The 144179-nt window shown below is 34.1% G+C and overlaps 1 protein-coding gene across 2 annotated transcripts; it reads right to left on the bottom strand.

The window, feature by feature from the left end:
• Positions 1–81634: 81634 nt before the first annotated feature.
• SYT10 (synaptotagmin 10) lies at positions 81635–137060 on the bottom strand. 2 transcript variants are annotated; one of them, XM_016121526.2, is made up of 7 exons: positions 135680–137060; positions 119155–119512; positions 104741–105308; positions 91452–91572; positions 88412–88583; positions 85841–85970; positions 81635–83129 (listed from the first exon to the last, which is right to left on the bottom strand). In XM_016121526.2, exons 1-7 carry the CDS (start codon positions 135828–135830, stop codon positions 83058–83060), a joined length of 1572 nt encoding a protein of 523 aa, XP_015977012.2. In that variant the 5' UTR covers positions 135831–137060; the 3' UTR covers positions 81635–83057. The 2 variants fall into 2 exon arrangements, with proteins under 2 accessions (XP_015977012.2, XP_015977013.2); XM_016121527.2 differs by lacking the exon at positions 81635–83129 and adding an exon at positions 83725–83746.
• Between the last annotated feature and the right edge of the window lie 7119 nt (positions 137061–144179).

Below are 144179 nucleotides of genomic sequence, written 5' to 3'. Positions count from 1 at the left end.
ATCGGCTAGTTTTTGTATTTCTCTTTCATTATTTTTCATTCTTTGGTTTCTCTCTTCTTTTTTCTAGTTTATTTCTAGATTTCTGTCTTCAATATCACTGATCTTTTTCTCCATTTGGTCAACTCTATTTCCCAAGCTTGCTATTTCATTTTTCAACTCTTGCAGTGTCTTCTTTATCTCCAGGAGGCCTATTCAGTTCTTTTTGAGGGTGTCAATCTCCTTGTTAAAGAATTCATTCTGCTCATCTAGTTGTTTTTCAATTCCTGAAATTGTTGATATAATTCGTTTTGGATCTCACTGAGTTTTTTTTAGAAGTACCACCTTGAATTCTCTGTCATTTAAGTCACATATTTTTATGTCTGTAAGCTTATTGGTTGTTCAGGGTGTTTAATGGACTATTTCTCTGCCTGGACATTAATGGAAGTATTCTATAATGGTCCCTAACTGTTGTGAAGAAGGTGTTTTTCTTTTGGTTTCCAGTAGGTGGTGTCTAGGCCTCTTGGATCTCTGCTTTATATAAAGCCTTAATAATGTTTTTTCAATTTTTTTGTAGATATTTAATCACACTCCCTACCCTGTCAATTCCTGTCCATATTAGCAATAGTTTTGGTAACATTTGCTCAGATTCCCTTGAGGCTCCATGGTAATCGGTCCGGGAGGGTGTGGGGAGAGGTGCCCTCTGGATTGAGAGTTGAGGGCTGGAGTTTAGGGGCTGTTGTTTTTCTGCTGTCCCACTTCTCTGCTTTCTGCCATGATGACCTGGCCTTGCTGTGTGGAGCTCACAGCTTTCCCAGGCAGGGCTGTTCAGGGAAGTCACCAACCTTCTCCCCTCCCCCTACAGCTGTGAGAGACAGCTTCTTTGTTTCTCCCAGTCCACCACCCACACCCACGCTCAGATGCTCAGACGTGATGGTGTGCAGTTTGGGTGTTTTTGTTGAGTTTTAGATGTTCAGCTTATTATTTTTTCAAGGGGAGAGATCTGGAGACATCTCTCACTTCGCCATGTTTAATACAATTCCATTTTTAATAGATTTTATTTTCAAATAGTTTTAGATTTACAGATGAGTTGGATAAGTAGTACAGTTTCTGTATATACTTGAACCAGTTTCCCCTATCTTATATCACCATGGTAATTTTGTCACAACTAAGAAACAGATATTGGTACATAATTAGTAGCTACAAACCAAAGTTTATTCAGATTTCACTAATTTTTCTTATAATGCACTTTTATTGTTCCAGGATCAAAGTAGTCATAAATTAATCTAGAACAGTTTCTCAGACATTCTTCGTTTTATAAGACCTTGGTAGGTTTGAGATGGTAAAGCATTTTGTAGAATGATCAATTTTGAGTATGTCTTATGAGCCTCTCACACTTAGACAGGGATTGTGGGTTTGAGTTAGAATACAACAGAGGTGAAGTGCTACCCTCATCACATCATATAAAGTGCATGCTATCAACATGACATCACTGATGACGTACACCTGGATCACCTGGCCAAGGTCGTGTTTTCCAGATTTTGCCACTGTAAAGTTACTCTTTCTACCCCCTTTTTCCATATTGTAATTGGAAGCAAGTCACTAATCATAGTTCACACTCAAGGGGGAAAAGTACTTAAATATTTTGGTCTAACTTGTAATTAGTTTATATCAGGCAGAACAGAAATTTGATATTTATCAGACCCCGACATAGTAAATATCTACCTGCAAGATTAATTAGGAGAACAGATTCATTAAGTGTATAGAAGAGGCGTTGTGGTGAGATGAAAGATGACTTCATGGCTGGGGGGCTTCTTTGAGGTGGGAAACTGGCCAGAGAATGGCAAGTGTTGCAAAACGGGGTCTGGAGGCCAGAACCCAAGGGACAAGCAGGATGTTCCCAGGGGATGATTTTAGTGCATTGCGCATCAGCTAAGACATACATTTGCCCAACCTACATCAGGCAATCAGTTCATCAGTGAGTTCCACAATAGAAAAAAAAATCAATTTTGCTGTGTTGATTTATATGAAAACTCAATGTTCTTTTGCTTGTTTCCCCACACGCATGTGTGATTGATGGCCAGGAAAAACCAAATGAATGAACTTTTAAAGGCAACCTCAGCCCCCGGGTCATCTTTGTTAAAGAAAGACAAGTGGGTGGGTGAAAAGACAAATTAAAAAGCTTCCTGCTGTCAACAAAGTTATCTCAGTTTACATCAAATACCAAGGAAACGAATTTAATTTTGTGCTGTTTCCATCCTAAAGCTTTTTCGCTCAGTAGGTTATTGCTGCTATAAAATTGACGTTATTAATAGCTTCTTCAATCAATAAAAAATGGAGGCTTAAAGGTTGTAACATTCTTATTTTCGATTTAGTCTTTTCCAACTAAAATGACCTTCAGTTTTAGACTTTTTCTTCAACCATCATTAAATATCTTTTAAAATTTACATTTGTCAAAATGTGTCTTAAAAGGACAGTTTCATAGATGGGTAGGAAAAATCGCTCATATATCTCAAGATAAATTAGTGGTTTGACCTTGAAACATTAAATTATCTGAACCTGCCATTATTTTTCTAGATTTTTCTACTTTATTTCTAAAGTCTTTTCAAAATATAATTAAATGTACATATATAGCTTTTCTTATGCTCAATTTAACATTTTTGATTATATAAGCAATTCCTGACCATTGTGCAAAATTGAGAAACAAAATTTTAGAATGAAGACTATATTAAAACTCTTAATTTCAGTAAATATTTATAAAGCATCTTTTATTGGTATTCCTCTCTCTGCTAGAGATACATGAACACACAGAAAAAAATTCATGCCTTCATGAAGCTTTTATTCTAGTGGAAAGAGACAGACAAAAAATAAATATGTGTGTTTTTTAAAAAAGGACAAATGCTATGGAAAGAAAAAAAAAAGCCAGAAGGGAGCAATGGGACTGCATGAGGGAAGCGTAGCATTTTAAAATAACACTGTAGGGGAAACTTTATTTAAAAACTTACATGTCTGAAAAGAATTAAAAAGAGAGAGAAAGAGAGAGAGAGAGAACCAGCCGTAAGTCTGGAGCAAGAGCATTATAGGCAGAGCAAACAGCGTGTACAAAGGTCTTGAGGTGAGGCTTTTACTGAGGTGAGAATCATTAGAGAGTTTTACGCAGAGATTTAATGAGTTAACTTTTTAAAGGATCATTTTGTCTGCTCTATGAGAAGGGACTTAATAGGGTAAGAATGAAGGGAGGGAGACCAATTTTATGGTTCTTGGGTTGTAGGTTGAAGGTAGAATTGCTTAGATATTCAGTAATGTTTATGGTGAAACCAACAAGGTATCCAGATAATTGGTGGACTCAGGGTCAATGACAACTCTCTTGACTCTTAGGTTTTTTGCTTTTATACTAAATGATACTGTCTTGTACCATTATGCTTTATGGTCTTTAATAATGCTCAAAAAAACATTTCTAGCTTATGTTTAGATGATGACTTTTAATTTTAGAGCATTTGTGCCTGATTCATTTTTTAGTCACTGAAATAACTATGTTTTGAAGGTTATATGGTATATTTTCTGAGTTCTTGCATTATTGAGAATGTTTTTAAGTATAAAGACAATACAAAGCAAATTTGGTTGAACATAAAATTTTTAATCACTATCTTACTACTTCTACAAATGTTTTATTAACTTCCTGGCAAAGGATAAATTTAATACATTTGATTCATTCATGTGTGTATGCTCACGTGCGCTGTTTTTGGTTTGAATGTACATAGAATTTTCTTCACTTAGAGATATAAAACAAATTGCCACCATCTATACTTCTAAATTTAGTCTTTTAAAATTTGAATGGAATTAAAGTTAAATTTGAGTGGAAATCAGTGATTTCTTTCAGTCTGCATTTATTTACATATAGGAATTTCATCACAGGAAGGTTTCTTCTATTTCTTTTTTGATTATCTCTACATAATCTGATGTGTTACTTGAATTTACAGTCTTAAATTGTCATGATTAAGCCCATTGTGTTTTTTTCTCAGTTAGTTTTACTATTAATGGGCAAATTCACAAACTTTGCTTTCTATGGAACAATTAGATGTTTGTAATAACAGCTTTATTCTTTTTTTTCACTGTAGTAGTTTTTAATTCCACTATTGCATTTATAGTTTCTTTGCAACATGTACTGAGCAGACTTTAATGAACCCATGAGTTACTAGTATGGACCTAGAAGATCTTGCACAAAGACTTTTATAGACACTGCTTAAATAGGTAAATATTTACCCACCCTCACTCTATCCACCCCCACCACACAAAACTTTCAAGTCTCTAAGGCAAAAGAAAATAGAAAAAAAAAAATTCAACTGTTATGTGATCGGTAGTAGTGAAAGCCCATATCTACCAACAAAGTCCAATAATCTTGCTAAGATTTATACCTCCTGCCGATAGCATCAGAGGAACAAATGCAGGCTTGCATGGAAAGGCATATGACTGGTGAGTCTTTTCAAGCCATGCTCACTATCATTTCTCTAAGAGCTGCAGAGTGATTTTATACAACTTTACAAAATTGGCAGAATAAGAACCTTAAAAAGGATCTCATTCTTTCTCAGTTTTCTCTGCCCAACATCTTTTATTAAAGAAAAATCTGTTAACATATATTTCCCCCAAACAATTCCAGATCAATAAAAAAGTTTGCACAGAAAATGTGGAGAAAAATCTCCACGTTTAAGCTGACTCAAATATTTGATGAGCTGACTTCAGAAGTAGTGTTTTATTTATTTATATTTCTTATAGATTTCACACATCTTGAAAGTAGTTAATGACTAGCAATACAATTCCATCAAGAAAAGTGTTTCTACCACACTATGACCCTGCACCTTACATATCTCCTATTGATCTAATGCTCATTTTTTTTATCTTTTCTTATGCATTTTTAGTTCTGTTTTAAATAGGCCATATATTTGTTAACCCAAATGAAGATGAAAAATATTTTTCTAAATTTTTTAACCTCTTTTGGTTCTCTTCTCCCTGTCTGTATCATTTGGTATGTTTTTGCTTTACTCATCCTCAAATAATAACACATCTATTAAGCCTGAGAATTTGCCAGTGAAGAGAGTTTTTGCAGAGTGCCAGTGAATTGCCTTGGGTGTCCTTCTGCCTACTTGGCTGAATCAATTCCCTATTCATTCCACAGCTGGAAGGCAGATAAATGGGCTAACTCTAGCTCAGTATCCAGTAGTCTTTCATTTGTTTTAGCTTTTCTGGCCTAAAATACGAAGATCTCCTCATCCACGATCTGAACAGATAGAATGCACAAAATGACACAATTTCCCATACTTACTGCTACCAGATGGCTCCCATCTTGTTCCTATGTACCACTCTTTATCAATGGGGACTATGTATTCCAGTCTGTAATGTGTCACTACATGTCTCATACACAATCTTACATACTACCATTTTTCCAATTATCACTATCACCGAATGCATATGGAAGGAGGTACATATGAGAGGAGCCACATATGAAACCTTGACTTGCTCAGAATCAATCTCCATGAACTAAAAGATCATATGCTTTCCCCCCCTAGACATTTGGGGGCCTTTTAGAGCTATATGGCTCTCTTTTGCTACTGCTGCTGACACTACCACACACTGGGGCACCTTTTTGCACAGGCTTTTGACATAGCCACCACTTGGATATATTCCCAGAAGTGGAATTACTGGATCATATGGCAGTTTTATTTTTAATTTTTTGAGGAAACTCCATACTATTTTCCATAGTGGCTGTACCTATTTACATTCCCAGCAATAGTGCTCAATGGTTCTCTTTTCTCCACATCCTTGCCAACACTTGTTAGTTCTTGTCTTTTTGATGATAATCATTCTAACAGGTGTGAGATGATATCTCATTGTGGTTTTGATTTGAATTTCCCCAATAATTAGTTATGTTGAGCACATTTTCATGCACCTGTTGGCCATTTGAATATCTTCTTTGGTAAAATATCTATTCAGGTTCTTTGCTGTTTTTTAAATTGTAGTCTTCCTATCTCTCCCACCCTCATCTCTTTCCTTTCTTTTCTGCCAACTTTGCAATTACTGCATCCTAATCAGTTATCTGGGTTTGGGTGGTGCTATGAGATTTCTTTTTTTCTTTTTCTTTTTTTTTTTTTTTTTTTTTTTTTTTTGGTGTCTTCTTAGTTCTGCAAAGAATCAGCTCCCTAGTGGTGACTTTCATCATTTAATAGAAGAATTACCATACAAACGATCAAGTTTTTACTATACATTTTCAGGTTCATTCCAAGATATGTTGACTAAGCTTCATTTCTCCCCAAGGGAATATTGCTCTTTATTTCTAGATGTCTTCTCAGAATTACTTTGCTTAGAAACAGCTGAATCCTAGATCTTATAATTTCATTTGCCTCTGGCAGAAATGAAGTACCTTTTTACTAAGTTTTCTTTCCAGAAACATTTCTGTTTTGTGTGGAAAGATGCCCCACAGTGACTCCTCTCTTCCCAGATTTTTCCACTGGACTTACCTCACATCAGTTAATGTACTCTTCCCTGCCATATATTGAGGCTCTCTAACTTGAACGAAATCACTACTCTTTTGTATTCCTAGTTTCTTTGAGGTAATGGTTATCACAGTGTGGTCCCTGAACCAGTAGAATTAATATCACCTGTGAATTCATAAGACATGTGAATTCTCGAGCTACAACATACTAAATAAGAAACTCTTGGGTGGGGTCAGGCAATCTGTTTTAACAAGTCCTTCAGATGATTTTGATGCATGCTAAAGTTTGCAAGTGCCCACCCTCTCGGACATAACAGTTTTGTTGGAGGTAGGAAAAGGAAGAAATCTCACATTAAAAGAATGGTCTCGAGGATTTTGATATGCTAGTCTTGTTTAAGAACCATGATTCTAAACTGCTTCCCTTTTTTCAGTTTTAAGACTCTTCCATATTACCAGCTGGCCTTGTTCTTAGTAACCATCTGTCGATTTGTTGTGTCATTAGCATTTCCAAAGTGTATTTTATGTTAGGTAGGTTTTCATCTACCAGGGAAATAGATATTATAGTATACTATTATTATGAAATTTAATCTGAGAAAGTATTTTTGCACATAGTTTTCTCACTGTAAAATCTGGAGACATCGGCCATTAGAGGTATCATAATCTAATTTTTATGGTTGACATCTTTTGATCATTACATAATCTAATGTTATAGAATTAGTGAGAACTAGTTTTACCTGCTGATTAGTCATTCTTGGTTCTTACAACGTTTATATTTGCTTTTAGCAATGAAGAAAAGTTAAATTGTCGTAAATCTCTTAATCTTTAATGACCTTTAATTGCCAAGGTAAGTCTTTCAAATAAAAAGTCTAATAAGTATTCTTAACTAGAAATTTCAATTCTAATAGCATAGACTTTTTTTTAAGGTTGGTGGAGAACAATCTGTTCAGGCAGTTAATTTTATGTTGATTACACAAAATACATAACCCAGCAACACACACTCAAAGCCAGAAAACCTGGACCAGTAGATAAAAAAAATGACAGGCATTAGCCCAAGCTGAATGCTCTGTATACAAGCCTCATATGTCTTTTTCACCTTCCCTGTTTTCTTTTTCTTACTGATTTTATACCACCTGCAACATAATGCCTTGGAACATTAAAATAAAAACACTTGCTCACAAATTTTTTTTTTTTTAATGCAACAAAAAAAAAGTGTGAAAAAATTTAAAATTGACAGTGCTTAACCACAATTCCACAAATTGATGGAAATGCTTACAGGAACTTTCTGTTAAGGCACCTCTATCTGGTGCTTACTGGGTGATTGATGGGTAACTGAGGCCAATTTCATACAAAACATTTATTCTATGAAGGTTATATTTTAGCTTTTAAGTAATTCGGGGTTGAAAAAAATTACATTTCCTAAAGGATGTCCTTCAAGTTAAAGGGAAATAATAAAAGATTGAAATTCAAACCTAAATGAAGGAATAAAGTGAACCAGAAATGTTAAATACATGGGTAAATATTTTTAAAAAGTGTTCCTTTTCATAATAAACTTAAAAATATTGTCTGTTTAAAGCAAAAATAATAGCATTGTAAAATAATGTCTACACCACTGTAAAATAATATTTATAACAAATAGAAGTAAAGGTAATGTCAATTACAAAAAAAATTGAGTAGGCGAGTAAATGGAGTATACTCTTGTAATATGCGAGGTTATTAAATTTGTGAGGTGAGAGGTATACAGTACGCAATAGGCTGAATAATGGCTTCCAAATCACATTCACATCCTACCCCACAGAAACTGTGACTATATTACCCTATTCAGTAAAGGGGACTTTGTAAATGTGACTTAGTTAAGGATCTTGAGATAGGGAAATTATTTTAGATTATTTGAGTGAGCCCAATGTAAACACAAAGGTCCTCATAAAAGAGAGACAGGAGAAGCAGAGAGAGAAGATATAAGGATGGAAGGAGAAATCAGAGAGGAGAGAAGATGCTACGTGGAGGAAGTGGCCACAACACTGTAAAATGGAGCAGGAAAGGCAAGGAAATAGAGCTTTCCCTAGAACCCCCTAAGGGAAGACAGGGCAACCAATACTTTGACTTTAGCCCAATAAAACTGACTTAATGTTTCTGATTTGCAGAACTGTAAGATAAGCAATTCGTGCTTTTTAAACCTTAAAGACTGTGGTACTTTTTTAGAGCAGCAATCAGAAACTAACATAAATGTGAGGTGGGAAGCATCAATATTCCCAAACTCCTCTAATTTTGTGAACCTCAACCTCTAAACCCTATTTCTTGAACTGACATGACAAGGAAGTGTGGAAAAGTAAATTAGGAACTCTGAAATATCAGATGTGAAGTGTGACATGTGAAGAGAGAAAGTATTGATTCTAGACTCTGACAAAATAAAGGTGTAAAATGTTAGCCCTAGAGCAAATATTAAGATGATAATAAAATGAGATACGCCTAAGAATCTGGTACATAAAATAAAATGGAAAGCTAAAACATATTTGATTAGTTAAAAATAAGGTGAGAAAGATGAAAAAGAGAATACTAACAAAAAAGGAAGAATCAAAAAGTAAGGTAGTAAATTTAAACCTAATAATATTAATAATGTCACTGAATGTAAATAAACCAAATATCAACATCAAAATTCATGAAGCAAAATTAATTCAATTAATTAAATAAATTTACAATTACAATAAGATATTTTAACAATCTTCTCATAGTAATTGATAGACCATGTAGACAAAAATTTAGTAAGTACATAGAAGATTTGGAAAATACAATATCTTTGGTCTAATAGATATTTATAGAGCATCACACATAACTTCAAAATACATGTTATTTTAAAGTACATATGGAATGATTGACTATATAATGGTTCCTAAAAGTCTTAAAAAATAGTAAAATATTGAAATCAGACAAAGCATATTCTCTGACCAGAACATAATTAAATTAGAAATCAATGACAATGAGATATCTGGACAATTCTGTAACATGAAATTTAAGCATCATGCTTCTAAACAACTTGCAAGGTAAAAAAAAATGAGGCAGATTAGAAAATATTTAAAACTTAATGATAATTAAAATAAAATATATCAAAATTTATAAAGTTATAGCAGTACTTAAAGAAAAATGTGCATCTCAAAATGCTTGTTAGAAAAAATATGAAAATAAATGATCCATAGTTCCACTTTAAGAATCTAGGATAAGAAAATAATTAAATCTAAATAAATAGAAGAAAATCACTAATCAAAATACAAGTGGAAGACGTTGAAATAGCAAATAGACAATTGAGAATAAATATATAACATATATAAATTTGTATTTATTAATATATATTTCATGCCAAGTTTTGCATATTTACATAGAGCACATATCATAGAATTCATCACAATTTTAATGGTTTTCCTATTTCACCTATTAATTTTCCATAAAAATCTTTTACACAATTTATGTCACCAAACCAACAAGAATGAACCTAGTAGCACTGAAATATAATTCAAGATGTGTTCAGATTTAAAATGTTTAAAATTTTGTTCATTCAACAATGACACTTTCTTTTTTCCATTTTTAAGTTATTCCTCTGGATGTGTTTTTGAGTTCTGGTTCTCAAGCTATGGAATTGAGTATCATCTGCAGAGCTAATTCAAAATATATTTTTGAGCCAAAGCAATCTCGTGAAAAAAAAAACAAAACTAGAGGGATTATACTTCTTGATTTCAAAAGGTACTTCAAAGCTATAGGAATCAAAACAGTATGGTACTGGCACAAAAATAGACACAAAGATCAATGGAACAGAATAGACAGACTAGAAATAAATCCACACTTCTATGATCAATTAATCTATGACGAAGGAGGTAAGAATATACAATAGAGAAAAGACAATCTCTTCAATGAATGATATTGTAAAAATAGTATAGCTACATGCAAAAGAATGAAGTGGAATCATTTTCTTATGTTATATATGAAAGTCAACTCAAAAATGGATTAAACACTTGAATGTAAGACCTGAAACCATAAAACTCTTGGAAGAAAACATGGGCAGTAAACTCTTTTACAACACTGTTAGTAATATTTTTCTTTGGATATATCTCCTTGGGCAGGGGCAACAAAAACAACAAAAAATAAACGAATAGGACTACAGACTAAAAAGCTTTGTACAGCAAAGGAAACAATGAAACGAAAAGGTAGTTTACTAAATGGACAATATAGCTGATAAGGGGTTGCTATTTAAGATATATAAAGAACTTATACCATTCGATATAAAAAAAAAGCAAATAATTAGATTAAAAAATGGACAGAGACTTGAATAGACATTTTCCCAAAGAAGACATACAGATTGCCAACAGGCACACAAAAAGATGTTCAGCATCACTAATCATCAGGGAAATGCAAATAAAAGCCATAATGAGATACCATCCAACAACTGTCAAAATGACTATAATCAAAAAGACAATGTGATAACAAATGTTGGCAAGAATGTGGAGGAAAAAAAACCTCTTGCACTGTTGATGGGAATGTAAATTGGTGTGGCCACTGTGGAAAACAGCATGGAGTTTCTACAAAAAATTAAAAATAGAACTACCATACAAAAGCGGCAATTCCACTTGTGGTTATTTATCTAAAGAAAATTAAAACATGAATTTGAAAACATAAATGCACCCTTATGTTCATTGCAGCATTATTTAAAATAGCCTAGATATGGAAACAACCTAAGTGTCCATTAATAGAATGGATAAAGAAGATGGTATATATATATATATATATATATAATGGAACATTACTCAGTGATTAAAAAAAAAAATGAAATCTTGCCACTTGGAACGACATGAGTGGACCTAGAAGGTATTATGTTAAGTGAAAAAAGTCAGACAGAAAAAGACAGATACCACATGATTTCACTTATATGTGGAATCTAAAAACAAATGAAAAAACAAGCAGAAACAGACTCATAGATACAGAGAACAAACTAGTGGCTGCCAGAGGGGAAGGGGGTGGGGAGATGGGCGAAATAGGTGAAGGGGATCAGGAGGTACAAACTTCCAGTTATAAAATAAATAAGTTACGGGGATGTAATTTCCAGCCTAGGGAATCTAGTCAACAACGTTTTAATAACTTTGGTAACAGACATTGACTAGACTTATCATGGTGATCACTTTGTAATGTATAAAAATATTGAATCACTATGTTATAAATCTAATACTAATATAAAATGGTGTGTCAACCATAATTTAAAAAAAAATTTTTAATGTTTATACTAGATCCTAACCCAGATCTACCTAAAAAGATTCTTTGGGTGTTTTTCCAAATAATCACATTGTTTAAAAAATAAGCTCTTTTTTGGTAATTTTAATTTGCAATAAGGTATAAAAATCTCCTTTCTAGAATGGAAATTCTTGGTCTTCATTGCACATTAGAATCATTTGGGGGGCTTGAAAATATACTGACTGCTGCCAACACCAGTTATCAACTGTCTTGCATTGAGTCAGGGCTGGCCTATAACGGAGGCGATGATCCATTTCATATAATTTCATGGCTACTGAGAATTTTATGTCTGTCCGTAATAATTCACTATTTTTTCCCGGTGATAATTGAATTTTTCCCCCTCGAAACAATGACATCCATACTCCTCTATTAAAGATAAAGCTTAAAATGCAAATATTCCCATAAAAAAATAATTTTGTTTTTACAAGTGGTACCGTTAAGTTCTTACGGGAATGATGGAAGAATTACCCAAGTGGACCAGGATGTGGTGGGGGATGGGAAGGTCACTGGGGTGTCAACACAGAATTTTTCCTTTCATTGTTTGCTGCCGTAAACTAGTCTGTTCCACAAGGCAGAAAACATTTCTCAACTCAGACTACTGATACAGAAAAGAGAGACTACACAGTGTCTGCTTTCCAAGAGTTTATGATCTAATAGCTATGAGGGGCAACTAGGAGTTATGGGATTTACAGCAAGAATGTGGACTCTCATTGGTCATTAATTTTTCCTGAAGATCTGCAAAATGTGTCCCTATAGTCCAAGAGCTTCGTCTAGAAAGAGTGACTCTGCCTACATAACTTGTATATTAGGAGTCATCTCAACTCTAAGAAAGTAAAGGAGGATTAAAATACGACAAAATTTACTAGGTAACATAAAATTAATTGGAGAAGTTAGGAAGCCTTGCTCTGCATTCAGCGTCTGATCAAACGAAAATCTTTCTCTCCTAACTATCAAACTAATCTCTCTTTGTTTCTAATTTGAGCAAGCCTCAAAACCATATAGGAGATAAAATAACGCCCAAGTTTAGTTTGAGATTTAAAAGTTGAATTATAGATCAATCTGATATTTATTGATGAAAAACCACTACAGCTCACTACTGTGGTCTCGAAAATGAGAGATGTGGTAAAAGTGTTAGAACTTTTACTTAAGATTATGTTTATCTCAAAAAGGAAGTCTGCATTAGTAAGTAATATCAGTTTACAATATGGATAATGTGTAAATCATATTTATACATTCAAGGTGCCTGTTTAAAGAGTTGTTACTGATGAAGTGCATGAACAAAAAGTAGTGACAAATAATTTTTAGAAATCGTGAGTTTTATTTTAGGAGGACTAGTTTATATATTGCTGCCTTTGATGTAATGATGATTCTGACCTAGAGTGAATGGCAGCAGTCTGAATAATTTTTGATGTGCTTTTTTTTTCCTATCTGGAGGATAAATGAGTTTTTTCCAGTGCTTTACAGGCATAGCCATTTGTGGTGGCCTCTGTGTCTCATCTGTTGTCTGAAACTTCTATTCATTGGCAATTAATCTCTACTCATTAGGAAGAGTCTCAGAATGTCATGGGTGAAGGTTAGCTCACAGATTTCTTATCCTTCCTTATTTTAAAGATGAAAAGCTAGGACCAAAGGCAAAGGCAGTGGAAATGTATAAAGTCATTCAGTCAACAAGAAGGCTCCTTGGTACCACAAACAGTGTTACCAGGGGATAATATCTATTAGCACTAAAGAGGCTGATGCTTTCCACGTAACCTGACAGAATGAAATATTGGGTATCATAGCTGCTTAGTATTTCTGACAATGGTAATTGCCATCTGGCTGGCAGGACTGAAAGCAATCTATAAATATTTAGCTACTTATTAAGAGGAAAAAGAAAGTAAGTTTATTCTTTGTCTCTAGTGGAAAATAGAAACATTTTACATTGAGATATTTCAATTTCAGTCTAAATTTTCTGTATTATATTTGTTTATGGATATAATGAGAACTGTATCTGTAGGCTGCTTCTTCAATAAAGACCTATTTGCTATTTTCCCAGTATTTTTCTAGCATCTACATGCACATACGAATAAGTATAAGACATCTTTGGGGAATTGAGACAGACTTGCATCAGTTATTTGAGAACAATATGCCCAATTACATTTTAATTTAGAAGGTACAAATAATATGTAGTATAGATGTTCTTAGAAATCGATTTGCCTTTCAAATTCAAGTTTCCCCAAATAAATTAGAGAAAATGCTGTAATATTTCATTTCTCTGGCCACTGATTCTCATCGCTATTCGGCCAGGCCTTTACTTAGAGTAGCTATTTAAGCAGCCTTAGATGTTTCAGTTGCTTTCCCCTTGGGGCTAAGGAAAATGTCATACAGTTCAGAGCTCTAAATTTCCTTCCGTGCTATGGTTCACTTTATCCCACCCTATCAGATATTCTACGCAGTATGTCAGTTTTTGAAACAATGAAAGGCTGAAGTAGTAAAGGGAAGCACAGCCTGCCTTCAACAATCATTCTCCTAGGACCTGAAGTGAGAGAACAGTTTTTGCTATTGAAGGGTAGGGAATAGGAGATCTAGGCAGTGGACAACAGCTAATAAGTGATGATGTGGAAGAAATGGGAGCGTTGTAGAGAAATGCAGGATGAAAGTTTTGGTTTCATAATATGTGACAGAGAAAGTTGAAACCAAAGGGTGTGCTAGTCAAGCCTAAAGGAGACACTTGGCTTGTGTAATATATTTAATGAATTCCCTATTAATGCACAGTTAATTGTTGTTTTTGTACAGTGTTGTAAAGAAATATTTATACATATTGTGTTATTTTCTTAAGAAAATTTTCTGGGAAAAATATTTGGATCAGAGGGTATACATTCCTTACAGCTGTTGCACATTGTCTTCAGAAAAGAAATATCAATTACACCAAAAGTGTATAAGAATATCCAATTTATGTATGTTGACTGCACCTTAATTAGAAAAAAAGATTATTCAATTTATTTTTACTTTATTCTGATCAGCCCTAGGCATAACCTAATGCAGTTTTTAGAGACATTGAAGAGTTATACCTATTTCTGCACATCAAGATAAGAATAAATAAAATAAGGGACTACTACTTGTGAGTAGATATATTTCTCTCCTTGAATAACATTTTCAGTAATATCAATAGAAATTCATTTAAAATCCCCATTTTTAAGACATTTCCCTAGAGACCAACATATAATGTTTGTATACTTTTAGAGCTTTAATATAGATAGGCATGGGTTTTCACACTGTGATAACCATTTGTTTGGCATGTCATTTTTGAAGATTTTTTTTTGTGGAAATATAAATGTAAAACAAAGATCCTTAATACTAACCAATTTCAGCTCTTCTGCTATGTTTTCATTACTCACTTCATCAGATAGTCATTACGGTAGCCTTGGAGGTGTGTGGCTCAGATACCCTCTTAAGAGAGAACCTATCACCAGGAGTGCACTTACCTGACAGTATCCTGCTGCAGGTCCTTTCTTGATTTGTCTTAGCTTTAGATCCAAGGCAATGTTCTTCCTGGCAACCTCTGGGTGATGACTGAGCACAGTGGTAGGAAAAGGACCTTCCCAGAGTCCTCTAATAGTCTTTATGCTGAACACTATCCTGGGCCGAAGTTTTTCCTCTTCCTCATCATCTGTCTGTTTGTCTGTCTATCTGTCTACCTACCTACTTACCCACCTACTTACCTGTCATCATCTATCATCTAATCTATCTAGACTTGTAATTTTAACTCTGCTTTGTGTCTGACAGACCCTATTGACGTGTTTGTTATGCATTTTCTATAACAAGGAGCTGTGCTAGGTTTAGTAGAATACAGCTCCTAATACCATCTAATTTATAATTTCTCAGAGAGAATTAGACAAATTTAAAAATAAGCACATATAAGTTAAACAAAGGGGAGAACTATAAGGTATAAATATATAGCACTTAATAATATATTAATATATAACATGTAATGGTATTAAAAATTTTGGTATTTTGTTTATCATAAACTTTGATTTTAAAAAATATTATTTATCTTGATTACTGAGTTTTTTGGTATCCTCTTAAATTTTGTACCCAAGGCACTGATCACTCTCCTAATACCCCTCACCCCAGTCTCAGCTCTGGGAAGTACTAAAAAAATGTTACACTTATTTGAAGAAGAGTAAGACAAAAACATAGCTTCTGAAATCTGACATTAATCTGATCTACTTTGCCTCATATGAACATTTAGACTGTATTTTCTCAGAACGATGTTCAGACTCCCCACTGTCCCTATGAGGTCCTACAGGGTCTAACCCAGTCCACCTCACTACCTCATCTCATCTCGCTCTCCTTTGGCTTATGATGCTCAAATATCTGTTTTTTTCAGTTGCCTATAGGCACAAGCTTTTTTTTTTCCCCCCTCATTCAAAACATTTGCATGTACTTTCCACTCTCCCTTTTTCTCTTTCTCATCTTTCAGGTCTTAGTTTAAATGTTACCTCCTGTTATTGCATTTTGTTGATACAAAAATGGAACTCAACAAATAGTAAAGTAAAAAAATCTGCTAGATAATTCAACATGTGTTTGCTCTGTATTATGTGTTTCAGAGCAAGCATATATGTATCTGTTATGTGAATACTCAAGAAGTGAATTAAAGTTCAAAATGAAAAGAGGCAGCAAGAATGGTATCGCAGAGAAGAAAAGGCATCAAGAGACCACAGCTTTGTTTCTGGCTTTAACGTTATTTATTTGTGGGGTTTACCTAAAACTTTATGTGAGGATTTTGACCTTTTGGGTCCCATCTAGACCTAATACTCTAGGATTCATTTATTTTTTCATTCATTCATTCATTCATTCATTCACTCATTCACTCTTTTCTTAGAGTTCAGACCATGCCCAGGTACTGAGGCCAATAGGTTGTATCCTTTGTGGAATTTATATCCTAGCGTCCATCTTGTCATTACGAAAAATAAGAATAAGTGAACAGATTTCAAAATGATTTCTGTTGGTTTTTATGAGATTAAATCAACTGGATGTGAAAGACAAGTACATTATTAAAGTTAAGAAGCATCTTACTTTGTGGTTGTTTATTTTCTATGAGAGTTAGATGAGGACCACAGCCCGGGGCAGAAGGACTCCTATAATCTTGACAATCTTATAATATTCTACTGCCTCTGCATTCTTAGGCTGTCATCTTAGACATTGAAGAGAAAGTTAAACTGTGTTTCAGATATTCATTTCCCTTCCTGTTATGAATTCTTAATAAATGCATTATTGGTGGACACATTTCTATTCAAAAGGTATAAATTCTACAGCATCTACATCTTCCAATATAATGCTTTATACATTTGTCCCAGTGACTAATTTCTCATAAATTTGTCAAAAAATGAACAAGATAAAAGCATATGACTCTAAAACTTGTCACACATCACAATTTTAAGGTAGCTGTTTTTGTAAAGAAATGGAAGAAATATTGAACTGCAATATTTTAGAGTGAAAGGCAAGTTAATATAATTTTGTACCACTAAACATAATGTTATTAAGTATCAGACAGTTTTACTGGCTATTAACACATTTTAAAAGTTGAACAAACTCAATTTTAGTAGAGTTTGGGCAAAGTTTATAAAAAAGTTGAAGCAAGGACAGGCCAGCAAGTAGAAATATTCAAATACATGCAAAGCCTTAGATGAAATTAGTAACTAAGATTGAAAACAGAAATAAACCACTATCTCCTGTCTCCTGGATCAATGTGTGGGGTGTGGGGCTGAGGGCCTGGGTTTGCTAGGTCTTTTCCCTTTGGGGGATTGGAGAGGGATGAAAGTACCTGCCCTCTACCTGTATGAACATGGGGAGTATTGGAGGGCTCTGGGGAAAGGAAAGGGGTTCTCACCCTCTAGAAAGGGACTTAGATTTTAACTTTGCTCTTTTGTAGAAGGATTCTGAAAGAAAACCAATAAAATGAACCTAAGCCATCAAAAAAAAATTTAGAATTTTACTGCCAGAAGGGGTCTTAGAGATTATTTGATTCAATTCTTGGTGAAGTAGGCAGAAAATAACAAACAAACAAACAAACAAACAAACAAACTTTACAGCTAAGAAGTGATTCTATCCTACTTCCCCACCATTATCACGATCTGCACTAAGAAAAAAAATACATATATATATAAATATAAAATTTTATATATATATATAATTTTTGCTGTATACTTTTATGTTTCAGAAGTAACAAAGATGATTATGGTTAAATGAAAAACAGAAAATAGAAAATTTAGCTGTTTGCTCTAAATGCTCTATTTTACTCTATCTTTGTTAGAAAAGGATGAAATGCTTGAATGGGCAGAAAGAAAAACATATTTTCTATATTCAGAGAAAGTCTTACAAATAGTTTTCTGCTCATAGAGGAAACAAAATGCATATTCATATAATAATACGTGGCAAAAAAGAAACATAGTATCTTTGAAAAGCGACTGGTTTTTAACATTTAGTATGTATCCTCTCAAGGTTTGTATTCTACATGTGTAGACCACGTAGTTGAACTCATACTGTTTTAAATGTGCTTAGTATCAAGTTGGAATAGTGCAGGGTTTGTGGGCATGGGTAGCATAACAATTTATGAGAACGGACGGTGGGCCACATAGCATGTCTCACAAGACAGACTATTTTGGCTGGACACAGACCAGGGAGATCCTTGAAAACTACACTGTTAGAATAAACGTTATGAAATATCCCTTAAATTCACAATATTGTAGGCTCTGTTCTGTTCTGCCCCTACTCTCTACATACTAATTTGGGAGCCAGCTCCTTGACCACTTGTGAAATGTTTATTTACTAAGCCATGAAGAAAGTGGGCTTGTGATATTCCTTGACTGCAGAGCCTATTGTGCGATAGCTTATTTATTTACCCTGGCACAGAGTCTTGCACACTGGGCCTGAAGATAACCCAAATGACATTCCAGTGCAGAACTTTTCTTCCTTACCCTCCAAATTACATCAACTTTGCACTGTTATTCTTTCCTTACTGCAAACACACTCAACAGCCCAACAAAACCTGACCAAATTTATAGCTAATTTTGTTGCCATAGCAAACTTTTTACAAATGAGTCATTTTAAGTCACTCTTCCTCCCAATCTGGCCACTTAATAAATAACCTACTTACCTAATAAATAGGTTTATGTAAAGCAGAAAGAATAAACCACTAAAGAGATTAGAATTTGAAAAGGTCATTGCTATAGTTCTGTTTTCATTTCGAAAAAATCAAATAGAAAATTCTGATATCATAATTACAAAGCAATATAATATAAAATACATCTTTAGCAATTTTCACTTCTTATCTTAAAGTTGTATTTATAAGATGCATTTTTAATACAGATCTATGGTTTTATTTGAGATATGTTATGCCTTAAGCATTTCCTATGCTTCCAAACATATTCAAGTCAACAGACAAACAAATCTTATATTGCTTTCTATTACATTTGTACTGTTATTTTTTTTTCAGGAAAACTCTCCAAGCTCTATCCTGGCAGCTTCACCAATCTGCAAGAAGAAATGATGGTGTCCATAAAAGCACGTGAATGAGCAGTACAAAGAAGCTATACACTGATGTCAGTAAAGCAGAACGAGTTTAATTCACCCACAGAAGTTAATGCTACTTACAGAATTTTTTTCCATGGTCTGTGTATACATGGTATGTAATTATTACTGACATTTTAAGAATTCGAGACTTTAAACATCTATCCACTTTTCTTTATAATAAAGTGTTAAAGTGTCAGTTTCATTTTTAAACTACAGCCTAGTATATTATATATGGCATGTACATGCAGCACACTGATTTTCTCTGGTACAGATATGTTCCTTCAGTTTTTGTTTTCATATGGTCAAATTGGCAACCAACAGATCAATGTAAGAAACCCATTCCTTGCACTGTGTTTGCTTCAGGGGTTTGAATTGTTCTAAAACTTCACTCTTGGATTTCTTTGAAATTATTTTGCTATAAAATATCTTTGGTTTGATTCGAGGAATGATTTTAATGCCAGAAAGTATTAATTGCAGAGTGCTTGCCTGTGAGTCTCACAGGTGTTGGAACCACAGGATAAGAGCAAGAATGACATTTAATAGTAATTTTCATGAATATTAATTTCATCCGGTGGTCCTTGTGGGGAACCATTTTTCATTTTATTTTTAAATCCTGGTAAATGGAGGCAAGTTATGCTCAAGAGATAGATAAAAAAAAAACACCAGGAAGCATAAATCTAATTGAGAAACTGCTTCAAGCCCATATTTTACATTAAACTTAATTGCCAGCACTTATCAATGGGAAGAATTATGTTGCACAGTTAGTTTTAATCGTTACAAGTTGCATCTATAAGACCTGAGAAATTCTTTTTTGCTTTCCTTTGATGCTCCACATATTTTGGTTTAATTAAAAGAACTGGTTATCTTTTTTTTTTCTTTTTTTTTAAGGTACTTCAAGTAATGACGAGATGGGGGTGCTAGTCTGTTAAATGGGCCACAACTTAGAGTCCAGGGGTGATTTAGTGGTTTGAAGCCTGTGGTAAATAAAGCAGGAGAGGAGAGAAAGACTTGTTAGCACTAAGAGGATGCAAAAGAGTAAATAGGTCAAAATTATTCTCTTGTGAAAGAAAATGTTTCCCAAAGGAAGGGAAGTGGCAATGTTTTTTTAAAATTGCATACCATTCCCAGATTATTTCATGATGTTTTCACCTTTTTACCACTAATTTTTAAATTTTTTTATAGAATGTTTATAAAATATTTGAAAGGTGTTAAGGAAATAATGAATCAAACACCATTTTATGTCATTGTATCCTTCATCCAACTTAAATGAGATAAAATTGCTATTCTTTTGTGGCAGTTAGGACTTCTCTGGCTGAAGTGATAGAAATCTGTTAGATTCAGAAGGTAGACATGGCAGATTATTGAGCAGGAGAAATTTAGAGACTTTTTGGTTGTGTACACAAAATAATCACTTCTGCATTTTATGCTTATCTTTTCTACCTTTCTTTATAGTTTGTCACTTATGTTTTACCCCTAAACAACAGGTTGTTCAGTTTTGTATATTTTAGAATCTTACATAAATGGTATCATACTGTGTTAATCTTCTACAATTTCATGTTATTTTTCTAAAATTTATCCATGTTGTTATGTGTAACCATAATGTATTCCATTAATTGAAATGGTGTGTCATTGTATGAATATACCACATCTTGTAATTATGAGCCTGCATTTTCTTCCTTACTAAACTGACACCTACTTAAGGATGGAGAAAAAATTTTATTATTTTTGTAGACTTGGCATTGGTGTGGCCATAATAGTTGGTGTGAAGAGAGTATTAAGTAAATCTTTGTTTAATGGTAACTTTATAAAAGGACAGTAGAACATGTTTTAAAAAAAAATCTTTTTTTGAGACCCCACAAATGTAATTTAGACATTTGTATCTTTAGTCCAATTAAAGAGTAATCCTCAAAGCAAAAAATTCTGGAGACATATCATCTCCATATAAAATGTATTTGTATTTTCTGTGCTAATATCTTAATTATGGGCCTATGATGGATTTAAATTTTTTTTTTTCATTTGAATGGAGATGTTCTTAAACAGTAAGCTTGAAAAAGACGATTGAGGGTAGTCTTAAACTTTTTTTGCTCTGTTTACCCAAGGAGATTAGCTAACATGATGTTGCATAATCTAAGCAATTAAATGCCTTAGCAACATGACAGAAAATTAGCTTCTCTACAGAGCAAGTAATTTTTCAGGTTTATTCTTTGAATAAAGAAGAAAAACACCTTGGGGTATATTTTTTGTTGTTGTTTCTGAGCTACTCTCTCTTATTCTTGGAAGTGGGATGGGAAAAGATTGGATTGGTTTTAGGGCTCTATGTTTTTCATGCACAAACACTCTGAAAATCATCACCTTTTTATTTAACCATAGATTTTGTTATATTACCCTCTCCCCGGGAAATATTATTTTTATATTTCATCAATTGTGAAAAAATAAGAAACTGTTTTATAACCTATTTTCCTGTGAGCAATCACAGTAGCTCCTTTTTAGTTAGACCCTACTGAGTTAAAATTTACGATTTAGAATAATATTTCCAAACTTGCAAGGTATGGATTCCTGGGAAGCTGAAGCAAGAATTGTAGAAATCCATTATGTACATACCTCATTTTTATGTAGACTGAAGATAATTTATGTATATAAATTAAACACAAATATTCAAATGTAGGTAGGTACAATCATGTTTAATAAAATAAAAATGAATTCTAAAGTTCTACAAATGTATTAAAGCCATTTCTCATTTATTCTTTTTGTTTAACTTTATTTTGTGTTAAATATGTAAGTGCATAATGAAATAGTTTTGAAAACTCAATGGGTTTACACTGGAAACAAGAAGACCTCTGTTTCAGCCTTGTAAACTCTAGTTCTGTCTCTATAAGCAATTACATTATCGTTTTTAATTATTTCTTCTGGTACTCCTCTTTTAATTTGTAAATAATATGCATATGCTACTATTCCTTGATTTTTCAGTTTTTGACATTATTCACTGATTTCTAAGTACAGAAGATAAAGATTTAGCTCCTTTCTGATTTGCGCAATTTAAAAAAATCAGATTTTATATCATTAGGATTAAATAAATATTAACTTTAGCTGAGTCATATAATAATTCATCTTACCACTACCTGATACTCAAAATATCAGATAACCTGTAGTGTCAAATATCTATCATCTGTTAATCTGTCATCATCTCCAATCTGAACTGGTTGTTCTTAAAATTGCTGTACTCCTGATATCTTCATAAGCCTGTCTTCTCCATCATTCTTGAAATCTTATACATTAAATTTTGTTTCCTGGTGCCCAGGAGGTGAAATTTTTGAAATTTTGCATGTCTAAAGATGTCCTCTCCCTATGCTCAGATGTGATTGATAGTTGCATTAGGTATAGAAGTTTAGTTTAGATCTCATTTCACTAAGTGTTTTTAAAGGTATTGCTACATTTTCTTCAATTTCCATTTTATCACGTCTGATACCACTCTGATCCCCACTCTTACATATTTTGTTTGTTTTCTGTTATTTCTTTTCTGGAAGGTTGAAGATCCTGTATTCGTTCCCAGCGTTCTTTTCACATCGAAGGAACTTTATATGAGTCTTTTAAATTTATTGTTCAGGGTATTCTGTGGGGCCTTTCAATACATGTCTTTTTCTAGTTTCACCCAAATTTTGGCTTTCTGAGATATTCGATGCCTACAATTTCTTGTTTTTGAATGGACTCATTTTGCATATCTCTTGATTTACTATCTTTACCTGCCCACAGGCAATTAATTTTCAAATTTTTCCACTGCATTAGGTTAGTTTTCATGCCTTCATCCATTCTTCTAGACTTTATTGACATTTTTTTCATATATTTTTTATATACTTCTATTCTCTTTTTCTTGTAGATGTACATCTTTCTTGTCCATTTACCAACATTATCTGAGGGTATTGAAACCGAAGATAGATAAATAGTTCTTTAAATTTTTTTTATTTGCTTCACTATATTTTCTTCATCTATTGATATTAAAACTATTGTGGCTATTAATAGTTAAGAGTAGTTTGTTGATGTCATAAAATGATGCCTGGTCAGCAGTGACAAGAAAGAAGTGAAGACTTCAGGTGAGACCTTTGTTTTTGTGCTTTACAAGCAAGTAACTGTAATTGTATTCTTATAGTCATGAGAGAAAAAAACACATTGATCAATTTAGCATCACGAGATGCAGAATCAGTTTTCAAAACTTGTAAAGCAAAAAGTTTTCCTAAAATCTGTGCTGTTCCTTTGTATCCTTACTGAAGCTATTGATTACTTTTTATATTTCCTGAATCCCAAAGGCCCCTGAAAATGAGATTAAAAGGCACAAATAGCTCTTTATTGTCAAAACATTATACTTTTTAAAAAATATAGGCAAAAGAAAGAAGAAAGATGAAACTACATATTTTTAAGTCGCTGCTTAATTTTCTCAAGAATATATTTCCCTTTGTTCTCTTTTATGTGGGTATATATATTTCGTGCACCCCATTCTCCCTCTAGTCTTTCAGTCAAGCCTCACTTGAATTACTTTAGGCATTTAATTTAAAAGACCCTATTATAATCTTATTCAACTATTTTTTTTTACAAATGAGAAAATAGATACACGTAAATTGAAACTTCACAGCCTCCTTAGGTGATGCCTTAGGAATAGAATTTGAATTTCATTATGTATATTTAATTAGTTTAACATTAATCCGGATTAGACTGCATTTTACTGATAAACATTCAAATACCTCACATGAACATAGTTGTACTTATATTTTCTATTTATAGAGTAAATACACATAGGTGGGAAAATACCTTTTAATAACTAGCTAAATAGCATCCCCCCAAGCACCATTGCTCCCACGTAGTTCTGTTCCATTGGTTGAATTATTTACTATAATAAGGAAGACCAGAGAGTTTCCAAATCAAGACACTTTGATTTTAAGTTAAATTCTTAGTCTCAGGCTGACTTTAATAGCATGGTGGTCACATCAAAATGCTATATTCTGAAACCATTAGTAAAGAAGAAAAAAGGAAGCTCTTAAAAAACGTTTAATTTAAAAAAAAATCCTAACGTTATTGAAAAAGTGTGGTAATGACAGCACAAAGAACAGCCACATACCATTTACTCAGATTTATCTATTATTTACGTTTTATCCCATTTGCTTTATCACTTGCTTTCTCTTTCTATATCAATATACATAATACTTTTGAATCATTTGGTATTAAGGTGCATACATTGTGGCTCTTTGATCTTAAATTCTTCAATGAGTATTTCCTAAGAATAAGGCCTTTTATATCCCCGGTGTAGTTTTCACAGTGATATTAAAGCAGACTCTTACACAGCCACAAGACAGTTCTCAAGTGTACAGTGCATTTACAACCTTCAGTAAGTTTAACGTTGATATGTTACTTTTACCATATTTTTCACATATATTCCAATATTGTCAACCTAATAGTGACCTCTATAGCACTTTTTTTTCTCTCCCAACCTAGGATCCAATATAGGAATAGGAAATATATTTAGTTATATTTCTTTCCTCATCTTTAAAGAAATCTGTAAATTAGTTCAGTTTTCCCTGGTTTTCATGACTTTGGCATTTTAAAAATACAGTCTTCAAAAAAATTAATAGAATGTTTCTTAGTTTGGACTTATGTGTTGTTTGTTTTCGAATTTATTTAGCTTATGCATTCCAGACCAGAATGTTACATAAACAATGCTATATCCTTCTCCGAGTATCTCACTTGGAGGTGCACGTTGTCCATCTGGTCCCCATTGGTAATGTTGGTTTTGATCATCCAGTCAGGGTGTTATCCAGTTTATTGTACAGTTGCTTTTTTTCCCCTTGTATCTTAAAAGCCATCTGTGGGATGCACTAAGGCCATGTATATATCTTGCTCTTCATCAAACATTTCCCTTAGATTTATTATATATACACTTACATATGTATCCTTTATATAATTCCCCATTCTATGTGGTTATAGTATTAACCTGAAATGCAATTGGTATAAGAAATTCTATATTCACTTTAAGTTGTAAACAGAGTATTAATTCAATAGCTGTAATAATTCGGACTTCCAATCTTATCTAATGGTAAAACTTTTTATTCTTGTTCTAATCTGGAATCTCTTGTAGGTTGGCAGCCTCTCTTAGGAGAGGAGGGTACAGAAATCTTTATTTTTCACTTAGCACCATTCTTGCTTACTAGCTGCAATTATGGACTCTTCAGGAGGTAAAGAGGGGGTTGGAAAAATAGAGGCAAGAAGAGAAATAAATATCATAGCTGACCAGTACTATTGTAATATGGATTTGCCCTCTTTGGGTCTGTTTGTGCTTAAAACACTCTCTCTGAGTTATTAGTATGTGTATATTGCAGAGTCCCTCCACCAATGGTGGTCTTTTTTTCCAATTACTTTTATAAAGTCAAACATGCCCTTCTAACCAGTCATTTCCTCAGCCTTCAGAGGACTTTTTCTAAGGTGAGGACAGATTTTACCTCTCTGCTCCTGATCACATCTTTTGAAGGGTCCAGTGGAATCAATCTCTCTCTCTCTCTCTCTCTCTCTCTCTCTCTCTCTCTCTCTCTCTCTCTCTTTCTCTCATATCTATCTATCTATCTATCTATCTATCTATCTATCTATCTATCTATCATCTATCATCTATCTAATCTATCTACCACCTGTATATTACAAGAAACTGGATTCCACTATTGTGGGGACTGGCAAGGCAAGTTTGAAATCCATAGGGCAGGCCATTAGGAAGGGCAAGCTAGAAACTCTTGCTGCAATCTATAGGGGGAATTTATTCTTTCTTAGAGAACTGATTAGATGAAGCCTACTCAATTTATCAAGGATAATATCCTTTATTTAAAAGTCAATTGTTGGCTGTTGTTAATCACACATTTAGAATGCTTTCACAACAACACCAAGATTAATGTCGAGTCTGCTTCTAGACAGGTAGAGTTTTCAGTGTCCTTGAGTCACTGGCATATTTTCTTTGTGCTTTTGTACAAAAGGCTTGTTCTATATGATTTTTGAGGCTTCTGTCAGTTATGAAAGGATTTATATTATTATCATGTGCAAAGGCAAGAGAGGTGATTATCAAAAAGGTAATTGTCATTGCAAAGAGAATGATCTTGCAGAATTGACAGTTTCTCCTATCTACCACTACTCTCAAAAAAAAAAAAATAGTGAAATGAGTTAAGTATGGCTGAGAAATAAAGTATGCATTTGGCCACTTCCTCAACACACTATAGGCCATACCCTAGGTTAGACGCTATAGTCACAGAGTGGAATGTGATCCAGATCTGGACATGGAGAAACGTGACTATAATCTAATGATTATAAGAAAATCAATTATTTTAATGCAATAGGATAATACTGTGATAGGAATGTTAGAGCACTAAGAAGTGGCATCTGAATCAGTCAAGGGATTCAGGAAAGTCTTCCTAAGAGACTTACATTTGGAACTAAAATGAAAATTCGGGATTTAGATAGAATGAGAAGGTGGCCACAGGAGGGGTGGCTGCTGGGAAGTGGCAGCAAGAGGGTTAAAGGAATCCTGACAAAGCTTCTGCCGTAAACTGGTAAGGCAAACAGGAAAATTGCCATACAATCTGATGGGCTATTTAATTTTTTGAAAAATGCTTTAGGTTTTCAGGGAAAGGAGTTAATGCATTCGGGGGTAGTGAAGGAAGTCATGTGTCTTGATCGAAGCCTTGAGAGAAGAGAAGGAATTTCTAGGTGTGTGTTGGTGAGGATGGTGGTTGGGGATAGGCACACAGTTTGGGTGCATTCCAGGCAGAAAGAGGAACACAACAGCTTTGGGATGACAAAGAGGGTGGAAAATTAATTTGCTTTTGAGTATGTTGTGTTTGTTGTGTCTCTCTGATCATTCACATGGTAGAGAGAAATAGTCCGATTAGATACACACTTGATCAAAATTCAAAGCTCAATGTATCACATGGCTACCAGTTTAAGGTAATCATCTTATACAGAAAAGTTATTAAGAGATGGATAATTTTACCCTAGATTTATTCCTTTAGTGCCAACAAAAACATTATCCCTTTATCAACATTGACAAAATTCTTTTGTTTCTTCTACATTATTTTGTATCCTTCATCTTTAAGAGTTTTCTTAACATTAACACTCCTTTTGGTAACAGTCATGTTCAATTCCTTCAGCATACATAGCTTTTCAGATTGTTATTTGACCCCAAGAGTTTCAATAATTCTCATTACTTTTGCCATCTTAAACACTAATTGGAAGCAGAGATTTTATATGCTGCTACACTCATGCATTGTGAAATCTGTCTTTGAGAATGACATTTATTTGTTTTATATAAACCTAAAATTGTCCAACGGCCTTTTAAATAAAAATTTTATCTGTTCAGTCCACAATACTATGTTGTTTTCATTTGCAGATCTGTGAACCATCATAGACTAGCACAACCCCAGTGTATCACAGTGAAGGAGGCAGTGGATTTTCTGGAGTTAGAGAGCTAGATTGTGTCTGTGATTCTTTGTTCTCTCTCTCTCTCTCTCTCTCTTTCTCTCTCTCTCTCTCTCTCTCTCTCTCTCTCTCTCTCTCTCTCTCTCTCTCTCTCTCTCTCTCCAGTGGACTTTCCCAGTGATGTAATGAAGAACCCTGGAGAAATGCCAGTACATGGCTTTCTCCTTAGTCTGTGCTTAGTGCTTTCTGTCTTATGTGTGCAATAATGTATGTGAACACCCTTAGTGTAAATAATACATAATATTAAGGTGAAATACTACTGCATTTTATTGAAAAAATACTGCAGGACTTGAACACAATGAAGTTGGCATTTGTCCAAATTTAGTATTAATAATACTTTTAACTTTTTTTCACTTAAAATTTTTTCTCACTCTTTTTTAGGTTGTTGGACCAAAACGAAGCTACTTGGTGACACGGGACCAACTTTTGTTCGTTTTATTGATTTCTTTCTTCTTTCTTTCTTATTGTTCTTTTTGCTTTCTTTTTGTCTTTTTTTACTTTTTCCTTTCCTTTCCTTCACTTCCTCCTTCTTCTCTTCCTTCCCATTTTATTAGTTCAGTGACCCCATCTCTCCCCTTCCTTCTACGATATCTATTTAACATTTGCTACATACAAAGCTATACTCTTGGTGTTGTAAGAGTTGTAAAGATAAAGAAGTACGAATACTAATCACTTTCGTGTGCCTATCAGCACTCTTCCATGTCTTTTATATGTACTAATTTATTTAATCTTCACAATAATTGTGTGATTGTATAATCATTTCTATTTTATAGATGAGGGAACTGAGTCTTAAGTCCAATAATTTTCCCAAAGCCATGTAAGGATTAAGGAACAGAAGATTTAAACCTATGTTCTTAATCATATTCTCACTGTTTCACTTAATAACACCTAGCAGAAAAAGTGACAGGCACAAAAATAAATTAAAAATAAGATAGAATGGGGCAAGTGTCATGAGAGATATTCATACAAAGTGCTACTGGAGCTCAGAGGAGAAAAATAGGTGCGAGGATGTTGTCAGTCTTCATGGCCTTGACCAATGGAAGGATTTCGCAAGAGCAGGGTGGAGGAAACATTTCAGCAACAGAAAATAGTTTAGATTATTTTATTTGGATTAGTCATTGAGCAGTCAGGATAAAACCAGGATGGGTTGTATAAAGCTTTAAATACAAGCAGAGAAGTCGGCGTTTAACAGGTCACACAGAAGGAAAATAGCTAAAGATTTTGGACAGGAGAGTGACGTGATCAATGCAGTAATTTGTGAAAAATCATATATTAACATTCTCTAGAATGGACTAACTTGGAAGACTTCAGAGTCCAGGAGATTGGTTAAAAGTTTGATAAGAAAGACTAAAGCCTGGACTTCAAGTATTGGCTTTGGAAATGGAAAGCGGAGAAATATCGAAAAGAATAAGAGGCCCTGTAGATCCATACAGGGACTTTGTAATCGTCCGAAGGAATCGTTAGTAAGGTCTCCATGGTTTCCATATGGGCACTGTAACTGGAAGAATGGTGATTGCATTTCTTTGCATAGGGAGCAGCAGAGGGGGCAGGTCTGGAGGAAATAGAGAGAAGTGTTTGTGTTTCCACTTAGAAGTGTCCAAGGAGATGTCCCACTATTAATAGGAAATTTTAAACATGTAAAGTCAAGGGCAAAGACTTTTAGGAGGCCCATAGTGCTTAACCCAGGTTGTTTCCATTTCTACTCTTTTCCTCTCTTTCCCTTTTCACCCATGTCTTCTCTGCCATTTGGAAACTTTCCCAATGCCAGAAATGACTGCTTATCAATTATCTCTTCCAATTTCTCTCTATTGTTATAAACAACTTCATGAAATTACACATCGCAGTTGTTTATGCCTTTATGGTGCTAAACCTTTGCTAACACAAACCCGCATTTCTGCTGACTTTTAACAAAAAACAAAAGCAAAACCAAAAGCAAAGCCAGAGCAAACCAGGGAGTATAAACATACAGCCTTTAAGCAAGAGGAACAGAGAAGCCATGCAGAAACAAACAAAGCAAGCAAGCAAAAAGTGTCTGAGAACCAATACTGTCTACATTTGTCTCCATGGATTTTATCTCAGGCTATGCCAATAAATCCCTGAGAGCAGGTCTTTTATAAGTACTTACAAGGCCTGTGGTCAACAGATTAGTTTGGATAAAATAAAACTCTTGAGTAAGAAAGAGCAGAAAAGTTTGTTTTACTGGCCTGGAGAAACAAAAATTTCTTAACTGTGTGAAGAGAAGCCACAGTGCGTTAGTAAACCATTGTTTTGAAAGTTCTATTACAGAATGAAAGTTCAGGATGCTTATGAATAGCCTTATTATATTATATCCTCTAATCTTATTAGCTCTCAGCTAATGGCATTAATAGAAGGAAAAGAATTTTTTTAATTCTTTCAGTCGATCTTTACTTAGTTCTGTAAGATTTTTAGTGAAATTACTTCCAGGCAAATATTTTGTCAAAAATCATAATTAGCAAGAAGATTTAAGATCAAGTTATTTTCTCAATTAATGAGATCCATTTCGATACCCATTTTGAGACGCTAGTCATTTTGCCTTTGTTTTTTTTCCCAGATGTACTGTACTTGAGAACTAAGTCTGTGCACTCCGCATCTCTATCTGGTGCTTTGCCAATTGCCTGTTTACGATCTGCTTCTGTCTTCTGTAACCATCTCAATTCATCACTCTTCTCCTCTTATTTGTGCGCTCTCATAACAAGTGTCTCTACCAGTCACAACAACAATATGTCCAAACTTCTGGATTCACTCCTTGCACCCTCTGTAGATTATGAATTTCTCAGGGATAAGGATTCTGCCTTTAATCATATCTCCCTTCTTACCGTAATAATTCCTCTGCTTTCCAAATTTAGGGCAGACCTTTATGGCCTCTTTTTACCTCTGGTTGGGTGAAGCATGAGTTCTCTTAGCTCCCTGGGCTTAGGAATCTTCGCACTTATTATAATCTTTCTCCTTGAGTGCAGAGCCTGTGTCATTCATTTTTCATTCTTAGGGCTTTGCATTGTTTTCAGCTATCAGTAAAGATCTATGGAAAAAAAAAAAGGAACCACAAGGAGCCATTTATTTGTGTCTGTTAAAAAAATGTATGTTTTGGAAAATTGAGTCAGATATTGCTATTGATATAATTACAAGTTAAATTCATTTTCAACTATTTCCTAACTCCCTTTTCTTACATGTCTTCCTTCATATCAGTCTACTTCCTAGAGCACTCAATGGTTTCCTGTCATTTTTGGGCATTGTTTTAGACTTAAAAGTGTCTACTTATTCCTGGTCTGAATACTGCTGAAGTTTACACTGGGACAGGGATAATTATTTGGGGGTGGTATGTATTAGCTTGGATCTCTAGCTTAGAGCTTGGCATATGTTAATATGCCAAAAAGGGAGTTTAGGTTCATTTCCAGGCTCATTACTTGCCATTTTCCTGTGCACTCTGTAGGCCCCAGACTCACTGGGTTTCACTTACCTTTGTATGTACAGTCAGGCCTTTTCTGGCCTCAGAATACACTACGTCCTTCAGAATATGCCATCTTCCTCCTCTTCACCTAGATAATGTCTACTCAACCTGAAAGACTTCTTTGAAGTCCCTTGATTCAATTAGTTTTTTTTCCCCCATGTGCTGCCATAGCATCTTACTCGTCATGTCCTGGTGCTGGCGAGCAGAGGCATAGTCTGTGCAACGTTTTAGAGACATTAACTTGAGCCAGATTACCTAGGTACAAATCCCAGTTTTACTAATTACTGGCTGTGTGAACTTGGGCAAATTTTATTCAACTTCTCTATGTTTCAGTTTCCTCATCTGTAAATGGAAATTATAATAGTGCTTATCACATATGGGTTTTATGAAGATTAAATTAGTTAAAACATTTAAAGGATTTAGAATAGCGCTTTTAATTTAGATTAATAAAATATGCATTATTTTAAATATATGCACTATAGATAAAACTATTTTAATATATAGATATATATAGTATGTGATATATGTACACATATGTCTATTTACATTTATTATTTTTATAATTATTTTTTTCCCATAGGGAATAAGTTTTTTGTGTGTGATAAAACTTTAAGGACTGTGCCTATTATGTATCTAAAAACTTATGCAGTATGAATAGATAAATGACCTCTACTGTTGCTAGAGCCCAAGTTCTATTGTTAAGAGGGCTTAGGCATAGGTTCTAAAAACAGGCAGCATCCTGTCTGAGACTGGGAGGTGAAAAGGAGTTAGAACTTCTTTGCATTTCTGCAACTGTGAGGCAGCTGACCTGGGAATCCTCTTTTGTTATATTTCCCTATAGCAGAAGATAAAAACGGACTTCTGCATAGCTGGATGTCAGTGGTGGCTACATAAATTCAGTTTCCTGTGATGGTTATAGTAGCTTCCTACAATTTCTGGATTCTGTAGAACATGCCTGTTCTCTTTGTGGTCCCCACTAAACTCTGTTTTTGTTTCTATGGTTCTCAAAAATTTTGTAACACAATAGCTCATAGGAAGCCTACTACCTTGCACTGAAATACCTAGAATGGCATCTGTTTTTCTGGCGGAAACTTGACTACTACAGTATTACAGGAACTTATTTATAGGTTACTTAGAATTTTAAAAAGCAGCCAGATGAATGTGGTGCATTAATTTCCAATGAAGGAACTGTATGTTCTTTTCCTATATATTCATGGTTGAATAAAAACCTTATTTATTCAACAATATTTATTTAAAAGGCATCTCATACCAGACACTATTCTACTCTATGATGTAATCATGTATGATTTTTTTTTTTTGTATATGAACACTTGATATCTGGGTGTTCTGGATAATATCATAAACATAACACCCAACATAGCTTTCCCCATTATCCTATACAATTGTAAGATTGCTGTGAAGTTTACGTATGTGGAGGCATTCTGTATTTCTATGTAACAGATGATATTTCTCTCCCCTTTTCTTGAGTACAGCTACACTGTTATACCTGATTTATGTTCTCATTCCTTCTGGATGGTTGTAATACTCTGATATATTTTCACATGCAACGTTAAATTGCCTAAGCTGATGGGCGTATTACAAACTTTTTTTCCAGAAAAAAAATCACCATTTCTCATATGACGAAACAGCAATATTTTTAGTTTTCTAGCATTGATACCGAATTATTGGAATAGTGTTATGTTCTTGGAAACTGCTTGTAGTTTTAAGCAGTTCGTTTCAATTTATAAATACATTAGAAAATTTTTTTTTCTTATAAAACTAACACAAATAAATATTGCTACTCCTTTCCTTCGAAAGAAAAATTTCCATTAAATCAAACCTACATATATTCTCTGACTTCTGAAAAAAAGTCTGCCTCTTTATAGGATATGATAATTTTCACTATTGTTTCTACTTCTTTCCATCTTATTAAGTGAACCTCTTTCTCTATGTCTTGCTCCTTTTAATGACAAGATGGCTCTCTCTTATATGTCACTTCCCTGGAAAATGCTATATAGAAATTCCAATACTTCTATATGAGAGAAAACAACAACGATGATTCTCAGAGAAGTTATAACTCTGAAAGTGAGGAAACTGAATTATAATCCTGCGTTTACTCCTTATTGTCTATAAGATCTTTATGAAGTAACCTCTCTGGACCTCACTTTTCTCATTTATAAAAGATAGGTTCTGAATGGATTGTTTCTAATGTCCCCTTGGGCTCTATACTCAATCTGTGAGACTTAACCTTAGTTTTTCTGTGATGTATACATGGCATGGTAACTCCACAATATCATCAAAAACTAAGGCTTCTTCTAATTTTATCTACAAATGTCCTCCTAAATGCAATATCCTAAGCAAAATAAAAAGGAAAGAGAAAAGAAAAAGACAAAGACAAAGAAATATGGATTTTTACCATACTGATGACCGAAATACAACTGGGATTCCATTTGCGAGGAAGAATACAGAATATATATTGGGTATATTGGATACGCCTACCACCACATGGAGCTCATAATAGTACCATCTCATTCTTCATATATTTATTCATTCAGCAAGAAAATCTTTATTAAGGGCCTTCTTTGTGCCTGGCCTTTTATTTAGGCACAGAACATTTGGTCACAAACAAGAATAGGTATTGCTTTTTCTTTCCTAGAGTTTAGTAGAAGCTATTAGAATTAGTAGGAGAGCTGCACATTAAATATAAACCCAAATACACACACACATACATATGTACTAATGCGTGTGTGTATATATGTATATATATATACACACACACACACAATTATATACACACACACAATTATATCTGGGGATATATGATCTGATAGAAAAAATTGATCATTATAAGAAGGCAACACAGCTATCAAATTTAGATTAGAGGGTTAGACACCTTCTGAGAAAATGAGACTTAAATAGGGACTGAATCCTTAGATTAAAAGATCGGGTGGGTGAGAAGAGTGTTAAAAAAGAGGAAAGAGTGTGACTAAAGGCCTTGCAGCCTAGAGACTCCACAAAGGCCAATGTAGCTGGAATGTATTGAATTTCTTGTGAGTATGCCACTTTTTTTGGCCACTCTGATTAATCCAACCAACAGATGGTGGGACCAAATCCATTCACTATTTCTCATAAAACACATAATTAATGTTACTATTAAAAGTACCTCAATTATTAAGAACAGGCCATGAGGCCAATGTGCTATACTGACCTCTTCCATACCCTCAATGTTCTAGACATAATTAGCCGAACAAGTAACATAAACCAGAAGGTTGCCCTAGAAAACCAGGTGGCTTTTTCTTTAAGTTTATGTATTAACTCTTTCTATTGGCACAAGTTATTAATCCAAGTACAGTAAGATGTATTCGTGAATATACTGATTCTGCCTTGGTCTTCAAAGAATAAGTCTAGGATGATTCTATCATCCATAACAACCCTGGCAACTAAGGCTGATCTAAATGTCTTCTGGGGCTGATGTGGTATTCTTGATCACTTTAGGTAAAGTGTAGCATAAATTTCATATATGGTGAATTTATAAGGGAGCCAAAAACACTCAAAGGAGAAAAGACAGTTTCTTCAATAAGTGGTGCTGGGCAGACTAGATATTCAAATGTAAGAAAAAGAATTTAGACCCCTATCTGACACCACTCAAAAAAATTAACTTGAAATGGATTAAAGATTTAAACAAAAGACTAGAAATCATAAAATTCCTGAAAGAAAACAAAGAGAAAACTCCTTGACATGGGTCTTGGCAATGATTTTTGGATATGACACCTAAAGTACTAGCAACAAAATAAAAAATAAGTGGCACTACATCAAATTCAAAAGTTTCCACACAGTGAAAGAAATAATCAATAAAATGAAAAGATAACTTACAGAATGGAAGAAAATATTTTCAGACTATATATTTGATAAGAAGTAATATCTAATATATAAGAACTCATACAACTCAATAATAAAAAAATAAACTATTTTATTAAAAAATGGCAAAGGATCTAAAATGACATTTTCCAAAAAAGACATACAGATAACCAACAGGTACATGAAAGGAACTCAACATTACTAATCATCAGGGAAGTACAAATCAAAACAACATTAAGATGTCACCTTATGCTTGTTAGAATGATTATCATCAAAAAGGCAAGAGATAACAAATGCTGGCAAGGATATGGAGAAATGAAAACCCTTGAGCACCTTTGCTGGGATTGTAAGTTGGTACAACCACTATGGAAAACAGTATGGAGGTTCTTCAAAAAGTTAAAAATAGAACTACATGTGATCTAACAGTTCTATTTCTGGGAATATATTAAAAGGAAATAAAACATTATATTGAAGAGATATCTGTATCTCGTGTTCATAGAAGCATAATTTATTTATTATAGTTTCTATTATTTTTAGAATAAGAGTCTCCTTTCTTTGCCTTTAGACTAATAAATGTGAAAACTGATGACCACACAGATGAGGTGAAAAATAAGTTTACCTATCTCTCATGGTAAGTAAACTTTAGAAATTCTATAGCTTTAAATTTTTGTATAAAGTGGAAATACAGTTTATTTTACAAGAAGATTTGATGTCAAAGAATCTGAAGCTAAAATATAAGATATTAAATTTCCATTTGTTGAACTACATTATTGTAACCTAGCTCCATTAAGCATTATGAGTAATTAAAAAACAATTTCCACACATTTTTTAGTTTTCAGTTGATTAAAATGCATATAAAAGTAGAAAACAATTTTTAAAATCACATATGAAATAAATGGCAGAATGGGGATAGGGATCCTGTTCATCTTACTTCAGGGCCAAGATCTCAACCACATTGCTTTACAGAAAGCCTGAAACTTGAGTCTTAAACTACTCCAGGGAAGATTCTCTCCTAGGCCCATTTTCATTTTGGGCAAGGCAGCTCTTGTTTTTTCTTGATTTCTTCCAGCACAGAGTTAAAAAAAAAAAAGCTCTATTTTATTCATAAGTCATTTCTGTAATATCTTGTCTTCTAAATGGTTGTGCTAGCTCTGTTTTATTAAGTATAACACGATGTTAAATGATTAAAGGCAAATTCTTCTACTGTCTCAGAGATGACTTGTAAGCCTCCAAAGCCAAAGAGCCATACCTATAAGTCATGAAGCAAAGAAAAAGTTTAGATCATATATAGAATACTTTCTGAGTAATGGTGAAGCCTGTTTTCGAAACTTTCACTCATCAGCCATATCCAAGTTACCTAAAAGACATTGAAGAGCCTATGGTCTTCTCCAAGTGAAGCACAAAGATAGCTTAAAGTAGAATTCCAAATTTCAAAGGCCCAGGGGCTGATTCCATGAGATATCCACAGACAAAAGCATCACTTGAAATACCTGCCTGGTGGCAGAGAAAAAGGGCTGCACTGGAAGTGAGCTATAATTCCACTCATGGTGGGGGAAAGGGAACTACCTCCTAAGTATAGAACGTAGACCCAGCAGAAGGGACAACATGTAAGTGAGCCATCTGGAGTGGTGAAATGACTCCAGCAGAGGGAGAAATTGCTCAAAGGCAGGAAGCAGAGTCTAAGTGAACAGTGGAGGAGACTCTACCAATATCCCAGGAACTTAATGAGTCTGAGGAAATCTCATGAGCATTCCTTGCCATTTCAGGCTTCTGAGTCTGAAGTAGGCAAAAGCGGGTGAATTGAGTTTGGAGTAATATAATAATTGGATGAGAATTATATTGTTAGCTAAGAGTGATAGGAAAAGCTCAGAGATGCACAGCAATTTTATTTAGAAGATTAAAAAGAACTTTTCAATGGAATGAGATTAATAGAGAGTGAGAGAAAAATAAAGTTGGTCTCCACATGTTTTCTAACAAACCCATCTGTAAAGGGGAAAAGATGGAGGTAGACACCAAGTAAAGATTAGGACTGCCTGCATGTTAGTTGTAAAGACTAGCCTCTCTAGTCACCTAATACAAGAGCATGAGAAATAAATATTCCAACACACTATATGGAGTTAAAGACCTGATAAGATGTGATGAAAACTTTCTATTGCAGTAGGTCTTTGTATGTAATAGGATCATGGAGCAATCTTAAGTCAAAATGACCATGTTTATAGATATGATAATTATAAACATAGGTAAATTATATGAGATTAACTTAGACTTTGGATAGAAGATGAAACCCATACATCTAGGCAAAGATAAAGAGATAATAATGATACAAATGAGTTAGTAGAAGGATTCCTTTAGGAATTTTGGGAGCAGCGGAACAGTTATACCTTCAGAGAACGAAACTTTTTCTACTCAGATCTAACATATAATAATATCAACTTGAATAAAAGAGATCACTTTTCCTTAGTCAAAGAAACTCAAGAACTCATTTTGAAACAGATATAGGTGTAAGCCGGAATACAGAAGAAAATGTCAAATTCTAACATAGAAAGAGAAAGAATGAATACAACTGTTAACAAGATGGCTTTAAGTGGGCTGACAGAAGTATAGTAAACAGATGCATAACTATTGTTGCCACATGGATGGCAGAAAATACCCACCTCCTTCACCCAACACACACCCAAAACACACCCAAAAGAGATTCAGACGTTGAGACTGATGAGGCCACACATGCACCATGAAGGTATGAATAGGTTTATTATTTGCACGTGAAGCTTTCTGGGGAGAGCAGGGCAGTCACCCACGTTTGTCCCAAATAACTTGAGGGAAGGGAGACGTGAATGGCTTTTCTTCTTCTTCTTCTTCTTCTTATTCTGCGGATGGAGGGAGGAGGAGGAGGCGGAGGAGGAGGAGGGGAGGAGTGAGGAGGATGAAGGAGGAGGAGGAGGAGGAGGAGGAGGAGGAGGAGGAAGAAGAAGAAGCAAGACTCCTCCTCCTCCTCCTCCTCCTCCTCCTCCTCCTCCTCCTCCTTCTTCTTCTTCTTCTTCTTCTTCTTCTTCTTCTTCTTCTTATCATTGTTAAAGAAGGGACCCGGTGGTGCAGGGTTTGCATGGTTTAAAATTCCTCATTCGTTCCCAAAGAGGGAACTCCAGGCTTTTTTTTTTTTTTTTTTTTTTTAAAATAAGCATTAGGGCAAGGTGAGAGGAGAAAAGAGTGGGACTTAAAAATGTCAGCAGTCAAATATCAATTATGGAGTCAGACTTTTTAATTCAATAACAAAGCCTGTCTCCTAAATTTTATACACTTCGCGTTAAAAATAAATTTGCATTTAAGATAATAGATTGAGAGTGTATTATGAAGAAAGGAAAGGTCATAACATAAAATCATAGCCCAGGAAAAGAACTTGGAGCTCTTGGTAATAGTAATAGTAATTACGGCAGAGGGCTTGGTGTTTCTGACCGAAGAGACAAAATTTGAATATCCACAACTTTCCTTATAATAAAAAGAATTTTTATAATATTACATATTTATCTCTTAATTTTACTACTTCATTACTTAACAAATATGTCCTGTAATTTAAATTAAGGTGCCTTCTATATATTACAAATTTTCTGTGATTAGGGCCAGGGCATTTACTCACTAAAGGTTTTCTAATGGATTGTTTACTACCTGCATTGTCCGACCTTTCACAAAAAGTGATTTTGCTAAAGGTATCACAGAGAAAAGAAGCTGGAACTTTGAATTGAAAGGTCTCATTTGTAATTTAAATCTGTGACTAAATTAATGTAGGAGAAATAATGTGATTAGAATAGATGATGGGAAACTAGAAAAAAACAAATAATAACAGGATATTTTATAGAAATATTTAATATATTTTTCAACTGAATTTAACAAAATGTATGTCAATGGAATTTGAGATAATGAGGATGCTGTGTTTTAGGACAAGTGACAGAAAATTATAGCCAGGAGGCCAAATCCCATCTGTTTTTGTACAGCTCATGAGTTAAGAACAGCTTTTACATTTTTAAATGATTATATTTTAATGGCTATATAAGTAGCTATATAACTTCTTTTATTTTGCTTTCTGTTTTGCAAAGTCTAAACTATTTACTATTTGACCCTTTACAAAAATAAAATTTGCTGACCCCAGTTTAGGGATTAGATGCAATTCAGGACTCATATTGGGCTAGAATTTTGAGAAATAATTTGAGGACCTAAATAATGAGGGGAAAATATGTTCAGGGTAGAGTGTTTAGAACCTTATATATATTTATATATACAATGTAGATATGAAATGTGATAATTTTGTTATCATAACACAAGCATAATTTTAATCTTGTTATCTTTTAAAGGCTGAGAGTGAGTCATGCAGGGTTCCTATACTTGACAAAATTTTAGCTATTGCGGCCTGGCCAAGAGACTTGAAGCTTTGATTTATGAGATCTTTATGATTTGGTACCTTTAATCGTATCTGATTAGTTCCACAAAACAGGCCTCCACAAAGAAGATCTGAATCAAAGAAGCAAAGATGTCAGCAAAGCTATGGGAGTGAACGATTTCACTAAGGGCCAATGAACCACATACGTGGCCTGAGACAAGTGATATGTTGGTCACACAGATAAATTTAGCATGCATCTTGCGATAGCTTGAGCAGCTTTTCTTAGTACATATGTGCTGATCATGAGGGGATCAAAAATAAATGCTCGGTGGGCTGCAGAGTTCGATTTAAGAAGGGGGAGCTGAATCAAAGATGTGACTACGTGAAAAAGAAAAACTTTATTTTAGGTTGGCATTGGAGGATGAAAATGTTGACTGTTTTCCAAATGCAGCATAGCTGAGATTTGCATATACCAGACAACACAGTACGGGGCTGCTGCCACTTCCAGGTAGGCAACACTGGATCTGCTGCCCCAAATTTCATTCTGTGTTCAAAAAAGAATTTATGAAGGAGCCATTCATAAGTGTGATGGTCCACAGACTCAAAAACACTCCTAATAGACAATTCAAATTACCTCTACTTGTAGAAATCTTTCCAGAGAGACAGATGTAAGCAGTTCTTCTACAAGACATAATTCTTTAGCAATGCAGAAATACTCGATTTGACACTGGGCTGAACATTCCTACTCACATTCTCCATTTAATTCAGTACCGGAGTGTCAGAGGGAATAAAAATTAAGAGGTTTGGATGGATATAAAAGAAAAATACTCAAAATATAAACTAGTGACTATAGCTGCTATCATTGCAAATTGCTAAACTTTGCAAGGAAGGAGCAATTTCGCCATTGCCATTATCTGAAAAAGCAATAAAATGGACTGGCAGTTTTTCTTCTGATATGATGATTTTATCATGTAAAATGTAACTGCCTTCTGAGAGATTTCTCCAAAATCATTTTAGGTTTGCAGGTCTTGACAACCAGCACAGACTGACTTTTTTTTGGCCTTCCTGTGGTTGAAAGCACAGAGTCGTTGCCTCAGTCTATGATTACTCCAAGTGTTAGGTTTTGGGAACATGATCTAGGTGAGGATAACAGTTTAAGGACTGAAGAATGGTTTGTTTTCTAAATTTCATGCACTCGTATAGACACTGCTATGAGGTGTGATCTGGATCTGTGCACTTTGAAACCAATCCAAAGACCTTAAAGGAAAAGGAAAATAGAAACTTCTGAGGAGGTGGAGGGGGTCATGTTGTATTTGAATATATGGTATAACATGACAGTATGTATAGCATCACAGATAGTAGAAAGAGAAAAAAATGATTAATAAATTCAAATTAATAAAAATTGAATTAATTTTAGAGCGAGGTAAAAGGAAATTTTGCAAGCATAAGTTAATGAGCTTTAAACAAAAAGTGAACATTTTTGCTATGACACAATGCCATCATGGCTACTCTGGTATCCAGATTTTTGTCTGCGATATTCTTTAAATAGAATAAGAGCTTTTTAGAGAATATATGATTCTATATTAGGACAGAAATATCATATAATATTCATCATAAACATACAACATCTTATCATTGTCTAAAACAAGAATGCTTTCATAATTGCTTTGGGTAGTATGTGAAGGAATAAAAGTGCAAGTCTGGGGAAAAGCTGCTAGAACATAAGTAGTGACATATTGAACATCAAAAAAACAAAACAATGATTAAATTAGAACTTATTTTGTCTGTAAGATGTCCATGATGATACTTAAAGAAGACAAATATGCATTGCATTAGAGAAATGCCTGTGAAGAACTAGGAAGGCTCTGACATTTTATCCCTTCGTAAGCTAACAAGTTAGCATGCCACAGTTTCCCAGATGCTGGCGGAAGACAGACTCCTGGGTCAAAGGCAAAAGACTTTATTGCTCATGGCACAGCAGGCAGCGTGATTTAAATGTTTGCATCAGTTCCTCTTGCACCTCAAGTCCTTTAAGGGCAATGTAGAGGCAGGCCCAGGTGAATGTTGCACAAACAATGTGTTTGTTAACAGCTAGGAAATCCTGAGATTAAAAAACTAATCCTTTAAAGGGGCCTCTAGCAAACCCAGAGGGAGACATTATTTTAATTATCTTGGTCAGGAAACAAATTTGTCCTCTACCCCAGAAGCAAATATGATCTCTATCTTCCACATCTATTTGTGATACAACCATTACATACGGTACTTCTGAAGAAAAGCTCACAGGAAATGTACAGAAATGTGATAGAGAATTATCTCCCAACAAAGCCAAACCTGAAAATTTAAGTACATTGGTGAGCGATGTTCCACAAGGTTTTAAAATTATTAAATTGCTAAAGAAGGTGGTACGCTTTGCTTTATTTGGCTGATATAACTCCATTCTCCTTGGGTTTGTTCTGGGAAAGGCTTTGTGTGCAAAATGCCGAAAGAGCTGATAAGCTGAAAAATGAGGCAGACAAGTCCAGCTAACCAGTTTAGAGTTGAGTAGGAAATTTACATACAGAAATGGGTTCTGCACATCCACAGGAAAGTCAAATCTCCACATGTTCACTTTCTAGACCACTCTCTTTTATTTTCCCTTAAAAATAGCCCTATATGCTAAGAAAGGAGTGTGAGGATGGTCAGGGGGAGACCACGAGGCCAGATACCGGCAGGCATTGGTGCCAGGGTGAGCTAAGAGACAGATAATAACTTAGGCTTCTTGCCCCATAGGAAGGAGTAATGGAAACTCTGTGCCTACCCTGAGACCTCTGTATACTTTCCGGAGTCTACCTGGGGGAAAGGGAAAAGGTCAAAGGTCTGAGTACATTGACTCAGAAGTTAAAATGGCAGATTAGCTTGAAGATGGAGTAAGCTTTTCGAGGTAGTTCAGTACTTTTGTTCAAGTTCACTCAATATGTAAGTTATGTCCTATCTGCTGAATTGTTGCTGTGAGAATATAGTGTTTTAGCTTAAGGGAGGATTACAAATAGACCTCAGAAAAGTCTGAATTCTGACCCAGGCTTCACCCAAACAGTAACAATTCAAGAAGACTGCGGATTTATTCCTCACCAGAAAACTGTAACTGGTAGCAGGCAGACATGATTTTGGAGTCTTGGGGAAGCCGATGGTGTTGGATGTGGTGTTGGATGAGACATTTTGCATGGGAGCAATTGGGAGAATATGAAGCATCGTGAGCAGCAAAGTGAGCTCTTGCACATGGAGAAATCATTGCTGTTACTCTACACCGGTGTTAATATTTGAAGCTCTATTACCCTGTGAGTACCTGGGGCCGAGGGAGTCTGCACTTCCTTCTGAGAACACTTTCTTTTGTTTTCAGCTTTATTTAATCATCACCATAATTTCCATATCCTTTGCTATCAATGTGACTATATGCCCCGGCTGTATCTGTAATGCCTTATCATTATTCATAGGATAATCTGATTGTGTTATGCTACACTATCTAAATTTTAAATTATTTATAGTTCTATGCATATTTCTTGCTATTTTATACCTGCATTCCATTTCAAAATAAGAGAGTATTAATGTAGTGATATTGTAATAAATCCCCTCCTTTTTTCTATCTTATCTTTTTTTTTTCATGTTAAGGCAAATACAATAAGTTTTCTGTTTACAAATGATAACATTGCTAATCTTTGTTTTCAAGTGAAATTCTTGATTGCATTTAGGATCAAACAGACATCTGTAGGGTTAGGATAAGAGTATAATTGAGAACTAGCAGAGAAAGGAACTTAATTCCAACATAATATCCTCTCCCTAAAATAAAGCATTAAGTTTAATTTTACAGGAGACTTAATTCTAACCTCATACACAAAACATTTCTTGCATTGCTAATATACTTTAGCAGACACAAAGAATAGTTTCTAAAAAACGTATGCAAACGTTCTTTACAAATGTGCAAAATTAATTCGATTTCTCATTTGTTGCACTTGTTGAATGTAAAATGAAGAGATGTGTATCATGGTATCCAGTATGAATGACAAGGGCTATCGAGAAGCAGTAGAGCTTTATGGTTAAATGCATAATATGTGAAAATGGAATTTCTGTGGTAGATTTATGGTTCCACTGATTGTAAAATGTGGGACTGTAAACAAGTCACTTAATTTTTTTGTACCTCAATTTCCTTGTCTGAAAAAGGAGTATAATTTTTAAAAAATATGTACTCATTGGTTGCTACAAGGATTTGATAAATAAATCTTTGTCAGATAATTAGAACAGTACTAGGAATATGTATTTGCATAGAATATTTTTGTATGTTCACATAAAAAAATTGGTAATAGTTGTTAACTCTGGGAGGTAGGAATGAGAGTCTGGATATCTGTTTTCAGAAAAAGATGTGATTTTCAAAGTATACCCTTATACTGTTTTCATCTCCTACCACATTTTTCTATCAATTAAATAAATTAATTTGAAAGGACTTAAGATAAATGAGAGTACAATCATTAGAATTTCACAGCAATAAATAACATTTGCCAGTATAATAATAGAAAAGTAGATGGCAGATGATTTCATTTGGACATTTGAGCATATTGTTTACTACTGAAAATTGAGAGACTTGTTTATATCAAAGGGAAGGTCCTATCCTTTAATATTCTATATAATTCTCATAAGATATTTTTCTTTTTAAATAGTTTAAATATTTTTAGATGATACATATTTAAGATTTTCTCCATATGCAATTACATATTCAATTGTCAATTTGATCCCTTTTGGAGTGCCTCCTACTTTGGACAATAAGAATTGATTTACAACAGTATCTCTGCAATCTAAATACTAAAGATGAGCTCAGGGGAAAGAAAAGTTTTGCACATGCAAATAAAGACAATGTAGTACCAGGCAGCTGTGTCTATGACATTATGAGAATGTTTCAGAGTGCCTCTAGTCTATTAGCACATGAAATCCTTATGTCCACAAGAAGGTAGAAAGTCAGGGTTGAGCATAGGTTTGTAGTAGCTTCAGTTTGGGAATTAAATAGAATAGATCTAGTTCTCAGAATTGGCATTACCCACACAGAAATCTGAACCATGAGAGATAAAATATGTGAATAATTTGCACAGAATTTTTGCAAGGCATTTGAGAATGGGTCATTGCATTTATAAATTTTGAAAAGCAGGGAGAGTGGAGTTGGAAGAAATGAGAAACACAGCAAGCTGGAGAGGCACTATATTATGGGCCTTCACCCAAAAAGATGGTCGTCAGTCTCAGGGAAAGGAGTGAAACACAGAATTTGCTTAGTGGAAAGCTGAAAGCAAGGATATTCTCATTCTTGCCTAGAGATTTATTAGCTTGCTATCCTTGTGATTTAAGCCATCCATCGAATTACCAATATCTCTCTCTTTGACGTTACAAAAGCTTTAGAACCTCCTGTTCTTACTTAATGTATACACTTTCCAGACTTCTTGTAAAGAAGAAAACTCACAGTATGTTAGACTTTACCAGTGAGTCTAGTTGAGATATGTAAAAAAGAAGTAGAGAAATCAAATCAACACACGCACATACATTAATGTACATCATGATATGCTCTGGAAATAGTAAAATTCATTAATTATACAGAGTATATGGAAGATCAGCAAATTCTTGTGGAAATATGAAAAAATGAAATATAGGTCTATATTATTACAAGAAGGAAATCTTATTTTCTTTTCAAAAGGTCAGAAAGTGATGAGACAAATATATCAAATGAGGAGAATTAAGGAAAAGAGTAAAAAACAAAATTTAAAGAGCAAAAATTGATATTCTTCACTATAAGCTTAATTAAGTTATAGACTAAAAAGTAAAAGTGAAAAGATTGTGACAAAAATAGCAAAATCAAAGAACAAAAGAGTAATTTTGTAGATAGGTTTAAGATTATGAAAATAGACAGAAAAACTCAGTATAATTTCCACATAGATACAATCTTTAATGATTGCCTAGGACAACCTCTGGGTACAATTAAAATGTACCAAAATATAAAACTATAAAAACAATGACATGAAAACAAAAATGAAACAACAATAATTACCAGTTGACACTGATACTTTAGAAAGGGGAAAGAGAGGACATAAAAAAAATTAGCATGATTGCAAGATTTTATTCAAGACTGTTTTTATAGAGGTAGACAAAATTAGCCCAAATCATGAGCAACTAACATACTGCAATATATAATAGACCAAAAAGAAATGATTTCCATGGGAACTTAAGGGAAATAGATCGAAGGAAGGAGTGGGGAAATATTTATGTATAGATCACCAAAATGCTTCTGCTCAGTAAGTTTTGATATTCTTTTTAAGATCATGGTATGCTAGTTATGGTAATGGAATATTAGAAGATTTTATTTAATGACTTAATCACCTATATAATAGCACATATTCATTTCTTTGATAGGCAAAGTAATGTAGTAGAATAGCATGAATTTTCTGTTTTGACATGCCTGGCTTAAACTCCCACTTTAGTTGTATTTTAAGTACATATGTATCATTTCGTGACTTTGGGCTAGTTAAACTCTTTTGAGGTTATACTTTTTTTCATCTGAATAAAGATAAAAATAATAATCTTCCAGATTATGAATAGAGATAAAATATATAAAATGATTTGCACAGAATCTCTGCAAGGTATTCAATAATTTGTTCTTCTTTTCTCCATTCCAAATTGCACATTTTCCTCTACTTTCTCAAATTGGGATGCATTTTAGAAATGTCAAATGAAACTTACTGGCCACCAGGGCAAGGAGCAAGTCTTCATTGCCTTTCCTATGAGAACTCAACTTTTTACAGAGATTTCTTTGATTGTCACCTCAGTAGACACATTGATAACTCCACAGGCAATTGAATTGTAAGTTAATTCTAAATTCCCAAATCTTGCTTAAAATGCCTTTGAAAAGACTGCATTGTGATGCAGCACTGAGATGTAAAGTTACATTGTGTATGGAAGATTACTTGTCACAAGCTAATTTAAAGTCAGAAGAATTTGCCAAGTCTCTCAGAATAGAACACTGAATTTTTCAAAGCTATGAGAGGTTGAAATGATGATTAGGATGTCATAAAAAACTATATTACTCAGGTGCCTATCAACAATCTGTCAAAAACTTCCAGGTGACTAACAAGAAAAGTATTTAAGTTCCATAGATAGATACTTCAATTGAAGATTTAAAAAATTGAGATAACCTAAAGGAATTACAGGGTGAAAAAACTCTGATTCGATATGCCCTATTGTTAAGCTAAAACCAAACCAAACAAAAAAACATAAAGAGCTAAAGAACGGGAGCTACAATAACTATGAAAATCTGTTTAGTCTCCATGAGGCCTTTCTTACATGTTTATTTTGAATTTATTTAAAAATTAGTTTTATAATAGTTACTATAAGCCAGGCAGTTCTAAATATTAACTCCTTTAATTACTAACTAAATTAATCACAAATTAACTCATTTAATCACAAATATTAACTCATTTAATCCTTCTAACAAACCTATGAGTTAAGAACTCATATTACATCCATTTTACAAATGAGGAAGTTGAAGGATAGAAAAGTTAAATGAAAAGTCACAGAAAAAATAAGTGGGAGAGCCAGGATTTACATCTCCAGGGTCTATGTTCTTAATCACTGTCTTTGAAACTTTGTATATAAAGAAACTTTAGTCTCAGTCTAGCTTAACCAGCTCTGTTCTTAGCATTTTTTTAAAAATGTATAAATCGGTTTAAATCTTACAAGAAGCTCAGGAGGTAGATAAAATTTCCCAGCACCCCAGAGAGGTGAAGTTAAGTGTCTAATAACTAAGCTGAGATTCGTACTTAGCTTCTTTTAACAGTTAAGCATGTGCCTCTGTATTGAAAAGCAATTTCAAGAAGAACTTATGTAATCAGGATGCAATATAACTCTAGTTGCCCAATTACTTCTATCTTCTTTCATCTATTTACCCATTCCTAGCTATTTTATTCACTGTGCACCACCCATATAAAAAATTCTTTAAATATGGTGTTAGGGTGCAGAAGTAGATATGAAAATTTTGGCCTGAAGCTAGCTCTGCCCCACTGCCCTGTCGGAGCCTCTCAGATACAATCTACTCCTTTCTAATCTGCTTTGCTAGCTTTGCTTATTGCATTGGTCAGAATATACTAGGCTATTCTGTAATAATGATTAAAACCTCCAAACTTCAGTGACTGAACACAACGATTTATTTCTTGCTTATATCACAGTGCAGAGAAGGCTGGGCTTTGCCTTTAGACCAAATATTCCTGGCAGTGTCCTTTGCCTGGAAGCCATCTTAAAATTTTATCATTGTTTGTCACTTGGAAAGCTGGGAATTTCATAAGCAAGTCTTTACTTCTTTTTGTTTAATAGCCCTTCTTTTATCTTATGTCTCTTCTCTCACATCTTACTGTAAGAAGCAAGAAGAAACCAGGTGACACTTGTAGCACTCTTCCTGGAAGTCTACTTTGCTAGATGACCCCATTCATTTGGGTATTTGTCAGTGCTACAGTCACCTAAGACTTGGCTAGGGTTAGAGAATACACTTTATTCCAGTCGGGGCCACTCATATGGCTAGCAAGTCATGCTAATTGCCAGCAAGAGATATTAGTTTATTGGCACATGGTCTTCTTTGTAAAATCATGGTCTTCAAAAATGGAAGCATGACAGTGGACTCCTCATATTTAGTCGTATATAAGCTCTGAGTGATAAACTGAAATAATATGGTCATGCTCATTTATTTATCAACTCTAGACAACCCCTATTAACTCCCTGCTATGAAAAGGAAAATTTATCTCACCTATATGATCTCCCTTTCTCTCCCTTGAATTTTCATTATATTATAGTTTGAATTCTTTTAGCTACCTTTGTACTTTTAAATAACAAATGTACACCTATTTTGAGTTTAACCAGCATTTCCCAACATCTTGCCTCAACTCTATAAAAAATGAGAATTATCAGATTTATGGGTCATGACACCTTTCTCCGTTTTCACTTCCTACCTTCTATCAGCTATACTTTCACTTTCATGTTGCAAAGGTTGCAATGTTTATGTTCTGTTCTGCAGCCCAAACCAAGGGTTAGTGCATTGTCCACAGGTTGACTTTAGATGTTAAAAGCTGATAAACAGAATTTACTTTCTTATGACATCATATATGGTTTATAGTCTCACCAAAAATTATACAGTCTTTATTCAATATTTACCAAGTGCCTATTAAGTGTCAGGCACTGTTTTAGTCACTGGAGACATAACAGTAAATGGAATAGGGAAAAATCTATAACTTTACGGTGCTTGTGTTTTCTTGAATTTTCTGCTCTGTGGGGCCAATGTTACTGCCACTTTTCTACTTGAAGAAGAATGTTTTTAACAAAAAGGTCTGTCTTCTTTTTAATTATATCCCACAATTGGTTAAAATCATGCCATATTTGTTTACTGTTTATTTATGATGGAAATGATGGGTAATTCTAATTTAGCACTTAATAAATGACAAGCATTTTGCTAAATATTTCACATATATTATGTCATTTTAATTATAATATCTCTACAAGATGATATTATTATTATTCTATAGATAAGGAAAAGGAGATATAAAAAGGTTAAATATACCAACCACAGAAGAAATGATGAATCTATCGTCACTGAAAGGAATCACACTCGAAATATGAAAGAAAAATTGTTAAAGATATAGAAAAATATTTTCAGAAATTGAACTTTTTTCAAGTTTTAAAATAAATCAGTAAAAATAATTACATAAAATAAAGAAGCTAAATAATAAGGTTTATTTGAAATCTATAAAAAAGAAATTTTTATGATTTATAGAGAATATGACCCTTTCCAAGTGACAATGAAATAATTATAAATTTTATATAAGTTTTAATAGAGATTTAAAATTGTAGAACATACAAAAATTTATAAATTCCAAAAATTTAGGACCGATTGAGACTATTTCAATCGATCCTTTTCCTTTCTTGCCTCTTTTCCCGCTGCTTCTTTCCTGGAATCCTTAAATGATGACGATACTCCAACATCCATGTTGGAACATGAGGAAACAATGATGATGAAAATCATGCCCTTGAGATGGTTGGATAGAAAAGAAACATAAACACTAATGACCAAGAAACAGCAATTTTAGTCCTGAACTTTTTTCAGGATTTCTTTTAAATGAGAGAAAAATAATCTCACATGTATTTAGCCAGCATCATTGCTGGATTCTGTTATTTCTGTTACATGCCGCTAAACCTTATTCTCACTGATAAATAATGTTGCCGTCATTTTGATTCTGTTTCCAAGCTCTAACTAAAATGGTTTAAGGTGATATGATCTGTAGATGATACTATCTATTAAATAAGATCTTGATATGGGAAACACAGACTATCCTATCTGCTTAACCACTATGTTGGGTAGATATATGGGGCAGATCACTTAGTTTCAATTCTTCATTTTTACCATTACAGTAGCTCCTCCTTATTTATGGAGGATATGTTTCAAGACTCCCAGTGGACACCTGAAACTGTAGAGAGTACTGGACCCTATACTTCCTATGTTTTTTCCTATACAAACAGACCTATGATAAAGTTTAATTTTTAAATTAGGCACAGTAAAAGATTAACAATAATAATTAAATAGAATTATTATAATTACATACTGTAATAAAACTTACGTTAATGTTTTCTCCTTTCCCAAAATGTCTAATTGTACTTTACTTACCCTTCTTCTTGTGATGATGTGAGATAATAAAATGCCAAACCTGTTCCTGAATCTGTGTAACCATCCCTAACTTGCAGTAAATGGCTTGGTGTCACTCGTTTCAGGGGATCCCTTGCTGAAGCCTTTGCATGGCTCAGTGCTTCCTGGTGCAACACATTGTCATCAGTTGGAACACATTTTCTGTTCATGTCTTTCACCCACAAATTAATGCCTTGTCCATCTGTTTAACTAAGCATTTATCGTGCACTGTGGCTGTAACTTTTGCCATTTGATGTGAGACAGCAAAACTAGCATGAATTTCTTTTCCTTTCTTCATAGTTTCATGAATAGAAGGAAGATTTACTTTTACCATAGAGCTTAGCAACCTCAGCATACAACTTTTGCATTTCTTTATTAATTTGAGAACTTTCACCTTTTCATTTAAAAGAAGCACCACAGCTTCTCATACATATTTAAATTGCCAGCATCACTAATCTTGTGATTTGGGGCTATTATTAAGTAAAATAAGGGTTACTTGAACACAAGCCCTGTGATATAATCATGGGCAATTTGATAGGCAAGATAACTGCTAAGTGACCAGGGGCAAGGAGTGGCTACAGCATGGAGACACTGGTCAATGGGATGATTCATATTCTGGGTGGGGTATAGCATTACCTCACAAAAATTCATCACACTGCTCAGAATGGCAAACAAAATTTTAAAACTTTTGAATTGTTTATATCTGGAATTTTTCACTTAACCATTTGGTCTGTGGTTTACTGTGGGTAGTTGACAGATTCAAGGAAGTATTTAGAGTATCTGACATAATAAGTGATGGGCAGTGAGATATTAGTCATTAGAAATAGCTGTAATATAGAGCTTACTCATTTTGCATAGTCTGCAGTCTTAGATCTTTATGTCTGCATAGAATGACAATATAAATATATCTCAAAATTAATACTGTAAATCAAAACCTCAGATAAGGCGAGACTACTGTAGTTACAATCTCTTCCTACAGCTGCTAATACAGTTCAACTTAACTTAAGCATTACCACTTCTCCCTAGTGACTTATTTGAGGTTCTCTGTGTGACTAGAAGTTATCTCGTGTTCAATGTGTTTCATAATACGACTATAATTAATTTTAACTAGATTTCTGTCAGAGCTTATATTCAGTAGAAAAATATTTTTGAGAGGTAAATGGAAAAGAAATATATACTTATTCAGAACTCATTTTGGGGAGGGACATATGTTGCAATCTGACTTAACAACAGATATTTTGTTCATCATTAAAATAGTCTCAGTATTTATGAAAATTTTAATGTTCTATTCTGTCCACTCAGTGCTCTTATTTATTACTTTAGTAAAAATTTATTACATAGATTACTCATTCATACTAAAAAGTATACATTTTACATAACCTTTTCCTACTTAACAAATTCAAACACAGATTTAAATGAGAATGATGAGAAATGAATAGATTGTTTTGCTGTGATTTTTTTTGATAGTGTTGCAATTAAGCTTTCAAAACCTAAGAAAGATACATGTACACACTTGGTTGAAGAATGGCAGCTCGAACAGAGCACATTATGTATGCCAGATTCGAGGAGGCATTTAGAGTATCTGACATAATAGGTGATGGGCAGTGAGATATTAGTCATTAGAAATAGCTGTAATATAGTCTACTCACTTCGCATAGTCTGTAGTCTTAGATCTCTATGTCTGAATAGAATGAAAATACAAACATATCTCAAAATTAATACTGTAACAAATGCTGCTTTAGAGAGAGTGAAGATTTAAGTGTTTGAGTGATACCCCTTTTAAGTCTCATGCACCTTGAGGTGTGCAGATAGGCACCAGAAGACTGAATCTCAGTTGATGCCTCCAGGTGTAAAGCAAATATCTTTATTGTCAGGTTAATGGTTTTCCATGCTTCCATATTAGTATCTTTACTCAGAGAACAATAAAAGTTATAAATTTTTAAAATAAAGATGTTAACTGTTTTTATTATTTGAAAAGGATGTTATGTCTATATAGCTCATGTCCTGCAAATGCTCCTTTAAGTCATATTTTCTCAAAAAATATATAATTTCTATGGAATGCGTGGAGGATAAAACCAATCCTACAGAAAAATGAGAATAAAATCAATCTATCAAAAAAGTCTGCCTTCAGAAAAACTTAGTTTCTTAAAGTTTTTGTATTTTTCTGCATGACATGCCATTGCTCACCTTGTTTTGTCAGCTTCTGATTGACTCAATTTGAATAAATATGTGCAATGCCTTTTTTTAGAAATGTGTCAGCAAAGTAATTAAAAGATGTAGTTTCTCTCGTTTCATAAAAGATGATCTTAAAATTTAAAGGTCATGAGTTTGAAATATTTAAAAACATTTTAAAGGCAATTTTGCTGTGGGATACTTTGGAAAAGGGGCCTGTGATGGTTAATTTCATGTGTCAACTTGTCTGGACTACAAGGTGACCAGATACCTGTTCAAACATTCTAGGTGTTTCTTTAAAGGTGTTTTTGGATGAAATAAATGTATAAATTGGTAGTCCGAGTAAGGCAGATTGAACCACCTCCCTAATGTGGGTAAACTTCATCCAGTTGGTTGAAGGCCAAAATAAAAAAAAAAAAAAGGCTAAGCCTCTCCATAGTAAGATTCTTTCCTTCCTGATGGCCTTCAAACTGATGGACATCAGGATTTTTCCTGCCTTCAGACTTGATCTAAAACATTAGCTCATGTTAGGTCTCTGGCCTAGTGGCTTTTGCATTGGAACTACACCATCTGCTCTCCTGGGTCTCCAGTTTGCCAGCTCACACTTTAGATCTTGGGACTTGGTAGCCTCCATAATTGCGTGAACCAATTTGTTATAGCAATTCTCTTTATATATCATCTTATTGCTTTTGTTTCTCTGGAGAACCCTGACTAATACAGGCACTTCATCCTTTTTCACGTTTGGTTTCAGAATTTTTCTTGATCACAGGTGATCTGCATATATGTGAACTAGAGCAGTCATCACACATCCTTACTACCTTTAGTCAGCTTGACCAAAAGTGCAGAGTTGCAACTCCATTAGATGTGATCTCACCCCACATTGTATCAGCTTCTAGTCTGGATTAGCCCTGAAAAGCTGCATATACTATCTCTGACTTTCTGCATCTGGTCCTGCACATACTCTGAAACCTAAGCAAGGTGGTGTTTTCTGTCCTGCAGATAAGGAGACTGAAAACCTGAATGTTCTGTGGCACTATGAGGGTCAAACCTCCTTTTTATCTGGTTCTTCTTGTTCTCTAGCCTAATGTCTTATTTTCAGCACTCATGGTTAACCTAGAAACAAGTTTGGAGGCTGACAGGTGATAGGGAGATCTTTTCTGCACTCAACACCTTTTTTGAACTAGCTTTCTTATAGCCTTTTACTCATTATCTAGGGATTGAGCCATGTTTTTAAGCTCTAGTAACTTGGATTTGGTTAACCCTTAGAGTGGTCTTTTTTTTCCTTATCAGGCTGGGAATGAGAAATGGTAAAAGCATTTATTTCAAAGAAGGCTTTATTAATTAAAATTAAACTCCTTAGTGTATTAGAATATTATTATTCTCAGATAATACATTCCTACTCATATTGATTTTCTTGAAATTCAAAAGAATTTATATGTTACCCATCTTGGTATTATATGTTTTCATATTGTTTATCCAACTGTCTTAAACTATTTTGATGGAAAGAATCATAATAAATTCTTCTTTGGATCCTAATATAGCAGAGATGACGACAAAATATAACATGTTTAATATAGTATTGCTGGATTCAATTACAGTTTTTTTTTTGTAATTGTCTTATCTTGGCAGAACTTTTATGAACAAAAAAATTATCAGAGAAATTTAGAAGGAGTTTTAAATAGAGCTAATCTCCGCCTGGATTATGACCAGATATTGCTATAAAATACTTAGAAAAGATTTTCTATGATCAAACTAAATGGAGAATAAAATGAGAGTCCTACTAAGAAAGGAGAGTCCTGTTAAGTAAAGGACTGTACTGTGCTGACCATCCTGACAGGTTTGGATATGAGAAGGTGGGCCTGAGGCTAGTTTACAAGTGGGCTGGAGAAAACGGAATTATTCTGTAAAATAAAGAATGAGAAACAGTACAAATTCCCAAGGCGATCAAAAAGAAAGGGGATAAAAGGGGTGATTTGAGATTAAGAAGAGAAAAAATAAGATAAGACTGCAGCACTTCATGGAGTGGAGTGTGAGTTATCAGTGAAAAATATCTGCCGCAGCTAAGTGGTGGATTAAAGATATTTTGAATAGAGATACCAACTATTCAATTTGAGGTTCCATTAATGCTATAATGTTATCTAGCCCTCTTCTGTTCCCTCAATCAAAACAAAACAAAACAAAATGTCTTGAAAAAAATATACACACTGATACTTTAAGTAAGCGTGGAAATTGAGGCATAAGCTGAGTTTCATGATTTGGCAGAAATCATGTAGAAATAGCATTGTTCACATAGGTAGTGAAATCGTTTGTAACCTTAACTGATTAAATGGAAGAAGAACTTAGAAAAAGATGTAACCTTTGGGATATAAGCCCTCCGAGAAAAATTGCAGAAATCGTAGAAAGAGTTCTGGGCTTCCACATGTTATGAATTGGGACTTCGAAATAACCTTATTTAGATCCCAAGAAGCAAGGACCCTAATTTCTGGGTTATATACATTTAAAGAGTTATGGACCCTGAGTCCCTTCTCTCTCTCTCTCTCTGTTTGTTTTGTTTTGTTTTGTTTTGTTTTGTTTTTGCTGACATTTGAGCTCTTACTATTCTATCTCAATGGTTACCGTCACTTCTACAGCAAAGAGCAAAAGCACTGCTAGAGTGATACATTTGCCTAAAATAAAATATATAAAAATATTTTCCATGTCATATGGGAGAAATAGAGCCTATACTTGCCATCTTCCATTTATTTTTTCAATAATAATTAATTTAGTGAAGGCAGTGAAGTTTTAGACATTATCATGTACCCATGTGACAACAGCAACAGAAATATCAGGTAAAATCCATTGAAAAGTCTTTGTCTTAAGCTACTAGATTTATCGCTACCTTATATTATCCCTTGGATTATCTGCAGACTAATAATATTCATTGAGTTCAAGACAAAACACCCCAAAATATGGCACCTTGATATACTGAATATGTTAAACTGAAGGGATTTGAGAAATGATAGGTGCAGGAAGGGCTTTCTGACTTTACTGTGAAGCAGGTCATAAGACCCTCAGGTGAGAGGTCTTATATCCAAAAGAAAGAAGCATCCTTACCTCCAAAGACAGAGGGACCAAGAGGAATCTGAACAGGCATTGCCAAATTTCCCCCAGTTTACTGCCTTTGATTCATATCCTTTGTCCTATCATATTTCTCCACACCTTTTTACTCTTCATCAAGCTTATGTAGAAATGGTCAGGTCTTCATCTCCTTCTGAATGCTCCCATGTCAGAAAAAACATATAAATAGTCATATGCTTTTCTCTTGTTAATAGCTTTTTTTTTTTTTTTTTTTTGCTTTTGAGTTGTAGGAATTTAGTGTCACATTTTAAACAATCAGTTGTAGCTTCCACGAAAAGGCATATAGTGCTTATGATTTGTTTTAAAATCAAGCAGTTAATTTTTACTTGATACTTTCACAATGAGTTTCATTGTCTCTATGACTTAAAATGGCAGTTCACTCTCACATGAAACTAACCCCAATTTTTCTTAGTTAAAAAAAAAAAAAAAGCTTTATTGTTCTCTCCGGCCTTGCTGGCACTCTTTTTTAAAACTTTGCACCACAAAGATGATGCTTATATGTTTATCAAATCCTATTTCATTTTCCTCTTCCCTGGTAAACAGGAACACAGCATTTTTCCAAGCTCCCTTCCAGTTAAATTGGGGCCAAGTGACTGGCAGTTGGCCATTTGCTAAGGTAAGTTACACACAAGTCTGTCCTTTAACCACAGCTCTTGCAGAAATTTTTCTGCGCTTTCTTCTTCTGAGAAGGAATATAACCACATATAAACTTCATTTCTTTACTATAATTTTTTTTCCTCTGATTCAAGTTTTGTCCAGATAATGGCATTGTGACTCACTTACTTTTTTTTTATGATCTTATCCTCTATATACCTACTCCTTTAATCATTAAGTTTTAGAACATAATATCAACTCAGCCTCAGGTCTATAATCATGAGGAAAATAAGTTTCTGTAGGGCTTAAAGAATAACATCTAGGCTCTAGATGTATTTCAACCTCAGGCTCATTGAGGCTCAACAACAACCCCAATGGCCACAGGACCAGATGGGATGGCACTATGACTGATTCTAGAACTGGACACAAAGATCAATTTTTTTCATTCCCTTCCAAACATCTAATCAGTAGCACCTACAATCCCAGCTTCCTTAGTTTCCATGAGGACTGATTTTTCCCTGTATAATCTCTCCTGAGAGACCGGGGGAGGCCTGCCTTTGAGTAATAGTTTGCCTGTGTCTCTGAGACTTGTAGGTCCCTAATAAACTTCACTTCTTTTACTGCAAAACCTGCATGTATCTTATCTTTCGCTTAGACACGTGCAGGTAGATGGACCCTTTTTTGGTCCTGATAACAGGGACTTTGGGAACCATATGTTAGTTACAGAGATAGCTGTGAGATGGAGGAGGGTGGCCAACTCTCATTGAACTTAATGTGAGCAAGAAATTTTCATTGGGTTAAACCATTAAGATTTCAGGTTTCTTTTTCTTTTTTCTTTTTACAAGATATAGCCTAGCCTATCATGATTAAGTCAACTCTCAACAAACATTGTGTAATAAACCTATAGAAAAATCAATACGAAAAGATTTATTAAGAATTAAGAAGATATTTATATAAAGCCATTTCCAAACATATATTAACATTTTCTCCAGTAGTCCTATATCTTCCAAAAATGGATATTTTGTCAGTTAAATGATGGTAAATTAATTCCAGGAAGAAAACAAATTGTTTTTGAAACACTAGAATGAAGATTAGAGAAGTCTAAATGTATTTAAGAACACTGAATAAGGCAACATTAATTGTAATTATATTTAATTATATGGTAATTTTTAGGTTAACAAATTTGAAAGAACAAATCTTTGGTAGTTAGAATATTTTTTTCTTCTTTTAAAAAAATTTTAACTAGAAGATGAAAAGAATAGTATTATTATATTGGACAGTTAAATGGAAAGTGTTAGTAGACTGAGGCAGGAATCTGAGGAATACCCATAAACCTAATAAAACTAAATAAATACATATTTGATGAAATTCATGATATATGAATTGATGACATTTTGTAATTTTCTCCTTCATAAATGTCATCTGCAGAGCCTATAAACTGAAAAAGTTGAGGAAGTATAAGCAACAAGGCAGCCATCAACTTGAGTACACAGATCATCTGGCACTATATGAAAAACAAGAAGTCATTAGAGTGTACAGTTCAAGATCAGCCAGGGGTACCAGAATGTGCCACTCTCAAATATGTCTCTTTAGCATATGGATTATTTTGAGTCAAAGGCCATTGAGAACATGAAAAAAAAAACCCTCTAAAAATCAAACATAAGTTTTCTTTTTGTAAAGGAAACATACATTTATAAAGGAAATTTCTGTTTGTAGAGATGTCTGCCTCTCCTTGCTGGGAAGACAAGTCCTCTTTCACGACAGTGGGAAAGGCAAAGACATAATTCTGCATAACAAACCTTACTAAACAACCCTTCTTTACCATACTTTTCCTGACTACCTTCCTATAATGTGTGTACATGGTGATGGTTACTACCCATACAGCCTGTGCAATTGCATGATCAAAAGATGTACTTGAGAGCAAGAAGCCTTTGCCATACCTGGCTGAGTGGCCAGTATAAATTCTTGCTTTTGTTCAATCTGCAGCAGTTAGTTTGTAGGTAACCATCAAACCTCATTAATTTCCTCCCAGAATTCAGGTCCCCTTTCTTTAAATGAACTAATAAATATGCCAGAGTCATACATAGAAACTGGTGAATAGTAAAAGCTTTTAAAATGTTTGTACCTGATATGATTGTACTTTGTGATGCTAATAAAACTCCTAAGACATTTCACTTAGTATTAGCACTGGTAGAGTGTTCGTCTCTGCAGGAAATTGTAAACTCTTTCAGGGTTCAACTTCATTTTGTTGTCTCATGACTCCTTGATGGTACCTTATTATGTGTCGCATTTAGGCTCTCTTGCATGGTTTGTATATTTTTTTTCCTTTCTTAGATTTTGAATTCCTGGGGAACTAAGATGTGTAATTTTCATCTTTGTGTTCCTCATAACACCTAACAACAACTTGGTACATATAATAAGTGCTCAAAAGTTGTTGAATTTAAATGAGTGATTTTATTTACAAAATTTTTACATTTAGATGGAACTTATTTTAACAAAGTGATTTATTTTGAAGGTTAAGGGGATTGTGAATCTAGCTAGAAAACTTTAAAGTACAGCTTCAGACTTCCTTAGGGATTTAATAGCTTCAGCACAGTATAGAAAAATGTATAGATGCCATTTGGTACCTACTCATTTTTAGATTGAGTTTGTTATGAGAGGGTAAGGTACCACTTGTGGACTTTTTTAAAGTGAGGTAAAGAGGCCCTAAGGACCATGTATCTTTAAAACTCCTGTATTCTTTGTACACAAAGTTTGGCAGTGATCAACTTAAATCTGTACCATTCGATAGAAAACAATAGCCGAGAAATTAAGTATTTCAATTGGTCAAATAATCGAACTTTTTGAATTCTCAAAGAGGATGTTTTACTCTTAATTGGTTGCCTAAAGCTGATGTCTGAGGCAGGAGACCTTTTAGCCAAAAATGGAAAGACAGCGAAGGAAATTCTAAAAATCACTTATTTTTTTTCTCTGACCTCCATTTCTAAAAAGTGACAATCTTCAGTTCTATAAAGATTTTTTTTTAATGTCCACCTGTTCTGTAAAATGAGTTAACATATATAGAGTATGTTTTTTATTCCGGTTTAGAATCTCTGCTTTAAAAATATTTACTCTGCACCAGTTTCTCGATATCTGTGAAGACTTTGTTAATTTTATTTCAGATTTATCATTGATTCGTTTGACCATTATATTAAGATAACAATTAGCCCTTGAAGTTAGAGGATCAGGATTGAAATCTTGTCATTCACTCCCTCTCTCATCCAAAGACTAGTTAGTCTCCTAAGGGTCAGGAAAGGTCCAGCCTAGAACACTGTCAGCATCCAATTGCTCTTCACTCAGAATTATGGAGGACTTGGGTGTCTGAACGCATTAGGAAATGTATGCACCAAAATGTACCAAAATGTTTCCCCAAGAGCCATCATTAGCATTACAATTTAAAGAAATCTTTTTATTTTTTTAATAGTAGAAAACTGAAGTTAGCAGAAATCTCCCCTGAAGAATTTCTCTAGGAAAATCTAGTTTTTATAAGCTCCTATGGATAAAGTCCATCTCTGTCTTTGAAAAGGAACTTATATTAAAGTTAGACCTCCCTCTACTTTGCTGAAGGATATGGTGAGCATAATTTCTCCTTTAAATTGAGACAATTGAGAGTCAAGGGCACACTGTTAATAAATACACAGGGATTCCAGTCATAAAACAATACTGTCTCAAGACACATATGGTCGCCATACAAATAGAGATTCTTATATTTGGTTCTGTTACTACATGAATCATATATGTATTTGCTTGTTTTCTCTTTTTGAATTGGATATCAGATTGGAAGTTTCACAAAGGAAGAACTTATATTTCCTTTTGAAGAAATAGCAGTCTCTTTTACCTATTCCACATACATCTATGTGACAGAAATAAAAAAAATATATATAGTTGCTTGTAAGTTTTTCTTTTCTTTTTCACCTTCAATTCTTCCCCAAAGTTCTTCTCTCCTTTGTCCCAGGTTTCTAAGGAGGAATAATGCTTCTTAACTTGCTAACAGTCTTCGTTGTGCTGACTAGACCCTAAAAGTGCTGGTGTAGGAGTAAGGATGTAGGGATGCTGAAAACAACTGAGAGGATCCAACGATAGCCGATACAGGAAATGATAAAAGAAATTTAGAGAAGCTGAGATTGGAGGGCTTGGTCAAATGGGGGGAAAGGAAAATAAAAAGGGATTTTGTTAAATTTTGTAAATAGGGATGATTTAAGAGATGTGAGTAGATGCTATTTAAAGTGACACATAAAAGGAGTTAGGAAAATTTTATTGTGCAATGTGGAAAGTAATTCCAATGCATTTTCAAATGAAGTGTAATTAAGGCCAGCAATATTCTCAATGTTCTATATCTTTTGAATGTACTAAGATACCCTGGTTTTATGTGTGTTATACCTATTAAGAACATATGAAGTGCAGGCGATCTGTTTAGAGAAATAAGGCATATATAACGAATGCTGCTTGTTGAATAAATGAACAATGAATGCATGAATAAATGACCACATTTGGAAGATCAGAAAGTTTTTCTCCTCTGAACAATTTAAGGGAAAGTTGCATACACCATGGTCCTTCATTCCTAAATATTTTAATGTGTGTTTTGTCAGAATAGGAAATCATGAGATTTATTTACTCCCTTGATTTTATGGGTTCTTAGAGGGCGTGGGGGAGATTCAGAATCAGGCAATTGCTATCGTTCTCCTGAGAGCTGTTTATTAATCAGATCTTTTCTCACACAGATATGACCCCTGGTTATTATTGGAAAACCATACACTAGGCATGCACCAGTGAGCTCATTCCTTACTGATCCAGCAGTCATAATTTGTGCAAGCATAAATCCTCACGTTCATCATATTCTTTCAAATATGCTACTTATGAAAACAGTTCACAGAATTTTTTTCTAGTACAGCATCAAAAATAACAACTGTTCCTTTCAAGTCTCAAGTCCTTCTAGCAGACATATCCTCTCATTTAGCTGCTCTCGACAAGCTTATTACCATTGTCTTACTTTATCACTCCTGCCACTTCCTCCCATCAGCAAGCACCCTCTATTGTATTCTGAAGGGCATGCTTCTCATTTTCACATATAAAATCACTGCATCAATGGGAATTCAGTATCCACTTCATTCTTCTCCCTCTCCTACATGGATACCATGAGTTTTGTTCTGCCAACATTTCTCATGTATTAATTTCAATCGCATATTTTTTAGTTTCTACATTTTTGCTTTCTGTGATTTTGTTGCTTATCCCCCCTCCTCATTTTTCACTTCGGTTTAATTCTGACTTTCTTTCATTCTATTTTTCTTTGTTATGCATATTGCAGTCTTCAAGAAAAAAGCTTTACATTAATATTCCTGGGTCCATCTATGTATTGTTTACTGGATCTTCTGAGAAGTTTGTCTACATCTCAGACTCTATTGGTGATTCAGGAAACAGTAGGAGGTCAGGACAGATTTAAATTGGTGTGAGAGCTACCAAAATACCTAAAGGAAAAATTTGCAACCTTGTTATTGACAGGTCATATCCAAGCTGTAAGATTGCAATTTTTTTTTTCTTATTCAAATTTTGACTCCATAATGATTTAAACAATTTTTAATTAGTTACCAGTGCGTAACATAGAGATTTTGGCTTCTCTTTAAAATATGGAAGATTCTTTTCAAAATATGGATTTATAAGGCAACAATCTGCTGTAGCTAAGTAGCTACTGACCGCTTTAGGTGGGGTATGTGAATTGGTGCCCACTACACCTCCTTCAATCATTTATATTCCTTTCCTGGCTCTGGTCAGCATTCAGTTTTTGACATCTCTATTAAAGGCTTGGAAGCAGGCTGTTTCAGGAGGTGGAGAATGGGACCATGTCAAGGTGATAATTGCCCTCAAAGAACACAGAATCCAGAGTGTTTGCACTACGGCTCTTCTGCCTTGCTCCCTGCTGTGTAGTGATATTTGTTGAAAAATGACTGATTGATTGACTAAACTTCTCAAGAATCTTTGTGATACCTTAATTTTACAAACCTCAGAAAACTCAGCAGGGCGTCTATGGAATTTGCAATCCTTTCAGCCCTAGGGAATAACAGTTGTATTGGAGGAGGCAGTGCTCTCACTTAGGCACAGTATTCACACAGGAGGCCACAGCCAAAGTAAGACTGTTGCAGCTAACATAGCTTATTCAACTGGCAGTGCTTCCATATTATTGCTATTGGGTTGGCTATTTCCTAAGAGAAGGCTTATTTCAGGTAAGGAAGAAACATAGAAGCCATTGTGACTGATCAAAGATACAAATGGCTTTACATCATGATCTTAATTAATACTCTTCTTTGGATTCCTGTTGTAATTGAGTAATGTCTGCGCTCATTAGATATTCCCACTGCTCCTCATTCTCTCCTCATGGAAGCGCTGTTAGACTCTCATATAACTCTATCCCATTCACTTTGCATCAGGCACACCTGTAGGTCTCCTGCAGGTTTCAGATGTCTGTATTAAAGGTTTGGAAGCAGCCCCTTTTGGGAGGTGGAGAACAGGGCTAAATTTCAAAGTAATAATCTGTTGGGAATGGACATCAATCCCAGATAGTCTTCTCCAGGTTTTTCTAGCACACCAGTCACTTTGTTGCCTTAGGGATTGGCTTTTGCTGTCTGAGTTCATCTTTGCTGTCTCTTGACTTGTTTTCTTCTCATCTTTTAGGTCTAGGCTTAAATGTGCTATCTTCTAAAAGGTCGTTTTTGATTATCTTATTCAGTGTAGATCTATTCATTTACTCTTCAGCATATCCTCTTATTTATTTTTATCTTAGCATATATCACAATCTGTCATTATCTTTTTACCTACTTATTCTTATTGTCTATCTCTCTGCCTCAAACATATATATCAATTCTCTGACCACAGCAACTTTGTGTACCTTCTTATTGATATATTCTTAGCGTTTTAGCTTCTGGCTCACTAGCAGTCATTTTGACAAAGATAATAGAATAAATAAATGTGTACCACATATTGAGTCTTATTTTTTATTACTTTGTAATTTCTGCCTTCAGTTTCTAGAAAAAATTATATTATGTAGGACATTATATTAATTATTTTTATTCTAGGTGTAAACTAAATGGAGAATGCTAAAATATTGAAGAACAGTAGAATTTACTTTTATTAAATACTGATTTAGTTTTCTTAATATATGAATCGACAGTGCCATACATTTCTAGTTCAAATAATCTCCCATGATTACTCTTCATGGTGAAAGTTTTAAAAATATGAGAATAGACTTTATGGACAACATTCTGTCAAAGCAATTTGATTCGAGGTGTATTTATTTGAGAGGTATGATGGCTGTGTTAGTGACAAGAACGGTATGATTACCAAATAGGTTTTCATATGTAACAAATTATTTTAAGACAATGGACTCTGAGATTATAATAGCCTGTGCCTTATTTCCTTGCTTTCACTGGCATTTTGCATTCTATAATTCTCACACATCAAATTTATTTTTTAGAAAAACCTAGCTAGGTTGACTTTCATAGGATGTGATAGCTATTGAAACTTTCAGCTTCACATTACCCTAAGCATTGAGTCTGCAACGATCCAACCTCCTCCGTCAGTGTAGACAAATTCCACATTTAAGTGTAGAGCATAGTCCAAGGCAATAGAAACTTAGGAAACTAAGCCAGTTGCATATCCACTCAATAATGAGTCAATTATTGCTGCTTCAAATATAACATGAGATCTCAATACACTTATATGATTCACTTTTATTTTTGAGTCATTTAAAAATAGAGCATTGAGGTTTCTGGTTTCCTGATATCGATTATGGTTCTCCTGTTGTTGCTCTGTAGTCATCTTATCTCTTCCTGACTTACCTTTCTTTTTTCTAATTTTCTTAAGTCTACAAGAATGTCATTACTATCTTTATTTATACTCACAGCACTGTCCAATACGAGTTCAATAGGGGATATGATCTAAAATTAGGCCAAACATCAGTGGTACCTTATCTCAAACTATTTTCCTTCATTTCATTACTGGTTACCTTTGATTTCTAGTTGTAACAAATCTTTATTCCCTGTAATAGTGTTTGCTGACTATCAAGCTGAGAGGGTTATTTCTGTGATTAAAATTTCATGGTTTCTTACATCTAAATTATTTGCTAGAGAGAACATTGAATATTCTCTGAAGGAAAAAAACACAGCACGATAATTTTTTTGTTACAGAAATCTACCATTATAAATTCTAAGGAGTGTCCTTTCATTAGTTCTCTCTAGGGCAAATAGAGTAATGCCAATAAGCTGCATAGCTAGAATGAGGTTTGACAATTTGTATTTATAATAATACAACTATAATATTTTTTATGTATACAGGATGGTAATTTTCCTCTAGATTTTTATTTTTAAGGCCAACAATAAAATACAATTGAGACAATTAAAATAAGAATATATACTACATGAAAAGTTTAGTTCTACATGCTATTTCCAGTCCCTCTATTGTTTATCGATTGTGCAAATATGATTATGTTCTCAGAATGATTTTTTTTTAATAAACCAAGGATTTTTTTTGTACAATTAAGAATTTGGAAGGGGACTCTGAATTGAATTAAGAATCGTCCATATCAAATCAAAGCAAAAAACATTGCTCATAATCTTGATAGGTGCCTAGTTCTATATTGTTTACTATAAAGAAATACATGGACTTTGTTCGTGCAAATTTTATAATCTAGGCAAGTAAACAAGTAGAAAGAGCAATCCATTATATATGTCATCAAATTGTAGCTTTATAGCAAAAAGCTGGGAGATTTAAAAAATCTACATTTTGGAATCTTAAGGGAACAATGATTAAGGGGTGTGGGATTTTTACTGCCCTTGAAGGGAGTGTGGGAATCAAATTACTATGTGAGGAAGGAAAAGAGGACATAGTAGAAAAGAGGTCAGTTTCCATCAAAGAGTGTGCAAACTCCTTCCCTCTGGGGCTGTACATTTTGGTCGAGTCCTCAAATTTCTTTGGAATAACTCTCCTCAATATGTATAGCATTTTTTGTTTGTTTGTTTATTTGTTTGTTTTAGAACTGCAGGATTTTCAGTTGCTTGCTATTCATAGAAATGGACAGGCTTGATGAATTAGAACAAGTTCAGTGTTCAGTTTTGCTACATGTGTTTAGACACAGCCATAGCTTTGGAAGTTATTTAGATTTTATTTCAATAAGGAGAGGTTAACTGGTAAGGTCACTTTGTGATTCAAAGATGAAAGACAAAATGTTCTGAGCCAAATAACAAAATACAGCTAGACATGTGGCCAAGATTATTCTCAGGTACTAGAATCTGAAACGTATTTTTATGTTGGAGAAAAACAACAACATAATTTGGCAAAATGTGTCGCAGGCAAGAATTAACACATGATACTGATGTTACCTGCATACACCAAGCATCAGATTTCAAAAAGCTGCAAAGAGGAGGGGATTTTTAATATCAGTAGAAATATTAAAGATGCAGTGACTTCTGGGCAGTTAGAAAAAAAATGGTTTCAGATTGTAACTCAACTTGGAATTTGTTCTCTTTTTACCAAGATTCAGGAGCTAGTGGTCCTTCACAGTGCTATAGTACAGATGAGAAAGAAATCGAAAATAAAATTGGAGAAGTACAAAGAGGATGCAGTTAGAGATACACACATAGAGACAGGGAGAAATAGAATAAGGTCAAGGGAAAGAGAGAGACTAGATGGTGAGTAGAATATGGGTTATCAGCTCCCTCCTTTAACCCAGTACTTAGTATTAGGGACTAAATCGTATGCCTGCACCCCACCAAAACTCGTATATTGAAGCCTTAACCCCCAATGTGGCCGTATTTAGAGATAGGGCCTTTAAGGAGGTAATTAAGATTAAATGAGTTTATAGGGTAAGGCATCAATCCAATAGGACTAGTGTCTTTATAAAAAGAGGAATAGACACCAGAAACTTCTTTGAAGGAAAGACCACATAAGGACAGAGTGAGAAGAAGGAAGAAGGCCATCTGCAAGACCAGAAGAGAAGCCTAACCAGAAACCAACCTTGTTGGCACCTTAATTTTGGACTTCTATCTTTTAGAACTCTACGAAGATAAATTTCTGTTGCTTAAGCTACCTAGTCTGTAGTATTTTGTTATGGAGCCTGAGCAGACTAATACACTCAGTATACCAGTAAAGAAACAATATGTTTGGCAGAATGGTTGTAGTATCCATGCTGGGAGAAAATAGCCATCAGAAGGCACAAAGGGAGCAAAGAGTAGTTAGGAAGAGAGGATGGGGGCATTGCATGGAGATTGACAGTTGCAGTGCTGTTCTGTTCCTTATATAGTACTCCGCAGGCATTCCTTGGAGTTTCAACCTGGGAAGCAAAGCCTGTAAGGAGCTGGGTGCTACCTCCTCCATTACATTTACACACTTTTGCTTATGCCTGCTGGTTGAGCATAAAATTCAAATACAAAACTCTACCGTCTGCCTCTCTCCTCAAAAGAAAACCTCAAACCCCAAACTGCGTGAACATGCACACGTGTCTATAAATTTCTGGGTCTACCCAGGGTGAGTCATGGGTCTGAGAAGACCAGGGAATATAGCACTAACCCAGAAGCTCACATACGGGGTGGGACACCAGCAGCATCAGGGCCAGCAGCCAGACTTGCTAGCTCAATAGCATTGATATGCCTAAAAAAATCACGTTTGTTTTCCTTAGTGTGATACTATCACTGCATTAGACAGGGTGATATTACCAAGCTTTAAAAGAATTTTAAAATTGTTTCTGTCTTGTTTGTTTATTTTAATTTTTAGATTTATATACAAATCGTATATATTTGTCTTTCTCTTTATGACTTATTTCACTTAGTATAATACCCTCTAGGTCCATCCATATCATCACACATGGCGAGATTTCTTTATTTTTTATGGTTCAGTAATATTCCATCATAGTATGTACCACACCTTCTTTATCCATTCGTCTATCCATGGACACTTGGGTTGCCTCCATATCTTGGTTATTTTAAATAATGAGACAATGAACATAGGGATGCATATATCTTTTTAAATTAGTGTTTTGGATTTCTTCATATAAATACAGAGAACAAATAGATGATTGCCAGATGGGAAGGGTTTGGAAGGATGGGTGAAAAAGGCAAAGGATACAAATTGCCAGTTATAAAAATAGTCATGGAGATGTAAAGTACAGCATAGGGAATATAGTTAATATTATAATGCACAGTATCAGATAGATACTAGACTTATTGAGTAATCGCTTCATAAGTTATATAAATAGCTAACCACTAAGTTGTATACCTGAAAGTAATACAATGTAATATGTCAAAAGTAATTAAAAGAAAATTTAAATTAAAAAGGAAAAAAAATTAAATTAAAAGCATATTAATAAAATTTACTTCAATATATATTGTTATTCTAATCTTGTTTTGTTAACACCTATGTAATCCAGTTCCCAATGTAATATTTACCAGTTGCTTTCAGAATCTCTTCATGTGATTATTGGGCAATAGGCTCTGTGCCCCTTATGTTCTCATGTGGGGACTTCGAGGACCTTGAGAGGCACCCATACTTCTATGTTCACGGTAGGTCTTGGCAAAGTTACATAAAAACAAGTTGCATCTGGAACAAGAACCACAACAGCAACTTCTAATCTTGTACTCAGAATGTAAGAAAGTTTTCAAAGCTGAAGACAGAAAGAGGAGAAAGGGAGCATCAGGGAGCGGTGAAAGGAAGTGAGGGAGCAATGTGGACTAAGTGAAACAAACAGCCATATCTGTCCATAACCAGTCTACTGCCATTTACAGATAATGGCTCAGTAGTCAACAGGAGCTCAATTTTGCACAGCCTCTGTAAAGTCTCTCCTCTTCAGGAGAGAGCATAAAATTCAAATACAAAACTCTACCGTCTGCCTCTCTCCTCAAAAGAAAACCTCAAACCCCGAACTTCAGGGGAGACTTTACAGAGCATCCAGATTGACAGCGATGAGCTGAGTAATGTGCTGTCAACATTTGAATGTTTCCAAAGCCAAATTAAAACAATACCAAACCAAAACAAACAACAAAAAAAACAATCACTCTTTCCTACACTCCTTGCCTCCTCATATCAAACAAACAAACAGAAAAAAAAAAAAAAAAAAGACCTCACACTCAAATTGCCAAACCACTTTCTCTCCTGTATGGAGAAATGAGGTGAGCAGCTTTATTTGTATCTAAGTTGAGGTGACACTACACTTGAACTTGAGTTGGCTCCAATTTTGCTAGTATAATTAATATGTATTAGACCATTGATCAGCATCTCCACCCAAAAACAGTTACTGTGACTTTTCCTCAATTCATTTCTATTACAGATCTAATCTCCACCCCTTCCTCTGTCCTGGGATATTTCCAGGAGATCCAAGTGAGATAGTAGTAGTTGGAATACATCAGCAAGGGTCCAAGAAGCATTACGGCTTTGGCAGAAGTCACTCCCTGTCAGGTGACACTCAGCTTAGAGTTGGCTGTGGTTTGCTTATAATCAGTAGGGAGCTTGACCGCTAGAACAGGTGTGGGCAGTACTCCCTCCAGTGCAACTGGGAAAAGTCAGCATTCGAAAGCTGCCAGGTCCTTGAATAAAATGCTCTCTGAGAGTAATCCTTTGCTTTAAAACCCCTCATTCTATTCATATGATTCATTCATGTCAGGCCTTCTCATCCTGGATTAGCTTCCCACCACCCAGCCTGTTAAAAACTTGTTCTGGTCTCATAGGAGTTGAAATGGAGGAAAGCTCTGCCTCAATTTGACTAAGTCATCTTTGTGCCCCAATGTGTATCAGCTTTTGAAACAAAAAATCCAGGAAGAAAATCTATTTCTCCTCTGTCATGTTTCTCCCTCAAGAAAATAATCATGGAAAATTTAGCTGCTTTGATTGTGGAAAGTGGAAGAAAGAGGTGCAAAAAGTCAACTCCAAAGAGGAGGGACAGAAAAACAACAACATTGGTAAACATACAAAAATACTCTCCTGCCATGCTTGTTATGCCACTAGCTGTACATATGCATTCATATAAATTGCTATAAACTAAAGAATTTAAGAAACTAGTGACCAATAGAAGTGAATTTTGAAATGTTACACAGACTTAAACCAGGGAGAAAGAAGTTATGTCATTAGATTGGTAGTTATCAACAGGAACGACGCTGACCCTAGGGAGGTGTTTTTGGGTATTGCAGGCCTGTCTCATTTAAGGAGAAAGGACCAGATGCTATTGTTCTGAAATATTTGAGGCAGGCTTTACTAGAAAATTGTCCAGCACCCTGCATGACTCTTAATCCACAGAACACCCAGGTAGATAAAAATCTACTCATAATTATCTGAACCTAGAATTTACCTTTGTTTTACATCTAAACACAAAATATTTTTTGCATAGTGCTGAAATATCTTTAATTTTCCAGGAATAGTGCTTTCGAGGGAAGATTATGTTTTGGAAATTTGCCAAGAGTGGTTAACCATGTGGAAAAGTCATGTCTCCGATGATAAATGCTGCCAGTTGGCTTGAGGTCTAAGTCCAAACATCTGACTACATTATATATTATAGTCAAAATAGTCCATATTTAAATATCTACTTATTTTATGCAAATTCTTTTTAGGTATTCTTTGATATTATAGTAAACATCTGTATGCCTAGGGCAGAGTCCAGAGAGATCAAGCACACATTCAGTTGTCATCTTTCAGTGGAGTCACATGGACAGTGCTTAATTCTCCCCACCACAATATATGACAACATATATGAAGTATTCTCAACCAGAAAAGCACACTTAAGACATGGCACCCAGGTTTTTTAGTGAGAGTTAACCACATAGTTATGGAGTACATACATGGCTGACCTTACTCAGTCTCTAGCTCTTCTGAGATCAAATTGATACTGTGTGGTCCAAACCCCCTCCCTAAATCACTCTATTAGCAGAAATTATTTGCTGTGGTTCAAAGCCACAGGTAAACAAAGATACTCTTTTCAGGCATGATATTCCAAGGGCTCAGAGATTACCTTCCAGGATCTGGTCAAGGGCCAAACTTTTGCTTAGAATGTGCACGCCTGCTGAGTTAATCCTTTATTGCACACCAGGAATTTTATTTCAGAATTTGAAAGTATTAAAAAACTTTTGTTATAAAATATTTTGTCTGCTAGGGGTTAGAATCACTGCATTAAATATAGAAAGAGAATGCAGGCAATAGAACAAAAACATTACGCTCTGGGAGGAAAAGTAACCAACTGACTGCCATTTCAGTTCAGTCCTCGTTTAGCCTCCTTAAAGTGGTAGAGTGCAATTTTCAAGATATAAGTCTTTGGAGTTAGGCTTCTGGAATAAAAACCTGGCCTTATTATTTACAAATTATATGATTCAGAGGAAGCCATTGAAAGGTTCTGTGACTCAATTTCCTCATCTGTTACTAAAGTTGCAAATGCCCCCACCAAGAACATAGTTCTGCTACTGATAAATGATTCACCATAAGCACTCGATGTCTATTAGGATTACAAATTTTATTAGCTTTCCTGAAAGAAGAAATGAGGTTACCAAATTCAAAGGAAGATTCATGAAAACAAAGGAAGATTCATGATCATTTGAAGTTTTGGATGTGGTACCTTTTCAGGTTGAGGTTTGGAGGGCTCAATTTTCCTCCCAACTAATAAAAGGAATAATTATTTGAGATGAATTTTGAATTTTAGGGAATAAGAAGCCAGGATGAAGTGTTATTTATCTCCTGGGGGTTTGCTTACCACTTTTTGTTTAAGAATTAATGAGCTTAAAGCAACGCCTCATTGTTCTTTTTCCTAAATTGTCCTAAACTATTCTTTAAAGTACAAATAAAGGAGACATTCAGGATAGCAGCTTAAGTGATAAACATTTGGTGGAAACCTTCTTTTGATGCTGCTTCCTCGAGAAGCTCAGAATAGAGCCTATGTGTCAGGGGCCCTATACACACATGGCAGTTAATGAATAGCCTGAACTCATAAGACTTTTCTTACTCAGAGTGAGCAAATCACATTATGTAAAGAGATTTTGAAGTATTTTAGTCATTGCTTTCATGATATAGACACAATTTATAAGAGTATGAGAATGATTTATTTAGCCAAAATGGGTTCCATAAGTTGGCTTTTATCAAAAATATCTTAGAATAAGAGAATCGGTTAATTGAAGATTGTATGATACCTCAGCTGGAGAGTCTCCATTTATGGTAGAGGAATATACTACTTTATCCAAAGTTAAGTGTCATCAAGCAGCTGGAAATGAAAATACATACTTTACATTAGAGAGCTCGCTTTCTAGATCGGTCTACAGGACATTGGAGGTGGTCCTTGGGGATGAAGTGACTCATGCTTTCAACCCTCACTACAAGCTATTAATCTTTTTTCTTTTTGGAAAAACTGTTAACTTTTTCAGAGAACTGAAGTACAGTTGAGCTATTGGATAATGCATCTTAATAAAAGAAATGTTCCCTAGAAGCTTCCCATAGCTGTCACGCAAGGAGATCAAGAAAGCTCGGTGTTATTTTTCCCATCTTAAAAAAGAATTAAAACTTCGCTTGACCCTGCTTTCCCCACCAAGTACAATTCCATTTTCTGCTCTTCTTTATAGCTCTTGTGTTCACTGTCTCAAATTTCTCACCTCTAAATTATCTCTTAACCCCTTGACCTCCCCCTCCCAGCCAGACATTGGCCCCACCCTTCCATTGAAACTGTGCTTATTAAGCTCACAAGTCACTTTCATTTTACTAAGTCTGTTGGACGATTCTTAGTTCTTGTTTGTCTTACTTGATCTTCTCAGTTGTTGACATCCTTCTCCTTAAAACACTTTCCTCACCTGCTTGCAGAAATCTGCGCACTCCTGATTTTCCTCCATCATCCCTGCTGTACCTTCTTAGTCTTTTTTACTACTTCCTTTACTCGATTCATGCCTTTTGTTTTTGGAATGCTTGGGGGCTCAGTCCTTTTTTACCCTCTTTTATCTCTATATTCACTTCCTTGATGATATTCTGGGTTTAAATTTCAACAATATGCAGTTGACTTTCAAATTTATATCACCAGTCTGGACTTCTCTCATATATACAACTGCCTACTCAGCAACTACATAATATTACAAATTTAAACTGTCAAACTGACCTGTCCTTCTCCTTCCAAATCTACTTCTTCTACATGCTTTTCCATTTCAGTTGAGGGCAGCTTAGTCTTCCCAGCTCTTTAGGCCAATATACTTTTAGTTATTTTTGAAACTGGCAGGAAATCTTGGTTAACACTTTCAAATACATGAAAAACCAATCAATTCTCTTCACCTCTAACTATTACTCTGGTGGGAGTGGCCATTATCTTTCTTCTAGATTGCTGCTATAGTATTTTCTCTAGTCTCTCTGCTTCCCTATAGTGCAATCAGTGTCTATAGTTGACATGATCACTGGGCTGATTTTTGGTGAAACAATTGGATTTTATCACTCATCATCTAAAACCTCCCTAACTTAGAAGGAAGCCAATATCCTTACTGTAGCCTCAAAAGTTCTACATGATCTGTCTTCACTTAGACTCTGATTTTGTCTCCAGCTACTCTTTTCCCCACTCACTCTGCTGCAGCCCAGTGGCCAGCTTGCTTTCCTCTGAACATCTAAGGAAGCTCTACCTAATGGTCTATTCCCTCTGCGTGGGATATTTTTCAAGGTAGCATCATGTCTAATTCCTCCTTCAAATGTTGGCTTAAATATGACCTTCCGATGGCTATTTAAGTTTTTATTTTACCAACTTATTTAAAATCACAACCCACCTTTCTTAGCACATGATTCCTCTTAATCCGTCCTCTTTATTTAATATCATTATCAGATTCTGCCATACATATTTTATCTATTTACTATGTATAGCTTATTATTTGACTCTTTAAATAGAATTCAATCACTATGATATCACAGTTTCGATTATTTTTAGATTTTTATCACTGATATATTTTATGTCTCGTGAAGAATGGCTGACATAGAGTAGCTGCTCAGTACGTATCTATCGAGTGAACTAATGATTAAAAATTATTTTGGGGGGGGTTCCTTGTTTGAAAATCATTGGCATTTATAGTAAAATGTGTTCCCTGTATTAGAAATGTATTAAAATACATATAAAGAAAAAACCAATCATATCAAAACACACTGTCCTGAAACAGTCACAATTTTATCTACTTTTAAATGCCTTTCTATGCATTAAAATGTGACTGAGATGGCAGCTGAGACCCCTCTACCACTTCTCTCCAACACTGCTGTGTACTCTCTCTTTTCCGCCAGCATCACCTTGACATGGAACTCAGCACCTTCATGTGTCCCCTAAGCCACCTACTCACACAAATGTTGATGTGAACAACACAGGCTTTGTAGATGGAAGAATGTTAAGGGGGTCCCAAGGGAATCCCTAAAATCTCATTGTGCACATCTGTTCTCTGATGCCCTTTCTAGGTTTTGGTGTCACCAGAAGTTTCTCTCTGACACCTTTCCTTATAGTTCCCAGGTCTTGTTGGCTCCAATCTCTCACTTACTTTTTGTTAAGTTCAAATTCTTCTTTCCTTAATTTTTTTTTTAAAAAAATCAGCTCTGTCTCATGCTGAAACTGATATATAAAAATACAAGGGAAAGATGAGCAAAATAAAAGACATCTTCATTAAACATTTTTCCAAAGAACACACACAGATGACCAATAGGCACATGAAAACATGCTCGACATCACTAATCATCAGGGAAATGCGAATCAAAACCACAATGAGATATTGTCTCATACCTGTCAGAATAGCTAATATTAAAAAGACAAAAAATAACAAGTGTTGGTGAGGATGTGAAGAAAAGGGACCTATGTTGGTGGGAATATATTTTTATGCAGCCACTACAAAAAAATAATATAAATTTCTTCAAAAAATTAAAAATAGAGCTACCACATGATCCAGCAATTCCACTTCTGGGTATTTATTTGAAGAAAAAAAAAGTACTAATTCGAAAACATATAAGCATCCCTATAATCACTGCAGCACTAGTTATGACAGCTAAGATATAGAAGCAACCTAAAGAGAAAGTGACTACTATGAGAATCTGGAGGTTTTTAAACCAATTAGCAGGATTTGTAAAATGCAAACAAGAGGTTTCATTGCTTGAACTAGAATAGTGACAATAAAAAATAATTTAAAAATGAAATATGGCTAGCAGGAGTTTATAGGGCTTGAGCCCATGCGCCATCATCCTTCTCTTCCCTTCCTTGCTCTTTTTTGTTTGGTCAGGGTCAATTTGGTATCTTAACTCCCTTCTTAGCAACTTGATCTGTGCATACATCTATCTTATGGCCGTTAAAAATATTTATCCCATCCATAGATTTCATGTATTAATGATGGGAATGATTTTGGTAAAAAACAAAACAAACAAACAAAAAAACTAGTTATAGCTATTTGCATAGTGGTTTGAATGTTATATAAATGACATATATATTTACTACTTGATAGATGAGGCAGATACAACTGATCTCAATTTATAGAGAAATAAAGGTTGATGAAGTTTATAAATCTTTCATCTTGGTGATTTATCTAAAGAGGCACAAAACTAATAAGTTCTTCTTTGTTTCATAGTATATTTAGTGTGTTCTACTGAAAAAGCGTCAGATAATGAATTGTGAATGTAGTAAGGGAGCCAAAGACCTAGATTTGAGGCCCAGTCCTACCATCTACTTACTATATGATCTTGGGCTTTCATTTAACTACAATCACCATCTCTGTAAAATGAGAGTGATGAAACCCACATGACTTGTGGTAAGAATTAAGAAAGAGCATATGTGAAAATATTTTAAAGTTGTATAAATATTCATTTTCGTATTTCATGATGTAGAGAATAAAAGCTTAGAATTTGGAATGAATTAACCTTGTGTTCAAAGCTGTAGTCTACCATTAACAACATGTATATACACTTAATTGATCTCGGCTTCGATTTAACCATCTTTAAATAGCCATAAATATACATTCCAGGTATTTTGCACAGATTAGGGATAAGGTATGTAATGAGCAAAGTGCTTGGTGCATAGTACACATTCTTTATGTTTTAGGTAATATGTCCAATTTAAAAAAATCTCTTCTTCAATTCTTGACTCTAGCTTTCAATTATAGCTCCTGGTTGAGGTAACTATAGCTTTCAGTACTGTTTCTCCTTTGCTATTTACTAATGTAAGGTGGTAGGATTTGTGTATTCCTAGAAGCACCATTTACATAGGCTACAGTGTGATCAATGCTTCTAAGATTTATGTAATTTGATGGCCTGCTTATTATGTCTTGTGTTCTCAATATAAGTATAACTTAGAGTGTCTTTACTTTCTGGCTTAAGTTCCCATCGTTGACTCATGTCTAGCTGCCCATTTAAGGTAAAATTTTCAGTCATATGTGTCTTAAAATTTATATTAAAAAAAACTCAACTTGCTCATGAAAATGCATAAAAGCTAAACAATTAGACTCAGTGAATGCATTCACAGTGGGAATTGATTCCATTCACATAATTTACATTCATATTTAATATGAATTTTTTTATTTGAAGAAAAAGTGAGTTTAAAAACATGAAAACTGTCAAGTGTTCTATTTGTATTTACTGTTCCAATTTTTAGTTTTATTCTCTGTAACTTCTCTTTGTTCTGTATTATTTTATGAGAGTGAATAGAATTAAAACTGTTCAAACCTAATACAAAAAGGAATTTTAAACAATAGCATAAATAATGACTTATCTATGAATTGGATGCTTTCAGATACACCAGTGGTGACAGCCCAAATTTATCTCGAAGACTGTCAAGATAACAACTCTTGTTTTTCAACAGTTAACTTTTAATTGCACTTTGCTTTGTATTTCTTATATATTTTTCAGTATAAAATATTTTCCATTCATATATACTGTATAAGTTGTCTTTATATATTTTAAACTAATATTGTGCCTTCTGCTTTGCAGGATGAAGATCAGTTTGGGATGTAGTTATATGAAGAATTAGTCTGCATTAAATGAAAAATATAATAAGAACCTCTAAAAATTAATAAGGAAGATAATTCCAATAGAAGAATGGAAAAATCTTAAATAATGAAATCCAGATTGCCAATCAATATATATATGAAAAATAATCAATACCACTTGGAAAAAAAATTAAACATTGATGAGATACTATTTTTGTCATGTTTGAATTGGCAAAGATTCAAATAATAATGCCAATTATTGACTAGGGCAATTAGAAAACTACATATAGTTAGTGGAAACATGCATTTTAAATCAATGTAAATATAAATATATACACTTCCCAAAAAATAAATATAATACAATGAGTTCTTGAGGAGATATTTAGATATACTAACAAAAGTAGCCATTTGTTTTCAGAAGAAATGGATTTCAGGCTCCTCCCACTTTTTGGATATAGAGGCTTAAGCAAGGACAGATCATTGACTCATTTATCCTGCATTCTGTACAAAGTTATTTACTTGCTTGTTCTTAAGAGTTGTATTGCTTTTAAAAAATGACTCTAGATACAGAGTCAGTAATGTGTTGACTGCCTAAAAGGAGTTGCTACAAACGTGCTTTATAAAAACATTTTTGAAAATCTGAGGCACAACAGAAACGAACAAAATAACTGGTATGCCCAAAGCACTAGCTCACCTGCTAAGGTGTTTATAGGGACTTTTGCAACTGAAACAAATGTAGCTAATATGGAAAAGGGGTATTTACCTCTTTTAACAATTGACTAATCATTTTTAAATTACCCCTTAATGGAAATAATCTAGGACATTAAATTAATAATTTTGTGAAAAAAGTGGTATATATTAAGTAAGGTTTTTAAGAGATATGCAGTTGCTTGCTTTATTAAAATATCGATAAATGAATTACATTGCTCTCTAATGAGTGACAAAAATAATGACTAGCAAAGAAACATTTAGCAACATAGAGGTCGCGAAATTAAATCTGGAAAAGGTATTTACTTCAGAGACAAACACAAATAATTTATAATCACTTTATTTATTTTTTAAAATACATATGAAACAGTAAAATTATATTTCAAGTGCTTTTCCATTTTCTTTTACAAAAGTAATCATAAATTGTACACTTCATAACAGCTTTGAGGTTTCATTGTTACATAATTCATCTGAACCTGACAGTATGTTCACACATTCTAAAGAAGACATTGTAAAAATACTGAAATGTATAACATCTTTTAAAGGTGGTTGCAAAACACTTGTTCTCAGTAAGACAATTATATGCTGTCAAGTTTCACAAATGGCTGGTTACCATGTACAAAAGCCAGAAACACGAATTTCAAAAGATTTTAAAATTTCTGTTCTATAATATGGAAGTCAAAGACATTGATTTGAACAATGGCTACATATTACATCACAAAGTTCATTTAAAAAGTCACCTTATGAACAATGACTGAAGGATACAAAGCAAGATTAACTATGATGGATCCAAATTATTCAATGTCATGTATGAAGAATTTTTATGGTTGCTATCAGCTTAGAATAATTGGCAAATATCCTAAACTATTAGTGAAATCATCATATTTAAAATGAGAGGCAGTTCTTTTCTATCTTGACTTTTTGATTATTCATTCTGAAATGGAGATCTTACTTCATCGTATTCCATAATTTATTCATTTTTTTTTTAAAGATGAACCCAATCATGGCTCTCAGTTGGAAGGGTCAATAAAATGTTAATATGGATGACATGAACTGAAGTTGCACTTTTTATTTATAAAAAACCACAACCGTAAATATTTTGTATGTTAAAGTTGTTCTATCTGCTTCTTTTTTGTATAATAATGGAATTTATGAAGCAATTCACAGTGAGGATTACTGGTTTTAAAATGGAAAGCTTAAAGTGTCTTTTTACAGAAAAAAACAAAAAATAATAAAACCCACAAAATAAATAATAAATTGAGCCATGCAATTTTTATACAGAATGATTCTATGGCCAATCTGTTCATTGCCTCAGGAATTATAGGACTGTTTTGGTTCACAAACTTTATTCTACAGCAAAATCATAGCCAAACATAATTTCCTGTATTGATGTTCAAAACAAAAATAACAATTTTGAAAGAGATAACAAAAACAAAAATCAATCATTAACCTTCCAACATTGAGACTTACTTCTCTCAACAATTTTTGACTCATTTCTATACTATGCAGTTATCCAATAAATTGTTTCTGAGGAAACGAAAACATGAAGTTGAATAATTGAAATCCACCCTCTATAGTAAATAGGGATTCTGAGCACAAAAGATGAAATCACGACAAAATTCCCAAAGGAAGCGGCCTTTTTTTTTTTTTTTTTTTTTTACCCTTTCATGACAAGATCAGGCATAGTTTGCTCTTTGGAGAGGGTTCTCATGACCCATGTGAGCTTAGAAGTTATTGTCAGTTTGAGATGGAAATACTTCCATATTTCCATATAAATACTATTTGTGTACTGAGGTCTATCAATAGCACGTCATTTTCAATGTCTCAGTATGGATAAAAATAAGATTATTCTTATCATTTTTTCTTGCAAAAATACATTCAAATCATTTTAAGCATGAAGAAGACTATCTTTTCTCTTAAGCATCTTCTAATTGTTTTTTCAATCACCATTTCTAGTATTCAGAATGTTGGCATTCAATAAATCCTTATTAAGTCTCACCTCTGACCTTAATGTAGTGATTTATTTTTTAAGTCTTTATAGCATGATATTGTCATTCCATGAAGTCAAACTCTAGTAGCCTATCTTGATGATAAATAGGGCAAAAATAAAAATAAATTTTACTTTGATGAGAAAATACTTGAACTGAATATCAATTAAATACCACTGTTCAAATACACATCTTTTTCGTGAACTGTTAATGGCAGATGACAAATGTTATCAATACACTTTTGATTAAATTACCATTTACTTTAACATAAAGTTGAGTTAATATAAGAAAAGACTCTTAATGAAATAGAAAATTCTTACTTTAAAGAGTATTATTGAATAACATACTGAAAATAGCATTTAGCTTAATTAGCTCTTTTTTCATGTAAAATACAAACTCACTAATTCTTTTAAATAATGGGCCTTAGTAGGTTCAGATGAATCATATCCTGAGCCACGTCTTGGAGTAACTATTAAAATGCTTTGTCATGGGTTTTTTTTTGAACAGTTGATAAAGATTTAAGAAAGTCATTCGACCTCAATTGAATAGAGGATTTACTTTCCACTAAAAGTTGAAGTATAAAGGAGTTAGTTTTTGGTTCTGCATTGAAATATCTTTACTTCCATATCCTTTAACACATCTGTTTACTATTTTGTTATCTAGACTCTTACTTTAAATTATTTTACTTCGGTGCTTTTGCTTTATTTCTTACTGGCAGCAATAAATTCTAAGTCTAAAAACTATAAAAGTTTAGATCAATTAAAGTACCTTGGAACAACCAGAGCTGCTTAAAGAATAAGTTGTAAAGAATACAGATCTCTACATTTTCATTAGATTCAATTGAGGTCAGATGACTTTCTTAAATCTTTATCGACTCTAGTTTTTTAAAAAAATTATCTGGTCATTAAATTAACTGGTTATTACTGAAACTAAGGTAGCAAAAAAAAAAAAAAAAAATCAGATGGCACTCCATTCTGTGAATACAAATTTTCTGAGATAGTAGCAAATACTCTTTTTAAAGAGGTAAACAAATGACCATGTGTTCAATGTTAAGATTTTGTGTCCCTTTATTTGTAATAGTCTTTGGCTCTTTTGGTAACTCATTCTGAAATAAGTTATATTTTATTTTACAGAGAGTAAAAGTTGAGAAAGGAGTGGAAGTTTGACTTTTTAATTTTTGAAACAATAATTAAATAAAAACCTTAAGAGATTGATAATTCTTTACCGAGTCTGCAAAATTTTAAAATAAACATTACAGAAGAATAAACACAAGTGAAAATGTCAATTAAATATCACAACCAAGTAGGTTCAAATATATTTGCTTTATCTAAAACCTGAGTCAGTATTGATCAGTTGTGATCTCCCTGCAGTAACTAAAACATGCACGCACTCCCCAAAACTGCATAAGAAAGTGGGTGCTTGGCTCTGAGCTCTCATGTCTTGTTCCCTGGTGCAAGTCCTAATGATATTTTTACTGAACTATGAATGTATGAATAGCATAAGTTTTACATGTAAAATAAAGTACCAGAAACAAGGCTGGGTTTTCAAAGAAAATTAAGTGTCAGGAAAAATATTATTAAGAAACCAGTGTAAAAAAAGCTGTTCAGATTTTTTGTGAGATTATTTACCCCACAAACACTAATTTTTTTTCATATTCAATTTCCTCATTATCTTGATTACTTAGTGAATCAGGTAAAATAAATAAATAAATAAACTTAAAAGAACATCAATGTTGTTATGCTAATGAATCAATATTTGCTTCTTTTTCCTAGACTTATGTTTGGCAAGTCCCTGAATAAGTCCCTGAAATTAGGTATTCATTATATACCTAAGCTGCAACTTCATAGTGCATCAGTGTGTCATTAAAATGTGGTGTTTCACACAAATTAGTGGAGGAGATCCGTAACATCAAACCTTATTTTGAATATTGAAATAAAACACATTCTATCTTCAATCGCAAGTAGAAAGAGGGTAAGTTATGTTTATGAATGTGTGGCTGTGTAGAGTGAAAATACATTGTATTAAAAGTAGTAGGATTACATTTTTATAATATAAACTATCGTTTTAAATGATCATGCTTTATCGATATGAGGTTAAACCTTTCATGTACTGCATAAAAGATGACTTGTCATGATTTTCTCTCCTTACTTAAAATTACTTTACTTTAACTTATTTAAGTTACTGTGAGAGATTCTCACAGAATTAACAAATTCTCTGGCATGATAAATTTATTCTAATCCCTAGAAAACATTTTCTTAAAAATTACTTTAAAAACTTATTTTAACCTATGATTCTTATATTAAAATTCCTTCATTAGTTGGTTGCATTTTCTCATCACAAGCATTGGCTTTTTTCTCCATAGGAGGCAAAGAAAATCATGAACTTCTAAGAATGAATATCAAGTCCTTAAATATGTTTTCAGATGAAGATTATTAAATTCACTTAGGAAATATATTTGCTAATTAACCATAAACTGCTAATAAAATAACTGTCTCTCAAAATGTCATTTTATTAAAAGATAACTATTACCTTCCCATTTGACAACTGTTATTTCCAAGTAAAATAAAGAATTCTAAAATGGAAGTTTCATCTTCAGTCATTCTGTCTACAGCAAGTGTTTTTTTAAGCTTGGTAAGGTAGCCACGTATTTTCAAACAGGTTTCTTCTATAATTTCAGTTAGAAAATTTAGCTAGGAATATTTGTTTTCATAAGGATGGTAACAAGCATTTGAACAATTTAGGGAATTGTGTTTGCCTTTAAAATGTTAAATGTGCAAAATATTTACATCTTAATTAACAGTAATGCCATAATTATGAGAGATGCCAACAAGATCTCAGGGCTTTTAAAACTTTTTATTTTTTCATATTTAGAAACATGAGATTTTAGTAAAATCTCAATTTTATAATTTCTGAAAAAATTTCTCATTCTGATGAACATGTTTTTGTATTCTAAGTGTAGATTTTCTTGCCTTTATTTGTTTTGTTTTTATCTCAATCTCCTGTCAAGATAAACTTAAAATATGCATTATACACAATACAAATATCTTTCTATAGGAGAGACAATAAAAGTTGACCTGATTTAAAAGAAAGTTCTGTCATGTAAAAACGTTTGCATAGTTTTTACCACTGGGGCTTGATTCTTGATCCTTATGAAATGCCTTTCATGAAAGGACTGTGGGTCTGGACCGTTAGAGTTATTTTTTAAATTTTCATTAAACATTAGAATTATATTACTCATAATAAGTGGTATTTAATTTGCTGAAAATTCATTCTTTCTTTAAGAAAACATCCAGTTTCAATGATTAGCTTCTGATTTGGTTTAAAAGTCGCTATTACTGTATACAACCTAAACAACAATGAGCACAGACATTTATGGTACCTTTGGTGTCTGTTAGTACGGTCTATCAGAAATACAGAATCTGCACGATAGCTTCATGTCACAAAATATACATGTTGCAGTACTTGGGAAGCTTACAAACACTTAAAAAAATGAACGACTTCTAATTCTATCCATTTAGGAATACTAATGCTACATTTGAGATTAAGATTATTAGAATTTTAAAAGTATCAGTTAAACAGTGCAACAGATGTGTGAACTAATGTAACATTAAGAGTATAAAATGGTAGCCCAAATGGCTCAACCTCCATTTTCCAGCTACTAAATATTACTTCTTAAATCCATATGCAAAATGGTTCTTTAAATTATAGCTTTATCTGTATATTTTAAACACACTTGAAAGACAAAGTTGAGTTTAGTAGAGCCAGACCTCACTAAGAAAATAATTTGCTGAGAATGAAAGAATATATTAGATAAGTTACATTAATTTGATTGCACAAGGATTTAATGCTGTGTAAATTAAGTTCGAATTTTCAATTAGAGTTCATATAGAAATATATGCATAACTAGAAATTAACATAGTTGTAACAAAATCAAAACCATACACGTGTGACATTTGCTACTTGGTACAATAGCAGCATAAACTATATTTAATTTTAGATAAGTATAGATTCTTTTTTAAACATGTATTTCTTTGCTTATGCAAAGAATTACAACTTAATAAAACACTCTTTGTGCTAATAGGCATATGACACCAAGAATAAAATGCCTTATGGAAGTAAGGACTATTTGTATTCAAGTAAAATATATCGAGATGTCCAAAGTTAATAAACAAACAAAAAAGTAAATGAAAATTTCACAACAAGTTTGTTCATTATCGGGATATATTTTAAATGAGGAAATCAAACCTTCTATTTTTTCTTATGTGATGAGCGTATGGTCCTGGTCCTTACTACAATGGACGTATTTTGGAGGCATTACGGTGTGGAAGGTGGTTTGGGAGATGAGCAGGATCCTTGACTATCAAAACTGGTTGCCCGGCCAGGTAACTGAAAGACAATAATTTCATAATGTGTGATCTAGTGTAAAAACATAACATATTAGGCAATTGTTGCAACCTTTTAATAGTAGATATTCACTCATGAAATGCAAGTCTCTGAAGAGAAGATATACGTAACTTTCCTTGCCCTTCAGAACTCACCTTCTCAGGTAACATGAGGGGCCACACGTATCTCATAGAGATGTAGGCAGAGCATGGTACAGACAACTAGTCATGACTGCAGATTCATTTCACATTCTATGACTGTTCTTATTGTAAAATAATTATTGGTTTACTGTAGATGGGTACAATTGCTAGGTACATGCAATAAGAGGTTCTAGACACAAGAGACTTTATTTTACACTGTTCTAAGGCAGAAATGGACTTTTATGAGATGGCAGTTAATGAGATGACAGGCGCTAAATTTGGCAAAGAGGAGCCACAGGTGAAAAATAATAATTTCTCATGGTTCCTAAATATTATGTGTATTTAAAAAGTTTAGTTACAATAGAATAAACTTTTGATTATCTAGGCGGAAGTAACCAGATTTTCTAAATGATGCTTTACTCTCTGTCTCACCAACTTACCCAGCTCTCGAATTGTTCCCTTCTCATTTTAATCACTTCTCTGGTAACAAAACACATAATTACACACTCATCACTTTCTCACAGTGCAGTTCTTAGGTCTCTAGTCCAAATGTTTTGTTTGACCAATGAATGTAGGTGCAGGAGTTGAAAAAAGGAGCCATTTGCTGGAGAAAGTACATTTACATAATCTTTTAGTCCACTTGTCGTCTGATACTCCGCTGCTAGAAAAACATCTGGGATCTTCTGATGTCCATATTGTAGCTTATTCCTCCTGTATGTCCTACAATGACTGACACAAACACATGCCTAGTCCGTAGCTCTCCATCAGATAAATGTACAAATGCTTACTAAACAGTCATAATTAAGTATAATATGTCCGAGGTTATATCATACATATCCTTTCATTAGCGAAAAGGTCTTGCTTGCATTATCTCATTTCTCCCTACATTGTTCCTGTGAAGTCTGAGGGGCTTGCATTTCCATTTTCATTAAATATGGAGGAATGCAGCTGCAGACAGAGTAAATGGTCTGCCGAGAATTAGCCAGCCCGAGGACCAAGGATTAGAACACATGTGTCCCTGCAGTGTGATTCTCTCCCCAGCAAACTACTCTCATATTTAGATTCTTAGGATTAACATCCACTTTTCAAAGTTTAAATAAAAACCAAGAGGAGAAGCAGGAAAGAATAGTAACAGTATAAAAAGTGGTAGAGTATATTTTTTATTTTAAACAATACACACTGTTGAAAAGAAGCACAACCTTCCCAAGACTTCTTGAGCTATTTAGGGAATGAACTTGTTTATACTTCTGAAGTACTTTAAGGGGAAGTGCTGCGTGAATGTGCATTTGTGTGTGTCTGTCTTTTATGATTTACAATAAATGATGATGTGAGGCAAAGATTTGAAACACTAATATATACATATATATATGCAAATATCTATGATGACAGTTCACTTGCTGTCTGAGCATGCAATGTTTGAGCATGCAATGTTGGTACCATATTCATCAAATATATCTATAATGTCCTGAGTAACACAACCAAGGTTACATTTTTGTGACAAAGCCGAGATTAGAACTGACATTTGGTAGTTAATTATACTGAACTGTCCCTATGCCTAGTGCCAGAACAAGAAGCAGAATCTTACCCATGCAGAGACAGCAATATGTTATTCACTTAATATATAGTTATCATAACTATTCTTTTTATTGACTTGTATAAATTCCATCATCTCCAACAAATCCTTTTGTCAACTTACATTTCCTCTCTAATCAGGTCATATAAATGACTGACTTTGTGACTCTTCAGGAGGTTCTGACAACTGTCTTTGGGAATGAGTCATTCCATCAAGCAACATTCAGTGCATTGAATAGACCGACAACTTCATGACTAAAAATCCTGACAGAAACTAGAATTGATACCACTTCTAGTTAATATAAATATTAATATCAGTTATAATTGAAGCTAATATTATGCCACACTCAGTGCTAAGGACTCAATATTCAGCATTTTACTTAGTAAGCTCTATGAGTTTACTACTATGACAGAGTAATAGCAGAGCTTAGAGAGGTTAAAGTAACTTGCTCCAAAGTTCTCCAACATGTAGTCATATAGCACAGCCAGGCTTTGAACTCAGGCAAGTTCATGCCTTGATATTTTAAAACTCTGTGAGTACTTTTACTTCTTGACCAGAGTTGGGGAGATATACTTATCCCCTTATATAAATGAGTTGTAGTAAGTAATAGTACCTCTATTTAGAGATTCTGGGGATTTTTAGATGAGGTGGCTGTTTTCACAAAGCAGACACACCAACCTTCAGTTGGTTACTCGATTACTCCAGTACTCATTGACCTAAGTTTTCAGGCTCTGCCAAGAAAATAATAGACTTGCAGTTTTTATGGGCTAGTACACTGTCTAAAGGAATACCAAACTGAGAATGTTTAGTGGTTTTTAAAATCCAACAAGGCACACAGAACTTTGAATATTAGATGACAGAGTGTGAGACAAAGGCATGAACAATGTCTATTAAAAAAAATTGGTGAATATATAAAACATAACAGAAACATTAGCATATACATATTTAAGCAACGGAGATAAAAAAAAAAAAAAGAGTAGGATTCAGGGAATCACAGTTACCTCCAGTAAGGGATGCCAATGTGTTATTGGTTTTCGGTGATAAGCCAGCATTTCATTCCAGTGGTCTCGCCCAAGACCCTCAGCATCCAGTCCTGTTCTACACACTCCTATGACCTCATTGTGTCCTACCCTACGATTCAGAGAATAATACACTTTCATTCCAACATTCAAAGATAAATATAGTTTCACACATTGTAGCAAAATTTTAAGTATATGATTAAAACACTGATTTTGTGACTGGTTCTAGAAGATTTTGCAGATTAAACTAGTTTAGGTAAAATAATAAAAAAAAAAAAATTAGGTAAACTAAAATTTACTAAATAAGACCTGCATTCAAAAATAAATTTGTAAAAGGAGCACACTGAAACTATTTTAGTGCTCTGTAACTTAAGCACATTCCACAGCAATAAAAATAGTGTGAATGAGAAATGCCAGCTGGTCCTTACCTATAAGATGAGTTTCTTTCTTGGAAACAATCCTATTAACTTTAAATGTTGTAAATCAAATCCCATTCTTTCCTCAAGGCTTAATGTTTTATAGTGGTGCTTAGATTTCTCACCAAGAGCTCAATATCTACTTTCTAGTAAAAATGACCATATTTAATTGACTAAATGATATGTTAGTGAATGATATGCTTGTACTACAATTTAACAGGGCAGGGCTATCTCTGTTCAGCACCACAACATTTGACTTATTATTGCATAGAAACAGAGCATGCTGAACAACATTCCTGTTTTCTATTCATGTCCTGTTTTCACAGCAATGAATCAAGGTAATAATGGTAGCTAATATTTTTGAGAACTTAGTATGTGCCAGACACCTTTCTAAGTACTTTAAATGTACCGACTGAATCCTCATACCATGACCATGAGTATCATTATCATTATCTCATTTTATAGATACAGAAACTAAACATCCAGAGGTCCAGGGACCTGCCTGCCTTTACACACTTAGTAAGAGGGAGAGACAGGATTTGAATCAAGGCAGTTGATTCAGTGTGTAAACGTTAAGTTGCTTCTTAAGAATGGAATGTCATTTAAAGGGATTTCTAAATGTTATTTTGATAGACTTCTCTAAGAAGACTTGGAGATGATTTTTGGATATTTCATTACTTTTTTCTTGTCGCTGATATAGGTATGTATATTTAGTATCATTTTCTTCAACATAAAGTTTCCCAGACAAGCATAGCTTTAGAAGACAATGTTTTTTGTACTTCTGTTTTATATATTTAAGGATCCATTTTCCTTAAATTATTTGGGTGACAAATGCTCATTGAATCGATCTGCAATCACTACTGTGGAAAAACAATGAGTCATTTTTTTGGTAAAAGAGAACAAGGGCTTCCGATAAAAACATTACAACAGTTTTAAAGTTTAAAATTTCAACTAATTCAATTCAAGAGCCTCTCTCTCTTGCTCTTTCTTTTTAATGATAGCTTTTTTTCTAAACTGCGATATAAACTAATTTCAAATAGATGGTACAGGTCATTTTAGTTTTCGGTGCTTCATTGCTAGCTCTGAGTCAGAGGGTATAGCATATTAATTTCTCTTGGTTATAGGATCTTAGTTCTACCATTTTCACGATATTCTAAAGTGGACACACTTTTTGAGTATCTGTATATGTGTATTCTGTACAAGTTGTGTTATTTTTAAAACAAAATAACTGTAGTAAGGCATTGTCCATGTGCTGATAATTTTGTAGGTTAAGCATACAGTAATCCTTTCCAAAAGGTTGGTAAATATAAAAAGAAAAACAATAAAAAGAAGTATATAGCAAGGGCCAAAGAAGAGATATGAACCTTCAGTGGGACAAGAGTTCAAGGAGTTCAGATGAAGAGGTTGGTTAACCAAGAAAGACGGAGAAATGATGACTTGAGTAGGGCTGTATGGCAGGGACAGGTTGATATATTTCAGACAGAGGAAGGTTGGGAAGGTAAAATGTAGGAGCTGCATCAAGAAGAATCTTCAGAGCTACACCGGAGAGTTTGCAATTTATTCCACAAAAAATAGAAGTGACTCCAAGTGTGTGAAATGGAAGAGCTATCCATAAAGCAATGTTTTAAGGCTGATTATTCCTATGGTTACTAACCACCTTCTACTCTTAATCCTCGCCGTTCACACACAGCTCTGTTTTGCTAATGTTTACAAATGAGAAAGATGAATCCCCAAGTGATTATGTAGCTTTCTCTTTTACACACCTAGTTAATAGCAGAGCTCTGATAAGAATCATGATATTCATCTTCCAGTCTAGTTGAGAAAAACTCCGTTTATTGTGATTTCTGTTGTTACTGTAGAAAGGCTTCACACTAATGTTTTCTATAATGTATTCCATACTGCTTCTGTACCCATTCTTTCACTAGCCCGAGGTGTTCTGTCTTTCAACTTAATAATGACTTCTTTTAGAGAAGAAAAACTATTATACCATAGAAAAAGTAAATTTTGAATGAATAACTTGTCCTTCTTCCAATTTACATTAAAACTGTTGTGGCAGTAAATAACCTGAAGGGCTGAATTTGGTCTGCGTGACTAACCGTGGCTGTTCTTCAGTGAGTAGATAGAAAGATACACGTACCTATCGTAATCCATGACTGCGATGGAGAGGCTGACCTGCTCCACATTCTCTGGAGGGATGTCAAAAATAATGGCCTCATTGTACACAGGGTTTAGAGTGTTTTTCTTTGTAGTTGTTTTCCTCTTTTTTAATCTTCGACCGTCACACATCAGAGATACTTTGACATAAGGATCTAGGAGTGAGAAGGTAATTTTATTAAAATAAAATAAACAGTACAAAGAACAAATAAAACTGTGGTCAATTGTTACTAAATAATAAAAGTGGTATATCTAACCCTTTGGTGTCACCAATTTTAAATTTAAATGACTTATTTAGGGACTGCAGACGCTCTAAGCCTTCTTATTTTAATTGAAAACTTTTATCTTGAATGAACTAGAAAATAGTTAGCTCGATCTCACTATTTTTAATACAATAGAGAAACACACTAGTGTATCAAGAGCCAGTCCAGAGCTATGTCTTTTAGTCACAGCTATTAAACGATATTTTTTTTGTTAGAAGTGATTTCTAGGAAATGTAATCCTAATAAGTAAGAATAATTGTATGAAAGTTACTTTCCCTCAAAATGATTTAGAATAAGAATACTAAAACTTGTGAAAGAGCAATATTATATCTAGACAAGTATATATGATCACAATGAGTAGAAATTAGAAAGCAAAAATTACGTTAGAATTTTCTTCAATCATTGGAAAAGTAACTAAATTTAGAGGCTTCATTTGAGAGTCATAGAGGTGATGCTTGATAAGAAGCTCAGATTAAAGAAATAATCACAACAAATGATTATTAAATTGCTCAACGGTATACAATAAAAAAGGCAAATTTGGTGTAAAGATTGCCACAAGGAAGATTCCTGTTTTATAACATTGTCATATAATGCCAAATTGAAAGAGAAAGATTTAGTTGGGCTATATTGTTATGAGCCAAAGGGATCCAATAATTGTTAACAAGTTCTGCCGCAGCTGACTGATCTCTACTCCCTTACTCCTGCCACCTTAAGGAGAACAACTGTTACAGTAGTATAGAAAATTGCACAGTATGACACAAAGTTTCTTTAAAAAGGTTTACATTTTTATTAAAAGGAGGGAGAGTTGGCACTGGAGTGAGCATGCTAGATAGTTAAAACAATCTTTATTTTCATTTTTTTTTTTCATTCTGGTCACTCTCCACCTGTAACATCACCACCACTTTTTCTCTCTTTCCATCAATGTAATAATAAATCTTTTTTCCTTAGAATAGGGCAAAACAATGGCAATATTAATTTATTTGATCAAACAAATGCTTTTTGAGCTCTAGAAAAATATATCTTCATATTCATAAGCATCTCCACTAAGGGGTAAAAACATTTTTTGTGGCTAGAAATAGGGTGTGTAGAAGAAAAGTTAAAAGGGCAATGTTCAAGATGGCAGTTTTTCCATTTACTTTAAAATTTTTTTTTTTTTGATAATATGAAGTATGTTCTACAGGAGAAGCTCGTTTTTGTGATCTACTTTTTAGTATGATCCTCCAAGCCTACACCTCTTGTTAACAATGGGAACGAGGCCTGGTTTATTCTATGATGCCCCATTATGTCTCTGGTGACATTTCTCTACTCTACTCATGATAAGGATAATTTACTGACTCCTTAGTTGATTCACAAGCCCTTTGTGAGAATTAATTTGGTGGTGTTCTCAAAGCATTCATTCCTCCCACGAAAACCTTCATATAAATAATGAAGTAATCTTTTACTTAATTACAACTTTGATACTATTTGCTTGTCTCAAAAATTTATCTCTTTTGATACATGGTAGAAAGAATAGAATAAACAATAACACTGTTTATCTTCAATTCTTCAACATTTGTTGATCCAAAACTTTCTCTTGGGTTACTTCAAAATAAATGTGAAATTTACTTTATATATCAACTATGTATTGCAAATAAAAAAAAAAGAATCGGTAAATCATGACATAGTTCAAGTATCACAATGATAAAGACGTCCAACGAGAAGTCTCTCTCTCATCTGTCTCTATACCTCTCTACTCTTTAGTTTTTGTGTGTTGCTCCAGTATATCTTTATGCAAATATCAGCAACAAAAATATATATTCTAAAAATCTCCAGTCTTACACAGAAAGGAGCATAAGATCTACATTTATTTTTGCACCTCATTTTTTTTTTAATCGTTTGGTAAATCCCGGAGCTCTTTCTACACAAGAACTTAAAAGTTTCCTTATGCTTTTTGTAATGCAAATTTAGTTTATTTAGTTTTGTTCTTAAGAACCACAAAGTTAAAAATAATCCCTTATGTCATCCTTTACTTATTTCTTATTTCTGTTTAATTCAACAAATGCTACTGACCTTGTTATATGCCCAAGTTCACATAGTCAATTATAAATAATCCTCCAGGACGGTAGTGATTTAAATGAAGAAATAAAAGAGCATGATATGGCTTTACCAATTTATCAAAGTTGGCACAAGAGAAATTTCTTTCAAGAATGTCTTTAAGAAACTTCAAGGGGCATCCATTTACTTTATTTATTCCAGTCCCTTTAGCTGCCAAATTTTTAGTTAGAAAGGTTATGATAGGAATGTCAGTGGTGGTCTTGGAAACTGGTTAGTTCTCTGCAGATCAGAGTGAGAGAAATAAATTCAGTCTAAATATGTTTTCATATAGCCCTCACTTGTAGGGTAATGAAAGTTTTAAGTGAATGGCTTAAAGTCCAAGAGTCTTCCTTTATAAGCAAGTGACTATTTGGAAGTAGGGAATAGACAGTAAATTAGGCATTCTTGAGAAAAAAAAAAAACTAAATCAGCAAAGAAGGAAATAAAATAAAAACCCAAGTTCAAAGTCAACCTATTTGATAATACCTTTTAAAATTTTTGTAATGATAATGTAAATAAAAGAGGTGATTTGAAGTATACTTTAGTTGGTAATGTCTTTTTCTACTTTTACAGTACCCCACTGCAGACAAATGAACTCAATAATTCAATAACTGTATATAATTTGGGGTACGTGGAATACTTTATTTTGGAATATACCCTTGACCCACTGGCCTGTGATGTTTATACCTGATGCGCCAGTAATATCCATAGCTTTCAGATTTCTGCACTTGATGACTGTCAATGTCATACGTCCAGCAGTTGGCAAATAACAAAGGGAAAACATGATTTCACCCAGGTCTATACTCTCCTAGAAAGGCAATTGGTAATGTTAGCAATTTCAAACACCAGATAGTGAAAACAAAATACAAAACAGAGGAAGAAAAGAGAATATCCCAGCTGCTTATTTGACATCTCCACTTGTGGTTCTTATAGGAATCTCAAACTTAATACAGTCAAAACTGTACTGCTGATTGCACACATTCTCGATCATCTTCTAAAACTGATTCCTCTGTCAGTCTTTCCAAATTCAGTAAATGATATCATAATTCACATAGAGGCTAGAGCCAATAACCTAGCAGTTAGCTTTATTCTTCTCTTTCCCTCGCCCCTATATTCGAATCACGTCCTCTCTGCACTATCTACAAAATATATCCCAAACTGGTGACTTTGTTTTCAGCTCTATTCCTGTCATTCATGCCACTATCACTTCTTGTCAGGAATACTTCATTAATCTCTAAAATTAATCTCCTGTCTCAAAAATTAATCTTTACCAGCAGCCAAAGCGATCATTTATGGAATACAAATTGAATTATTTCACTTTCCTGCCTAAAACCTTCTAAGGGCTCACAACCATACTGGAATAATACACTGGCGCTCAGTGTATTTTTTTTTTTTAAGGAATAAAAAGATTATTAATTAATCTGGATAAAAACCGATCTGCTTTGTTTTATTTATAACAGACCGTCCACAGTACCCTGATATAGATACATTTGCTGACAATAGTTGCATAGATTAGAACAAATGAAAATGAGTATGAAAATGCACATTTAGGATTTCTCTTAAAAAGCTGTTTACAGGATTTAATCAAATCGTTCTTGGTAAGACAACTTGTGGTAGACATAATTTGGGGGGAAATAAGTTGCTATGCACTCAGGTCGAAAGACTAGGTTCTTAAAATTTCTTAATGACAGGCTATTAACATTTATTGGACATATTCTTACAGCTCAGGTTCTGATTTATGTAATTCCATTTCTTTATTCATGATCTAGAAGCAATAGAGCCTAGTAATTAAGAGCATAAACTTTGAGGCAGTTAAACTTTGTTTTGTTCCTATTTTCTACTTCCTAGCTGTGAGATCCTAGGAAATTTAGTTAAGCTTTGAATCTGTGAAACTTCATTTTCAAATTGAAGAAAATACCTACTCCACAGGAGTTTTAATCATTAAATAAGATACTGTCAACAAAGCCCAAGGTATCTGACAGTGTCTGGCATATGATAAGGGATGCCGTTTTGTTCATTGCTGCATTACTATCATGTGGAGCAGTACCTCATATATATCAGGTGCTCAGTAAGAACTGAATAAATGAAAAAAATTAATCAAGGGATGTAATTATTATTTTTTGAGAAAATTAGTAAAGTAAATATTTTATAAGGAGGTTAGATCCTACCGAGTCTCCTCTGGGCTGTTGTATTGTTGCAGATGCAAAATAGTGAACAAGATCCAATATGAGAGGCCTGAGGAAAAAGTAGGAAGAGTACAACCTACTCTCAAGGATTCATTCTTTTTACCACCAAGAAGTACTGAGTATTATTTGCTGGGCCCACTGGTAGGTGCTGTAGCTACAGGGATAAACATAGCATAATCCTGCCCTTGAAGATCTCAGCTGAAAAAGGATTAGTCTGTAAAAAGCTAAGAAAATGTCTGAATTCTATTTTTATCTGATGGTTCACTCCTTTTCTCTCTTTTTTTCCAAGTGTTTCTTTAGGCTGAGTCAATGGGCTGAAGTTTTCTGTCTGGCAGACGTACCCCCCTTCCCTCACTGGATATTCTCCTTCCAGGAAGTCAATTATAATAGACATATTTTGTTATTAGCTGGTAAAAGTTAAAGAATCGCTTTATGAATGTAGCGCAAGATATCAAGTTACACCAAGAAATATGGTGGGGGTGGTGATAAAGAAGCTGGAAAAGAAATAGGGGAAATGATCTCAGAGATGAAATGTCTAGAATCTAACAGGAAATGCACCACATGCAAACCGAAATAAAGTATACGAACAGAGACATCTAAAGGAATTAGAAAATAAAACATATTTTCACGTATCTGATTGACATGGTTTTACTTTTACACATTAAATAATATGTGAGAGTAATTTTTGTAGATCCTTTCCATGGATCCAGTTACAAAATAATCTTGATTATCAGTTATTAACAGGCATTGGTAAATATAAAGAGGCTAAAATGAGGAGTTGACCAATGTATTAGGGCAAATAAACTGAAAACAAAGAGCGTTATTTGAGGACATTTCTGAGCAGCTCTGTATGACTGGCTAGGTGGCTCGATGCATACTACAGTAATAAGAAATCTACTTAAATATTTAAACTACATGATATAATAGGAGTTTTAAGAAAACTGGAAAGAACTGGCTGGTGAAAAGTTAATTTATAACAGGCATCTATAATAACTGCATAAAAATTTGATTCTTCATTAGATTATATTTTTTCTTCAAGAAGTATGGATATGAAAAGGGCAGAACATTCTCTAAGATAAATACCAATATTCTTCAATTTTTTAATTCTGAAAGCTGTCTAAGAGATAATCATGAGAAATGAACTTAACAAAAGTAAATGGCTATATGACTTTTAAGAAGGTTCTATAACAGATGTAACAAAAGAACTCCAGATTTTGGCTTTAATACATTGAACTATACAGTATGCACTAATTCTCAGTACCCACCACCAAGTCTGCCCTGTGTTGATGGCCCAGCTCCAGAGAGCTCACCAAATTTTAACTGCTGCCTCTTCTCTGTCTTCCCCAGACTGGTGTAGTTTATAAAACCATATTCGATTTCAACAACCTGAGCCTTCTAGTGCCCAGCAAACAACCAGGAAATAAGTTGAAAGGTTACTGAACATCCGGCATAAATATGCAGTAAAATTACCTTATATAAGGAGACTACATTATTTCTTACTCAACACTTATTTACTATTATTTTAGAAAAAATAACGAGAATGTTTACTCGATGTATCAATTTACATGTGTCAAAACTCACACGTGAAATATTGGGATGGGAAAACTAATAGCTGCAGGTCTAGTGAAGGTAGTGATAAATGAAACCGCAAAAACGCAACACGTGTATACATATATATGTGCATATATGGAAGCAGATATTCTAAAAAAGATAACAATAACCTTGGCACTGAGCCTTGGCTATATAGTACAAAGGTCCTTTTGTATCAAGGGGAACGAACGCTAATATTACCTCAGTAACTTAAAAATAGCATTTTATTACAGACTCAAACAGTCATTAATATTCAAAATGATGACTGAGTCTTCAAGCTAAGGAAAAATGTCCTATATCTCCTGTTTAAGAAGGCAGAGAAATGTACACTATTTTTCAGTTATTTTTATCCAAAATCCTTAAAATTTGAAGTGCTAATTTTGGCTAAAAATGAGAAAGACTTCGAGTTTCTGAAAATGTTACTTGTGAGCAATCTCATTTATTATAATTCTTTATAAGCATGAGCTTCCTAAATTAACCTTTGAAAAACTCTTGCATCTTTGGGAAAATCATTTGAAAGCTGGCTATAAAGTCTAGAATATAGGGTCCTATAAAATTCTTTTCAGATAAGAAGACCTTTACTTCATTCTCATACACACTAATGTATTCGGTTGAACATTCGCCATGAAAATCTTCTGACTTCGTACTTGGAGGAAGGAGTTATAAGAAAAGGCTGGGTCAGGGGCCGAATATCTGACTTCTTCATGCTGGCTCCACAGAGAGAGCTGGGTAGGTAAAGATTATTTCCTGATGATAAGCTATATTCAAGCTCATGAACAGTTACTGTATTGGCTTCCCAAGATAAAAAAAAAAAAGTCATTTGAAAGACAAGTTTATATACAGATAGTTGCACTCCACATCCTATTTCAGGACTAACTTAATTAATAGTAAGATCAAGCTACAGCAAATGAATGCAAGAAATGAAGAAGATGCACATTAAAGGCTCAATACCCGAGGGTGAAAAACTAAGGGAAGCTTTCCTGTAAGGAAATAATCTTTACAGTGGAGGATGAGGAATTAAAGACATGGAATTTTACAGGGAAGATAAAGAATAATGTATGTGAATACTATGGTTAATAATAATAGTCATAAAAATAATATTTGAAAACATTTCTTTATTTTGAGAAGGCTACATTAAGAAGGAAAAAGAAGAGAGAGGCCATTGAAGTAGACAGGCGTAGGAAGGTGTTGGCTGAAGAAAGTTTTGAATTCAGTGATATATTGGAAAGTAAGAATCATTAAGACTTATTGAAAAAAGCCTTTAAACAAACAATTGGTTGTCATGGTGACATCAGTTATCACATCCACTTTAGCACTCTAAATGCAGCCTGCCTTCCACATTTCCTGGTTGGTAAGAAAATAGACGGTTTTCCACACACTGTCAAACAATGTGTTACTAGATCAAATGTGCTTCTTTATCAAGTTTCTAGTCCTTTACCCACCTGCTCACAAAATGAAGCTACAGTTAATGCAGACCTGGAGTGGGTCTACTGGATTCAAACTACTGTAAAATTTTTATTTCTTCCCAACTAAGCAAATCATGGACTTTAACTTTGAACAGACGACTTAACATCACTTGATCTCAGTTTCTTTGGTATAACATGAGAGCGTTCAAGGAGATGAACTAATTTATTTTTTAGCTCTTAAAATTTGTAATTTTAAGCACGGTAAAATGAAAGCTAATTAATATATATAGTTCAGGCATGTTTGGGAATGCGAGGTCCTTTTAGAACTTGTTTGCTATTAAGCTGGTAGAGCTTCATTGGAAAGACCACAAAAAATAAATTGATGCTCATAATTCGATTTCAAGTTCAAGAAAAAATGGTCATAAAAGATGGTTATCACTTGGATTTCCAGACAATGTGCTAAATGAAGGATGTGATCCCTAAGGCAGAGACTTTCAGGGTTGATCTGGTTAAGGTTTCATGAGGAAAGACCACCCACATAGGATAATAACGTGCAGTGTCATTCATACTGTCCCCTGGTTCTGCTAAAAATCTCAAGGGGATTGCTTTTTACTCTCTTATATGAGTTGGACACACAGGGCCTAAAAATGTGGTCCCCAATCTTTTTGGCACCAGGGACCAGTGCTCCTATGAGAATCTAATGCCTGATGATCTGAGGTGGAGCTGAGGCAGTGATGCTGGTGATGGGGAGCCACTGCAAATACCGATGAAGCTTTGCTCACTAGCCTGCCACTCACCTCCTGCTGTGGGGCCTGGTTCCTAACAGGCCACAGACGAGTACTGGTCCATGGCCCAGGGGCTTGGGATTTCTGGCCTAAAATACAGAGTTCACTCTCCTCAACATGACACATTCAGTCCCTGACAATCTAATTCCTGATTTTTTTTCTACCTTCATCTTACAAATTTCTCCACATGTTCCCACAACTCCAAAACTGCACTCTAGCTTTATCAAATGCCTTGTCAATATCTAAAAAAATCTCTAAACATTCATTCAATTAGCATGCTTGTGTTTATTAAGAGCATCCAAAATGTCACATACTCTTCTAGTAACTAGTGGAACACTGATGACCAGACAAAATTTTTTCTCTTCATAGGATTTATGATTTTAGTCAAGTCACTTAACCTTTCAGAACATCATACACTTAATTAGGGGACAAGCTGGAAGAAAAACATAGATCTGCATAGTTTTAAAGTACATGCTTATTTTTTTTTTTTTTATCCAGTGTTGTAAGTGCTTTTCAGAGAGATTCTTTGGTTTTAATTATAGAGCCAGAGATGAAAAGTACCTGATTCTTCTCTTGAGGATCTTGAAGGACTTAAGGGGTGTGTGATATTTAATCTGAATCTTGAAGAATGAGTAAAGGTAAAGGAACTTAAAAACAGATGGAGATACATATAAAAGAGGCTTTAAGGTTCCTAATTTCCAACAATATCCAGAAGGTCAAATTGAGACCACTGGCTCTGGCAATGCCAGAGGATAATTTAAATGGCAACATACTGACCTCATTCTAATGAACCCTCTTCAGGAATACTTGCTTAGATCGAGATGAGATACATGTTCCTGCTTACTAACAATTTCTTGTAGGGGTTGCATTTAGATTTCAAAGGGATAATATAAAAAATACTTTATGTCACAGGTCCAGTTTGCAGCCCAACACATAGTAGATGCTCAAAAAGATACTACTTCTTTTTCTTGTTTAAAACAATTTTTCTGGGGTCAGTGACTAGCATTAGGCTGATGCTTAATAAAACATTTATTGAATGAATAAATGAATGAAGTAGTTATAAAAGCATCAGGCTTGGTCATGAGTTTAGTGTCTGCAGAGACATCTGTTTGAAGGAGTGAAGATCACTCAGTAAGCTGGCACAAGTGAGCAAATTGCAACACTGTTTATGGATGTTGTGGGCTTTGTGAGTGGAATGTCCTGGAACTGTGCAAGGCCGTGTCCATATAAGGTGGCCCTAAAAGTACAATAAACTAATAGTCATAACAGTTTTGAGCCATTTAAAGATATACTTAAGATTTGGGAAGCTAAGGTTAGAGGATACTTATCAATTAGTTTTATTGAACTTTATTTCTCTACATATCTGTCTAGTCTAATGTGATCTGAGATAATTCTACGGCACACTGGAATTTCAGAGTCAAATGTATCCCTAAGGTGCATAAATCCCTTTTTTCTTTGCACATCTGGTCATCTCCTTCAACTCACCAGCACAGTCTACTGACCCTGGGAGGAAGGGGGAGGAAGCTGATAGAATACAATTAGGAAATGTAATTAACATTATAACCTCCAGTTTCTAGCTCACTTCCCTTCTTTTCCTTCAAAGAACCACAATTTTCCAACAGCACTTCCTCTTGCTCTTTCTCCTTTGCCCAGTGATTCTGATTAGATCAGATTTCAATCATGTTCAATGAGGGTGGGGGCAGAAACAGGCAAGGAGGGTTCGATTACAAAACCTAGTTAGATTCTTAGATTTTTATGTCACATTTTTCATTATTGATTCTTTCCTGCCATCTTTACTTGAAGATAGAGAAATGCGTACCAGGTGCCCTTTAACAAGACCTGCTTGCATTTCTGCAAGAAAGAAGAAATGCACTTTGCATTAAACATACAATATTAAGAATTGTGCTTTTCCATGGTACAAAGTCCAGGTAAAACTTTGCTAAAGTCAGAGCAGAAAAGAGCAGAGAATACGACAGTGTTAGAGGTGGGGCAATTACAAACCCCATCTAGCATTAAGTGATTAACAGTCGCAACCCAGAGATATTATTGCCAGGGATCCCATTTAATTGTGCTGAATTTCTGCTCAGTAGGAGAACCATTTTCGCCTCTCAATGTAAGTGGGAAATATCGCCGTCTGCCAAAATAATTTAGTTTTTATCCCATCCTATACAGTCACAGACTTATCTACCAGCAGCCATGAAGTGCTCAGGCTGTAGAAACAGAGCTGAGACCTTCAAACAGCCTTTTCTGGACTTAACAAACTAATACTTACAATCACCTATGTCATGAGGAGCCTGAAACAAAGAGGGGATAGCCTAATACAGACACTGGGCAAGAGCGACTTAGAACATAAGAAGAGGATACAAATTTGATAAGAACTCTTCCTTCCCTTTATCATACTAGTTAGGAAATATCTTAAGCTTCTTGGTGAGAGGAACTGGAGACTTATTCTCAAACATTAATCATTATTTATAGATGGGGCATAGAAATTGGTATAATGCTGCATACAGCAACCCTTAGAGCAGTAGTCCCCAAATTTTTTGGCACCAGGGACCAGTGCTCCTGGGAGAATCTGATGCCTGATGTTCTGAGGTGGAACCGAGGCGGTGATGCTCATGCTGGGGAGCAGCTGCAAATACAGATGTAAGCCTCACAAAACAGGAACATTTTATGCCCTATAACATCCAGAAGTGTGTCTGGTAAATAGGAGACCTAAATAAAAGTTTGTAGAATCGATGGATTTAATAAGTTCCTTGTTCTATTAGTGGGCAGAACAGGTAATCAACCTCTATTACCAAATGTATCTTTAGCCATTATTTTTTTCTGAATGGGCAAGGCATAGCAATTGCTCCTCTATACATAACTAGATAACGAGTGGAAACATTTGCAGTCTACTTGATATGACAACAGCCTATTTGGGCAGAATTTTCTATTCTCATTATCTATGCTCTTCTGTAGACTGATCTTTGATAGATGCCTACACTTGCAAAACATGCCTTTACTTACCACAGGGTGTGGGATTGTGCAGAATTCTTAACATTTAAAAGCACTCCAAAAAACATGAAGAAAATTGATATTTGGTCAGTAAGATCTTTGGTTTAGTTACTTTATAGAAAGACTTCATGCAATATATGTCATCACATAGTTTTTTAAAATGTTGCTATATTTTATTCAATTCAAGATTGAGTTAAAGAGTATAACATAAGTAACTCTCGTTTTCTTTTTTCTAAAAAATGAGGATACTTTTAAGAAATTTAAATATTAGGGTAAGAAATTTAAGACATGAATGAAATTGGGATGTTAGTAATTGAGTAGATAACAAATAGCTGTTTTCTTTATGTGCAAGATTATAGATAATGGCACTTAGCAACTTTAAACTTAAAAAAAAACTTCACATTTATTAGCTCATTTTATTTTCACAATATTACTGTGAAGTTGATATTATAAACTTCTTTTTATATAGATGAGGTAACAAATTCAGAAATGTGAAGCAACTTACCCAAAGTGATACTGCTAGGGAAGGAAGGAGGGGAAGGCAGAGAGAGTGAGAGAAAAGAGAGGGAGGGAGGAGGACAGAGGGAGAGAGAAAGAGAGAGAGAGACAGAGACAAAGAGAGACAGACTGAGATGGATACAGAGATAGAGAGAGAGAGAGAGAGAGAGAGAGAGAGAGAGAGAGACCCCCAAGGATGACAGAGAAGCTAGATGGTGATTATTATGTTTACAAGTAGGACAATGTAGAAATTTAGATTGAAAATTATGTAGATGCAATAAATTTGGGGGAAAAAACCATCTTGCTTTTTTAAATAACCCTAAATATTATAATTACAATATGGTTAGCTTTGGCTACCAATTTTTAACTGATATTCTCTCAATGACTATCATTGAAATACCACAATTGTGCTTACCCAACAATTCTATCTTTATTTAAAAAGTATGGCATCAGTGTTGAATTCAGTCTAAAATTGATGGTACAAATTTAAGTGTTAGATATGCATTAACTTTGATTTTTTGTTTTGTGGAACAGAACACTACTTCAGAACAGTAAAACAGAAAAGAAATCTACTGCTTAAACTGATAATAACAGGCTAATGTAGTTGTTGTTGTGGGCTATTTAAAAGCCAATTTACCTGTAATAGTTCACATGAAACAAAGTGTAGTCAAAAGAGACTGAACAGACACTGAGACTTTGTCCTCTAAATGTACGTAGATGTGATTTAATTTTTAAAAATAATATAATAAACTCCAGACATTTATTGAATACCAAATATTCATGAGACAAAGTTCCTTTTAGCAGTCTGCCTGAGTTGAGCAGGTGTTAAGGTCAATAAAAATCAGGTTTTGGAAACTCCCATAATTTTGTGGTAATCTATGGTGGACTCTATTATTTTAAACTCAATTTAAATTAAATTTTATATTGCAACATAGATACTATCAATTCTTGCAAATGACTAAAAAACTTATAGATAGGTTTGTGAAACTTATTTGCATCTTTTGAGTTAATAATCAATTAATGGTGGTCCATTATCATATGTGATGTTTGTGACACTCCAGAGTCAGGTTTACTGCAGAGATGAAATAGAAAATTAGGAATCTTCACAGAGGAGCAGATGTGGATTCACTGTCCCTGTCTGCAGGGCTTTGGCTCCAATACTGCCTGATGCACTTGGAAGACTAGTGAGGCAGCCCCTGAGCGAAAAGGTTTATACCCTACTGCCCTGTTTTCCACCACATTTTTTTCCTAAGAATGAGGCTGCATTTTTGTCACTCTTTAAAATGTTATTGGTAGATATTATTCCAAGATTAACAAACTTTAGAAGAGAATTCGTTGACAGATAAATGCAAAAATATATATATAGTATTCTTCTGATCCTCTGATAGACCCAGGATGCTTGGGAGAAGAATGAAAAATATATCACTAGAAATAAGAAGACAAATTAAAACTATTTTTTAAAGATTTAAAGAAATTTTAATAATCCGTAAGAAAATATATTCAAACCAAAGCTCAGCTGGAACATTTAGTATTAAATGGTCGGCACAATGAATATGATGATTTCTTTGTGTTTGTCATGTCAAGACCTACTCTTTAAACAATACTTGTCAGTTCCTTAGAAGATAACAGATTCAAGTACTTTATAGCTATAAACCAGGTCAATGTGGTTTTGCTTACACATTCTCCTTTCTTGTGAGTGTCTAAAACATAGATTGTGCTGAAAAGATGTTCACTGAATAGATGAGTAACTAAATATGCAAAATGAAGTTAGTTCTGTTCAGCAAAGAGAAAGTTTTTCTTTATACTTTCAATGGCTTCTTGAGTATGTATGAGAAAACTACATTTAAATATTCAAAATACATTAGTCTGTATAATTGTTACTTTTTGGAAAAGTTAATTAAAAATTTGAATAATATTATACTCCCATAGTTTAAAGATAAAATGTATATAAAACAATATGTTATAAGTCATTCCTTTTCTATATTTATCTACCAATAGTAGTTTCTGCCATTCTTGTTAATAGGTACTACTATTATTAAATTTTTATGTGTCTTCACATAGGCTTTTTTGTGTATATAACTGAATATGAATATATATTTCTCCTTCCCATTACAGACATAGTGAGCAGTGTCACAGGGTGCAGTGTTCTTCAATGTGATTTTCCCCTATGTTGGAAATATCTGTATATTAGCGCTATTGGTGATTGGCTTGCCATATTTGTGATATATAGTGGGACGATCCCTAAAGTGAAAATTTTTTGCACAGAATAAAGATACGCCTTTATTATTTCCTTTTTCATTCAATCTCAAATTTAAAAAAAAAAAAAAACCCTGCTGATTCCTGATAAGAATATCAATTCCTTTTGTATAGAAATAACATTAGTAATGAAATTACGAATATAAAATATATAACTCTTGTTTCAACCTGATAAGATTTGACATTAAGTTAACAACATTCCTGGTTTATTTTACATACATAATTATCTCAAATAAGGACCTTAAATTATAATAATGTTTTTTCAAGATTTATCCTTAACTAGGTAGTTATCTATATAAAGAAAGCTAATATTCTAATTCAAATATATATTTTACCTGTTACACAGTTTTTTTATATCTATGTCCACATAATTTATCACCTTTGCAGGTTTCTACAGGACTGGAATGTATGAGGGTATATAGCATTGCTTTCTATTTATTTTTTCCTCCTTCTTTGTAGAAAACCCTATAATTTCTATATGAAATTATTTAAAGTTAAAGATGTATAAAAAAAGTTTCTTATGCACATTTCAACCTACATTAGTTTTTTCATTTTATTAACCTGAAAATATAAAATTACTTGAAGATTTTCAAAGGAAAGATTTTAATGAAATACTAGACTAATCATAAAGATGATTATACATATATGTTAGATGACATATAATATATAATATTTGTGTATATTGCGAACTTGGTCCCATAGCCAAAACATTTGGGTTTCATTATATTGTTCTAATAAAAAAGCTATGAGTATCTAGAACAGCGTGTGCCTCAATGTTTCAGTTAAAAAGAAATGTTTTTTGACTAGAATAATATAATAATACATTTCTATATAGGCCTACCTCTTTTTATATCCAGAAACCGAAATAAAACTCAAAATAAAGGCACCACCAAAGATGGCCACATGCCAATTCCTAGAATCTGTGAATATGTTCCCAAAAGACAAAAGGAATTTTGCAGATGTGATTAAGATTATAAAACTTGAGATTGGGAGATTATCCTCTGTGGGGATAATCTTAACCAAGAAATGCTTATTTTCTCTGGAAACAAGAAAGGACAAGATGATGAATCTTCCGTAGAGTCTCCAGGAAGCAATGCAGTCCTGCCAACACCTTGATTTTAGTCCAGTGAGACACATGTTGGACTTTTAACCTACAGAACCGTAAAATGATAAATTTGTGTTGTTTTAAGACACTATACTTGTAATTTTTGTAGCAGAAACAGAAAATTAATATATTAGGCAGAAGAAGAGTTGAAAATAAAATTAAAGAATTTAATGTTTCATTAGCAGTCAAAAATTGAAGTCTCCACAAAAAATCCCTTCCTTTTTTTTGAAGGACCACTTTGAAACACAAAAATTTACAAATGTAAAACGAACAAACAAACAAACCACTGACAATCTCTTAGAAGATTTTACTAATTTTCAGACATCATTTGGGGGTTACTTATCTCTGAAACTAAATATATGAACAGAACATGCTCATATAATTTTTTGCATCCCTAGTACTTAGATCACGCCAAACACACGGTAGGCACTTAACAAATATTTGTTAATGAATAAAAGAAGAAATAATAAAGATTGGGGAATCAAGAGAAATAACCTAACAATTAATTATCTGCCTTTGCAGAATTTTAGAAGGTGCCATATTTTTTAAAATAGGAAAAATCACTGCTTACCATTTTTCACCTGTAGGAATATAAGTAATAAGTAATAAAGTAAAAGACAATATGAAATCAAAAGAGCCCCAATACTTTTGAAATATGTTTTGGTTTTGAAATTTCTTCTTTGTTCCCTAATATGTATCACAACGAAGACCATAAAATTAAAATACAACAATTGAAAATATTATGATGATGTAATGCAATAAACTGCCAGTATAAATTTTAAAATTAACATCAATATAATTTATAGTGAAACTATAATGACCCCCAATATTGGTTGTAAATAATGAAACATTGTTAGGAAAAAAATACAAAAAAACTATTTCAAATTAAAAAATAATTTTCTTATTTTTAAGAATAATCCTTTGTCCCTATTTTTTTTTGGTAACTTACAAGAGCTTTTTTTTTTTATTTACTCAGTCACTGATGTTACCTATATACTGTTAGGTGCTTGAACTATTATTATATGTGTAATTAAATCTTCCCTTTGCAGGTTCTTGGCACATAAATTTCATAACTTTGTAAACGTATTAAAATAAACTTGTTAATATTTAGTTCCCTACACCACAAAAGCAATATATTGGTAGCACTATTACTTACTGTTGTAGCACAATGAATATCTTTCCATATGGTGGCTTCTCTGGAGAGATCAGAGACTTCAAACAAATTATCAAGAATCACTTCCCCAATCATGTCATGTCTAGAAAATCTGTCAAAATCATATACACTGAAGTGTAGTTTTCTGTTGCTTAGTTGATCATATGCTACAGGAAACTGAAAAGTTTCATCAAATAGAGGATTTAAAGTTTTTCTGTGTACGCGGGTCTGAAATTTCTTTTTCCTGTCTGGAAGAAGATACATCTTCACATAAGGGTCCGAAGTTCCTGTGAAGTCTTTAGCAGGGAGATCTAAGGCTTTGATAATTTTGACAACCAGAAGTTCATTTTCATAATCATATTGGAGGGTAAAGTTAAATTTCCCACAGGTTTTGACATCTTCTTTCCTGTTGCCCTCAGAATCAACCGATTTCTGCTTGTAGAGCTCTGGTTTTATCCTCCCGATGCTGGTTGTTGTTTCTCCTCTTTGTAAAACGGGTTCTGCACCCATGCTAAAATCCACACTGGAAACCTGCATTTGCCTTGGTAGGTGTCTCCTGAAGGAATTGTGGCTGTGCGCACACACACACACACACACACACAAGATCATTTAGGTAGATTATTAGTGACAATATTAAACAGTGGCATATAAACTGTCCCCCACCCCCAGGGTAATAAAAGTATTATGTCTTTATTAACAGACAGATACACACACAGAGAGAAACACACAAACATACATACACTCAAAGAGCTACTTTTGAAAAGCCAGAAGTGCAATATTCAAAGGAAAATCTCCGAAAATTAAACAAACACCTGAAACATACAAATGTAAATATTTATGAGCTTTTGAAATGTTGTACTCTCAATCACAAGAACTAATTAAGTACAATTATAAAGAAACACAATTTCTAACAAAGCTCCAAATTCCACAAAATGCTATGAATCATTAATTTTGGAATACCTAGGAGTAAGCATTATGTAGACAAATCATACAGATGGCTGGTATTGTTTTATCTCAATATTTATGTCTAATGGATTTCATGTTTTAGTGACTACAGCATTAAAACAAAAAAAAATTAAGTTTTCATATTCCTTTTTTCCCTCCCTCTTTAATTCCCCATCCTATACTTCCACCCCTGACCTATGGATGTTGCCATTTCCCCTTAAGAACTGGATCTCTGAAGGCAGGGTGTGTCCTCCCGCACACTCGTGGCATGCACCAGGGGCCTGGTGCACCCAGGACACTTGGAGGGCATAGGGTACTGGAGGAGCCTGGGGCACCTGTGGTATGGTCCGCGACTCCACCTGGGGCACGAACCCGAGACCTTCTGCATGTAAAGCAGACATGTTAACCACTACACTGTGGAGCCACCCCCAGTTTACATATTCTTATACTGTTTTAATTATTCTAATACTTAAGATAATTGAATTAATATTTATTTATAAAAAGAACATGAAGTTGTGACAGCTCAAATGAGCACAGTTTCCCTTTTTTCTTTTAACATGGAGTTGGCTTCAGAAATTCTAAGAATTAAAAAAATTCAGAATTTTAGAATTTGGGATCAACAAATAAAGTTTTTAAAATTCAAACTGACTTTAGTCACTATTACTATTCATCTATTCAACATTTCTAGAACGTAAGTTATAAAAGCTTGCTTGTATCCCGTAGATTTTATTTACATAAAGATCTACTTCTCTTATACGTCCTCCATAATTTCCAGCATGAGATATGTCAACTTATTTGTCTCCTCAAGGCTTAGTCCCAGGTCATTTTTCTTTTCTCTCCTCAGTCTCTCCATCAGACTAATGGCCAGTTCTTTGACTACAGTTATCTTGAATCTGATAATTACCTAGATATATCTTGGCTGCAAAAGCTTCTAGTCTCATATTTCCATATCTGCGAGGGAGATGCGTAAATGAATGTACTAATTTTGCTTCTATCTGAAGCAAACTCATTTTCTCTCTTTTTGCTCTCAGACTAGTTCTCCCACAATTGCTGACAATAGCCCTAATGTTTTTGTCAGTCACTCATGCTAGGAAACCTGCAGTATGCTTTGAATCACTTTTCCTTTACCCACGGGATTTACTTGACTTTCTATATCCTGTTGATGTTTGCTTTGAAACACCTCATGTAATTGTCCATTTGGTTCCATTTGCATTGTTACTCAGTCCAGATCCTCATCATCTTATACTTTGCTTCCTAGAGTAGTCTTTGGATGACTTTCTTTCTTTCAGCCCTTATACTTAATACCTATCCAGCACTTTCTTCAAAATTCTTACTCAACTCTTGTCTATTATATCAGGTCTACATCTTTTATAGCATTATTGTTAAAAACATTGATTAATAACCAATTCATTTTTACACACATAAGAACTGATTTAAGAGAAATTAAAAAATTTGTTAATATCCAGAATTAAGATACCTAGCCATGATACCATTGAGAATTAGAGATGAGAATGTTAAACCTAGAACAGGCAGAAGGCAGCAGAGCAGAAGGCAAAGACAAAATTAATGCTGGCCACATTTTAATATCAGAACTGTCATGACAGAATTAATAAGACTTTATGAAAGTTATAGGTAGACAGACTCAGCTTCACATAAGGGAACATTTAAAAATATCTAGAGCTATCTAAAATGGTGAAGTAATGAACTTCCCCAAATAGAAAATGTAGAAACAAATGTTAGATGTTGAAGAAAAGATTTCTGTCTCAGGTGAGATGCTACACCTCTTCGTGTTTCCTAACACATTTTCTATGATCATCTGCTGTTCCATGGTTCTTTGATAAATTTATGGGTCTAAATACTCAAGATATCATATTATATATATTAATAATATGGAATGGGTTAAAATCAGAATTATAATCTGAGGTGTTCTAAATTCATTCTCTCACATTTAATTAGCTTATTTTCTATAACTAGCCTGAAATACTGAATACTTATTGAGATAGCATAAAAAATGCTTACGGTTGTATTGAAACTAATTCAACTTCTCTATAGTCCACTTTTATACAAATAAAGAAGACAAACCAAAATGAGCTGTGCAAGTACCAGCAACTCTGCCTGTTACCCTATTATTTATAGACTTCTCAAAGACCTTTTTTTTAAATGATAGTTCAGCATATATATTGCAAACAAAGGTAACGATGGAGACTGATAAAGTGGTGGACAGGTGCCACAGGTGGAAATACACAGCAGCGTTTTTGGATTATCGCTTCCACAGCATTCTGCTTAGCCTCACTGCCTGAAAGAGAGGCCTCTGTCATAGAGAATTAGATGGAAGAAGGCTTAAGGAAAAAATGATATTCCAGTATTTAGAACAGGAGAAAATAATATCCAATGAGAATTTTGGATGAAATAAAGGAGAATGATGAATAATGAGGCGAAAGAAAGAAAGAAAGAAAGAAAGAAAGAAAGAAAGAAAGAAAGAAAGAAAGAAAGAAAGAAAGAGAAAGAAAGAAAGAAAGAAAGAAACACTATAAAATTTTCACAATAAAAGATTAAAGTTTGACCATGCTCTTCAGATTTCACCTGTAAAGGCTAATATATAGAGTGCTTACTCTGCGGCAGGTACTTTTATAAATTCTTCATCAACTTACTTGATCTTCATGTAACTTTATGAGGTACTTACCATTATGTTCCTCATTTTATAAATAAGGACATTGAAGCACAAGAGGTAAGTAACTTATTTAAAGTCACATCACTAAGCAGGTGCTAAAATTGAAATTTGACCAATTTAACTGAGGCAGTCTGAGTCTAGTGCCTACACGCTTAACCACCATGCTGTACTGTCATAGTGGTGGTTATCTCATTTGATTAAATTATTCCAAAACTTAATCATTCGAAGTAACTATATAAAATAGTAAAACATATGTATATGTTTTTATGTAAAATTTTCACTTAAACATTATATATAACATAATTATCTAATTCAATAAGATCCAAAGTTTACTTGGTTAAATTAGCTTAAGATATTTTTTAGAGATGTTTCAAACTTCTTTGGCTAGTTACCATAAATTGAAAGGGAGCAAAGATGTTCAATTTTTAAGTAAAATTATGATCGGACATGTACAAAATTCTTATTGTCTATAATTGTTTCAGCTTTTATTTGATAAGAAATAACATGTTTTGAAAATAAGTAAGAAGTTGAAATCTCTGCTATATAGTCAAAAATGATTAAGATCTGATAACAATTGAAAAATTATTTCTGTGTAAATAAACATACTAGACTACTTTATCTCAGATGAAGTAATCAACTCCTAATTAGATCTATACTAAATTTAAGACCCAATATTTTAGTTTCTGTATGTGAGTATAGAATTGGTGTCTTAAATATTTCTCATCTTTAATCAATAAACAGTCTCCCTCTTAGGTGAAAAAAATACCCATATTAAAAGTACTGAAAACAAACATCATTAACAAACTCCATTAAATGATGAATGATTCTACATCTCCCTAATTTCATTAAAGATTGAAGTGATATGTTTCTTTAAGTTGATTCCATTTAAATGCATTAAGCATGCTCTGAAATTCTGACCCTGAATCTATACCAGATATGCAAGATCATGGGGTAATTAGGGTCAAGGACTCATCAGAGATCATTTATGAAAATAAGAATTAAAAAAGGAATACAAGCTGTATATATCGTGAATTGTTAAAAGTGTCTAGTATAATCCATTTTATATATTTAATGTTCCTAAGAGGCTTAGAATATTTTATTAAATAATCTAATGTTTCTACCAAAATCACTTTAACTTATGAAACATTTTTTATTTTTGTGAGCAAAAAATCCCTCAAAGTTAATTCCTCATTTTCTATAGGTCGATTCCATAACTTCGCTTACTTATGCTTTTCAATACAAGGAAATTTTAATCTTCTATCTTCTCTCTAAAAATTAGTAATTTTTTTTCTTATGCCTCTGAATATAATTCTGCAGCTGTAAAGCCTCTTCTAACAGGAATCAGAGTAGTAACATTTTTGTTCTAGTAAGCCAGTGCCCTAATTATAGGGTAAATAGTGCATATTTTAAGTCACAGTTTAGCTAGTCAGTTAAGAGAAGCTTTAATTATTACAATGTTAAACTATTACCATGACAACACAGATCTTTTTCTTCTTGCTTTCTTTTTACTTCTTTCTCTCTTTTGCAATGACAGTGATAAGTGGCTATTTGCTCTCAAATACCCATTCAATCGAAGTACAGGCCATTTGATTATTGCAGATCACATTCTTACCTTTCAAACCTAGGAAAGCACCACCGAAGTACTTTTTCAGATGGAGAAGAAAAAACTTTCCCCACTTTACCTGGAACATCTGAGAGTAGCTAGATGGAGTCAGTATGACTTGATGCATGCCTCTCTTATCAAAGCTCTTATCTTTCCAGCTCAGATCTTCTTATATTCTCACTCAGATAATCTTTCCCACTCGCCAGAACCTCCAATCTATTTCATAATCGCTAATTCCTCTATATAACTTCTCTCTTTTTATCCAGTTTCAATCCCATAATTAATCATTAAAGCCACTCTTATGCATATATCATCAGTTCCCCTGTTGCTCTCTACTTTCTTAGTCCCAGGGCAAAACCGTAGCACTGGTTGAATTCAACTTCCCATTATCGCTGTACCTGCACATGTGCAAGTGAATGCAACAGAAGGAAAACATAGAACAGCTTTCCCTATTCCACTTTAAGTTCAAGACCACATTCCTCATGTCAACCCTAATGTCGAACGGCAATGTATTCTCTCTTAATTTCCTAGATTTGCAAGAAGACTATCTCACACCTCACCTTTTTTTGAACTTCTATCACCTTCTTCTTCATTCCAAGTCTCAATTAATGACTTTACTTCTTACTTCTCTAAGAAAATTGAAGCAAAAAGCAGAAACCTTCCACAGACTCCCAGTACCCCATCAACCCTCTTATTAGTCTCTTTAACCACATATTTTGCCTTTAGGTGGATATTAAATTGACTACTCATGCCTCTATCTAAAGAGTCCCTCAACTTGTATACTAAATCCAATTTACTCTCATGTAATCTTCAAGAACGCTCCTTTCTCATTCCTACATTGTTAATTCTCCCTCTTTACTAGATCATTATCTTCAGCATAAAAACATACCACTATTTCTCCTATCTTGAAGGAATCTTCTACTCACTCCACTTTCTTTGTATTGCTGTTTCTCTAACACATTTGCAGCAAACTCCTTGAAAAGGCTGAGGATGGTATATGCTCACTGTCCAATTTATCTCCTCCTGTTCTGTTTAAACCCACTTTAATTAGCTTTTCATGTGCCCAACTCCAGCAAAACTGCTCTTGAGAACGTCAACAATGCCTCCTGCACATTGCCAAACTCATAGGTCAAGCCACCGGCCTCATCCCACCTGACCTTGTCAGAGTCACTCCTGGTTACTCACATACTCTCTTCACTTGGCTTACAGGTTATTCCTCCTGACTCCTCACCTACTTCATGAGTCTTTACTTCGCAGTCCATTATGCTGTTCCTCATGTCTTAATACTAAAGTACCTCAGGGATTCACCTCTGGTTTTCACTTTCTTATCTAAACTCACCTCTTTGATGTTATCATCTCCTGGCTCTGGACCCTAAATTTATGTCATGGAGTTTCTCCAGAATTCCAATCATTACCCAGTTACTTACTCAACTTCTCCACTTAGATTTATAACAGAATCCTTAAACTCAGCAGGTTTAGATCTGTTCTTGCCTCTCAAAATCACCTTATTCACAGTCTTGTCTGTCTCAACTTGATCTTTCCAGATGCTCAGGCCAAAGCCTTCGAGTCTTCCTCGACGCCTCTCTTTAAACTCATATGCCATAGCTAATCTGTCAGGATATTCTGTTTGCTCTACCTTTAAACTATATCCTGAATACAGCCAGTTCTCGCCATCAATAACTATCATCTCCCTGGTTGGAACCACTATCACCTCTGGCCTGGCTTAGAGCCTCCTTCATGGTCTTTCTGCTTCTATCCTTGTGCCTCCTTCACTATCTATTCTCAAAACAGCAGTTATCTTGTTATCTTTCCCAAATATAGGTCAGATCATGCCACACCTCTGAAAAAAAAAAAAAAAAACCCTTCTGTGCCTTCCCATGTTAGAGTAAAAGCCAAACATGATTTAGCCCTTGTTACCTCTCTGATTTTTCTCCTAGCATTCTCCATTTTGCTTTCTCTGCTGCAGTCGCACTGGCTTTCTTGCTGCAGTTGGAACACAAATGGCAGGTTCCAGCTTCAAGGCCTTTGCAGTGGCTGCGTCCTCTGCATGGAAAGCCTTTCCCAGACACCCTCACAGCCCATCACCATCCTTCGAGCTTTTACTCAAATGCTATCTTCTAAGCAAACTCTATCCTGACTATCATATATAAAATTTCAACATCGCCCCCCACCCCACACACTTTTGGCCTATCGACCTCTTTATTTTGCATTATTATTTTCTATAGTACTTATTACTTTCTAATATATCAAGTAATTTACTTAGTTATGTTGTTTAGTTCTTTTCCACAAGAATGCAGGTGGAGATTTTTAAGAGTTTTGTTCCCTAATGTGTATCAAATGTTTAGAAAAATGCCTGGCATATAACAAGTGTTCAATAAATACTGTAATAAATAAATTAATTAAATGTTTTTCCCTAAAAACATTTAGTCATATCACTAACAATCCAATAATAATAAAAGTTCTTTGGAGGAAAAACTGTTTTGTTCTCAATTATGTAATATAATGGCTAAAATTCATTTAAGTAATTTATCATTATTCTGTCCAAAAAATTTACCAGCACCTTGTCATTTATAGAAGTTGATGAAATAAATATTCCGTTATTCTGAAAGTACTTGCCCTATGACCTTTTTCCATCTCAAAAAAGGTGTAAAAATCATAACAACAAATGATAAGCAATTGCTCTTGATCTAATATATGTTTAAAGGAATGCTATGAAGTAATTAGGTTGGAAAATATTTCCTGATAGTTTTGATATACAAATAAAGTTCTAAGAACATATTTTTATATCACAAGATTAAAAAAGTAATACAAAATGAAGCATTAAATATAAAAAATCTCTCAATAGTAACTGGTCAAAATAATAACTCCAAGTATATTCTACTTAGTATTACTAGATATCTAGAAGTTCTTTTGACCCTAGTCATGTATTCTAAATCTAAATTTCTGTGCTCAGTGTGTCATTTAGGCCTCCTCTTACCTGGAAGTATGCTGTTAGCTATCATGAGCCTACCTCCCAGTGAGCTTAGCTAGGTTTTGGAGAGAAATGTTTTAGTCCGCCAAATGAATTACTCTACCACCCTGGGTAACAACTTCTGTGTCGACATATCTTCTTGGGCATACTGCAAACAGGGTATTGAAATTTCCTGTTTTAAGATTGGGTTTATATTCCCCAACACTTTTACTAGATTGTGGTCTCTATAATGGCAGAGTCAGTATTTTTCATCTTTTTTAAAAATTAAATATATTGAGGTAACATTTGTCAATATATAGGTTTTAAGTGTCATATGTATATTGCATTGTGTGTTTACCACCCAAAGTTAAATTTCCTTTCGTCTCTTTATATTTGACCCCTTTACTCTCACCTGCCTCCCCCTTTCTTTTTCCTTCTGGTAACCATGTTGTCTGTGTCTATGAGTCTCTGTTTGTCGTTTTGTTCATTTGTTGCTTTCAGTTTTATATTCCACATATGAATGAAATCATATGGTTATCAACTTTTTCTGTCTCACATTTCACTCAGCATGATAATCTCAAAGTCTATCCATTCTCATAAATTGTGGTATTTCATCTTTTCTTGTGGCTGGGCAATATTCCATTGTCTTTATATACTGTATCATCTTTATCCAATCACCTATTGAAGCATATTATTATGAAATTTATAATTCACCTATTATGAATTTCATAACATGCTAGGACTCAGAAAATATCTTTCGAAGCTTATATGAAAATAATTTACCCTAAGATTCTTGTGATTAATAGAATAAACTTTTCAAGCATTATTTTTATAATGAAGGGGGAGGGCCCAATCAATTTATAATAAGTGCTTTGAAAGGAGATAATATTTACCAGTGCCAGAAAACAAACTCTCCAAGTTTGAATCTATTTTGTGAGGTTTTGTCTAGACCTTGGTTCATACAGTTATTGCATACACCCAATGCATATGTTTCATAAAGGGGATCATTTAACTAGCACAAGTGCATGGTTCATGAAATTTTATTTCAAAGACGTAGATCTCAGGTACTTTCATTGTTCTTGGATAAGTATGCTTTCCTGATATACTAGTTAACTATATATTTTTTAAACTAACCCTTGGTGTAACATCTTGCTTTCCATTCCCTACAATGTCCTGGAATCGATAATTGCAATTTTTGCTATGTTTTGAGAGAAATTTAATTTTAAAAAATCTCTTAAACTATGAGATCCAGTTTTACATATTTTTACACAATTCTTCACTTCTACTTTAAGTATACATTGAATGTTCTTTCTGACATTGCATATGATGATTTTAAGAATTACTTTTCTAAGCAACCAAAGCCAATAGCAAATCAATCAGCACATATGAGTCAATGATATCATTCCATGTACATTTTCCTGCTTTTGTTCAAGTTCAATCAGATCTGTCATTAGGTTTCCTAATTATTTCCAGTAGATCCTTAGAATTCTCACTAACAGTGACTAACCTATATAATCCCTCATCCTCAACAAATTATTTTGCCACTTACTATTCACCTCATCTTTCCACCACTAATGAATGCCCAGAAAATTGGTCCTCATACTCATGCCTGGGAGTATACCATCATTAACTTCTAATAGAAGCACAATTTATCTCACCACTTGATGCTGCTTTTAAAGGAGCAAAGTGAAGTAGAGAGATATCAATCAAAAGCATTCACTTGATGCTTATTATGCACCTATGCAGTGATGGAAATTAGGTTACACAGCCTTGAACTCTGAGAACTGAGCATCTAGTTTGGCAAACAGGTAGAGCTCAATTTTAAGACAATAAGTAATTAATTGCTAGACTGTAACTTTGGCTTTAAATAACAAAGGATAATAGCTTATAATTGGGCAGAAAAAATAGACTCTCAGATATGTTTTCCTTAAAGATCCTATAGTAAATAAAAGAGAGCTCATCATTCTAAACAAAGGAAGCAGCATGAGCAAAAAGCACAGAGGCAAGCAGTTGAGGTCTACGGGAAGAAAATAGACTACGGGAGGATGATAAATAGATAAAGTATCCTTCTAATTGGCAACCATGAAAGATCCATTTGAATAGATAAAATGAAGTCACTGAATTCATTTGCAGCATTTTTTTTTTTTTTGATCAACAGATATGCCCTTAGTTCCTATAGTGCTTTGTCTAGGTGTCAAGAGCAATGCAGAAGTAAATTTGGCAGATTTTCTGCCTACAAAAGCAGTGTAGAGTTTTATATGTGAAGTATGTGGAATCTCCAAATATGTTATAATGGTAGGTTTGGTATCATCAGATTCTAATGGTTTGAATGTTAGGCTTTTAAAAGGTTTGGACTAGAATTAGAAAGATGGAGTATCACTTCATGTCTCTTTCTTTCTTTCTTTCTTTCTTTCTTTCTTTCTTTCTTTCTTTCTTTCTTCTTTTCTTTTTTTTTTTATAAGAGATCTTAGATTCTTCCTTTATAATTTTCTCAGGTTTCTGTCTTTTTGTGTTGTTTGCTACTTCCTGATTTTTAATATGGCTGAACTATTATATTAGTTACAAAACAGATGTCATCTTCTAAAGTCTGTCCTATAAACTTTTGCAAGATTAATTTTCCTAAAACACAGCTCTTTATCCAAGGGACTCTTCTGCTGCAAAAATTTTTGACGGGACAGACTTTGACATCGTGGCTCTCATTTCAAGGTCTCCTCATACTCTAATTCCAGCTGACGTTATCTTTTATTATTCTTCCACTCAACTCTATATTTGGCTGATGGGGCCAAATGTCCAAAGTAACTTACCTGCTGTTTTCTTAGCAAGATTTTCTGTTCTGTGACTTTTTACATAAAATGGTTCCAGCTGGGATGCACTCCCCCCACCCTCACCCCACTCCCCATTGCCATTTATGTGCATTACTAGTTTCCTTTAGCCTCAGCTTGATGGCCTTTCTCCATGTCTCAGCTAGAAATAATTTTTTCGGTTCTTTAAATTTTGCATTCTCCATTCCACAGTTTCCATTTGTAATTCCTTCTATTGAAGTTGGTATTATATCTCTTATCTTCAAATTATGCTGTACTGTCAATTTTTTTCCAGCTCCCTAGAATTTGCAGAATGAAAAGAGTGGGCAGAATCCACTGACTACTCCCAGAAGCAAATGTCTACTGAAAAAGCCTATTGGATGGATGAACGACCAATCGAGGTGGATGCTAGAAGAATGTTAATAATGGAGAAATACCCAGATGCTTGATGGGCTGTTTGGTTGCCTGGCAGGTTGATGGGACCAAATATCCAGGTATTTGAAAAAGGAGATGAGAACTTGAAAAATGTGATAGTTTCCAGCAATTCTGTTAACTTCCTTACCAATCAGGATGTTATTTAAGTACACAGACCAATAAACCTTGAAAAAGTATGATGTTTGTCATCTATTGCCTGAGCCAAATAAAGGGGAATTGCAACAGACTAGAGCTGGGATATCCTAATAGGGTATGGAAATCAATTATTAAAGTTAAATTCATTGTGTGTATGTGTATGTGGTTTGATTTTGCTACATCTCAGTGAAAAGTTAGCATTTCAGCAAAAAAATCTGATTTATAAAAAGTGCGCTTGATCTCTTTGTCCAAGTGGATGGCATAATGAACACAGCAATTTCCTTTTCCTCTCTATATAAAGGTAATTTCTAGTATGATGAAGTAATTAATGTAGATTAGGGTTTTTGAAAACTAGGAATAATCAAATTTTCTGCAAGGAATTCATCCCAAGGCCAAACATTAAAATCATAATTATAGTCATTCATAATAACCATATTTAATTCCTTATATCTAATTGAGTGGAAAGAACAGAAAGATACCCCCTTTCTCCATCCTCCAAACTACCTGTCCTCAGCAGACTTGAAGTCAACAACTTTTGCTACAAAAACTACACCCTCTTGATTTTAACGCTTAAAATGTATTCCACCAATCTGGATAAAGTTGAATTCTAACTCTCACCAGTTGCATGACTTTGGGCAAATTTTTAAATCTCTCTGGGCTTCAGTTAACTTGCAGGTAATGGGGATAATTAATAACACTTACTTCATGCAGGTTGGTGGAGGATTTGCAGGAAGGATGCCTGGCATAGTGACTGAATTATAACACTCAAAAATAATTTTTTAATCTTTCTTTCCCAGTCACTCATATAAACAAGAAAATTCAAAAAAGTAGATGGAATGATATCAAAGTTTTAGAAAAACTATAAATTTGTATTCCACTTTTATCTTCGAATACATGTGATGTGTACAATCCAATTTTTATGTTTTTTTAAGATTGAGAGATAAAGTTTTTTTTTTTCTGATTTATTCAATTAATTACTGAGAAATCCTGGGCTTGAATGATATGTCTCCATTCCTACTTTAGATTATTTCTAGGAATCAAGTCTGCATCCAAGACCAAGTCTTCACACACGTGTTCTCAGTATGTATTCTTTCATTCTCCCCTAGCTAGGGATAATCAGATAAGATGCCTCCTTACATTTATTGGTAATGTTTTGGAGGCAGAATTTTGTTTTTTCGTAGTTTCCAAAAAACATTTTGACAGAGAAAGTGAAGCTATTTTCATAGCTTACCTCAATTTGTCTTCATTAATTAAATGTCCTTATATAGGGTGTACTAAAAGAGTTAAAAACACTGAATGCTAGTAAGCTGATATATATTCATAGCTGTTAACATTTAAAAAATATTTTGTAGATTAAGTGAACATTTTTACCCTGAAATTTGAGTGTCTTAAAATGTTAGATATATTAGGCCACAGTTTGCAGCAGTGATACCAGTGATAATCAAGTAACTACATGAGATCATTTTAAAGCAGTTTTCCTATAGATATTTTAAAAAGTGGAATGTGGAATAATTATTTTGCTATTAAATGTCCATAATAAATAAATTTAAATTAATATATATTGGGCCATATTACAATCAAAATTATAAAAATTTAAAAAATGACACTAAATGTCACTGCTTAGGAAAATTTGTCAAAAATAATAACTAAATTTGAAGCATACTTTGGTTATAAAATTTAAATAGTACAGAAAAGTATAACATGAAAAAGACAGCCATGCATTGAACTTATCCTAAAGTTCCTTATCCCCAAAATAATAATTATTCTTACTCATACCTTTGAAATTATTTCGGGAAGAAGATTTATTTATGGATACAATCATCTTTTTTTATTTCATGAAAGATACATTAAATATTTTTTTAATCCTTGTAACAAACATGACTCATGCACAGTTTTTCAATTTGAAAAATTTCTAAACCCACAAAAGTATGACATATCAGAAAGCATGAATGAACCTTTGATTTAGTGAGGTAGAAAGGTAAGGTTAGGGAGTCGATTTGTTAGAAACTTACCTTCCAATATCATTGATTTTACTCTGCCTTAGGGTAAAATTAGTTGCTACTTCTGGGAACCAATGAAAACTGCCACTATCACGTTGTTGTTCATTTTGAGTATTGAATACCATACTTGGCAGAAAAAAATGACTCTTCATGAGAATCTTTTTTCTTTACAGTTTAAAAAACTTTATCTCTCAATCTTAAAACTTTGAAACAGACTATAGCACATTATTTTTATTCAAGCAAACTTCTGCTGATTTTTTCAGGCTGAGTTAAAATGTATCTTCTTAAAGAGGTCTCCCTCTTCCTTCCTTTCATGTAAACTCCTTTGTATGTTCACGGTGTTCACCAGGGCCCTTGTGGAACTTACCATACTCTGCACAGTATGTGTTTGGTCTATGTCAGTTCAAAGAAGCAATTTTCCAGCAGTTCCGTGTTTATGGTGTTGGTGCTAAACAAACGTAGGCTAAACATCGATCTCTGTTCCTAAGTTTTGATTGATAACTTTTAGATGATTTCATGATATGTCTCTTTTCTTGATATTTATTGGTTGAATTAAACTTAATTGAAAGAGTGTAAGCAGCAGCTATCAACCAATGATATTTTAAGGGAAAAATCAATAAATAATAACATGTCCTACTCATTCTCTCTTTATTCAATTGTGTTTCCTATGTCTTTCTTATGTCTCCTGTTTGTCTTCTCTCCTTTCCCAACTCAGATTTTTCTCTTATGAAATTACACCACACACACACACACACACACACACACACACACACGAGGGGGGGTGGGAGGAGGAGGGAGAGAGAGAGAGAGAGAGAGAGAGAGAGAGAGAGAGAGAGAGAGAGAGAGAGAAAGTTTTATATCTTTGATCTTTCCTTACCGGGATGAAGATGTCGGCTCAGTAGTTTGTCTTTGCACACGTGCATGTTTAATTAAATGTTCTTTTAAAGCAGTTTGAACTTCTGCTGGGATATCAGGGGAAGTGTGGCTGATTTTTATTGCAGGCTCAATAGCTTTTAGTGTTGGCTTTCCATTTTCTTTAACCTCTTTTTTCTCTTCAGACTCGAAAACTTCGGTAGGAGCATTTGAAGTGCTCTGGGGAAGAGTACCGACGTTGGAAATCGCAGGTTTGCTCTTCCAGCAAGGCCAGCACAACTTCCAGAAGACAAAAAGTGAGACAACCAACAAAGCCAGGCCACAAAAGCTGACAACGACTGCTAACAAGCTTACTGAAATATCTGGAAAAAATCACAATGTGAATAAATATTAATGCATTGATAGTACACATAAAAGAGTAGAAATGGTGAGATAATTTTACATAATATTAATCATAGCTTCCTCATTTAGAGTTTCAAAAATTTAATTTTAAGTTATCTTTGTAGGGAAGAACAATTAGTAATTTTGTTGGAAAATTCTCAAAGAAGATATTTGAAAAATCCTATCCCAAGAAAAGTTTCCAGTTGTGTACAGGAAAAGCATGATCTATGCATATTATTTCCAAAGACACTATCATGGGCCCAGGAGTTTGCAAAGTGAAGGTTGGCAGCTTGCAACTTGAAGTCATGAAGGTTAAGAAACTCAGAAACTGCATATACAGAAAAGGTTTCTATTCACTTCATCTTTGATCTAAAGATACAATCTTCTCTCTCTCTCAGCAGAGAATAATGTTAAATGTTTATATAAACCATTTAGTATATTCTAAATGAAAATAACATATTACTAATAGAGAATGTGTGCGTTATTAGCTGTATTTTCAAACTCTATAGTTTGATAGTCTTTCATGGTCTTAATTTCCGAAGTTCAAAATTAGTTAATGATTTCTTATCTATGTTTCTCTAAAACATTCTTATTTCAAAATGATTATAAAATTAATATATACTCATTATGTAAAATGATTCAAAGGAGCATAAGTACAAACAGTTAATAAGATTGAGTAAATAAATAATGGGAGAGAAGTGACAAATCTCTCATGTAAAAGAATTCCGAACAATTTACGTAGGTACTTTGTTCTCAAGGAGGTGAGGCGCAGGTTCCTACTCCTTAAGTGTGAGCTACACAGAGTAATTTTATTCCAAAGAATAAAGTCTGAGAAAGGGTGAAAAAGGGATAATTCCACTGTGGAGAAAACTCCCTCAGGGGATTATAGCGAACATCAACAGTGATGAATGACATTGATAGTATACATTCTTGATATGATGTGACGAAATGATACTTTATCTCTCCAAACCCATAACCAGAGTCTAATTATTAGAAAAATATGAGACAAATTCTATTAGAAGAGCATTCTACAAAATACCTGACCAGTATTCTTCAAAACTGTCAAGGCCATCAAAAATGAAACAAAATAAATAAAATCTGAGAAACTGTCATAGCCAACAAGAGACTAAAGAGACATGACAACTAAATGCAATGTGGTATCCTCAACAGAATCTTGGAATAGAAAAAGGATATTAGGTAAAAACTAAGGAACTCAATAAAATATAGACTTCGGTTAACAATATATCAATACTGATTCATTAATTGTAACAAATGTTTCATACTAATATAAAATGTTAATACAGGGTGTAGGAAATATGGAACTTTGTACTATCTTGCCAATTTTTCTGTACATCTAAACCCGTTCTAAAAAGTAAACTTTTTTTTTTTTTAAGTTAAAATCCCCTACCTGCTTCCATTTTCACATTTCTAAGATATCCAATGTTAGCAATCTGGTGTGTTAACACTCTTAAATTTTTGAAGACCAAATAGATTTCCTATGAAGGGAAAGTTTTCTAGATTTAGAAAACTTTGCAATTTCTTTTATGACTTTGTTTAGCTTCAACATTAAATATGAATCCAATTTCTTTTGTTTGTCTCAAAAAAAAGCGTTAGGAATATGTTATAGGCTAAATTCCTTTACACCTTCCGAATTCATACGTTGGGATCTTATCTCTCAGTACCTCAGAATGTAACTGTATTTGGAGATAGGGCCTTTAAGTGAGTCAGTAAGGCAAAATGAGGTCGTATGGATGAACCCTAATTCAATGTGACTGGTGTCCTTAAAAGAAGAGGAGACTAGTACAAAGACATTCAGAGGGAAGACTAGGTAAAGACACAGGGAGAAGGTGGCCACCTACAAGCCTAGGGGAAAGACCTCAGAAGAAATCACCCTTCTTAACAACTTGATCACAGCCTTATAGCTTCCACAACTCTGAGGAAATAAGTTGCTGTTATTTAAGCCACCCAGTCCATGGAAATTTGTAATGGCAGTCCTATCAAACTAATACAGAATAAACCTAATTTCCTTTAACCACCACTGTAAATCCGGGAGGTCCCTCCCCTCTCCAGAAGTAACCACAGATTCTAGTTGGGTGTGTATCTGGCTAGCCCAAGCACTACTAAACAAACATATCTCTTAAACAAACATAAACGTATAGAAGTTTTAATGCACTTTTTCTTATCTTAAATAGTTTCTGCTTAGTTATTTCTTCAATTTATTTTTTTATTTAGCAATACCTGAGGTCTAACTTCATGTCACATAACATTCCATAGTACTTCATCATAATGGATATTTAGATTATGCTCAATGTTTTGTTATTACAATAGAGCTACAATGGGCATCCTTGCACCCTTCTCTGTGAATGTTTCTCTAAGGTAAATATCTAAAAATAGAATTGCAGAATCATAGGTTATGCACATATTTAATTTTACCAGATATTTCCAAAATGTATCCTAGAATGGCTGTAACAAAAACATCATATGAGTTTGCTAGTTCTTACAATCTCAGAGAAATATTGTTGTACTTTAATTTTCATTGATCTGATAGGGAAACGAAACCTTGTTTTAATTTACATTTTCCTGACTGGTAAAATAAAATGGTTTTGTTTAAACTCCCATTTGCAGCTAATGGAAATCCATTCAGAAATTGAAATAATTCTATGTTTTTATTGCTACTAAATTATAAGGAAAAATTAATTTGACATGCTGTGATACAGAGACATTAATATTCTCTTTCACTTGCCAGTTGCCTACTAAAAAGAAACATTGAATATATTTCCCATTTATATTCCATTGGTGAGAAATATGTGATCATATTTTACATTTTGTGGGTTATTTTATTTTTAATTTTTATTTTTTCATTGGCACCAGAACGAGAAAAAGGGAAAAGTATAAAATTAGTGTGTTTCCTGATATTAGCTATGGTTTTAAAATGGAGAAATAAAAACAATTATGGTTTCAGAAACTTTATGTATTTTCAGCTCCATTTACATTATGTTTTTCTGAATATTTTGACTCAATTTCTTCAACAGTGTAACTTCTACCTAGTTGGAGCCAAAAGCCAAGATATAATGAAACTGCAGGACAATGTGCAGGTAGGGGAAAAAGGAGAAGTAGTTTTTAGTCTATAACTGAAAACATCTCCCTTCCTATTAATGAGGGTCAAGTATTAGAAAATTTTATATTCCGCCCACAAAAGTTTTATGAAATTTTTTTATGCCACTGTAGTGATGAGGTTTGGCATTCATAAGGATGTTTTCATCTTAAGACAAAGCCCTGCGGAGATCTCTGACTCTAGATCCATCTTCCCTTCTACTGACAATTTTCTTTCTAAAATTAATATCTGGTTCTATTTTTGAGGGGACCATAAAATATTTCACCCAAACCAAGTCAGTTTTGAAAGTGAAAGTTTGTCCCATCAATGCCAGTGTAGCAGGTAGAAAACAAGTCATGTCCTGGCAACTGATATATATAGTCACAGCAGCTCTCTTAGCTTAACATCCTTCCAGGTCATCCCTTAGCCACCTGGGGCAAATCCAAACTTTGCATGGTATTTCAAAACATCTTTGTGATTTGACCCCTGGCTATTGATCCAGCTTCATTCTTCTGCTACTCTCTTACCTAGACTCTTTATTCTGACCACACCAATACTCTCATGATTTTGTTTGGGCTGTTTCATGTAGTGCCAGTGCATTTTCTTCTTCTGTTTGGATGTCTAGAAAATTTGTATACATCCTTCAAAAATCAATAGTACCTCCTCCCTGAAGCTCTCTCTGCCTCTTCTATTCCTCTGGGCTTTTAAAGCACACCCACAACTGTAACACTAGTATTATAATAATGAATTGGTCTGTAATCCTGTATCCCACACTTTTGGGATATGATGTGCTTCAAAACTATTATTATTTTCTTTTGGATATTAGAAAGATAATATGGTACACATTATCTGGGATAATATTCAGTGACCAAACACATGAATTTATCTGTAATGAAATGTATGAATTATTTACATGGGATCATCAAAGACTATAAGTAGCTTAATGACAATTCAGGTAAAGTGTTAATGCCAAATTATCATAATTTAAAAAATAATGTTCAGTTTTCGAGGTTTTGAGGTTTCATAATTGCTGATAAGGAATTATGGATCTGTATTTATTTTGCTTCTCCACATGTTCTCATCCTATTAATTTATTCACTCTGTGATCCTTCAAAGCAAAAAACAAATTAATCCACCTTTTTATTTTTAGTGTCAAGTATATACGATATAGTCAAAAAATGTTTATGGAGCTATCGAATACATATTTCGGGACTTATCTCAAAAGGTACTCAAATGTCTATGGATTTCAAGGTGGGTGGATGACTAACAGTTGACTTATTTGGAGGGAATATACAGAAATGCTCTTACTAAGAAGATAGTTTAATATAGCTTGTGCTGGGGAGCAATGTAGACCTGGATTCAAATGTCAACACTACCTTGTGACTTTGGGAATATCAGTCAGGTTTTAAAAGCCTCAGTAAAAGAGAGATATTTATATTTATTTCATAGGAATGTTGTTAAGTTTAGATAAGAAAAAATAAAGTATTTAAAATTATAATTTGCACAAGAAATGCAACAATGAGTTGCTATGATTATTAATTATTTTTTTTCCTTTAAACAAGAGTACTGAGGGAAAAAGAGTCAAAGGTATAGATTGTGTATGGAGTGAATGTTGACCCATAAATTACTAAAAAAAAAAGGAGAAACTCATTTTTTGATATCTGGTTTTGAAATGCACTTGTTTATAATGGAGACCAACATTTCTAAGGAAATATAAATGTTCAGGAAGCTAATAAATAACATTCCATTTTCCTACCCATTTGTGCTCAGAATAAATGAGACAGACATAGTATTCAAGTAGGTAACAATTAAAATGCTAGGTTATATCAGCTTAGGTCTATCAGAAAGTGGACTTGCTAAAACATGACCTTGAATTAATTAGACTTGCTTATACAGTCACAGGCCTGGCTGGACAAGCTCCACAGGTATTCTCCATGAGAACTCAATCCTATACAATTACCACATGGAGGAGCAGAATATTTGTTTCCTGAGGATATAGAACTTCAAAGAAGGGGAAAACAGGTATGTCACTTCTTAGGGATGGGAGTGGGCAAAGATTCCATGATTATTCCTATCTCGTAGATCCTTCCATTTAGAAACATAAAGCAAGGGAAAAGATATTTCCCCTCAATAGCAACAAGTGAAAGAAGATACATTAATTAGAACTTTATTCTAAAAAATAAAACTAAAATTATAAAACAAGCTTCTTATATTTTATATATTTTCACATTGCTTGCAATTATGAGTAATAATTAAAACTATTGAAAAACAAAATCAACTAATACTTAGATTTTCATGACAACTTTTTTTTTCAGTGAAATTTGTGTAACAAAATAAAAAAGAATCTAACTATCAAAATGTTAAGGGAGGATCCAGGAGAATTTATGAAGTCATCAAAATGTATTAAATGATTCTTTTATGACTTTGATTCAATTCAACATTTTTAACCATGACAGGAAGAATGTTCTGAGTTTGGACTTAGTTCAAAGAAAGATAAGTAGCCCCAGAATCATGTGTAAGTCAGTTATTAAAATGATCAAATACACATTTCAGAAAAAACACTCTGGCTAGAGAGATGATATGAGTAGAAGCCAGACTAGAAGAGGTAAAACTAGAAGAGTTAGCAGATTGCAAGTCATCCACATGAGAAATTATAGTTGCTCCAAATGAAGATTTCTGAAATGGGAAAAATGAGCAGATTCAGGAGATACTTAGGAAGTCAAAGTTGAAGTAAAGGAGTGTGAAGACTGAAGGCAGAAATGTGAGACACTGAGAGACGAAGAAAATGATGAAGTAAGGAAGATCACGATTCTGGTTTGAGCTGTACTGAGTTTGAAGTACTTGTGGTCATGTACACAGACATTTTGAGTAAATTGCTGGTCATGCATGACTGCAACTCAAGGTAAAATGCAAGAACTTCCTTAAATAGTGGAATCTGAATTCATGACAGAGAAGAGAAAAGCTCCTCCATAGAATCCTGAACACACCAACATTTAAAGAACTATAACTTTAAGGAACAAAGGCCTTGAATGCATAAAACACTAAGAAAGAGTAGAAGGAGAAGAATTTTTTTAAAAATCAGGTCAATGTGTTTTCACAGAAATTTGGAGAAACTATATTTTAAAAAGTGGTCACCAGTGTAAAAGTAAAAAGTTCAATTAAAACGAGAGTTGACAAGTAACCATTAACGAGTAGATCTTTGATGAATATCATGAGACTCGTGAAAAACAGAGGTTGTGTTAACGAGATATATGTGGTTTAATTAAAAAATGAGGGTGAGGAAGTGAATTCTATGAGAGTAGATAATTCCTTCAGGAAACTGGATTTAGGGAAGGAAGAGAGCAAGAACAATAGAGTAGCACATGGAATTGATAAAGCTATTTTTATTAAGATGTGTAATACTTAAGTATGTTTTCAAACTCATAGAAAGAAATGATTACACAAAAGATAGAAAGTTAAGCAAAGTCAATAATTAATAGTGAAGTCCCATAAAAGGTGACAATGGATGAACAAAGTGAAAGAATTGGATCACTTCTTTTTTAAGAAAAAGAGGGTAGTTCTGGAATCAGGTAAGTTTATAAGTATGGGTAGAAAGTCAAGTAAATGCTTGTTTATGGGTAGTATTTTCTATTCAACATAAGAGTTAGGATCAACTGCAGTCATTTTGTGATATTTGAAAATAGTTTGGAATATTTAAGTAGAGTGGGAAAAGTTTGAAGTAGGAACTGTAGAGAACAAAAAATTGAATTTGAAAATAAGATATCTGGTCAAAATTGAGAGTTCTTTTGAAATTCTGTGCTAATAGAGTGATACTAGTCTGCTGGTTTTAAAATCACTTAATTATTCAGTTGCTTTGGAGTAGGGATTGAGAGGCAGATGGATTTGTCCATCAACGAGGTACCTCTTTCCTTAGGAAAATGTGATAAACTTCAAAGGAGAAAGTGATTGCAATGAAGAAGGATGGATCATAAGTACGACGCCATGATTACTGACAAGGAATTCACAAAGAAATAGAAAAGTGAATGTTTTGGATTTTCTACATGAGAAAGATGAAAGCATAGGAACTTTTGGTTGGGATTTGAGATATCTCAATTTATAATTCTAAGGTAGCATATGTTTAGCATAATAAATGTCTGGCATGATCATAAAAGAAAAGAGATACAGTGGAGAAGAGATCACTGGAGGAAAAGGGCCAGAGTGATAAATATGAATGGCTTGCCTTTTCCACATGGACTTTGAAGTTACCCATTGCAATAGGCAACCTCAATGAATACGTTCTCTCTAGCTCAAATTTTCAATGTCTTTGGATAATAAAAAAAGTCTATTATATAACCTTCATCCTATTATATCTTGATAAGACTAAGAGATAATAAAATTTACAGAAATTAGATTAGGCTACAAGACAATCAGGTTTAAAATTGCTCAAACTCTGGTTTGATTACATACATATGCATAATCATTGCTCTACCACTTTCTATCTATCTGTCTGACTGTATATCTTTGACTCATTTTTTCTATAAAGGTCTTACTCTTTTATCATTTTTTAATATCTCAAAATAAAGTGACAGTTCTGGAAAACAAAGGAAAGACTATTTTTATTAAAAGAAAAAAAAAGTAAGCCAAAAACTGCCAATTCCTCAGAAACTTTTAGTAAAGTGGAACTTTGCTAAAGGTTGTATAACCAGATCAAACATTTGTGTGGTCCTATTCACTGTGGCTTACGAAAACTGTCAGGTCTAATTGCGTACTACCCATGAAAATGGCTATCATCTCACAGAATGGCATAGACCAATTGGCACGCTCTCTATTCTCAATTAACACTTCCTTAGCTGATACTCTCATCTGTGTCTTTTGGCATCATATTTTTTCATTTTAAAATTCTAGTTGTTTAAATTTCAAAATGTATAAAAGTGTGGTTTCTTATAATAAATCATAAATTATAATTCAGTCCATAGATATTCTAAGCCTTTTGTTTCTTCAGTGTTCCCCCATTGTTGCCTGAACACAGACTATGAATATGGCATTATTCTGTGGAGAAAGAATGGAATAAAACTTCAATGAGGAACTTGTATTCAAAAAAAACTGAGGCAAGCTGCCTCTAAGACAAAAATTTGGAATTATCTTTGAAGTTGACTTATTTATACTATTCATGTGGTATTACGATTATAATAGGGCTGATTTCTGATTTCTATAACAAGAGACCATATTAATGGTGCCTTAAACAAGATAGAAGTTTTTTTCTCTCATGTAACTGTCCAAGCACAAGCAGGCCAGGGCAGATTCATTAGCTTCAAGGTGCCTGGAATTCTGATTTCTTCTATATTTTTGTTTTTCTATTTAAAGGGTTCTGTTTTCTCCTTAAAGTCCAAGATAGCAAGCTACCATGTCCACATTCCAGGCAGCTGGATGGAAAAGGAATATCAAGGGAAAAGGGAAGGTAAGGGAATGTCCTTTCATTTTAAGGGCCCGACCTGGGAGTAGTCGGCATCACCACTGTGGACATTCCGACAGGCAGAAAGAGCTTAGTCCTATGGCTGGTGCAGCTTAGAACAGTTGTCCTTTTTGAGTTTCTTAAAATTTTTTTTTTTTTTTTTTTACTTCTGCCATGTACTGTTTAAAAAGAAAAGACTCTATTACTCTGAAATAGAAGGAGACAGTGAATACTGGGAAATAACTAGCAGTCTCTTCCTCATCTACAAATCCAGTACATGACCATTCATTCAATGGCTTGTTACAATCACTAATAGCCAGGGAGTAATGGTGTCATAGTTTTCTCTGTGTATGCACTAAAGGAAAAGCAGTGTCATTGAAAGTCATAGTATAAGTCTCAGTGACTTGGAAGGGAATACTGGAGAAAACTGATGCACATACAATCAAACTTTTGCTGGGTTGAAAGGGAAAAGGAAGCGTCAGATGAGTTTGGCAACATTGCCCACATTCCTCATAATTGAATGGCTAGCTTTAGAGCACAACATCAATGGCCTTTTTATTTTTAATGAATCCTTTTAAGGAAAAAAGTGCATCATTAATGTTATTGACAGCACTCTTGATGGCATGGAGTCTAATAATAGGTGAAATAACAAAGGCATCACTAATTCTAATTAAAAAGCTGTTAAGAAGACTCAAAACTTTAATTTTAAAGTTACCTTAACCAATTTATTTATTTTGTTTACCTTTTTGTTTGTATAATAACGATATATGACATGATTTTTAAAATCTATGTCTAAGTTTTAAAGGAGATATTTTCATAAGTATAAAATAAAAATTCCTTACTATCAGAAAGCATTAAGTCTTTAATTGGCAACATTCTTTTTTCTTTCTTAGTATCAGGTAAGACACTGGAGCATCTTATAATCGATAGCATCTTAGATTCAATCAAATGTGCTTTCGAATATGGTACCCGATATGATATTCCCATACCCAAACTTATTTTTAAAATCTTTACATATGTTCATTACTAAGTAAATGATTCATAATCTATGATTGTATATTAATTCTACATCTAAATCAACTTGAACAACTATGCACAGCATTTAATTAATGGTACCAGTACATTTTAATATCTGGGACAGTGCCTTTCACATAGTAAGTGCTCAATAAACATTTGTTGAATAAAAGCATAATGCTAATACCACACCTGATATAGTAATTCAAACTGAAACATATCAAAAATGATAATAAGCTTTTTAAATATCGTTTTGTCCACTATTACTGTAAATCTATCACTACTGAAACAGAACTAAGGAAACAATGAGGACTGAAGAGAAAACAAGAGTCTTTGATTAAAATAATTCTGCCATATGGACAAATGGACTTTTACAAGATTTTAAAAATTAACTGTAATGTTTTCTTTTTAATAATGGAACATTAGACAGTAGATCATAACCTACCTCAGGATCCACCTGAATGGGGGGGAAAAAGTTATCAATATTAGTTCCTCTATCTCTTCTCCTCCACTCCTCCACCTCAATCACCCCAGGATGATTCTACCCTTCTAGTTCTGAGGCCATTGCAGCAAATTCTGTAAAGATACATACATCAGGGGGAGCACCTCATCAATTATATAAATGTATAACACTATGCTATACATCTAAAACTAATATAATATTGAATGTTAACTGTAACTGAAAAATTTTTAAAAATTGAAATAAAAAAGTCTATATATTATATGTATATAACATATATATTTTATTGTATTTTCTTATAGTCTACATAAGCTACGTTAATGTCAGCTCTTACAGTACCAGTGGCTACTTAAGATATTTAATGTTATGAAGAAAAAAACATCATGTTAGATAATAACAAGAAACCATGTCTTCAGCCAGGGATTTATTTCTAAATTGGTCACCAATAAAGGAACTTGGTACTGTACAAATTAGAAACAAGCAAGATAATTTATTGACCTTTAATAATAACATTTCCTATCAGGAGGTCTAATTTTATTTGACACATTCATGCTAATTATACTTTGGAATCTTTGAGCAGATGATTCTCGGCTTTTTTACACTGTAATATTTTGCCTCCAATGATCTTAGTACTGAATTTTAATAATAGCATGAACTGTTAATTACTTAACTTAGCCAAAATATGGTAGGAGAATAGAACAAATGAGATTTTAACATATTGTTTTTCTAATTAAAAATGAATAAAAACAATTTAACTGGTAATCTAATATGTGCTTTCATTACAGGATTTTTCATGAACATATAAAGGATAATTTTATGAGTTAAAAGTTTTTCATTTAAAACACACTAAAATCTTTAACAAGATTTGGGTATTGAAATAAATCAATTATAGTTGGCCAAGAATATAAGTAAAGATTTAGTTGTGTATACTTAAGTGCATATGCATGCATATACTCAAATGAGAAAAATAAGGACCTTGTGTCTTACATTTGGATGACAACAAATCTAATGAAAAGAAAGTTTGGGATTTGGGTCATAATTACACACTGAGAAATTTTATTGATACCTTTTTATTCATCACTAATTGTAGTCAATGATATAGAAATAGTTTAGAGCCTATCTTTACAAACATTTGTTCAGGTGCCTTTTAGCACCAAGAATGCTCTTAGGAATAGGAATGTTCCTACTTTTTGTTGAACCTAGAATCTAAGGAGCCCTGGTTTCTTATCCTAGTTCCATCAATAACTACCTGTGATTTGAAGAGAAGTTGCCAACTTTTCCTACCTTAGTTTTCACAAGTGCAAAATGATGATTTCCAGTTTTAACTAGAATGACTAAGAGCAATTTGAATAATATTTTTTTCCCAAGCTACTTTCTACTTAAGCAAACTAAGTCTTTCCTTTTACCACTGTAAATGGATATATTAAGACACTCCCACTTTTCTAGAACTTCAGTAAACTCAGTACATTTGTTATACCATACAAATTAAGCCATGGTATTCACTGTTTTTTCATGGTATGTTGCTCATTATATTCTAGATTTTATATGCCTTAAGTGCTCTAATTTTTGACAGCTTCATAACTAAATATGAAGCTGTATCAGATACTGGAGATACAAATATATACATTTATTTTTAGAAAGGATTTGGAGATTATTAAACAGCACCCATCATTTTATAAATAAGGAAATTGAGACTCTTTGAACATAAGTTCATTAATTTAATTATTCACTCATTCAACAATTATTTATTGAGAGTCTATTAGGAACCAGAGATTTTTGTAGGCACTGAGGATAAAACAGTAAACATAGCACTGCCTTCAAGAAGCTGACATTCTATTGACTTAATAAGCACATCATTAGCAGAATAAAATGTAGATCAGAAAGACCACAATTATATTTTCAAATATAGATAATTTTAATTGGCTTTGGAAATTCTGCTAAACATTTATGATAATGTTTGTCTTCTGACAGAATTTTGTACAAAAAAAGTTTGTAATGAATGCAGATGTGTCCCAAATAATGACCATTTTTTCCATAAGACAAAATTATAATGATGATTGGATTTTAAAGAAAATGTGATAAAATGAATAAAATGCATAGCCATAAACTTTATATATGAAAACATAATAATCAGGTTTCAGAGAATCACTGCTCATATAAAGAGGAAATAAAGATCTTAATTTGTTGCAAGAGAAAAGAAGATTAAGGCAAAAAAAAAAAAAAGTCCTGATAATCCTGCCAAAATATTGATGTTTCAGAATTTAAAAAATTAGATGCTTGCTGAGACCTGTTTGGCCTTTGAAGGTAGTCATCTCTTATCCCTAGAGAAAATGAGACCCTACACAACATGTATTGATGATCAAATAAAACTACACTAGAATAATAGAAGGGGGTCATTCTTCAGTGGAGTGACAATGTGGAGGAAGGAAAAAATCCTCTCATATATCCTTCTTTAAATGGGTTTATAATTTTGAATTCATTGTGGTTCAGTTACTCTTTTCCAAACCTACAAGTCTCAAGGAAAATTTTCCACCATGTTTCTGACTTGTAATTCTTTATACAATCATTAGAATATGTAAAATTCAGTAGTACAGTGATATAAAAATTATAAGTAAATTGAGTAATCATTGCTTTGTGCCTGTAGAGAAAACCTATGATGTCCCCTCACTCATATTAAGAACTTATGATAGACTTAAAATGCTTTAATCACAGAGAAAAACTTTACTCCAAAATTAAATGTGTAAAATGCAAGATCGAAACATTGACAAATTAAATGTTTATTTTAGATATTTAAATTAAAGTTAGGTCTATACAGCTGTGATTGACTGGGAGCTTAAGTGGAGTGGATTAGCTATGATTTATGAGTTATGTCTTTCAAACTACATAGTTTCCTAAAATCTCATAAGCATTTGGATATGAAGCAGCAATTAAAGACTGACTGGAAATGAACCCAAATCTAGTTTAAAAACTATTATGTATATTTAGTCACAATGTACCTGAAAAATAAAATTTGAGGCCAATATACTGTTTTGTATTTTTCCTAAGCATTCTAGTATTAAATCACATTGTGCATTAAGATAAACTCAGTGAGCGACATACCTGTTTAAGAAGAGGAGAATCAGTGGTAAAAAAGACTGCAAAATATGATTTTAAAAATTATACATGATGAACTTTTTAGTGTATTAGTGATATTGACATTGATAATCTCTGTAATAAATTATTTCAAGAGTAAATTAACTAGTATTGGTGGCTTCAGTCTAAGTCTTCACAAATTTTACTGAAATACGAGATTGATCAACTTGATTTGTAGATCCTCAATGTCAATATCACTTATGCTGCTGCTGCTACTGCTGTTATGGTAAAGAGGATGGTGAAGCTTGCTCTTTATTGGCATTTTAAAAACCAGCAGGATATCTTACATATATATGTGATTTATAACTTCTTTAATGTAGAACGACTTTAATTGGGATTACCTGAATTTCTCTGTCTCTACCCTATGTGAAAGAATCTAAAAATAAACACAATCTGGAAGCTTGCAACTGTCACTGCAACCTTAGAGTAACTGACACCATCTGGGCAGTGCCGATTAACATTCAAAGTTAATAACCACCGTACCGTTCAATGTCACTGTCCTCCTACCAAGGATGTGTTTCTCATTAAACAAACAGTGAGTAGAAGTCGATCACCTACTGAAAGTATTATTTTGGGACCTATGATAAGGGACACAAATGAATATGTTATAAGAATAACTACTTTAAAGCATAACGTGAAGCTGAGTGGCTAATATAAATAAAGATTTGGTAAATAACCTTTGAATTTATTTCATAGATATCTCTTGATATCCAGAGTTTATTTGCTGATTAAAGTATTTTACATAGATTTCTGGTGCATAGATTTACAAATGGAAAATGTAATGCAATCTTGTTAATCTTTATATTTCCTATAAAAGTGTCTTCTCTAGTGATAGCCATTCAATATATATTCATTTTTAAATCAAATACCCCATTTGAATTATACATATTTTCCCTTAAGGGGAGAAAAGTGTTCATGTATTTATTTTAGACTAATCACCCCCTTTGTTTCCCAAGGGAAAGTTCGAAAAGAATTAGGATGACAACTACTTATAGCTCTTAGGGCAAGCTTAGACCCTTTCTGTAACTCATACAGTATTGTTTTAGCTGAAGCTAATAGAGTTGTGTATTTAAAAAAATTTAGAGGCTAGTACTCTTTGGTTTCCAACCTCCACGAATTTTCATCATCAGCCAATCTGCGACCCAGGAAACCACTACTTGGTGTATGGTTACAAAGAAGGGAAGGAGGAGGAAAAATTACTATTTTTTTCCACAGCATCTACTGTTGAATGACAAAAAAAAACAAAACAGGTCTTTAAATACTCTCATTTCTTCCATTGTACTCCTTCTTGAATCTTTAGCATTTAAATTACTAAAGACATTTCAGAAGACTTTATCCAATATCACCAAAGAGGATTTAAAGGTCACACAATGAGTGTTTATCTCATGCCTAGCAACCGTACGCATAACATGTATATTTACCATGTTCATCCAGTTGCTTCTAGTAATAGCTGAGTTTCATACATTCATAGGAATGTAATACCTACTGAACAAGAAGACCGTTGTGGTTATACATTAGCAAAATGTCTAAGTTTCCAGCACGTGGACAGCACCAATTATGTATCATTCTGCTCCAAGGTCCATGGAGCAGCATCTCCTTGTTTTGCCAAGTGTAGACTGAAGCCTCTCTTGGTTCCTGTTGCCAGGATCAGAGAATTAGAAAATCTCGCAGATATTCTATTTAAATAATGGTATATAAAAGCTAAACCAAATCTATTCCCACCTCCATTCCCTCTCCCTTTGTTTTTGGTGGTGGTAGTGAGCGGATGTGCCCTCCACGCCTCCTTCCCAGCAGCACACAGGACTCACTGCAGTCGCGCTCCTTCCTGAGCTTAGAAGTCCAGCTCTTACTTGTTGCTCTGGCTACCCTCAACCTACAAAGCCCCGCCAGTAGACTAAAATGATAGCAAAGCCAAGGGGAAAAAATAAGACACCACTAAAGGAATGGCAGCCTTCCAGCCCAGTGTCGAAAATCACGAAACCAGTGTTCGTTTAATCTCCCAAAGCAACAAGTGACCCTCACAAGGGACTCTGAAACCACGCGGCCCAGAAATCCAGAGTCCATCTCTCCCATGTGAATAACATGACAGGCTGCGCAAACCATGGCGCAGGTCGCTAAAACCTCTGCCCCTAAAAGAGTGCTTCCCTCTTTAAAAAAAAAAAAAAAAAATCGGTCACCTAAAATTTCTTTTCACCTCCAGATTTCTGAAGATCGATAACCTCCATTCTGCCCCATTTCTTTTCAAGTGTCCTGAAGGGGTAAGATGCCTATATTTTGGGGTGTATATGAGAGTGTGTGTGTAGAAAGGATTTCTCCTCTCTTCCTATTACCCTAAATGTGTCCTGAGTCTTAGTTATCGCCTAATGGACGATTAATAATCCCTGCTGTTTTACCAACTTTGTCATGAAGCCCTAGAAAATCATATAAATTAAAGGGTTTTAGAAACTGTCAAGTGCTCAACAGGTCGCAGCCGCGGGTTACCCCTTCCGGGATCTTTGCTGCCTTTGGAGGCCACCGCAGCCCCATTTGCAAGACAGTTCTCAGCGTCCAAGCACAGACAGTGCCGCCCGGCCCCTTCCCCAAGCCCGCGCGATCCGTGACCCCCGGGATAGGCCGGGGCAGCCCGAGTCCCGTAGGAGAGCGGACCCCGCGAGTAGCGCTGGGTGAGCGGTACTGGCGCCGCCGCCCGCGCTCGCCGTTCCACTCTGGTAGGGAGACGCGAGGCGTGGGAGAGCGCGGCGAGGGGGCGCGGGAGCCAGGGAGCCAGACGCCGCCGGCGGGCAAGGAGCAGACCAGAGAAGTGGAAGGAGCCGGATGGGTGGAGATGAGAGAAAACCGGGGCAACCAGCGCTCAAAGTCGCCAGCTGATGAATGGGAAAAGGATCGAGGTAGGAAGGAGCGGCGTCCCAAAGATGCCCCCAGCGCCGCGCGGGAGGCGCCAGACACCAAAGCAGGGAGGGGAGCGTGCGGGGTCCTGGCGGGGCGCGAGGACGCGAGAGGAGCCCTCCGCGGGTTACCTGTGCTGCCTCCTCCCTGGCTGCCCCTGTCCGGGGGAAAGATGCCGGAGCACTTCTCCCACTCCACCTGGCCCGCGAAGCACAGCTCGGTGACGATGTGCAGCGCCTTCTGGCACAGGCTGCTCACTCCGTCCTCCTTGTGGAAACTCATCGTTTGGCCTATTTTTCCTCAGTTAGCCGACTTCTCACCCCTCGCCGTTACCTATAGGCCGACCCCTCTTGCGCCCTAAGCCATATCCCGCCCGCGGCGACTTTGGCTGGGGAGCGCGCAGCTGAGAGGCGGCAACTCTTAGGAGCCCCAAGTTGGCTCCATGGCGGGAGCGGAGCGCGCAGAAGAAGGCGGGGAGGCTGAGGCGGGAACCCGCGCGAGCGGCGGCGGGGTTTGCGCCAACTCCTGGACGCGCGAGCAAGCGGAGGCAAGCTGCAGAGAGAACCCCGGCATGTAGTGCGAAGGGGAGGGGGAAGACGAGAAAAAGCTAAAGCCCTCGACTCGCAAGAACGTGCCCCCTCCGCCTCTTCCCAGAGCGCTTGTGTTTCTGAAAGGCGCCTGGAGGCGCCGCGTCCAATCGCAACCCGGCGCGGGCCAGGGCGACCCGCCAGGGAACGCGCACCCTTCTTCTGCAGTCAGCTGGGGAAGGGGTTGGCATCCGAGCGGGCGCCTCGGCTAGGCTCCCCAGCTGAGGCCAGGGGGCTCATATTGGCGCACAGCGGGGCGGAGAATCTCGGTTTTGTCTGTACTTTTCCTAGATTCAGTCTCCCCAACCAGAAACCCCTTGTCCCTTGAACTTCACTACAGATGTGTGTTATTCTCTGTGCTCTATCCGCTTCTACTTTTCCGAAAGTCATTTTAACTGAACACAAACTGAAAAAGTTAAATTAAAATTTTTTTAATTTTTTAAAAAGTGTAGCTCTATGCATAATCAAGTCAGACGTCCATAGAAAGAAGACATCCCTGGAAAACATTTTAAAAATGATTTCTAACGATGATGGTTTAGACAAAGAATATTTAACCCAAGAGATCTTTATGCATAAATACTTGGATAGGTAAATTTTAATTTGTTACCTGTTTTAAAAAAAGATTGTTTAACCCTCTTAAATCACAAAACAAAATATATTATTTGTATTAATAGTCGGGATTCTGGCTATTAATCCATAATTGGTAATTGAGAATGCACAACATGATTCCTTTTATCACTTTTGCAAGTGACTTAAGTACTGAAAAGGCATGAGTATTAAAGAGGAGAAGGTTAAAATCAAATTCGACACACAGAAACCTCTGCTTAGCCTTGAAAAACTTGCTTTCAGGTCTGTAAAATGAGAATTTTTTTTTTAATTAAGTTTACTGGGGTAACATTGGTTAATACAATCATATAATTTTCAAGTGTACATTATCATTTGACATCTATATATTCGATTGTGTTTACTACCCAAAGCTCAGTTTCCTTCAGCTACCATATATTCAATCCCCTTTACCCACTTCACCTTCCCCCCTATATTTGACCTCCTTTACCTCATCTACCTTCCCCCTTATCCTTCTCCCCACTAGCAACCACTATTCTATAGTCCTCTGGTAACCACTAGTCTATAGTGTGGTCTATCACCACACACCAAAATTAACTCAAAATGGATTAAGGACCTGAATACAAGACCTGAAACAATAAAATGCGTAGAAGAAAACATAGGAACGAAACTCAAGGACCTTGGACTTAAAGAGGATTTTATGAATTTGACCTCAAAAGTCAAGGGAAGTAAAAGCTAAATTAAATGAATGGGACTACATCAAACTAAAAAGCTTCTTCTCAGCAAAAGAAGCCATCAACAAGGTATAAGCCCTTTCAGTACTCACAGCCCTCAGACGAGGGGCTGGGCAACGGTTCGAGGCTCCAGTTACTATGACGCGGGTCCACTGAGAGGCCCATGGAAAAAGGCCCACCAAAATGTGACTACCATGTCCCTGGGTAGTTTTATTTAAACTGCTTGACAGTTTGATAAATTATTTCCTCTGTAAGGACACCATGGTAAAGGCTTACTATAAATATTAGGCATAGCATTCCAGTAGGTAAGTATTCATTAGTTGAATCATTTTGACCTGATTCATAGGACAATTGGTATAACTAGGACTATTTTTATCATGAATTAAGACAAACTAAAATCCACAGGCTTCGTTTGCTTAGTTTTTATACACATTGATTTGGGTGATTTTTAGATCAGATTGACTAAAGAAATAATTTTGCTGTCAATTAAAAAATATTAAATATCTACTGTATGTTTGAAGTGAAGTTACACACATTAATAAGGCCCTTTACAATTGTCCTTGCTCCTCCAGGCCTCCACAATCCAGACAGGCCCACATAAAACAAACTGCAGTGCAATGCTGTGCTTTCATATTTACTATATGAACAAACTTGTGTGGGGGGACAAAATGAGTACTTTATTCTACTTACAGACTCTAATTACTTAAGTGGAGTAATGCAGAAGGTCTGTTTAATGACCCTCTTATGTTTGATTTCAGGGTTAGATATTAAGTGAACACATTCTGAAAATAACTTTCCTGGCATTTGTTTATGCTGTTCCTGGCCTGTTACTACTGCTTCCACAACAAGGAGAGTTAATTTCATATGGATATTCATTTTTATGCATTTGTCTGAAATATTTTTGGTTTTATATAAAATTAATACCATAAAGTTTTAATTTTTTTTCTTTATTTTTTAGACCATCTCACAGCTCATTAGCAGGTGAATCAAAGCAGTTTTGGGAAGAGTAGTAACCGCATTCAGGATAATTTTTTTCAATGTTGAAGGATAAGATGACAAGAATTTCAATTCATGATCTTTAAAAATATTTCCAACTTTTTCAGCTAACAAGAGCCTAACAAATAAACCATACGATACAGATTTGCATATACTTCCCCCCACCCATACCCTGAAGGAAGTGCTAAAACTAGTAAAGGAGGGGTAAACAGATTAGACTGACATTTACTCCAGCACTATTTGCTGTGTAAAGTGCTATATGAGGCATTGATAGTCAAAAAATACAGGCTTTAAGGGGCTCTGTCACAGCTTCCTTCTGAATGACCTTCTGAATGCATTATGTAGAGGAGGAAGTGGTCTGGAGATGAAGAGCCTAAGAGAATCCCCCTGTAAGCTAGGCTAGCCTCTTAAGTGGTAATTTGTGTGTGTGTAATTTGTTTTATTTTTTATTTTGATTAATTAATTAATTAATTAATTAATGGTGACATTGGTTAGCGAAATCCAATAAGTTTCGGCTGTATATTTTAAAAGTAAGGCATATATATTTACACTGTGCGTTCACCTCCCATAGTTAGATTTTTTTTCTGTCACCACATATTTGACCCCCTTTCACCATTTACCTGCCCCCTTCCCCACCCCCTACCTTCTGGTAACCACTAGTCTATAGTCCATGTCCATGAGTCTCTGTTTGTTTGTCCTGTTCATTTGCTGCTTTTAGATTATATCCCACAAATAAATAATATCATGTGACTTTCAACTTTGTCTGGATTATGTCACTTATCATGATTATCTCGAAGTTCATCCATGTTGTCGCAAATGGCAGTATTTCATCTCTTCTTATGGCTGAGTAACATTCCATTGCATGTATGTACCACAGCTTCTTGAAGTGGTAATTTTGAATGCGTAGCACTGTCATTTCCCTACTTGCTTAATCTTCCAATTCTTTCTTTCTCCCTTTCCTATATCCCTTTCAAAATCTGGAGGAGAATGAATTAAGTGGATAAGGATGGGATGGGGAAGGGAATGGGGGAATCATTCCTGAGACTATAATTTTAAATATTATAAGACTGGAACTAAGAGAGGAACTAAAAGGGTGAGTAAATGAGGAAATCTCAGAACAGCTGAGCGTCTGAATGAAGATGAGTGACAAAGATTAAATTATAACTTAAAAAATTCCTACCTTCCTTTTCTGTCTTTTACAGCTACCTCAGATACATAAGAGCCCAATTCTAACTTCTTGTACACACTTTGGCCTGCTCCTGTATTCCTTCATTCAGAAAATAGCATCAGACTCACTCCCAACTGGTGGCTATGGTGACTAGACTTCTGGTTTGCACAGATGAATATTGCTATCGAGAGGTCTGACCCCAGACCATTTTGACCAATCTGATTCATCACTTGGAAGGCTTGGTGTCTTCTCTTTTTCCATTGTGTTCACTTTGTTCACTTGTCCTGACAGGTACTCAGTGAACGTTTCAGAGACTCAGTTCTGAATTCTTCAATTTTGAGACATTTATTGATTTATTCCTTCAATAATTCTCTGCTTTCTATTTTTCCATGTAAGCTTTCTCTGGAACTCATTTATGTTGTATTTTTGACTTCCAGGATTGAATCTTCAATCTTCCTTTCTCTTCTATATCCATCTCTACCATCATTATTTTTTGTACTCTAATTTTAGTGAGATTTATTAGACTTTCTCCTCTAAGCCTTCTATTAAATCTCTACTATTTCAGCTATTGGCTATTGTAGTTTTAAGATATGAATACTTTTTGTTTACTGATTTTTTTAGTTTCCAATTTTAAGGATACGCAGTCTGTGCTTATTTTTCAACCATATTAACAATGTATTTTTAACTCCTTTTCCCTGTTTCTGTCTTGTGTCTTTTTTCTCTGATTAACTTGCTTTTTAATTTTTTTGTTTAGTTGCTGTTCTTCATGTTGTAGGATTATCTTGGGTGTCTGTTGATATAAATACTCTTTATATTTAAGAACACTATAATATGAAGTTGAAACCCCAAATGCACTAGCAAGGCTTAGAACCTATGGGCTTGATTGAAGGATGCCTCAGGGTTAGGAAGTTTCAACTACTCCACCTGCTTCCATGTTATAAACCTACTGACATCTTTTGGGCTTTTGTCATCTCCTGTCTTCTATTCTTTTTTTCCTCTTGGGTTTATAGCCATTTTATTGCTCTGTTTTCATTTCAGTGCCATTCCAGGAGGGACAGGAATACTATCTATCATGCATAACTGTTTAAAAAAGTAATTCTGATTGTGTCACTCCCAATGCCTTCCCATTGCTCTTTAGGTATATTGCATATCTTGAATGTGGCCTTTAAAAGCCCTACTCAATTATTACAGCTAATAAATGAGTTCAACAAGTTTGCAAATATAAGACCAATATTTTAAAAACTGTTATTGTATGCTAATAATGAAAAATCCAAAATTAAATTAAACAAACAGCTCCATTTATAGTAGCAAAAAAAGAATAACATGCTTAAGAATAAAGTTAGTGATAGAAGTGTAAGACTAGAACCTTGAAAACTACGAAACATTGTTGTAAGAATTTAAAGACTGCTATCCACATACAAAAGAATGAAGTTGGACCATTTTTTCATATCATCAAAATATAACTCCCAATGGATCATAAACCTAAATATAGAAGTTAACATTATAAATCTTTTCAAAGAAAACACAGTAAATTATTAGTGACCTTATGTTAGAGAATGATTTCTGAAATATGACACCAAAAACTCAGCCAACAAAAGAAAAAAAAAACTTCATGAAAATTAAAACTTGTGCATCAAATGAAACCATTAAGAAAGTGAAAAGACAACCTAACCCACACATTTGGAGACAATATTGCAAAACACACATACAATAAGGGACTTTTATCCAGAAAACATAAAGAACTCTTACAAGTCAATAATAAAAAGACAGATAACCCAATTAAAAAATGGGCAAAGGATTTTAATGGATATTTCTCCAAAGAAGATATACAAATGGCCAGTAAGCATATAAAAAGATACTCAACATCATTAGTCATTAGGGAAATGCAAATTAAAACTACAATAACATGCCACCTCAAATTAAATGAATTATTACTAAAAAGAGAAACATAAAATATGTTGGAGAAAATGTGAACTAAATACAATTCTCATGCATTCTAATACATTCTAATACAAGTGGTGCGGTCACTTTGGAAAATAGTTTGGAACTTCCTACTAAGTATCTACTAATTCACTACTCAGTATTTACCTAAGAGAAATTGGAAACATATGTTCATTAAAAAAATTGTATGCTGTTGTTCATAGCAGCTTTATTTCTAGAAGCCAATAAGTGATAACGTCCATCAATTGATGAATGATAAACAAGATGTGGCATATCCATACAGTGGAATATTACTGGCAATAAAAAAGAATAAATTATTGATATATGCTACAACATGGATTAACCATGAAAGGATTATCTTAAATGAAAGAAGCCAGTTACAAAGGAACATATATTGTATGATACCACTTAAACGAAATGTCCAAAACACAAATACATAGAGTGCGTATAAAAAAATAGAGTAGTGGCTTTTAGGGTCTAGTGGAGAGAACTGGGGAATGGAGAGTGGCTACTAATAGAGATGAAGTTTCTTTGTGGAGACTGAAAATATTCCAGAATTATATAGTGGCCGTGTTTGCACTACTCTGTGAATATGCTAAAAACCCACTGAATCATAAACTTTAAAAGGGTGACTTATATTATGATATGTAAATTATAGCTCACTGAAGTTGTTATTTTTTTAAGCTGATTTATCACCAGGGAGCTCATTTAATTTTGAATACCTTAAATATTTAATATTAATTGTAAAATACAAATTCATTTTAGAGAATTTTGAATTGTAAAAATTGAAACCATAACATATAGGACAAAAATGTATAGCAATGACATCATTAAAAATTGAACTGAGAAAAACATGTGGCACATATGCAAAAAAAGGTTAATAATAATAACAATAAAATTAATAATAATAAAATATCTCTCACAAATTAAAACAAAATCCAAATTTTAATAATGAATTAAGAAATCATGTTTTTGAAAAATGTACATATGACAAACATATAAAAATAACCTCATTTGTAGTCAAGTAACTACAAAATTTAACAATATGATAATCTTTTAAAAAATGATAAAACCCAGCATAGGCCAGATTTGGGAGGAAACTAAGTAATTGTGTACACTGCTGGTTGGAAAATAAATTGATACTGTATTTCTCCAAACTGTTTAACAGCATTACAGTTTTGCATGCTTAGAAATTCACTTCTAACAGTTTATCCTAAGGAAAACATCAAAATATCAAAAATGTGCTCATTGATTTAGCAGCAAAAATACATTTGAAACATTATTTGTAATATTAAAAATGTTAGAACACTCAGCATTTTCAAAACGGGATTTATTAGATCAATTATGTTATATTCATAAAATTGAACACCATTCAGATATTTAATAAAAAATAATCAGATTATATAGCAGTGCATACAAGTTTATTGATTTATATATAATTTAAAAAGCAATGAAATGCTCACAGTGCTTATGTCAGTTGTTTGGATTAATGGTTATGGTGATTGGTGCTCAACATGTCTTCCAGCTTCTTCTCTGATGCCTTCCTATCCTGTAGAGACTAGAAAGTTAACAATTTCATTTCTTAGACTCCATTGCATCTTGCATTCTGTATCTAATTATCATCCACAACTCCCATGCCATTGCAGGAGATTGGAAAGGTGCGAGTGGAGCAGAGCTATACTTTTATTACTCCTGCTACTTCTTCCGAGAAGCATAGTCGCAGAAGCATTCGTTTTTTTTTGCCGCGGTATCATCGGGGGTCCCAGTGTCAAGCCACTTGTAATGTCCTTGTCAAGAACATTAATTTGCTGTCGTGTAGTATAACAGGTGAAGGATAGATTGTGGAACAATTTTCTAATCCTGGGAAGGATGGCATGATTTTAAATCCTAACTTCTATTCTTTGAAGAATCAGTAGTTCCCTGAATATGACTGTGGGATTCATTTCTGAAAGCACTACCTAGAATCTGTCTCTTTACCTTTTACAATAATTCTATAAACCTTTTAGTACTCAGTAAAATTTCTTTTGGTTTACTCTGGCAGAAAAGATGCCAGAAAAGTGAACGTTGAACGCTGATACAATTGGATTGTTTTTATTTTAGTTCTTTAGTTTATATGTATTATCCACATTTTCAACAACAATCATGTATTATTATTGTGATATAAAAACTATATATATAATAATAGTAATGATAATAAGAATGCTTAAGATAAATCTAAAATTTACAAAGGGGCTTCTTTTAGATTACAAATTTTGGAACAAGGTATTATAGTTTACTAATTAAGAGTTTGGGCTCAGCACTGCCACTTCCTCTCTAAGAATTTTTAAGCAATAACCCTAGCAAAACCTCAACGTCATTTTCTATAAACAGGATTTTAACACTTTATTTATGGTGTGAAGATACAATGAGATAATATATATAAAGCCGAAATCCTAATGCTTAATATTTTACAGGAATTCAATGAATGGTGGCAGCTTTACAGTCTCCTTTAAACTTTCATCAAGTTCACATCTCTCCATCTTGATCATAAGAACATCCATGCATAACTTTCTTAAATACTTTGCTTTGAACTGCATTTTTGTTATGCTGCATCAAAGCAAATTTAGATAAATGTCCTAATCTCATTTAAATTAGATGGAAA

Source organism: Rousettus aegyptiacus, unplaced genomic scaffold (assembly GCF_014176215.1).
Source record: "Rousettus aegyptiacus isolate mRouAeg1 unplaced genomic scaffold, mRouAeg1.p scaffold_m13_p_2, whole genome shotgun sequence".
Taxonomy (NCBI): Eukaryota; Metazoa; Chordata; class Mammalia; order Chiroptera; family Pteropodidae; genus Rousettus; species Rousettus aegyptiacus.
This window is presented reverse-complemented; position numbering and strand designations above follow the sequence as displayed.

Coding starts and splice junctions, on each gene's coding strand:
- SYT10 (XM_016121526.2), bottom strand. CDS start 135,830: ATGAGTTTCCACAAGGAGGACGGAGTGAGCAGCCTGTGCCAGAAGGCG. Junction 119,513..135,679: donor CCAGGGAGGAGGCAGCACAG/GTAACCCGCGGA, acceptor GATTTTTTCCAG/ATATTTCAGTAAGCTTGTTA. Junction 83,130..85,840: donor ATTGGCATCCCTTACTGGAG/GTAACTGTGATT, acceptor ATTGTCTTTCAG/TTACCTGGCCGGGCAACCAG.